The 144,179-nt window shown below is 40.6% G+C and overlaps 1 non-coding gene across 1 annotated transcript; it reads right to left on the bottom strand.

Annotated features, from left to right (window-relative positions):
- Window positions 1-99,790: 99,790 nt before the first annotated feature.
- LOC136858893 (5S ribosomal RNA) lies at window positions 99,791-99,909 on the bottom strand. Its single transcript, XR_011017738.1, has one exon. It is a non-coding gene; the product is annotated as a 5S ribosomal RNA (ribosomal RNA).
- Between the last annotated feature and the right edge of the window lie 44,270 nt (window positions 99,910-144,179).

Below are 144,179 nucleotides of genomic sequence, written 5' to 3'. Positions count from 1 at the left end.
CACGACGTTGTTTTCTGTGTAAATCGGCTGATCATCTACGAAAGCCTTGTCCTTGGCGGCAGTTTTCTAAACCTAGCAGTGGTAACTCCGCTTCTCATCCCGTAGAACGTAAGTGTTACGAGTGTGGGTCTGACACACATTTACGTCCTAACTGTCCTGTACTTCAACGAAATCGTACCCAATCATCTAGCGATGATATCGGCAACACGAGTTGACAAGGAAAGTGGCACACTCGAGGGTCATTCCTGAAACTGAAAGTTGTTCTGATCATTCAAGATTGTTTGAAAGCCGTTTGTTTGGGTCTCCTAGTAATTTGCGAGATTGGACTCGAGTAAAGCCCATTCATCGACCTCAACTGCCCTATTTTAATGTTAAATTAAACAAGGTACCCGTGTCGGCCCTAGTTGATTCGGGGAGCGTAGTGTCCTTAACTGACAAGTAACTTTATGAACTGCTAAAGAGCTTCAATAAGTTTAATAGACTAGAACATGTGTATTCTACGTATGTGACGGATGAATTTACGGATGGAAAACTCCCTAACCTCGGTCCACCTAGCTTCCTCTCTGGGCATGTTCCTGTTTCCCTAGGCCCTCTTGCTAGCACCTTCTCATAAATTATTACATTTTGTGTTTTCGACCGATAAAAAACTGCAAGTTAAATTATCTAAGTTGACACCGAAAAAGAATGGCTTCCTCATTAACATGTGTATCTTGATGACTTCCCAAACGTTGTCTGCAATTTTGATATAAACGGTTCGGTTCCAAATTCACTCTTAAGTGATAAAATATATAGAGATTTCATAGTGTCTTCTAGTTTTTATTTCCTTAAAAGTGGAGTTCCGTAACATGTTTTACCTCATTTATTTCAGATATGAACCGGTAAAAAATCTGGGATGGAACTCACTTGGAATGTATATGTTTGAGTGAGTGAGTGAGTGATCTCCAACTGGAAAGCTGAACCAAACCAGTAAATTATGAACAGTGTATAGATTTTTATGGCTGAAGAAGGTATATACAAGGCGTATGCAAAAGTCTTTTCCTGTTTCACTAAGAGAGATGGCTGTAGCGAACTTTAGGAAGGGTATGAATTTGACACATACGTCACGTTGTTCGTCTGACATTAGCATACCAACCCACAAAAGTTGAGGCCGACAAATACTAGCATCTATGTTGTGTTGTCATGTCTACATTTGTCCCTGAAAAACAAAATTTGTAGCACGCACTGTTTTTCGGATTTAATCAAAAGGAAAATGCTGTGGAAAGTCATCGTTTGCTGGTAGAAACGTAAGGTGAACAAGCTCCATTGATTAGAACATGTGGGACATGGTTTAGACAATATAAACGTAGTGATTTCACTGTGAAATGCGCTCTGGTAGACCACAATGAGCGAGGACGAGCAATTGCAAGCGAAACCATTGATTCACAGCGCTATAACCTACAAATTATAAATTTAAATCACTTATTGATCGAAAGACGACAGGAATGGTAAAGAATACATGGCAAAGTGATTTCGTTACGTGCCTCACACAGCAAAACCAGTGAACGAAACCTTGAAATCGCTTGGATGGGACATCCTTCCGCACCCGCCGTACCACACCGACCTAGCGCCATCTGACTATCACCTCCCCGCATCAATGCGGCACGCGCTCGCAAAGCAGAACTTCAGAAATTTCGAGAAAGTTGGTAAATGGCTCGACGAATGGTTTGCTGCAAAAGACAAGCAGTTTTTCTGACATGGTATTCTAACTTACCTCAGAGGGTGTAGAAGCCGACGGCCAATATCTCGAATAAATAAAAAATGAATTTACCTTGAAAATTACATGTTACCCTAACCACAAAAACCGGCAAAAACATGTGCATACACCTGGTACATACAGAATTAAATTTAATCACTACATTCTTTCTAAGTTTCCTTTTAAAAATCCTCTCACTAATCTACAGTTTTAGATATAAGGAGAGAGAGGTACGTGAGATATTTCTTTCATTTGGAATTACTTATTTTTTTAAATATATTTATTCATCCCTTTTTCGCTGATGATTATGTTTTATGGTATGGGTTACTATAGTCATATCTTAATTCGTAAACAATGAGCAACGGCTGAGTGACCTAGTAAGTGGTTCTGAGAGTCGGGATACCAGCTGCTACGGAATTCGAGTGGGCATCTCAGACATACTCAGAGTCATGGCTCTCCTTGTGCTCAGGCAGATAGGGCTATACAATCCATAGGAGGCCCCTCACCAGTTAGAGGAGAGATCTTCACTTGGGCTATGTGTAAGTAGGGCAGCATTCTGCTTCATGAATTTACCGAGCTCAGAGCATTTTAGTCAAGCCTTCGAATTATGGGAGTAACGGAGTCTCACTCCCATTTGACAGGCGAGGGATTCCTTGGAACCAACTTGGCGAACGAAATGGAATTGGATGGGGAGATATCAATATTAGGGGCTTATGGAAGAATAAAAATAGAACTGGCTGAGTCAGCAAAGAGGATGCATCTGGATGTTCTAGGAGTAAGTGACATTTGGGAAAGGGGAGGTAACGAGGAAGAAATAGGAGATTATAAAATGTACTTGACGGGTGTTAAAAAGGAAAGCACAGAGTCTGAAGTAGGGCTGTTCATCAGGAATTCTATTGCACACATCATAGTTTCTGTTAGGCACGTAAACGAAACGAATGATGTGGGTATATTTGGCAGTTGGAGGAATTAGGACGAGAATTGTCCCAGTGTATTCACCATGTGAGGGCGCAGATGAGGATGTAGTGGACAAATTCTATGAAGCATTGAGTCGCATCTTAATCAGGGTGAACAGCAGGGATGGGATAGTTCTAATGGGCGATTTCAATGCGAGATTTGGAAATAGAGCTGACGGATACGAGAGAGTGATTGGTAAATGTGGGGACGATATGGAAGCTAATGGGAATTAGAAGCATTTTCTGGACTTCTGTGCTAGTATGGGTTTTGCAGTTACGAATAAATTCTTCAAGCATGAGGCTATGCACCGCCACACATGGAGGGGTGGGGGTACCTGATACAGAATAGATTATATCTTAACCGACTTCGAATTCAGGAAATCTATAAGAGATGTACGGGTTTTTCGGGGATTTTTCGATAATACAGACCACTATCTGATTTGTCGTGAACTAAGTATCTCTAGGCCTAGGATAGAGAATGTGAAATCTGTCTGCAAACGAATAAGGTTAGAAAATCCCGAGGACGAGGAAATTAGAGAGAAATGCATGGATATAATTAGTGAGAATTTCCGAACAGTGGACAGTAAGCAGGCTGAGGGTATAGAATGAGAATGGATGGCATACAGGGATGCGTTAGTAACAACAGCAAAAGAATGCCTAGGAACAACTGTGTGTAAAGATGGGCATAAGCGAATATCTTGGTGGAAAGATGAAGTGAGAGCAGCTTGTAAACGTAAAAAGAAGGCTTATCAGAAATAGCTCCAAACAAGGGCTGACGCAGACGGCGAATTGTACGTAGATGAAAAACAGAGGGAAACAGTTAGTTGTTGAATCTAAAAGTAAGTCGAGGGTAGAGTTTGGTAATAACATGGAAAAGCTAGGTCAAGCACCAGGAAAACCTTTCTGGACAGTAATAATGAATCTTAGGAAGTGAGGGCAAAAAAAAATGAATAGTGTTTTGGGTTATGCGTGTGAATTCATAATAGATCCCAGGGAATCACTGTACAGGTAGAGGGAGTATTTTGAAAATATTCTCAGCGTAAAAGGAAAAATTCTGAATGTCGCGAACATTGGAGCTCATGGGGAGGAGGAAAATGATGTTGGTGAAATTACACTTGAGGAAATGGAAAGTAGGGTAAATAAACTCCATTGTCATAAATCAGAAAACATATGTGAAATTAGACCTGAAATATTGAACTATAGTGTGAAGGCAGGTATAAAATGGCTTCATAGGGTTGTAATATTGGCATGGAGCGTTGTTAAGTTACCCTCAGATTACACAAAACCAGTAACTGCACCTATCTACAAGGAAGGGGACAGGAAGGATTGCAACACCTATCGAGGTATCTCACTGATTAGTATACCAGGCAAAGTAAACAATGGCATCTTGGAAGGGAGGGTGAAGGAAGTTGGATTAAAACCAGTGTGGTTTCAGACCATGGAGGGGCTGTCAGGATCAGGTTTTCAGTACGCGCCAGGTAACTGAAAAATTCTGTGAGAGGAATAGACAGTTGTTTTTATGTTTCGTAGATATAGAGAAAGCATATTACAGGGTACCGAAAGAAAAGTTATTCATCATACTGGGGGACTATGGGATCAAAGACAGATTATTAAAATCACTCAAAGGCATTTATGTTGACAATAGGGCTACAGTGAGAATTGAAGTTAGAATGAGTTCTTTGTTCAGGGTATTTACAGGGGCTAGACAAGGCTGTAATCATTCACCTTTGTTGTTCGTAGTTTACATGAATCATCTTCTGAAAGGTACCAAGTGGCAGGGTGGGATTCAGTTAGGTGGAGATGGAGTAAACAGTCTGGCCTATGCTGACGACTTGTTCTTAATGGTAGATTATGCCGAAATATTACAGTCTAATATCTTGGAACTGGAAAATATGTGCAATGAGTATGGCATGAAAATTAGCCTTTCGAAAACTAAATTGATCTCAGTAGGTAAGAAATTTAGCTGAATAGAATGTCAGATTGGTGATACAAAGCTGGATTAGGTAGATAATTTCAAGTATTTAAGGTGTGCGTTCTCCCAGGATGGTAATATAGGAAAGTACATTGAATCAAGGTGCAGCAATGCTAATGCAGTGAGCTCGCTGTTGCGATCAACAGTATTCTGTAAGAAGGAAGTCAGCTCCCGAATGACACTCTTTACATCGGTCTGTTTTCAGACCAAATTTGCTTTACGGTAGAGCGAGCTGGGTGGAGTCACGATATCTTATTCATACGTTAGAAGTAACAGACATGAAAGTATCGAGAAAGGTTGCTGGTGCAAACAGGTGGGACCAATGGCAGGAGGGTACTCCGAATTAGGAAGTAAAGGTTAAGTTAAGAATGGACTCGATTGACGAAGCTCTACGTAGAAGCGGGCTTCGGTGAGAGTTCATGTTAGGTGAATAGAGGAGGATAGGTTACCTAGGAAAATATTGGACTCTGTAATGGGGGGGTAAGAGAAATAGGGGGATACCAAGACGACGATGGTTAGACTCACTTTCTAACGATTTAAATATAAGAGGTATAGAACCAAATGAGGCCACAGAAATAGTTGCAATTAGAGGATTGTGGCGACGTAAAATAAATTCACAGAGGCTTGCAAACTGAACGATGAAAGGCATAACGGTCTATAATGATGTATATATGTCCGTATATATGTATGTATGATTTCCTATTTTTACTTTTATTTTATATTTGTGGTCGACACACACCCCCTGATCCCGAGCCAGTGGAAGTAACCAATGAAGGTTAAAATCTCCGACCCGGTCCGGAATCAAGCCTGGGGTCCCTTGGACCAAATGTCAGCGCGATAAGAATTTAGCAGTGGAGTCGGACACTTATTTTTATATACCAACAGGGAAGATGCTCATTCAAGGCAGTCCCTTTTCCTGAGTTGAAAATGGACTTCACAGTATTCTGACCGGTATGATGAACATGATGGAAATACAAGAAGCAATAATGTGGCAGGGTCAGCGGGTATCTTATTACTACATTTATGTAAGTTTAAAATATATAGATATTTACAAATGAGGGTTCGATTCCTTGTCACTCAGTTTCACCAAACGTGTTTAGCAAATAAATTACATTGGACAAAAGGGCTGGATATAGAAATAACCACTCTACCCTGTTTTTACCGGGGTTTCAGACAGTTTAAGTATCTACCAAGCGCTCCTAATAAGACCACCACAGAGTCCACGGATATGACCTTATTTGTTTTTCTATTATTATATATTTATACTTCTAAATATTTATATACAGGCTGTTTATAGAGCACCACCTCGACGGATTCTTCGTGTATTTACTCCTGTATTTTAACACTTGGTGATGTCAGTGACAATCTGGTTACAGATTATCGAGACAGTCTCTCTTGGAGCTGTGACTCCTGCTCTTTAATATCTTTCTATCTTCATTAGTAGTGACGGCTCTCCAATATTTCATCAGCACTTCATCCCTGTGTGTACCTAATAAGCGTCGAGGGCATTCGAATACGTCTTACTTACGCAAACTTTCTCCTAAATTTCAAAGGTGAAGTCTACTTTTACCTCACATGGCGATCATTCAAATTGTCACCTTTCGGTTTCAAGTAAAATCCAATTTTCTCAAACTTTAGAAATTCTTATAATTTCTTGTCGTTTGACGTTTCATGATAGGACTCTTAATAATACATCTGATCCTCATAAATGCATAATTTGTACTCATGGATTACGTTACTATAACATTAGAGGGTATATATTAAATGTACAGTATGTCGGTTCTTACTTAAACATTACGAAAATTCCAGTCGATACTATTAATATTCCTACTTGCAATTTGTTTTACGTCACACCGATACAGATAGGTCTTATTGTGACGATGGGATAGGAAAAGCTTGGGAGTGGGGAGGAAGCGGCCGTGGCCTTAATTAAGGTTAGCTCCAGCGTTTACCTGTTGTGCAAATGGGAAACCACCGAAAACCATCTTCAGGGCTGCCGACAGTGGGGCTCGAACCCACTACCTCCCGGTTGCAAGATCACAGCCGCCTTTACCTAACTGCACGGCCAACTCGCTCGGTAAAAATATTAATACCTGTACAATCTATAAACTCTGTACATTGTAGAAATCAACTCTCAGGCGAAGTTTGCTTAATTGTGCAGGAGTGAGTATCGGTACCTAATTACTCTACCAGTTACGTTTCAAGCTCTTCGTTCTGAACAGGGATTTTTCCACCTCTAGAAGAGATCCTAAGTGTGCGAAGCAATTATTTTTCTCAAGGTCTTGATCTCAATGCCCAGTTGCTTCCGATACTCTTGTGCGAGGTTTTGGTGGTAGCGTTTGTGAAATGCGAATAAGCGTAAAAGTAGCCTTACAATTATAATTTTAATGCCAAGTGTACTCCGGAGATGTCTGATGCAGCGCTTTCGAGCGGACGTCTTACAGTCGACCTGAATTCTAATGCTGAATACTGTGCGCACACCCAGCCCCCGAGCCATCGAAATTAACCAAGAAGGTTAAAATAAACGACTCGGCCTGGAATCGAACCCATGACCGATTGGGCTAAAGGACAGCACGCTAATGATTGATCCATGGAGTCCGAGAAGGCTCTGTTTGGAGGACATAACCGGTACGGTAGTTCACCGAAAATCGAAGGTACACTGAGAAATGTTATTTTTGGTGGCATTGTACGGAATGGAGTGCTGACTGTTTGCCAAATGCTAATTGCACTCTAAGAAGACGCACATGTTGCAATCAACACTAATGAGGTGAGAAGAAGTCAGCCCTCGGGCGGAATTTTATTCACAACGATATGGTTCCACACCAAATTAACTGTACAGGAGTAAAAGCCGGTAACTGGAAGTAACAGGTATGGGATTAATGATGATAACTCCTGGTAAAGACGGATACTAGCAATGGCAGGATGATACTAATGAGCAGTTAAAGGCTGAGTTGGAAATGAGCTAAATGGATAAAGCAGTACCGGCTTCGGTGATGGAATCATATGAGACGACTGAAAGTGTACAAGCCACCTAGAAAAAATATTGAACCTGCCTATGGAGAGTGAGCAAAACAGAGGAAAACCAAGGCGACGATAGACAGACTCAGTTTATAATCTGTTCAAGGTAGATTTCGGGCAGAGCCTGTTAAAAATAGAAGATTATTGAGGCGCAAGTTAATTCCCAGATATTTTAAGCCTGAACGCTAAGGTGTAAAATAATATATCATGAGCATATTTGATTAAGTTTTTCAGATTAATATTCCCTTTTACATAACATAAACCCCAAGGAGTATCGTGTCCACTAAAGTCCTTTGCTTCTCTTACTTTGAAGCCTTAGAGTTGTTATTAATTAGATATATCTTCGCTTTTGATTCGCTTATCACCATGAACATACGTTATTACATGAGTATTAATAAACAAGGCAAGTAATTCACTTGTTGCTACTGCAGTTACTTCCGCACTTGTGACAGAGGAGCACGGAATCAATGTCTTGTGATTGCTTAGGAATCCTCTCAGTGCACGCTGAAGACGCCTTCGCTGCTCTAGACAAATATATTACACAATTAGAATGCAAATGTATTGAAATGTGATCCAGTTGTGTGAAGGATAGCTGGCGACATTTGGCCGCCTTGCAGCTGGCTCAGCTAGCAGTCGTCTGCTCAAGCGGATTAAATAAACTATCTGTTTGAACAAGCAGAGTGTCAGATTAGAAACTGTACTGTATCCAAGATTTTTCTTTAATAAATCATACACTTACGTGGGATGTTTGACAAGTACAATATCTTGCGGTAAGTTACGAGTGATAATATTTTTAAAATATTAGCACTGTAGAAATGAAGGGTGTATTTTGAACATCATCTTAACGTAAAAGGATAAATTTCTGTGGATGTAGCGAACAACGGAAGGCAGCGACGAAAGGCAGAGATGAAATTGATCCGTAGAGTAATAAGATTAGCCTTGAATATTATTATGGTACCTTATTATGGACGAAAGCAGCAAGCAGCAAGGGAGCAAGGACAACTATCGAGGTAGTTCACTGAACAGTTTACCGGATAAAGTGTTCACTAGTATTTTGGAAAGAAGGGCGTGTTCAGTGATTGAGAGTGAGTTGAATATAAACCAGTGTGGTTTCATACCACGTAGAGCAGTCAGAACCGGATTTTCAGCTTATGCCAAACAACAAATGCTGCTAGAGGAATAGAAAGTTTATGTTTGCGTCGATGGTCTAGAGAAGGCATATGGCAGAGAACCGAGGGGAAAGATGTTAGCCACACGAGGGATTGTGGCGGTGAGGGTAGATTATTACAAGCTAAGTTATCAAAGGCATTCATGTTGTCAATTCGGGTGCAGTGAGAACTAATGATAGAATATGTTCTTGGTTCGTAGCAGTTACAGAGTTTAGACAAGAATGCAATATTTTACCTTTGTTATTCAAGCTTTAAACAGATCATTTAATCAAAGACATTAACTAGCAGGGAGGGATTCGGTTACGTGGAAATATAGTAAGCAGGTTTGACTGTGCGGACGACTTGGTCTTAATGGCGGACTGTGCAGAAAGTTTGCCGTATATTATCCTGGAACTGGAATATAGGTGCGGTGAGTATGATATGAACATTACCTCGGAACGAAAGTTTCGGCATTTGCCAGGAAAATCTGAAAATTGATGCATGGCAGACTTACTAGAATCATCATACCTTCGGGGCACTTTCTTTGTCCGTGGTAATTTTGGAGACTACATGATCTCACTTCAGATTTCTTCAATATTTTTTCTTAGGTACTGAATCGTTGTTGAAAGTTCAGGAATAATTTTATTGGCCTTTTCTTGCGGGGCAGTATTTACAGTGTCAGTATATCCAAACAGCTTAACCAAAACTTTCGATGTGAAAAGGAAATTGGATTGCATCTGCTTCAAGAAACATGGTTTAGAATCTGCATCAGATTTATCTTCCTTACAAGCTGTATGGAGAAGCTTCTTCAGTTCGCTATACCTTACTGGACATTTAGTAGAATAGAACGGTCTAACACTTGTCCTGCTCCTTGGCTGAATGGTGAGCGTTCAAGCCTTCGGTTCAGAGGGTACCGTGTTCCATTCCCGGCCAGTTCGGGGATTTTAATCGCCTTTGATTAATTCTTCTGGCCCTGGGACTGGGTGTTTGTGTTTGTCCCAACACTTTCCTCTTCATATTCAGCCAATACACTACACCACCAACCACTACACAAACACGCAACAGTGATTATATCCCTCCATATAGGGTTGGCGTCAGGAAGGGCATCCGATCGTAAACCAGAGCCAAATCCATATGTGCGATTCAGTTAGCACCCGCGACCTCACAAGTGTGGGAAATGCGGTAGAAAAAGAAGAACATTGGTTTAACGTTTCAGTATCATCAGATTTTAAATGTGTAAAGAGGAAACCCTTTTGTGAGATTCTTTGACAAAATGTAGTAGATCTTTCATTACTCCTTTTACATCCCAACATTGCAGTATTCCTTTTAGGGTATCCTGTAATACAAGATTCAGAGAATTTACCAAGCAGTGCACAAACACAACTTTATTTTCAACTGCTATAAATTTAGCCTCGGTTCCATTGTGGACACCAGCCATAATAGCTTCCCGATCATAAATCTGTCTTCTACAGTCATATATCGGTAAGTCGAAGCGCTTTAAAATTTTATAAAACAAACTTTGAGGTGAAGTGTTTTCTGTAGAGTAAATTCCTATGAAATATTCATCTATTCCTGAAGAGTCCACAACAAATCTTAAACCAATACTGAACTGTCTTGTGATGACACGTCCGTGGTGTCATTCCCTACGATAGACAAATATATTGCAGCTTTAATATCAGAGGTCAGTTTTCGAAGCAAGGAGTGATGTCAAAATGGATAGTAATTCATTTTGTATGTTGTGACTTATCCACTTACAGAAATCACGTTACAACCACTTTTCGAGTTCGTGACTACGCCCACACCTAAGTTGTAACAAACATTTTAAATTAATTCTGTCATCTGTGTGTCCACGGATTGAAATTCCTTGCATGGCAAGGTAACGTAATGTAGAGATTAATATGAGGAGGCAAGCGCGATTTTCTTTCATTGTCTTTCATATGCAAGCTGATAATAACGTTCATGTTTTGTTTTAATTCACTGAATTTTACTACCGTTTCCCTGTGGCACGCCGAATTTCCATGTGGGCCTATTTTTAGTTTTCAACTCCTTTTTTTTCCTAGCTGCGGAAACCTGCCTCTATGAATGTCACTATCACTGGATGAGTTCATTTCAGATGCTGTTCGATATACAGTAAGTTTGTTTACGCATTTGACATAAAAGAACATATTTAGATTTTCATACAGTACCCATGGAAATTACGAAGTCCAAGATGGCGGAAAACTACGTCATATACCCTTGTTTTGCTAGCTTCATGCTGACTATTGTGATGATAATGCTCACAAACTATGACTTCCGCTTTTGGTATTGCATGTCGGTTCATCCGTCTGATCTCCCTCACGAGTATCATTATTATCAGAACTATTATAAGTGTTAGGTATTTAGTGTGCCGAAAACTAATTTTGAGTAATGCATTTATTCATTTAATTTAATTTGTATTTTAATTCACATTTCAAATTATAATTATCATTTCAATTTTTCATGTAGGGCCTAATCATTAATTTATTGTTCAATGTTAGTTTCGGCAGGGTGAAGAGCCTAACAGTTATAAATTAATTGCGTTTAAAGTGATTACCAATAAAGAAAAGAAACCTTTTCTGATTAACTGTCCATTTTCAGTAGAGTCAGACTACTGCAAAAAACAGCCACCACACCACCATTTGTTCAAAAACCATCACAATAAAAACGATGACTAACAAGATTGTATGCTGATTATTGCACAAAAACGGTAACATTCATACTCACATTTAAGTTTTGTAACAAGTTCAGAATAAGAATAATTAATTCATAGCATCAGATATAATAAATATTCAATAATCAGTTTTCAATGATTTGCATTTAGAGCTATTCGCCCAGGTGGCAGATTCCGTATTAATTATTTACCTAGCCATTTCTTGAACATTTTCAAGGATCTTGGAAATTTGTCGATCATTTCTCTTGACAAATTTATTCCTATCGCTTACTCCTCGTCCTATAAACGAATATTTTCCCCAATTTTTCCTCTTAAATTCCAACTTCATGTTCATATTACGATCTTTCCCATCTTAAAAAAGCTCCGCTCAAGCTTATTAGTCTACTAAGGACATTTTATGCCATCTCTTCTCTGACAGCTCGAAACATACCTAATACTCGAGCATCTCTCTCTCTCTAAACTCTAATGTAGGCCTATACATTATTTACTAGTACCTGTCCTAACAGAAGTTTATAAAACATTGATAATAACACATTAAGCTACATACGACTGACCCGACCGCGATACTTCACAGATTAGAACTGAAATGTGAGGTTGAAATCTTATTATACGTGAATAAATTAATTGAAATTAATTTAAAAGAAGTACATTAAATAAATGAAATAACATAAATCAATAAAAATAATTGATCGAAATGTCCGTAGTATGAGCGCCAGAGTTCACCAGAAAGGATTTTGATTAAGCATGATAATTCTCTCTCCCGGGGCGTGTACATAAATCTGCGTGCTGGTACATCGGCTCCAAGTCTTACCTAACCTTCTGAAAACGACTAACTAGGTAGGAACTGCACCTAGGCACATCAATAACTCCAAACCAAAAACCAAAACAAACCCCACGGCACGTAACGCCCTTGAAAGTGCCTTGGCCAGCCCAGCAACCGCTGCTCATCCCGAAGCTCTGCAGATTACGAGGAGTCGTGTGGTCAGCACGACGCATCCTCTCGGCAGTTATTCTGGGATTTCGAGACCGGTGCCGCCATCTCACCATCAGATAGCTCCTCAATTGTAATCACATACGCTGAGTGGACCTCGAACCAGCCCTCAGATGCAGGTAAAAATCCCTGACCTGGCCGAGAATCGAACCCTGGGCCTCCGGGCGAGAGGCAGGCACGCTACCCCGACACCACAGGGCCGGCATCAATAACTCCACTAATACAAAAAAAAAAAAAAAACATATTCTAAATAACATCCGTGCATGAGCACCCCATCAAAATATACTTAAAATACACTCACAAAATACTGCTGGAGGAATCCATATTTAGAACAACAACAACAATAACAACGACAACAAAAACAGTCGGAAACCAAAAGCGAGGACCAAGCTACCATATGCAGTCAGTCCGTTGAACATTGAAATGGAATGAAATAGCGTATGGCTTTTAGTGCCGGGAGTGTCCCTGGACAAGTTCGGCTCGCCAGATGCAGGTCTTTTGATTTGACTCCCGTAGGCAACCTGCGCGTCGTGGTGAGGATGAAATGATGATGAAGACGACACATACACAGAGACCCCGTGCCAACGAATTTAAATAATTATAGTTAAAATTCCCGACCCAGCCGGGAATCGAACCTGGGCCCCTGTAACCAAAGGCCAGCACGCTAACTATTTAGGCATGGAGTCGGACCGTTGAACAATTATTACAAAACACATATATGTAGATAAACACCCTTCACTATCTCTGTCTATCATCACAACTTGCATATACACATAATTGGCACTTGTTATATCACACAGATACTGTACCTTTATAACACTGCGTTCACTGACTCTAACACTTGGTTTAAAGGTACATTCACTCGAGCAACACACGCTTGATGTTCCAGAACATAAATTATGAAAAGTCTGAGACACAGTACCCCATACCTTTTGCCAACATATAGGACACCAAGCCATTACAAGTGATAAAATACCAAGGGCCTAAGCACTCCACAGTTTGTAGGTCAACCACGTTCCACAAACATAATAAGACCACGTTCCACAAAAGTTACATCTCCTCTTCCTACCAAAGTATACAGTCAAGTCCTCTCCGCCTTTTTCTCACGTGCCTAAATAGACCTCAGCTTGCCCCTCCTCTAACATGATACGTCATGATTGATTCTGACCATCCAATCACGAGTAGAAGGTCGTCTTGCCGTACCAAGACCACGCCCTGAACCATTTCCAGATCCCATGACAATAACAACCAGGCCGCGTCATCGTTCTCTGCGCAGTTACGTGACACACGCAAAGTTTCTGGGGAATAAATAGCACCCAAATGAAATAATAATAATTATTATACGAATAATGACAATAATATCTCTTACTTCTGAATACAATGCGAGGGTGTGATATACTTGTATGTACTATCAAAAGGTCATCCTTGCAATCAATCACGAAGGATGCATGATAATCAATTTACAGTACAGCCGTGAGGACCGTGTAGGAAGTGAGGAGAAAGATGATGTTACATCACGTGTGTTCCGCTTCCAATTAGATGACAACTGGGACCTGTCATATTCAGTTCGTTGTGTAATAATGTAATTGTCTTTGCATTTGAAATAGTGGTAGGCCTAACTAATTTTAGTCTCTGGTCTGTCGATTTAAAGAGTAATATGAACCTTTAAGCATCAGAAATATGAAGTTATTGCGAAGCCACGTCCATTTAATGAAATTGTTCGGTGGGCGATGCGCCTCACTCTGTAAGTTGGGGGAGGAGGAGGAGGGTGAGTGCTTTGCCCCTCTTAAGTCGGCGTCTGTGATATGGAAGAAACCTAAGATGACTGGTGTCAGATCATGAACACAAAACTACAACAGGCAGATAATTTCAAGTATTTAGAATGTGTATTGTCCCAGGATTGTAGTATAGTAAGTGAAATTCAATCAAAGTGCAGCAGTGAGATCGCAGCTGCCATCAACGATATTCTGTAGGAAAGAAGTTCACTACCGGACGTAAATATCTTTACACTGATGGACGTATTTTCAAACCAACTTTGCTATGCGGACGGGAAATCTGTGTGCACTCAGTGTATCTTTTTCGTAAGTGAGAAGTAACTGGAATGAAAGTAGTGAGAATGGCAGGAGAGTACACGGAATTAGGAAATAAAGGCTAAAGTAGACTTAAACTCTCCTGATTAAAACTGTATGCATAAATATGCTTCAGTGGTAAGGCGAAGATAATTAGTCAGAGTTTATATTGAGTATTAATGTTTGAATCTAAATTGGAAATAATTCAAATATCATGTAATATGTTGGGCACACCTCTCGCCATGACATAATGCTTTCATCGTCTTTATTATGGGGGCACGGAGGTCGGATGCAAACAGTAACTGCAAGAGTACACTACTACTACTACTACTACTACTACTACTACTACTACTACTACTACTACTACTACTACTACAAAGACGCAGCTTATCAGACAGATTTCATACACATGAAGGGAATCAGACTACTGACCAAGGTATTCTAAATTCCAAGCAGATTTTCCGGTACATTGGTCAGAATTTAAAAATAAACCTATTTCTTTATCGGCCTTGTCCACGATAACATCCAACATTTATGGCTGTCTGTCTAGCTGGCTAAATCTATGTATGTCCGCACATCACAAGAAAATGACTGAAGAGAATTTAATGTAATCGGTATATGAAGTCCGGATGTGAGGTATTACAATCTGCTCTATAAATTATGTTATTCACGCTGAGTGAAATGGTAGTTTAGGCGAAGGCCTAAAATAAAATTCTCAACTATCCATGTTACTGGTGTTCCTATCGATAAATGCCACATAACAAAATTTATATAGACTTACACTTCTGATCATTTATGCTTTGGGCATTTTTGTCGCACCGAAAATGATATTCATGAATTTGGATTTTTGCTACCATGTCCATCGAGCTCGGTAGTTGCAGCTGCTTAAGTGCGGCCATTATCCGGTAATCAGAAGATAGTGGGTTCTAACCCCACCGCCGGCAGTCGTGAAGATGGTTTTCCGTGGTTTCCAATTTTCCCACCTGGCAAACGCTAAGGGCTGTACCATAATTAAGGCCATGGCCGCTTTCATTCAACCCCTAGCCATTTCCCGTCCCATCGTCTCCATAAGACCTATCTGTGTCGGTGCGACTTAAAGCAATTTGTAAAATAAAAAGTAAAATGTATTTTTTATGTCCATCTAAACGCCCAATCAAGAGAAAATGGGTGAACAGTTTTTAATGAAAACTGGTATTAAATTCAAAGAACAAGGCTCTACAGCTAAGAAATAATTTTATTGGCACTGGAGGAAGTGGTAGTTTAGGGGACGACACATAAAATTTAATTTTTAAATATCTTTGTCATCATCATCATCATCATCTGTTTACCCTCCAGGTTCGGTTTTTCCCTCGGACTCAGTGAGGGATCCCACCTCTACCGCCTCAAGGGCAGTGTCCTGGAGCTTCAGACTCTCGGTCGGGGGATACAACTGGGGAGTATGACCAGTACCTCGCCCAGGCGGCCTCACCTGCTATGGTGAACAGGGGCCTTGTAGGGGGATGGGAGGATTGGAAGGGATTGGCAAGGATGAGGGAAGGAAGCGGCCGTGGCCTTAAGGTAGGTACCATCCCGGCATTCGCCTGGAGGTGAAGTGGGAAACCACGGAAAACCACTTCGAGGAGGCTGAGGTGGGAATCGAACCCACCTCTACTCAGTTGACCTCCCGAGGCTGAGTGGACCCCGTTCCAGCCCTCGTACCACTTTTCAAATTTCGTGGCAGAGCCGGGAATCGAACCCGGACCTCCGGGGGTGGCAGCTAATAACGCTAACCACTACACCACAGAGGCGGCAAATATCTTTGTAATCGGCCATATCAAAAAGTAGGCTACTACATAACAAAAGTTATAGGAAATACAATTTTCTATCATTTATGTCTTATACAGTTTTACCATAGTGACTTTGATGATAGAATTCAGGAATTTAGACTTTCGTTTCGAGCATTGGTAACATGGAAATATAATCGTGTTAAGTTGCGATTTATTTTGTCATTATTGTCTTGAAGCGCAAACCCGCGTGATCATCGGTCCATATCGACAAGGAAATTTGTGAAGATGATCATAAAAATTGAGAAAAACCATAACGGAACGATCACTTGAAGATCGTCCGACTCGTTAGCTGAACGGTCAGCGTACTGGCCTTCGGTCCAGAGGTTCCCGGGTTCGATTTCCGGCCCGGTCGAGAATTTTAACCTTAATTGGTTAATTCCAATAGCACGAGGGCTGGATGTGTGTGTTGTCTTCATCATCATTTCATCCTCATCACGACGACCAGGCCGCCTACGGGCGTCAAATAGAAAGACCTGCACCTGGCGAGCCGAACCCGTCTTGGGATATCCTGGCACTGAAAGCCATACGACATTTCACTCACTTGAAGAATAAGAGAAGAAGGAGTCATGAAACAACTAAGGACTCCCTTTACATCAGATGGCCTAATATCACAGAGTCGGAAAAAATGTGAAGGCCTACAATATCGAAAGCTCACAAAACTTGTGACTTCCCCGCTCGGAGAACCATCATCAAATGAGAAATGCAACCAAGCAAGCAAAGGGCGCCAATCTTTAAGTTGAGGACTTAAAGATAAAATTTATATTCAAGCTTGGACAGACTCTTATCACAGGGGTGAGGTGATAGTACACTAATCATTAAGCAGGAGAATTAGAAATCAAAAGGCTAATTAAGGCAGATTAAAGTAAACTAGAAAAATACTATTTATTATATTAAATATGAATGACGACGGTTTAACGAGAACTGAATTTAAATTAGAAAATGAATTTAATAAAAAATTGAATGACTCTACTTCACGAAAACTTGCAATATCTTTAACTCGCTTGCTCACCATGTCGTCTTGTTCTGCTGGTCCTTGGAAAGCTTCCATCCTTGCAGCTGGAACATCACCGGTCGTCTTTGATATCTCTTCATCTGCAGCTCAGTACCATTCCTGCCTTGCCAATTGCACCCACCACTAATTGGAAGATGACTTCAAAACTAACACTCCCTATTATGCTTTATCCCATAGATTGGAGATAAGCCCTATGTCACAGTTAGAAGAACCACCTTGGGTTATATGGAGAGGATACTCAATTAAGAATCCTTCCAACTTTACTGATAATGTTCTCTGAAGTTTCATTTCTATCTAGATTAAAACTATCTATTGACTTAGACTGGTTCAAACCGGTCTTGTAGCCGTGCTGTACGTACTTCCTCATGAGAGTGGCTATACACCCCTCATTCAGAATTTCTAAGTATCGAGACGCAGAATCAAGTAGAAAATCAAGTAGAAGCCTCGTAGAAGATCGTAGAATAATGTAGAGAGACTCGCAGAAGCGAATAAGACGTTGTAGAGAGAGCCTCCAGGAGCTCCAACACGCCCTTTTATAACTTTCTCTCGCGCTAATTACAGGCCGCTACACGTGGTCCAATCAGATGACACTTCTCTCCCCACTCCAGAAATTAGAGTTGACGGGCCATATCCATGATATCAACTGTTCTTCTATTCGTCCTTTCACTCAGTATCCATGGCAACATGACGCTCCTTTGAAAATATAGGCGTTGATCAGTTCGAATAATTCTGGTCGAAATACGGTAGCTTACGTTAGGACGCGTGAACACGTGCTCGCATTTCTCAGAACTTGTTGTCTAAATTTGTCCTCCCTTCCTCCTCGGTGATGTGGCAAGATAACTGAAATCTACTGCAAGTTAATTTTAACCGACTGTCGCAAGAATCTAAGTGAATATTAGGATATTCAGCCCTCGTTTATAAGTCGTAGTTACAAAGTAATGAAATGATAGTGAGCAAATGATTAAACATGAATTATAATACAATTACATACCAAAATAAATATCATGACGTTAAATTCCTGAATTAATTACACATAATAAAATTAACATAATTACACTGTAACGTCTGGAACGTTACATACGCCCCCATGAGTTCTTAACAAATATTACATAAGTTGAGAACTCACACACTTACTCCCACATTGACTTGAAATACCTCTATTACCTGCCCATAACGAGCGACATTATTTTCATACACTTAATTATATCTCACTCTTTCCATATCTCTCTTAGACTGCTTCCCATTGCGACTGTCTGTTATTTCAGTTCATCTTGAGGTTTAGATGCTAAATTATGCCCATCATGAGCAACTTTTCACTTTTGTAAAAAAAAACAAGATTACCCTAGAGAATATAACATAATATATACAATTCAGATTACAAACTCTGCCGAGTGTCTATCTGTCCTTTGACTCCCCATCTTTCCGACATTCTTTGCTAGATAGCAGTAACACGTTCTCTTCCAATCTTTTACATTAAAAAAATGGAAAACCAATGATACAAACAATTTACACTTTTATCACTCTTTCGAATGTTTCAACCTTATCTTGAAGCATGATGTAAGACACTTCACACAAATACACACGTGATTTAAGCTCACGGTAAAATTATTGCAAGTTAGAAATGCACATACGGGAAAATTAATTATTTGCCGTCGTCAGCTTTAATTAGCCTTCTGTAACATCTCAGAAAACAAATAATATATCAAATTTCATGGCCTCACATACGGAAAACAGATGATCTATCGTTAATGAACGAGCGTAAATCTACCGTCACACAAACATCTCCCTTGTTTACAAACACAACTAGGAAATACCACCACGATTTAGACGTAAACACATACCGCTCGTAGTCTGACATAACAAGTAGCAACTTCCCCGAGTTACTGACCTATATCTCACAATCCGGTTCAGCCACCTCACACGACAGGTATCTCCTTAAACTACTCCTAAGATCTAACGTAGAAAACCAACTCTTACCCTGAAAATTCTGTATCAACTCTTCAATGGTTTGTGATCTCAACTGATCAGCACCAATGCGTCTGTTCATCTCCCTGCCATCAATACACAAACGTATTGATCCATCAGACTTAGGCACGACAATCAAGGGATTAATATATTGACTGTTTGATAATTCAATCACATCGTCTGCTAACATAGCTTGAATTTGATCCTCTACGGCTTTTGCATATTTGTGTGGTATCGGATATCGCGGTCCGCTGAATGGAGTCTTATCCAGCACAGAAAAAGAATGTTCATACAGATGGGTAACACCAGGTTTCTCGGAGAAAATCTCCACGTGTTCACATAACACTTCAAATAACTTGTCCTTCTGGACTTCATTCAACTCATTTCTACTTACGGCTTCTTTCAAGCCACATATTTTATCCTCATGAATCCACAACTGACACAACTTCAGGCCCTCACTAGCCTCTTCATTTACTTTAGAAACCTCTTTCATTCTCCACACTGTACTAACTTCCGTTTTCCTCTGAATTTCCTCCTCAAACTTGACCTTAATATCCTCATTATTCCACCTCAAATTTAGCACTAGATCATTGTAATTTAACTGAGCCAATTTTAACGTTAACCAGTCAGATCCCAAGATAAGATCAAATATTAAATGCGGAATTACCAAACATATCTGAACGCTAATAAAATTATTAATACAGATCGGGACAGCTACTTGTTTACAAATTTGCTTAGACCTCTTTCCAACAGCCGTAATGATGAAAGTAGACTTAACAGGCATTTCCTCCAACTGAATACCCTGTTTCACTAATGACTCATACCACTGAGAACTAATACATGATATTTGGCTACCAGAATCAATCAAAACTTTAACCCACGCCCCCCAAACTTTCAATTTAACAACGGGATTGACTACTTTATTACTTGAATCTCCATTATTCTGCTCGGGTTCATACAACAAATCGTCTCTAACATCGAGGTCATATGGTAACACTTTCATGGCAAGACACTTCGCTACCTTCTTACTAGGCTGGAATTCTGACCTAACATTACAGCCTCTCGTTAGTTTAAAGGTTCCCTTTGTGTATTGACGTTGGACTCATTAGTACATTGCTCTGGCCTCCGTTGGGAATTTCCTGTCCTATATTCAGATGCTCCTCTCCTGCTGTTCTGCAGAGGTCTGAACTGATTGCGAGCTTCGTGATTCTGTGTACTACCGTTATGTCTCATTCCGTTGTGATGACTAAAGTTCTGAATATTCTCCGTTCTACTCCTAAGGTTACCTAAAGCATCAAAACTGCCTAGTAGATTCTCCATCTCCTGTATAGTTCCAACTTTTTGCATACAGGCCGCTTCTCTCACCCTGTCCGGAAAATGTCTCAAAAGTAGTCTTACTACATCAGACCCTTCGGTTATACCATCTAAGTTCTGACAAATCATGACATGTGCCAGGAAGTACTCGATCATAGTAACTCCTTCATGCTGTTTGTACCTCCCAAATACCACCCTTTCTCTCTCCCTAGCTTGTATCGCTTCATTCCAGAATTTCTCTCTAAATTTATTTCTGAATTCTTTCAGGTTCGTCATCGTCTGCCTATATACCATGAACCAAGATCGAGTTTCTCCTACAAAAGCATGGTCAATATTTTCCATAACGTCTTCCCAGTCCATAGACCCTTCCTCTAGACGCTTTTCAAACCGTTTCTCTATCATCTTAAGGAAATCTAGCGGGTTCGATTGTTTCCCATTAAATTTAGGTAGTTCAATTTCCCAAATGTAGCTATTTCCTAGACATTGCCTTCCCGTGAAAACCTGTTTATCCTTTGCCACCTGTTTTAACTGATTTTCTGCTTTCTCCATCCGGCATTCTACATCTCTGTCTCTCCTATCAATTTCTCTCTCCAAATTAACCTGCTTCTCTTTCAATGTCCTAATTTCAATCTTATTCTCTTCAGCTATCGCAAACCTTTCTTCACTTGCCCGGGTCTCATCTTCTATTCTAAGCTTTACCGTGTCAATCTCTTGTTGGACGTGGTCTTTAAATACCCGTATTTCCCCTCTTTGAGTCTCAACTCTCTTATCAATACTAGTGACCTGCCTCATTACTTCCTCCCTAGTAGAGTTGTTTTCCTTCCCCATTAATTCCAGGAATTCACTTCTCTGTTCCGCAAACTTTTCTTCTACCTTTTTCCCTTGCCGTACATATTCACTTTCCTGGTCCTCTAATCGCTTATTAAAATGTTCATTTTTTAACACCAGATCGCGTAACTGCCTACTGTGTTCGTCCATTCTCCGATTCGCTTCCTCCTTATTTTCCCTCATCTCCCTACTTAATTCAGCTTTAGTTTGCTCTAACTGTTCTTTAAGTTCATATTTAATACTCTCAATTTTAGTGTTATTTTGTTCTACATCTGTTTTAATTTGTTCCAATTCACTCTTAAGCTCAGATTTAGTGTCCTCTATCTTACTTAACATTAACTGCATCATTCCCATTAACTGATCATGATTATTACTTTCATTGTTAGTGTTTACTTCCGCTTCGCCCCCCATCCTACTATCATCTGACTCCATACTGACTTCTTTCTGCTTGCCTTCACTCTCCATACTACTTACACTTCTATCTTCAATTTCCTCTACTAGACTACACAACTCTTCCTCTGAACTCAATACGTTATTGCCTTTTATCGCCCGTCCACTGCGCAACATCCTCTCCTCTTTCGTTTGATCAGCCATGACCCTTCCCACAATCAAACACTCTTAATGAAACGTGGATATCCAAATTTTGCCCATAATACGAATTCTGATATTGTTACTGTTATTAACTGCTCCGTACTTAATGATTTTCTCGCCACACGTTGGAGCGGCATTTATGTGACTTCCCCGCTCGGAGAACCATCATCAAATGAGAAATGCAACCAAACAAGCAAAGGGCGCCAATCTTTAAGTTGAGGACTTAAAGATAAAATTTATATTCAAGCTTGGACAGACTCTTATCACAGGGGTGAGGTGATAGTACACTAATCATTAAGCAGGAGAATTAGAAATCAAAAGGCTAATTAAGGCAGATTAAAGTAAACTAGAAAAATACTATTTATTATATTTAATATGAATGACGACGGTTTAACGAGAACTGAATTTAAATTAGAAAATGAATTTAATAAAAAATTGAATGACTCTACTTCACGAAAACTTGCAATATCTTTAACTCGCTTGCTCACCATGTCGTCTTGTTCTGCTGGTCCTTGGAAAGCTTCCATCCTTGCAGCTGGAACATCACCGGTCGTCTTTGATATCTCTTCATCTGCAGCTCAGTACCATTCCTGCCTTGCCAATTGCACCCACCACTAATTGGAAGATGACTTCAAAACTAACACTCCCTATTATGCTTTATCCCATAGATTGGAGATAAGCCCTATGTCACAGTTAGAAGAACCACCTTGGGTTATATGGAGAGGATACTCAATTAAGAATCCTTCCAACTTTACTGATAATGTTCTCTGAAGTTTCATTTCTATCTAGATTAAAACTATCTATTGACTTAGACTGGTTCAAACCGGTCTTGTAGCCGTGCTGTACGTACTTCCTCATGAGAGTGGCTATACACCCCTCATTCAGAATTTCTAAGTATCGAGACGCAGAATCAAGTAGAAAATCAAGTAGAAGCCTCGTAGAAGATCGTAGAATAATGTAGAGAGACTCGCAGAAGCGAATAAGACGTTGTAGAGAGAGCCTCCAGGAGCTCCAACACGCCCTTTTATAACTTTCTCTCGCGCTAATTACAGGCCGCTACACGTGGTCCAATCAGATGACACTTCTCTCCCCACTCCAGAAATTAGAGTTGACGGGCCATATCCATGATATCAACTGTTCTTCTATTCGTCCTTTCACTCAGTATCCATGGCAACATGACGCTCCTTTGAAAATATAGGCGTTGATCAGTTCGAATAATTCTGGTCGAAATACGGTAGCTTACGTTAGGACGCGTGAACACGTGCTCGCATTTCTCAGAACTTGTTGTCTAAATTTGTCCTCCCTTCCTCCTCGGTGATGTGGCAAGATAACTGAAATCTACTGCAAGTTAATTTTAACCGACTGTCGCAAGAATCTAAGTGAATATTAGGATATTCAGCCCTCGTTTATAAGTCGTAGTTACAAAGTAATGAAATGATAGTGAGCAAATGATTAAACATGAATTATAATACAATTACATACCAAAATAAATATCATGACGTTAAATTCCTGAATTAATTACACATAATAAAATTAACATAATTACACTGTAACGTCTGGAACGTTACAAACTGATCAACAGTAACATTACATTGACCACTGTTTGTTGTGAAATAATTTGACTTTTCTACTGCCACTCATCTCCGATAGACTGCTGTGTCCCGAGTAAAGTAGCTGGGGAGTTAGATAACATTGCACTAGCTATGCGATTGCCAGTGACGAGTAGTACAGCTAGTTGATAATATATATCAAGAAATTCTCACTTACAAGTATGCCAACTGCCACGAGAAAATTCTTGCTTGCTTTTAACCCATGTGTGAGACTTCTCATTGCATCACTCCTACACGATACCTAAATGTTAATACTGTTCTTACCCTATTTCAGCTTTATTTGATTCCTGACATCTGAGGAGTGTTAGTTTATCAGCTTTTTATGATCTCATTTCTTAATTGATGGACATATTGTTTCTGCCAGCCCCGTTGTGTTGTTGTTTTTGCTTTTTTTGCTAGGGGCTTTACGTCGCACCGACACAGATAGGTCTTCTGGCGACGATGGGATAGGAAAGGCCTAGGAGTTGGAAGGAAGCGGCCGTGGCCTTAATTAAGGTACAGCTCCAGCATTTGCCTGGTGTGAATACAGGAAACCACGGAAAACCATCTGCAGGGCTGCCGATAGTGGGATTCGAACCTACTATTTCCCGGATGCTAGCTCACAGCCGCGCGCCTCTACGCGCACGGCCAACTCGCCCGGTGCCCCGTTGTGTGGCGGTAAACCTGTCTTACGTAGTTACTTACTTACTTACTCGAAGGATCCGTAAGCCTTCGACCTAAGCTAGACAGGATGCACTGAGCCTCGTAAGACCAACAATTACTGATAGCAGGTGGCTGACCCAACCAAGAAAGACAGGTATACGGTTGAGGGTGTTTCACTAAGTAGGGGGCATTCCCTACTCGTCACCAACGATTTCGCTGAAATTTATAGAGCATGCAGGGCTTGGCTAGAAATGAAAGTACCCGAAGTGGGAACTCCAGATGGCCAAGCGTATAGAAAATAAACATAAAAATAATAATGTTGATGCGGCTCTCGTACCGTATAAGTCACTTACGTTAGTGCGCACGCCGAGCACTTTTTGGGGTAGCGGTAAGAACTTGGACTAGTAATTCGATGGTCGTGGGTTCGACTCCCCGTGTGGAGAATATTGTTTTTCAATTTTATATTATTTACTTATTTTAATTTATTTTATTTACTTGTCTGCAAAAGGCATATAGGACGTCATTTTTTAATGAGCGTACAATGTAGAAAATTTGGAGTTGCGAACTTTCCCGACATGTTCAAACAGAAATCTTTCTTTTTTTCTCCTTTATTGGCTATCTGCTCTCCTCAGGGAATGTGCCATAAACGTGAATAGTCGTTTCTCTGTAAGATTCGTTTTCACCTGACAAGTGAAGGTTGCTCCTGGCGGCTGTACACAAACAATATGCTTCCACTTACTTGTGCCAGGCTCCTCACTTTCATCTATCCTATCTGACCTCTCTTGGTCAACTCTTGTTCTTTTCCGACCCCGACGCTATTAGGTTTGCGAGGGCTAGGGAGTCTTTCATTTTCACGCCTTTCGTGGCCCTTGTCTTCCTTTGGCCGATATCTTCATCTTTCGAAGTGTCGGATCTCTTCCATTTTTCCTCTCTAATTAGTGTTATATAGAGGATGGTTGCCCAGTTGTACTTCCTCTTAAATCAATAATCACCACCACCACACAAACAATAGGTTCTTGGTGCAGGTAAAAACGTCTAACAATTAAATCCCAATTTCCTACCCTTTCTATGCCTTTTGCGTAAAAATAAATAAATAACATGAATTATTCACCTCTTTGCTTAATTGGAAAATGAATAATATAAAAGTTGACAGAAAAAAATCTGTCTCCGCACGGGGAGTTGAACCCACGACCATCGAATAATCAGTCCGAACTCTTACCGCTACCTCAACACTGCTACGCGTGCGCGCTAGCATAAGGTGCTTATACGGTGCGAGAGCCGCGTCAACATCATTATTTTTATGTTTATTTCCTATACGCTTGGCCATCTGGAGTTCCCACTTCGGGTACTTTCATTTCTAGCCAAGACCTGGATGTTCCATAAATTTGAGCGAAATCGGTGATGACGAGTAGGGAATGTCCCCTTGTAAGTGGCACTCCAGTATCTTGAAGCTATCTTGTTGCGTCGCAGACTCCACAACAGATCAATTATTTTTATGACTATGCGTGCCACAGGCATTCTTCATTTGCCTTCTTTAACTGTACAGTATTATTTTCTAATGTTTGACGGACTGATAATCAACACAATGTTCCTTAATTTCTACGTAAATTTTACTATTTGAGTTGAGGTAATATTAACAGCTAATACGTAATTCCATTTCAGTACATGTGTTTCATGGCACGCCCGGGCAGTACTTGGGGTTTAGGATTCTGTCTCTCTTCTTACGGATACTACGAGTATGTTTTATTTACAGTGTGAGTGGCTAGCGCTCATCAATCAGGACGGAGACTTCGTGCTGGAAATGGAGTCACGCAGCACTAATTACACAGAGCTCTTTCGTGCTGGTGTTAGGAACAGATCGCACCTGAAGCAAAATAAGGGAATAATTTTCTGACAGTAAGCTGTGCTCCAGCAATATTCTATAGCGTTATAATTAGATAATAAGTACAGTATAAGAATGCCGCACTGAGTGGTTCAGACAGTTGAGGCGCTGGCCTTCTGTCCACAACTTGGTAGGTTTTATCCTAGCTCAGTCCGGTGGTATTTGAAGGTGTTCAAATACGTCAGCCTCGTGTCGGTAGATTTATCGGCACGGGACTAAATTACGGCAACTCGGCGTCTCCGAAAACCGTAAAAGTAGATAGAGGTGACGTAACATAGCATTATTATTATTATTATTATTATTATTATTATTATTATTATTATTATTATTATTTGCTATTTGCTTTACGTCGCACCGACACAGATATGTCTTATGGAGACGATGGGAGAGGAAAGGCCTAGGAATAGGAAGGAAGCGGCCGTGGCCTTAGTTGTGTGAAAATGGGAAAGCACGGAAAACCATCTTCAGGCCTGCCGACAGTAGGATTCTAACCCGCTATCTCCCAGATGCAAGCTCACAGCTGTGTGTCCCTAACCGCACGGCCAACTCGTCCGGTTATATAATAATGTACCCGTTCGCATCTCGAAGACCAGCTACAAAATGGCGGCGTAGGAAGGTATGGCCCATGCGATCTACTAAGGCAATGAACTTCATATTAATGCAGCGTATAGGAGGCTATGTACGTCACGGAACGGATAATTTTCGAAGACACTGCAGAACAGTAGAGGCTCATTTTGAATTGTTTTAAAAAAATATAGCAGCGGAAGGATTGTTTAAGAAAATACTCAAGAAATAACATTCGCAGAAACAAGACGCAAAAACGAGCGGAGCTACACATTTAAAGAATATTCTTGGCTACTGTGAAGAATATTGATTATTTATAATCGGCGATAGCATACGATTAAATTATTCACCGGTGTATGCTAAGAAAAGAGCCGAAGAAAATATATAAATAAATAATTTTTGGTGATATATGATTGACTTGGATTAGTGAGGAGCCACTCTACGATCGAAGGAATAGGAATTCACCATTCTACAATATTGATAACTTCGTACGAGAGGATAGTAACTACCGTAGCAGTAAATCTAATAATTATTTCACGGAGAAAATTTTCAGAGCAAAGAAAAACTTCGACGATATCTATAAATAATTGAAATATGGAATATATCATGACTAATTACTGCGGAAATGGAATTCTTTTCGTTGTCTACAGATTCAAAATGATGACTGTCTGCTAAATTAACAAGATGGACTGAACTGGGGATATGCACCGTCGAGCCAGATGACCAGCTGTGGATGATTGGACCGGCCAACCAGTGGACATGATGACGTGGATGAGGACCGGCCAGCCAAAGACCGGACGAGAAGGAGTGGACCGGCGAACCATGTGACCAGCTGATGACCATGAGCGTGCAATCCAACCAGAGATCCAGATCCGATCTGAGGGTCTAGCCGCAACCGAAGGATGGAGCAACAACCAGATCAGACGTAGCAACTGACGAGCTAAGTCCATACATTTCTTTAGTAGAGTAGTTTCTTGTAATCTGCACCCTCAATCTAACTTGGCATGTGCTGAATATTTGGTGATATTTTTGGAGTAATTAAGAACGCGTGTGTAATATAAAGTGATGTGTGAGATATCTAAGATTTTAAGATAAGATGGAAGTGTAGAATTAGAATGCTAATATGACATATACAAGTTACCGCACTTGAATACTTACAGTGGAAACTAGTTTGGATAAAAGATGGAAGTGTTACTTGTGAATACCTAGAAGCAATGAGTTTAATTTGCTAGTGAAATTTCGATTAATCTCGCTTACCTGAATATAGATTACGTCACGAAGTACCTGCGCGATACAATGATTATTGTCAAATTAAGTATTCCTTTCTTCATAGAAAGAGGGCATTGAACTCGTACTACTGGTGTTAAGATAAAGGTTATTGACTACGTATTTTTACAAGGCAATTCTAGTATATTTAGCATATAGTTTTGGGAGTAATGGCTATATGCATACGGCCATATGAAAGCCGGTGTTATGTTAAAGTATCTTTGGAATAGTGTTGAAAAGTGATTATTTATCGGAGTATATTGATGAATAGTTAAAGTATAGAGGTTTGTATATGTTCTACGGGAAGTGTAAGAATTGCCATTCGACGAGATAACGTTATATTAGAATTTTAAGGTGAGTTTCTGTGCCATATTTGAAAGTATATGACAAGGAGAGAACATCGCGCAGATGACCATTTTAAGGTAAGATAGACAAGCATTATGGTAGAATAGTGTATCGTGACAGTTATATTTATGTCTGACATTGGTAAATAACAGGTACTGTGAATAAGAGTGTACTTTAATGTACAGTTTACTAGACTCATGACTTAGTATACATCTAATATTTCGTGGTGCGGTGACGTTACAATAATTTCATTCTATACTATCCATACAAGTTGAATAGCTCGTATACATATGAAGTATTGTGATAGAGCAGAACGCTAGAGCACATTGAGCCATTAATAGAGGAGTGTGTGGATTTGAAACTACTTGAAAAATTTAGTTAGATGTTTATTTCTTTTCATGCAATATGTTTTCTATTCGAGTTTTTTAAATATGAAGAATATAATAATGGTTAGTTAGGAGCCATATGTCGTAGGCTTTAGGGGGGTATTGTCTTAGCCCGTGAGTTGTTACTTGTGTGTACTCGAAATATGTGACCAAATAATCAGAGTGCAGATCTATGAATGAATAATTTATGAATGAAAGTTGATGAACACTTTTACGATTTAATACTCACACAAGAGTATATTTGGGAAATCATTACGTGAATATATGAACAGATTCGCGTTTACAATCTTAGTCTTTCCCATGTAATTTTATTACGTTTTTCAAGTTAACGAATCACTTATTTTATCTCAGCATGACGACTTATATGTTGTGAGGATAATTTTAATAATTAACGGGACAGTATTCACAATGTATATTTTATTTGATTCCTTGATTGCTCAGTGATCTCGAATATAATTTGTGAAAATGAAATACTTTTCGGAACATGGCTACGAATATTGAGACATGTATTAATATGAAATTGAACATTAGTTATGAGAGAATGTAAGCATTTTTTAAGCTTTAATTATTTTATTCCATTTGAGCCAGCGCTGACTCTAGTCTTTCAATGATTAAATATTAATCAATTAATACTACCCAGATTTCACTTCATCTAACATCAAACATTATTTTAGTCAATAAATAATTTTATATTTTTTTTTCTTAGTAAGTGACTGTGTTTTAATTTCTGTTCAGGTAACGTCTAGTTGTAAGTTAGTTAATAAGTTTCATAGAAATAAGCAATTGACTAGTTCTACAATCGGAAAGAGTTTCTTTTGAAGTAATTGGTTACTGTTTCGAACTTATGCGTGTAGATACTCCTGTGGTGCGTATTCCAGCGGACAAATTCTCATTCGAAACCACGTAAAATAATTATATATATAAAATCACAGATTTTATGAGCGGAAAATGGAATACCCTGAGAAGAAATCAAGAGCTACCGGGATAACTTGGCACTGACCGCTGCATGAGCGGGTGCAATAATAATAATAATAATGATGATGATAATAATAATAATAATAATAATAATAATAATAATAATAATAATAATAATAGTCCGCCTCTGTGGTGTAGTGGTTAGCGTGATTAGCTGCCACCCCCGGAGGCCCGGGTTCGATTCCCGGCTCTGCCACGAAATTTGAAAAGTGGTACGAGGGCTGGAACGGGGTCCACTCAGCCTCGGGAGGTCAACTGAGTAGAGGTGGGCTCGATTCCCACCTCAGCCATCCTGGAAGTGGTTTTCCGTGGTTTCCCACTTCTCCAGGCGAATGCCGGGATCGAACCTAACTTAAGGCCACGGCCGCTTCCTTCCCTCTTCCTTGCCCATCCCTTCCAATCTTCCCATCCCTCCACAAGGCCCCTGTTCAGCATAGCAGGTGAGGCCGCCTGGGCGAGATACTGGTCATACTCCCCAGTTGTATCCCCCGACCAAGAGTCTGAAGCTCCAGGACACTGCCCTTGAGGCGGTAGATGTGGGATCCTTCACTAAGTCCGAGGGAAAAACCGAACCTGGAGGGTAAACAGATGATGATAATAATAATAATAATAATAATAATAATAATAATAATAATAATAATAATAATAATAATAATAATAATGTACATTGAACTGGTATGAATTTTAATTTTGTTACAGAGCTGTTTTTCAACGGCGTAGCCATGCTTAAATACTAGATCCTGTCGATCTCCGAAGTTAAACAACGTTGAGCGTGGGCACTAATTAGATGGGTAGCCCGCAAGCTGTTGGTTAGGGAAAGGGTGGAAAGGAACTGTCCGACTTACCTCAAGTAAAACTCAGGTTTGGGAAGCCTGATCAATGGTCCTTGGCCTAGCTGGGGGTATTGATTAGCTCGCCAACGCTCAGGTTCCGATAATGCACTTTGGTTTGATTTTGGAATTGATAATTTGCTGGAGGCCAACTATATGGACCTGTCACATATATATTGTAGTCTCTTACATTAGTCCGTAGGTCACTTGTGTATCCATCAAGAGTCACTTCATTCTTCGACTTGTCTTTGAAATAAGCGATACTAGCGGGAGACTGCTGACGTAATCACCTGTACATCTATACTATGCACCAAGTTTCCCAGAAGATAGTTACATAGAACTGTATAATGTAAAGAAAGGTGGTTTGTTAAGTGAAAATGTATTAATATAAAACTTGCATTTCAAGTGTGACGTCCTAATTAGTTAAATCATATTTCATAATATCAGCTTGCTTTTAACAGCTCGCTAAATTACGCTTTCATTTTATCAAGCCGTATCAATACGCGCCAGTAAAATAATGTGGCGAAAAATCCTTTAATAACATTTTCTGCTAAGACACTTTTACAAAATAAGTATACATGAAGTGGACGTATTTGGTGCTACAGCAGAACTGACACCTATGTTTTTCCAGTATCAAAACCGTCGCCGTCAATTTGAAGAAGGAAGCTCCCATAAAGTGTCCAAAGAAAGGGATCTCTTTCAGCCGGCAAAATCTACCTGCACTGTGGAACGCAGGAACATAGCCCAGTACAAGCGTACAGAATAACTTGAGGTGTAAAGGCCAGCCGTCTGTCAGCTACTTCCACACCTCCGTAAAGGAGAAGTGATAAGAAACTTCCTAAACACACCAGACAATCCTAAATCCCTTTTTGGCACTGGTTACCATGTCGCAGTCGTACCAAGACGTCCCTGGTACTAGATCACCGCCCCTCACGCGTCACTGTCAAGCCCGGTCCATGGCCGCCTGCAAGGCTATCAAGGTGCATATTCTAAAAGCTACCAGTAGGTAGTGAGTGAACAAAAAGCTTGGCGCGCGGTCAAGAAAGAATTGATCGTAGAAACTGTAGTCTTGCAAACGCCCATGCAGATGGGAAGTCATGCGAAAGCTCTTCCCTACGGAGCTACTTCGCATACCCCCTTCAAATTACTATATTATTGGAGTCACCTCTTATAACATTAAGGACGGACCGCATAGAGAAAGTGGTGTCGCACCATTGTTATCACACAAAGCAATTCAACATGTCAAGATATAACATCAAATAATAATAATAATAATAATAATAATAATAATAATAATAATAATAATAATAATAATATCGAGCTCGATAGCTGCAGTCGCTTAAGTGCGGCCAGTATCCAGTATTCGGGAGATAGTAGGTTCGAACCCTAATGTCGGCAGCCCTGAAGATGGTTTTCCGTGGTTTCCCATTTTCACACCTGGCAAATGCTGGGGCTGTACCTTAATTAAGGTCACGGCCGCTTCCTTCCCACTCCTAGCCCTTCCCTGTCCCATCGTCGCAATAAGGCCTATCTGTGTCGGTGCGACGTAAAGCAAGTAGCAATAATAATAATAATAATAATAATAATAATAATAATAATAATAATAATAATAATCTTATTGTTTGAGTCATCAGTCCATATATTGGTTTGATATAGCTGTCCATACCACCCTACCGTGTGCTAACATTTTCATTTTTACGTAACTCCTGCAGCCTACATCTGCTCTAATCTGCTTGTCATATTCATACCTTAGTCTAACCCTACCGTTCATACCGCCTACACTTCCTTCAAGAACCAACTCCACATGTCCTGGGTGTCCTAAGATGTGTCTTAACATTCTATCCCTTCTTCATGTCAAATTTAGCCTAGTTGATCTCCTCTCACCAATTCGATTCAGTATATCTTCATTTGTGATTTGATCTATCCATTTTACCTTCAGCATTCTTCTATAACACCACATTTCGAAAGCTTCTATTTTCTTTCTTTATGAGCTAGTTATCGTACATGTTTCACTTCCATACAATGCCACGCTCCAGAGAAAAGTATTCAAAAACTATTATTAATCCCTATATCAATGTTGGAAGTCTGCAAATTTCTTTTCATAAGAAAGGCATTCTTTGCTTGTGATAGTCTGCATTTTATGTCCGCCTTACTTCAGCCATCGTTACTTATTTTACTACCCAAATAACGATAGTTATCTTCTTCCTATAAGACTTCATGTCCTAATTTAATAATCCGTGAATTTCCTGACTTCGTTCTACTTCACTCCATTACCTTTGTTTTAGACATTTATTTTCATCTTGTACACCTTACCCAAGACTGTCCATACCATTCAGCAATTCCTGAAGGTCTTCTGCAGTCTCAGATAAAATAACAGTATTGTACCGGGAGGTACACCCCAACACCGCACATTTAAAAGAAGCGCCTTAAGGAACTCTATCTCTCAAACAAAACGTGTAACAGCTACTGCATGAAGTTGAGACATGAATCAGAGGATGTCACTCGTAAATAACAGAGTATTCTGTTTTTTAAAGTTTCCTAAACTGACTGGATTTACTTTTGTTTTGGTGTACAGCAAGTAGTCTGAACTTTTCTCCATAGATATCCTTACAAAAAAATGATGTCCTGCACTCTTGTGCAAGGTGGACGAATTTGTGTTTGAAAAAGTATTGTGTTTCTAGGTTTTCATAAATAAATCAACGTTCATTTTTGTTATTTCGTTATTTCAAGGTTTGCAACACTTCCTTCTCATCCCACCAGCTTTTGAATCCGGCCAATTAGAAATGTTTGTATTTATTTTACAGCCTATCACAGGCTTCTTGTAGATTTGCATTCGACCAATAAAAGTGAATGGGTGTGTCCGGATTAAGTCCGGAACCTTGTCGAACCATCCACTCGGGTATATAAGCTGCAGCTTTTTCAAGTTACGCTTTTTCAAGTTACTTTTTCTTATAGATCGCCGAATTTCTGAGAGAGTGTGTGTTAAAACAGCAGGCGGGGTGCCTCATTCTTCGGCAGGCAGTACATCAACCCAGGTAATGGCCACCAGTTTTCTATCTCTGTAGCTATTTCCGCCAACTTATCCGAAGGGAAGGTTCTAATCTTTATCTATGTAACCGTGTGATTCCTAAAAATGTAAACTTCTTCTTGCTAAGGTAAAACTTCATAAAGTTTTTAACTGTCAATCGGGGATAGAGAGTGCGTTACCTCTTGATTTCCCCTTCTATTTATCTAGAGGTGACTACGATTTTATAACTGTTTCTCTTTCTGTAAAGCATTAATTAACCTTCTTTATAGTTACTACAGTAGCTTGGGATTAGCCTCTGCATCATCGGGTCACAGGCCCCAGTAGTGTTTAAAACTGAGCTTTCTGGGAGCGCTAGTGTACGCCTCCATATATTTTGTGTTGGGCCAGTAATTTAACCTGTTCTTCTTTCCCCGAAGGCTCAGTAGTTTGGGTAATAGATACCTCTGTGTACCAAAATTGTGATGTGTGGGTTGGGCCTAGAGAGTCCGAGTAATGTAAACTTATGTAAACTTAAAGGTGGAGCTTGTAAACTCTTTCATCGTTATGTACGAGATTTCTGTGACATTGAGGGGTGCCTCTGGAATGCTGTATATTTGTACATAGGTTGGAGATTTGGAGATTTCATTCCTTGTCTATGTAAAAGCTACATTTGCGACATGGCAAATTTGTAAATTAGGGGCTTGAAGCTCTAATGTATTAACTTCCCTATCATGGAATTTTCTATTCTTGTATCGAAATTGTCATTGTACCTGATACTTTGTTGTTTCCACCAAGTGAAAAATGTTGTTAAATTTGATTTTCTGAAAAGAATTATAACCCTTATTTTAAAGCTTTGAATTAATTTTTGATATTATAGTTAGACCCATTCAAGCCCAAACCTTCTTACACCTCTCTGTGATCCACGAAACCCCGGTAATTATTATTATCACCAAATCTCAGGATTTTGATTTCCTCCCATTGGATTGTGATTCCTTTTCCAAATTCCCCTTTGATTTCCTTTACTTCCTGTTCTATATCAACATTGAAGTGCAGGGTTACAAACTGAAACCTTGCCTCACTCCCTTATGGATTGCTGCTTCGTTTTCAAAGCCCTCGATTTTATCGCTGCAGACTGATTTTTATACAGATTGTAGATGATTCTTCGTCCTCGGTGTCTGATCCCGATCACCTTCAGAATCCCAAATAGCTCGGTCCAATCAACTTTATTAAATGCATTTTCAAGATCTACGAACACCATATATGTGGGCTTGTCCTTATAAATTCGATCCTCTAAGATCAGACGTAAAGTCAGGATTGCCTCAAGTGGTCCTACATTTCTTCTGAAGCCAAATTGATCTCCTCCCAACTCAGTTTAAACTTGTCTTTCCATTCTTCTGTAAATAATACGTGTTAAAATTTTGCAGGGTTGAGATCCTAAACTAATGGTGCGGTAATTTTAACACTTGAAATCATCGGCTTTCTTGGAAATAGGTATAACAACATTCTGTCCCAAAACGGATGGAACTTCTCCTATCATACATCTTTCACACAAATGGAATAACATCGCCATGTTGGTTTCTCCAAAGGCAGTCCGTAATTTAGCGGGAATGTCATCAATTCCAGGTACCTCAAGCCTCTCAAAGCTCTGTCAAATTCTGACCTCAAAATGGGGTACCCAATTCATCAGTATCAACAGCCTCTTCTTGTTCCAGAACCCTATTGTGCCCTATAATGCCCTGTTCGCTATCAAGCACATGCTGAGAACTGACCAAGTACATTATAGTGGACAAACATACTCATCAAATGGTGAGTACGTCTTGGCACATACCTTACCTGACTCGCAAATCCTCTTCTTCAGCACAGCATAGCACAATCGGAGATAGAGATATTGGGTGAAAATGGTTCAGCGTAACAATAAAAACATGAAGAGGAATTGTACGTTCAGGTTATAAACTCCACAAGCTAAAATAAGAAAAACGTGAGTTGCAAATTCGCTCAAAAAACAATATTTTACAAAATGAGAGTTTAACTTCTCGTATAAAAATTAATAAGCGGATTTTACACAAATGATATTTCTCTTTCAGTTAGTAATATGATTAAGAAAATAAATCTTCGATCGACGTTCGAAGCGCTGTGGGAGAACCCTAGCATCGCAATCCTTAGATGCCGCAGCAACCAGAGTATGGCTAAGCTACAACAAAGTAAAACCAATAATGAGTTTATGGATAGCTAAATCGCATACACAAATGTCATAAAAATTTATCCTTAGTGATTTTATGACACAGGACTTAAGGTTAGCATCCGCACTTAAATCTAAAACAAGCAATACAAAAATCTACCACGTAGGTTTCGAACTCGAGACTACAGAAAGTTCTGCAACAACCCTAATTATAATACAATTGGAAACACATTATTTACAATGCGCAGACAGATCATGAATCTGCAAATGCACGGCAGTCGTGTATACATTTTACTTTCCAAACAGCAGTCAGACTCAGGTCAAAGATCCCTTCATTTTGACAGAGACATTATTGTTACAGCAGACGGGGAGAGAATTCCCCAGCAGTGACGTCGGAACACTTTGCTTTTCTTTTTTTGCAAGACAAAGATCCTGCACCAACCGAAAGGCCATGATAAGACCGCCGTAAATTACCAGGGGCTGACAGCTGGTAAAATAATAGCCCCATAAAATTATGAATTGCCATGCCCTCTTCTTAATACAACTTACATGTTAATCACATGTCTACTCATTCTATACAGTGCAACACATAGCACTATAATATGTTCCTAATTCAAGTTAACTATCATTTTCCAGCTTATGCTTGCATTCATCGTGCTATTTAGAGCTTTATCCATTGTTTCTGGGCTTATGAAACACATATATCATTTCCTACTTACTTCTGCATAAATTAATGACCAACTCGATTTTGTGCCAGATTTCAAGTGCGTTAAAGAAATACATAAAAGACCTTATAGTATTCCGTCTGACAAGAACTGATATCTACACCTGCCTCATGCATTCTAGCTAGTCCCTAAATATCATGGTCTGCCTATAAAATTCTGAGACTGCGTAAGACTTTGGTAGATGAAATTATACGACCCTTATTTCCTTGACTGAAGGCATTATGTACAAGTTATGACACCAATGAAAACGAAATGTGAAACATAGCATGAAAAAATTTAAACTATCATACACGCGTGAGTCCTGGGCATAAATCTATGTACAAGTTCCCGAGGACACATTTATAAGTTTTTTTTTTTTGCTATTTGCTTTACGTCGCACCGACACAGATATGTCTTACGGTGACGATGGGATAGGAAAGGCCTAGGAAATGGAAGGAAGCGGCCGTGGCCTTAATTAAGGTACAGCCCCGGCATTTGCCTGGTGTGAAAATGGGAAACCACGGAAAACCATCTTCAGGGCTGCCGACAGTGGGGCTCGAACCCACTATCTCCCGATTACTGGATACTGGCCGCAGTTAAGCGACTGCAGCTATCGAGCTCGGTACATTTATTATTTACATACTGGCCTAAGGCGTTAATTACATTATTAAAGTCCTGTCATTAGCCTATCTCTGCTTCATGCTGAGAAGTTATATTTGGTCTGACCTGTATCTGTGATTGCATCTGAGCAGTTCCCCTGCGGACCTGATATTTAGCACGTGATGCTAATGTTGTTGATGAGTGACGGCAGTCGGGGGTTCGTGACTGGTGACATCATGAGCCTCTGTGTTGTTAAGCTCGATCCTCGTAGTGGTGCGTTGATCGCCGCCTGCTCGTTTTTGACGGTGCCTCGACAGGATGTGAAGCAAGCTGCCAGCGGGTCCTCTCTCGTGGCACTCTGCGGTGAAGGATGTCTCGTTGTTCCGCTCGTACTACTGCCCCAGTGTGATGAATTGGCAGTATCAGTTAAACTGCAAGGAAAAACCATGTTATAATGTGCTCTTACTTCGATGCCTAGGTTACCCTCTTGCCTTCTGACTTAATCCCTTAAACATCTTGACTCTCCTTTAGTTTTATGAAACGGTCACACAATTCTCAGTAGCAATGAAACTTACACTTGACCGAAATTAATCTCAATGGATTGAACTAATACTGTCTTTCCGAAAATACACTAGCTTGTAACACTAATTGAGAACACGTTAGGCTGTGAGCTTGCATCCGGGAGATAGTAGGTTCGAATCCCACTATCGGCAGCCCTGAAAATGGTTTTCCGTGGTTTCCCATTTTCACACCAGGCAAATGCTGGGGCTGTACCTTAATTAAGGCCACGGCCGCTTCCTTCTAACTCCTATGCCTTTCCTATCCCATCGTCGCCATAAGACCTATCTGTGTCGGTGCGACGTAAAGCCCCTAGCAAAAAAAAAAGAACACGTTAGCATCAGATTGTTATATACAACTTTGCGTGAAGAAGTTAATGACAAAGAAATAATTTCAAAGAACAATTCAATCATCTTGCTGTATAAAGTTTCTATTCACATCTCAAATGGTTGCTACTTACATGTCACCAGGACAAAGAATTCTATAACTGCGATGCGTGGAGACAAAGTCTGTCTTCTTGTCGTTGAGTTGCCGTGAGAAATGAACATCTCCCAGTCACCGATACGCACAGTGAATGCTTCTCGCGTCCTCACGGGCTGTATATATGAACGAGAATTATCCACGCCTGCGAGATCATCTTGTGTGGCCCACTCGAAAGCGTGCGCGTGGAGATCGAAATTCTCTCTCGGTACTTGAGATAATTATTCATTCATTCGTTGAGATTATAACTACTGTCATGTGGCATATAAAAATTTGCAGAAAATTATTCTCATTCCAACTATTATTTCGAAATCTCGCTATTCCTCGTGTGGGCAGAAATATCCAATAAGTTTTGTTTCCCGCCAAGCTGAACTTCCCCGCGGTTTCTCATGAAGGTGCTAGCGTCCAACGCTGTGAGCTAAGGCAGGGCCTCTCAGGGTGCATGCGCGTGGTGCATGCACTGTGCACGGTGCAAAAGACGACATGGCTTGGTTGACCAGAGTGCAGACCCCCCACTCCTCGATTTGGAGCAATAGCGCTAACTCTCTCTTTTCTTACGCCTCTCTCGCTCGCTCCGCCTGTCTCCCTCTCCCCCACTTGCGCCGTAGCGCTCCAAATCCGGGCTGAGTTGAGCCGAGTATAGCCGAGTAGAGCCGAGCATAGCCGAATAGCCCAGAGACGAAGCGTTGATCCGAGCCATACCGAGCGGTACCGAGCGGCGCCGATGCACAGTGCACGGAGCTCTTGCGCCTCGCTCTGCACGCGTGAGATTTTGGGCGTTTGAGAGGCCCTGACCTAAGGGGTTCTCTTGGGTTCATAAATTTTAATATTCATGCTGGGAACTTCATCTCGCTACTGACGCTCAGCTCTCTTGAAAAGCGCGCAATGCAACGTACTATTGCACAATAAAATACAATATAATGTCCTTCCTTTGTGCTCTCATCTGCATATTATAATTAGTTTTTTCCTAGTTGTTTTACGTCGCACTGACACAGATAGGTCTTATGGCGAGGATGGGATAGGAAAGGGCTAGGAGTGGGAAGGAAGCGGCCGTGGCCTTAATTAAGGTACAGTCCCAGTATTTGCCTGGTGTGAAAATGGGAAACCACGGAAAACCATCTTCAGTGCTGCCGACAGTGGGGTTCGAACCAACTATCTCCCGAATACTAGATACTGGCCGCACTTAAGCGACTGCAGCTATCGAGCTTGGTCATATCATAATTATCAGCGTATCATCGTTCTTTGACCATAAAAGGAATGGTTCAATATCATCTACACCTTTAACCTGATACAACTGTAGGATATGTTCCTACCATATTCCTTTCTTGCCTTCTTTCCCTAGAAGTGGCTTTACATCTGAGCTCTTAATATTCTTACACATATTTCCCTTCATCCAAAGGTTTCCTTCATTTTTCTGTATGCAGCATCTACCATTTCCAGGATCATACAAACTTCAACATCCTTGCAGTTCTCCTTCTGCCAGTCTTCCTTAGCAACCCTGAATTTATATCTGCTTCATTATCTAAACGCCTGTATTCTTTTCTGCCCTCTTCAGTATGTTACAGTTTAGCCCTGCTGAAATGCCTTCGCCATTTAAAATGACCATGCAATTACGTAGTAACTGAACTTACCCCTGAAAGCCTCTGTATTTAATGAGCCAGTAGATAATTCATCCATCCAAATCAAAATATTGCAATGATCAGTAGCTAGAAAATTTCAGCTGTACCTTGAGTCAGAAAGATTATTGTTCGGCGCCCGATTTGTGTCGAGTTCTTGGGGTTATTCCCAGGACATTTGTGGGGTCATTGACTCCGATGAGCAGTGATGAATTTATGTTTTTGTCCAGAGGGTAATGATCCTCCATATTATGTAATTAATGGTTGTGTGTGTCATGTTATATTTTGTTGTTATCCTGTTTGTACGACTCAATTTGGAGTCAACTGGGTGAGTTGGCCGTGCGGTTAGAGGCCCGCGGCTGTGAGCTGGCATCCGGGAGATAGTGGTTTGGAATCCCGCTGTCGGCAGCCCTGAAGACGGTTTTCGGTGATTTCCCATTTTCACACTAGGCAAATTCTGGGGCTGTACCTTAATTAAGGCCACTTCCGCTTCCTTACAACTCCTATTCCTTTCCGATCCCAACGTCGCCATAAGATATATCCGTGTCGGTGTGATGTAAAACCACTAGCAAAAAAAAAAAAACTAAAATCACTTGTCAGTCAGAGTTGCGGTGTGTCTACTTTGTAAATATTGCTAATAAGTTGATTACCCCGAGAGAAACGCGTACTTGAAAGGACAATAATTTATAATTAGATATTCTTATGTGCATGATGGGTAAACTTATGTGGCGGCGGATTTTCATGAATAAGAATTTGGTGAATGCACTCAATAAAATACTCTCGAACTATGATTAATTTAGAAGTGTCAGTTTCCCAATAGGTGCCTGATACAAAAGCTGCTATATTGTATTAGTGTGCTTGTTTTGTTTGTAACAGTAAAGTGTGGATATCAAATATGAACTGATAGAGACAGTAATATTTCACAATGACTGAAAGCCACTACTCAGGCGATGTGGCAATATATCACCTGCCGGGGAATCGCCCTTGATGCTTGTTGATTCTTGTTCTTTAAAGGGGCCTAACATCTAGGTCATCGGCCCAGCAATCGCCCTTGTACTGATGTGTTGATTATTACGAGCTGCCTCCAGAACGGCCTATTATGTTTCATCCGACGTAGAGGGTCTCTCGCGGACTGGTGGCTGGTCGGAAATCACGCCTGTTGATCTGAGGCGTCTTTCATCATTATCATCATCATCTGTTTACCCTCCAGGTTCGGGTTTTCCCTCGGACTTAGCGAGGGATCCCACCTCTACCGCCTCAAGGGCAGTGTCCTGGAGCTTCAGACTCTTGGTCGGGGGATACAACTGGGGAGTATGACCAGTACCTCGCCCAGGCGGCCTCACCTGCTATGCTGAACAGGGGCCTTGTGGAGGGATGGGAAGATTGGAAGGGATAGGCAAGGAAGAGGGAAGGAAGCGGCCGTGCCCTTAAGTTAGGTACCATCCCGGCATTCGCCTGGAGGAGAAGTGGGAAACCACGGAAAACCACTTCCAGGATGGCTAAGGTGGGATTCGAACCCACCTCTACTCAGTTGACCTCCCGAGGCTGAGTGGACCCCGTTCCAGCCCTCGTACCACTTTTCAAATTTCGTGCCAGAGCCGGGAATCGAACCCGGGCCTCCGGGGGTGGCAGCTAATCACGCTAACCACTACACCACAGAGGCGGACAGGCGTCTTTCAACACGGCGGAATGTCGTAGCAGCCGGGTGTCGCCTGTCGGGATACCGTTCCTGATACAGACGTAGTGCCTCGCACGCGTTTTGACTGGCCTCCCCATAAATAAGGAACGTGTCGACGTATTCCTCTGTGGAAAACATGCCGAATGACAGCAGAGATTACAGTATATTCAGGCCCTAACCAGCGGATTATGCGCAGGACACAAGATGAGTAACAGCGTCATTCTACTGTTTGAATGTGGCAAACATGGGCCTGTGTTTAAGTATCCAAACATCATACCGATGCAAACATATTTGAACGATGCAGTATTCGAACCGCCGCTGGAACATCCCGTCGACTGCTAAGCGAACGCCTACCCAAATCCGCTACGCCACACCGTCGGTAACATGCTGGTAGTACGACGAGAGCAGCGTACGTACGCCATCCGGTTCGGTGTTTAAGATATTAATTACTGCACTGTAACCCAGTGTTATGCATTGATTCCCCTCTTCGTTACACCTGATCACGAGACACAACACATTAACTTAGGTACATTGTAAAAGGACGTTGCTGCATAATTTCAAGGTATCATGTTTTGCGAACGGATGATATAACATTCCGCTAGGGTTCAAAATCGTGTGCAAAATGTGCTCACTGAACATTAGTAGCATACAGTAGGCCTGCAGGGGAATAGCACACCTATAACCATGTGCACGTTAGTTGGGCTGCAGAAAACGATATTGGAAGGGGCTGGTGAATCAACTTGTATACAGTACTTTAGTATTCCAACTCAATCTTACTTTAAATTTAAATAATGTGAATAGCAGGAAAAGAAAGATTTAATCTCACAATTCATTGTGTTCTGTTAGGTGATACGCCGACAAACAACTTGAGATTCAATTTGCCTGTCTCGCATCTTTCCCTCCGTCTTCGTCTGCTCCTTCCCACTTCTTGGCTATTGCCACCACGGATGTTAGTTCGCAAATCCGTTTAATTTCCTCACAACCTTCACTTATTACAGTGCCTAGAGAGTGCAATTTATTTTTGGTCATGCTCACATTTAGTCCCAGTGCTTAGCTTTCTTCACCTGGGTTTAATTTCGCCCTGGATATGCCAGCATTCCTCCACGTAACCAGTATTAATTTGGAGGAGCAGAATTAAAGCAAGAGAGAACAGAGAAGGTGGAACAAAGAGGACACATAATTGATGACGCAGTATGACGTCTGAAATTCAGCGCTGCTCCTCCCTCGAGGGCTGTCCACAAGCTGGCGACTTGTAAATACTTCACATTATTGTCTCTTGTTACGGAAACTGTCTCCAGATTAAACATTTGCATGAAATCATCCCTCACACGAGAACCTAAATTGAACAGCAGTAAAATAACCATAGGACATGACGGTTGATTATGTGTATTTTCATTAAAATGTATACAATTATCTCAAGCAATACGCTTCGCTAGTTTTCGCTTGACCGAGCTCAATAGCTGCAGTCGCTTAATTGCGACCAGTACCCAGTATTCGGGAGATATTAGGTTCGAACCCCACTGTCGGCAGCCCTGAAGATGGTTTTCCGTGGTTTCCCATTTTCACACCAGGCAAATGCTGGGGCTATACCTTAACTAAGGCCACGACCGCTTCCTTTACACTCCTAGCACTTTCCTGTCCCAACGTCGCCATAAGACCTATCTGTGTCGGTGCGACGTAAAGCAACTAGCAAGAAAAAGAAAAGATTTCGCTTGTTTAAGTCCATCAAGGGTTGTTTCTTTCATTCAGTGTACAAAAAAAAATTTCTACGCATTCACTTACTATGTCTGCATATTTTTGTTACTTTGGAACAACCATAATGAAACTTTAAAGTAGGAAGTGAAAACCATGTGACATTTTCACTGGCTTGTAACAAATACAGTCACGGTTCGAATCCCTAACAAAGCGTGTGAGATTTTGGAAAAGGAATACCTTATCTCATCGGTTCAGGTACAAAGCAAAATTTGAGGTCCCTTGGCTATCACCATGATATCAAAAGTCACGTAACACTACTAGTTTGCTTGTCCTCTTTGAATCTTCAAGTATGTTTGTTGTACTAGTTCTGAGATATAAAAAAACACATGGTAGTCGAAAATATACAAAACTGTTAACCAGCCCGTTGGGAGAGCGGTGAATTCATGTTTCAGTTCCGAAGGTGTCCTAATTTTCAGCACCTGTGTCCTTATATTCCATTCCGCTTTAGGAGAAACAATCCTGAAAATTAATAATAATAATAATAATAATAATAATAATAATAATAATAATAACAATAATAAAATGCACAAATTACACTTTCCCATGAACGATGAACATGAGTTTGGGGTACCTATTTGAGTCACAAGTATACAACCTACGAGAATTCCAAATTACAGAAGAGATGCTTGTAGATGGATCTGCGAAGAAAATAACCAAAGATAAAATAAGGAGGTGTCAGGATAAGGTGAAGTCTGAAGCCCAAACGACTATACAGAATTTCTGAAGAAGAGAGGTAGGTGAGATCTGAAAGAATGAAAAAGTACTGGGAGGACAGGAAAACACGGCTCACTAACCATTGATAGATCTATCGTACCCCAAAGAGGGTGAAACGGACAAGAAGTAAAAGAAAATGCACACATATGCATCCGATATACCATGGTTTTCGGTTTCCCGAAGTGAAGAATATGAATACTCAAAAGTATACAGTATTCATTACTTACATTACTATTTTTGAAAGTCAGTAAATTGCAGTCTCCCAAGAAATGTTAACACACCAAATACTATTAGGATACGAATATTAAAGTTACCCTACTATTTATACTATTTGGTGTGTTATCATTTCACTAGGAAGATCTCGCTAACGCTGTAGTCCGGCAATATATTTCATCCTTTCACGGCCGCAGCTTACAGAAAACTATACAGTTGTGTGCCTATTACGGGTTTACTGTTGGGGGATGTAGAACAATGTTTTGAAGATTCCACAGAAGAAAACATAAGTTAAGAGCTCTTGCATTATATGCAGCGTTTACATTTCTGTGAAATGTTGCCAATGCAAGCATCGAAGTTCTTGGAACCAGCCATCAATGCCCGTACCCTATACCCACTCCCCATGACAAAGGTAGGATATTGTGCGAGTAGTGTTGAACTCAGATTCATTGCACGTGCGTGATGGCACAGAAAAAGAAAGCATATTCTGTGAGGGATACTCTGAAAATAGTTCACCGTGTGAATAATGGGGAGTCAAATGCAAGTTTATCACGTGAGCAGTACATTTTGGTTTACTTCCTTGTTATCCTGTCGCTGTACAAGTCATCTTCGGATACGCCGTGGTTAAGCTACAATATCGGGGTGAAGTATATCTCGCAACTGGCTCCTTCTGTATGTAATGTATATCCATCTTTAGTAGAAACAGCAAAGGACTACATGGTAGAAACTGTGTGTAAATGTTTAAAGATAGGGAAAAGTGAACATTTTGATGTAATGATGAAGTCATGGCTGTTTCTAATTGTAATAAATGGAGTAACAGAAATGCTTCAAACTAAAACTGATGTCGCTGAAAGAGACACACAGTAAAGCAAATAATGGAATAGACAATTAGAATCCATGGGAATATTTCGGTAATAATCTGGAAAGGCTTGGTAAAGAAGTAGAGAAACCATTATGGACTAAAATAATGAATCTAAGGAAGGGAGAGTAAAGGTAAATCAATAGTGTAGGGGATAAATCAGGTGCACTCATTACATATTCTAGGGAATAACTGGACAAACAGAAGGATTATTTCGCAAATCTTCTGAATGTAAAATGTGGATTCTGTTCAAATACCAAACAATGGATTTCAAGGGAAGGAGGACAACGATGGCAAAGAAATTACTCTCGAGAAAATAGGGAATAGAAATTGTCATAAAGAGCACAAATAGACCTCATATGTTTAATTATAGTGGGAAGGTACAGGAAAAATGGCTTCGGAGGCCAGTACGATTAATATGGAACGTAAGTAAGGTTGTATTTGATTGGACTAAAGCAGTATTGAACCTGTCTATGATCAAGAGAACCGAAGGGACTGCAACATCATTCTATGGATGTCATTGTTTAGTGTACCAGACAAGGTTTCACAAGTATTTTGGAAAACGAAGCGCTATCAGTGGTGGAGAGTAATTTGGATGTAAATCAGTGTGGGTTTAGATCAAACAGGGGCTCTCAGGTTCAGTCTATCGGTATACCAAAGTAACTGCAAAACACTATGAGAGGAAAATTCAATATTTGTTTTACTTTCTTTTTTTACAAGTTGCTTTAGGTCATACCGACATGGCGACGATAGGACAGGAAAGGGCTAGGATTGGGAGGGAAGCTGCTGTGGCCTTAATTAAGGTACATCCCCAGAAGTTTCCTGGAGTGAAAATGAGAAACCTCGGGAAACCTTCTCAGGTCCGCCGATAGTGGGGTTGAACCCACTATCTCCCGAATATTGGATACTGGGAGCACTTAACCGACTGCAGATATCGAGCTCGGTCAATAATGTTTACGTTTATTAAATCTAGAGAAGGCATATGACAGAGTGCAAACGGTGAAATGTTATCTTTAATGGCGGATTATGGGATTAGGGGTAGGTTATTATAGATAATCAAAGGCATTTATGTTCAAAATAGGACCGCAGTGAGGGTAGTTGGTATAATGATTTGTTCGTTTACAGGTGTTACAGGAGCTAGGCAAATCTATATACTGTACCGAAATCTAACATTTTTGTGTATGAAAAGGGTTGTAGTTGGTTTGATACGAAACTTGGCATTTCCAAACTCTGTAGGGAAGGAACCTAAAAGAACTGAATGCCACTTTGGAAATACGGTAGTAGAATAGGTTGATCATTTCAAGAACTTAGGAGATGTTTTCTTTCAGGGTGGTAGAAAAATAACTGAAACTAAATGAATGTGTAGCAAGGCTAATACGGTACGCTCACAGTTGCGATCAACAATATTCAGTAAGGAAAATTCTCGGACGAAACTGTATTTACTTCGGTCGGTTTTCAGACCGACTTTACTAAAGACAAGTTGAAAGCTGGGCGCTAGCAGTACCCGACATTAATGTAGCAAGGATAAATGCTTGTATAAATACGCGGGAATATCGGCAGCAAAGTACTCAAAATAAGGATTTAAATATTAAAAGCTAAGTTAGTACTAAACTCGAGGGATAAAGCTGTTGTCATAAACCGGCTTCGGTTGTGGAGTCATGTAGGTCAGGTGCAGGAGGATAGGTTACCTAAGAGAATAATAGTCTTGCTTATGGAGGGTAAGAGAAGCAGAGGGAGATTATGGAGGCGATAATTAGACTCAGAATTTAATGACTTAAAACTAAGATGTAGGCATACTGTATCAGTATAATTGTTTAAACACAGAAGTTTGCAGACTGAAAGCTGAAAGGAGTTACAGTATGTAATGAAAATGTATGTATAGCTCAGACGGGCAACGCGTACCTTCGGCATTCAAACAGTTCGGCAAACGTTTGATCTCTCGCCCGTTTGCTTGCCCAGTAGGGGGTGATTTATGACAGTAGTGGGCTTTAACACGGAAGTTGCCATCCTCCAACAGAAATCCTCACAGCTCTGTTGCCAATGCACCTGCTGTTACAATAGACGTCAGTCTCTTTTTCCAGGTCAGACAATTCGTACGTGCTTTGTTAGCTGTTTGAAAGTAAAGCCAAGTGTATAATAATAATAATAATAATAATAATAATAATAATAATAATAATAATAATAATAATAATAATAATAATAATAATAATAATAATAATAATAATAATAATATAATAGGCAAATTCTGGGGCTGTACCTTAATTAAGGCCACTTCCGCTTCCTTACAACTCCTATTCCTTTCCTATCCCAACGTCGCCATAAGATATATCCGTGTCGGTGTGATGTAAAATATTATTATTATTATTATTATTATTATTATTATTATTATTATTATTATTATTATTATAACAATAATAATAATTGTACCGGGAGGTACACCTCCGCGCCGCTAATTCAAACATTGCGCCAGTTGAAACTCCTCTACTGGAGGAAGCTTGAACTTTAACTTCCACATTAATGCTAAGATTTCTCAGAAGATGTCATTACTATAAATTTTGAAGAGTTCTGAACTGTGTCTTTTTCGATTTATTTTTGTTTTCTCTGTAGTAAGAAGTGTGAACATTCTCTTCTAGATGGCACTACTTAAGAACTACAATTGTGCACCCTAGTGCGAAGTGAATGAACTTATTTTTTGAAGAAATTTAGTATGAATAAGTTTGCTCTTTGTTAAATTTCTTTCAGTCATTGTTTGAGTTGGCAATGTTAATCCTTTCGTTCCGCCAGTTTTGAATTTAGCCAATCCCGAATTTCTTTAATTAATTTTTGACCAATCAGGTGTATCTTCTCCAACATGGATATGTTGCTTGACCCTAGCCAATAAAGTGAGGGGGTTGTGGGTTCTCATTCATGAAACGTCTCGAATTTTCCGCGAGGGTATATAAACTGCTGTTTTTCGGGTCTCGGTGCCACTTCAGTAACATCTTTTTTTGTGTGATTACGTAGCAGGGGGCGGGAAGCGCCTCCTTCTTCGGGCAGCAGTTCAACCATCACGTAATGGCCTTTTAATAACTTCCTTGTTTGCTAGCTCAGCAGTTTAACCCTCGGGGCGGGTTCGAAACTTTTATCATGTAACCTTCCTTTAAAATGTAAAAGACTCTTGGTATAAAGTTCTGTCTCTGTAACCACAAATTGGGATAGAGAGTGCCTTTCCATCTCGAGCTCCCACTCATATTGTTTTGAGGTGACTACGTTTTCTCAATCATTTTCCTTTCTTTCATAATGTAATCTTTTCCTATCGTGTCACCTCCGTAGTATGGGATTAGCCCTTGCATAAGTGGCCTAGTGCCAAATAGGTTTTAAAGAAGTGTATTAGGAGTGCAGTTACGCCTCCTCTCAAGTTGGTATTTTAAGGCCATTTTGCTATGGGCTTTACGTCGCACCGACACAGATAGGTCTTATGGCGACGATGGGATAGGAAAGGCCTAGGAGTTGGAAGGAAGCGGCCGTGGCCTTAATTAAGGTACAGCCCCAGCATTTGCCTGGTGTGAAAATGGGAAACCACGGAAAACCATTTTCAGGGCTGCCGATAGTGGGATTCGAACCTACTATCTCCCGGATGCAAGCTCACAGCCGCGCGCCTCTACGCGCACGGCCAACTCGCCCGGTGGTATTTTAAGGCCGTGTGCTGTTTCTTTACTGAATAGGCCTCAGTAGGTTGGGTATTTTTACCCTTGTTTTCATGTGCTTGGAGGACAGCTTGAAAGTGGAGTTTGGTGTGGCCTTTGATACGCTTGAACTTTGAGAGCGGATTGCTCTTTCTGAAATTTGGTTTCTGTGTGCCTCGAGCAGGCTTTTCTGAGTAATAGGGAGCGAGTGCTCCTGGGCATGATTGGGGTTTTCTGCCCCTTTGTTAAACCTTATGTATAAGTAAAGTTGGGCTCATTGCTCAGGGATTGTGTTTCTGGAACTCGAAGCCCAAAATACATTAATGAACTGTAATTGTACATTCTTACTTTGTTGCTATTTTACTTGTGATTTCTTGATCTCGAAAAGAAAATATAACCTTGTTGAATTTTAAATTAACTTTAATTTCGTAAGTTGAGACCTGTTCATCCCAGCACCTTCTTTCACCTCTGCTGATCCACCAAACCACGGTAATAATAATAATAATAATAATAGTAATAATAATAATAATAATAATAATAATACTAGCCTCTGTGGTGTAGTGGTTAGCGTGATTAGCTGCGATATGTCTTTTTGCACGTATGTGCGGGGTGCGTATGAATGACGAGTCCTGAGCCGAAAGCTGGTCAGATTTCTAACAGCTGTACCGTTATTCGTCTTCGACGACCTAGGCCAAAGGCTCGCACAATTCGTCTAAATGAACAGCGCTCCATCTCGGGCAGGCAAAGGAGCAGAGTAGGCCCTGTGAAGGAAGGTACAGGTACCGGCTGTTTGCTTGGCTCTTGCATGGGGTGCGTATTTAAACAAATTTTACCGGGCGAGATGGCCGTGCGCGTAGAGGCGCGCGGCTGTGAGCTTGCATCCGGGAGATAGTAGGTTCGAATCCCACTATCGGCAGCCCTAAAAATGGTTTTCCGTGGTTTCCCATTTTCACACCAGGCAAATGCTGGGGCTGTACCTTAATTAAGGCCACGGCCGCTTCCTTCCAACTCCTAGGCCTTTCCTATCCCATCGTCGCCATAAGACCTATCTGTGTCGGTGCGACGTAAAGCCCATAGCAAAATAAAAAAATTAAAAAAAAATTAAACCGTTTTTATTGGGCCTAATGGCTCGTTCTATTCAGCGAATTACATTATGACAAGGAAATAATAACACATTATGCAACAAGCCTGTCATGACAATAATTAAGACACGAGTATGTTTACAAACCGAGCGAACTGAGTTTTATCATTTCCATACGAGTGTCTTGATTACCATGACAGGCGAGTTGCACACGACTGCTTATGGTCGACGTGATTAACACTCTATTTTTTAAATATTCATAGATTTCTGTCGAAATGTCGCATGACAATTGAGTTTACTGAACAGAGCGTAGAGTGCGTGCGCTGGGTTATAGATTTTCCGTGAATGGATCAGAGATCTTGACAATGCGAAATGTTTTCAAAGCTTTGATAGAAGGTTATCATAACCTAGATTTAGTTCAAATACAAATTTTTATTGTACAGTTGGTGAAGTGAATTTGCGGGAATGTGCCATGTGGTTGTGGAATATTGCAAGTAGAAGGTGCACTGATGTTAACATATGTGTCAGACATGTTTGATTTTGGAAACAAGTGCGAAGCTAGTGCATTGAGCGAAGGTGCGATGCTATCCTTACCTAACTGGTCAAACAGTTGTCTCATAATGAAAATATGAACTCTGATTGGGGGAGAACCTTTACATAATGAAACTTGAACTATAATGCGCCTCATATTTATATTTTTGCATCGTTGAGCATAAAGTGTGTTATTTTGTATACAAACGTCTTGTACTAAGAAAATATGTTTAACCAGCACATGTACCTGTGCTTCGCTACGGTATTTTACATTGTAGGCTACACGAATTTCTTCGTAAATTACTGTAAATGCAGTGAGTAAGATTATATTAAATTGCATGTCTCCTCGCGCTATCCTTGAAGAAAACAGGGAGGTCACCATACGTGATTCCGATGTAACGTAGGCACTGGGGAAGTTTTGAGGATAATGGCAGGCCACATTTCCTACTGGCAACCACAATCGTCTTCGGGCGTTTCTATTATAAGGGCAGGCTCACTTGGCAACTGCCATTCACAGTAGAGATGGAGAGGATTCATGATAAAGACAGGCCCATTTTCTTAATGCCAGTCATAATCGAGTTGGAGAGATTTGATTATAATAGAGAAATGCAGCGCTATCTAAAGTATCAACAATCGAGACACGATAAAACATCATAGACCAAAGTTGTATATCTCTCCAAATTGAACGGTGATTGTGCTATCTGTTTTGTTATTCGACTTACTTACTGTTTAGCCACCAATTATCCCGAGGCGGTCTGCATCGCCATTAAAATTTCATCCATATTTCGATATTTTCTGGGCCCAAAAGTCATAGTCTACATTTGAACAGCTTGAAATTTTTCTGCAAAGAAAAATGTGTGCAGGTTTCAAGATTAGCAATCACATACATACGGTGTAATTAAGGAAGAAAGTAATACAGCTAAGAGAGCTGAAATTATTAAAAATATGATTATAACTAATGACAGCCGAATAGGACAAATATATAAATATCAAGTGGATGTATTGGAAAATAAAATGCCCCTCAATAAAATGTAATGGTATGAGTTACGGATATAAGAAGGCGGTAACAGAAGAGAAATTTAGGCGCAGGTATTCTTAGGTAAACAGATAAGAATATCACATATGGTGTTATTACTTAAGGTTCGATCCCCACTGTCGGCAGCCCTGAAGATGGTTTTCGGTAGTTTCCCATTTTCACACCAGGCAAATGCTGGGGCTGTACCTTAATTCCCAGGATTTTCCTATCCTGTCGTCGCCATAAGACATATCTCTGTCGGTGCGACGTAGAATAAGTAGCAAGAAAGTTATTACTAAGTGTTTGAGGAGGCAAGGCAGAGGCAAGAAATTAACGCGGAAAACAAGAAGTAGAATAGAAACACAGTAAAAATTATAGGAAATGCTGGAAAACACCTTACGGTATGAAATAATGGGCTACACTCCGCGGTACTGTTCAAATATTAACAGCGCCCCTTAGTGTTTTTCGAGGACAATAGTAACCTCGCCAATATCCGCCAATATCTCGCAGAATGGCCAATTGACGTCTCTCTTGCTTTCTACCGAAGCGACAACCAGGAGTTTACAGTAATAATGAAGAAAATGGCAATACGATACTTCCATGCTGGCAAGCAGCCTGAGGCCTTGCCATGGTAAACTGTAGGTTTCATGCCGGTCTGTTGGTCACTCAATGCTGAGCATGAGACCCGCAGAAAATAGTAAATTTCTCCGTCCTTTGAAGAGTAAGTGAAATTATGAACATTAAAAATTTGTTTATAACGAAGGGACCTTTCATATATAGTCCACAAATTTCATAGAAAATCAATAGTATACGAAAGAAAGGAAGAAAACTGTTCTGGATTTCTTATAAATACCCCGTCTATTCGGAGATTTTAAAATCACAATCATATCAAAACCTACTCCTGGAGGAGTATACTTCAAATATGAAGATTTGTTGGGATTCGCCATGATATTGGAACAAACAAACAGACAAACAGACACGAAAAATAAAAACCACTAATACGGTCTTGAGTTGACCTATAACGGATAAATATCTGAAAAATTGCTAAAACAGACGAAATTACAGACAGCGGACCACGTGTAACTTGATTTATATAGATTATATTAATTTCATAGGGTTATGCGTAAGGAAAAATAATTATACAGGCTCAGTGGCTCAGAAGTTTCAGGCGCTGGCTTACTGAGCCCAAGTTGGCAGGTCCGAGCCTGGTTCAGTCCGGTGGTATTTGAAAGAGCTCAAATACGTCTGCTCCGTGTCGGTATATTTGCCGCCACGTAAATGAACACCCGTGAAACAAAATGATGGCACCTCAGCATCTCAAAAATCGTTAAAATAGTTAATGGGATATAAGAGAAACATTATTATTATTATTATTATTATTATTATTATTATTATTATTATTATTATTATTATTATTATTATTATTATTATTATTATTAAGCGTTTGGCATTACATCAATTAAAATCTAAATTACAATAATATACAATACAAATACAATACTACATTCATATTTTTACGTAGTCTATCGTTTCTGGCTTGGTATTCAAAAAATCACTGAGATTACATGCATATGCCCTTAAAGGACAATCTGAAACTATATGGCAAATCTTCTGCTTTGCAAAGCCACATCTACATTCTGGGGAAGGAACCATGACCCACATGTAGAGTAGATCATTTCATCTGCCGTGGTTGGTCCGTATTCTGATTAGTGTTGACCACGTCCCACGTGGCATATTTAATTCCCATGGTTTCTTACTTACACAGAGAAAACTTTGTAGCATTGGGGGAGTACTGTTACACCGTTCTTCCACCTAGACTTGCTCACAGTTGAAACAGTCTTCCACCACTGTATTGGCTGTTCTGAGTGGTGGGTGTTTTCAAATGCCAGGTATGTCCTCATGGAATGGTAGCTGCTGGTTGTTGATTATTTTCTTGTATATCCTTGTAACGGTGCATTTTCTTCTCAAATCTGGCGGAGGAATATGGCTCAGAGCAAGTAGCTAAATTGTGGACTTGATTGTGCCGGTTATAATGCGCATGGCCCGATTTAGTTGGGCATCGACACGCACCGTGTGACAACAGTATATGCAGACGGGGCAGCCGTATTCCGCAGCGGAATATACTAGACCAAGGGCAGAAGATCGTAATGTAAGTGCTGTGCAGTCCCAGGTGGTACCGCATACCCTTTGAAGGATGTTATTGCTGGTCCTTAATTTAGTTGCAGCCTTTGATAGGTGCTATCTGACGGATAGTGTTCAGTTTAGTGTTATCCCAAGATATTTTGGATGTTTATTATGGGCTAGGTAATATCCCTCTAAGTTAATGTTCATCTCTTTAACGGCTAAGCTATGGCTTAGATGGAAACATGCAGTTTCCGTTTTGTTAGGTTTCGTTTGCTGTCCCCATTTATGAAAGAACTGTCCAGAGACAGCTAGATCCTCGGTTAATATTATTTCAGTGATTTCTATAGAGTTGTGTTGAGTTGCTATCACCCAATCATCATCATATCCAAATTTCCTGGATTTTGTTGGAGGCATGTCTGCTATATACAATCTGAACAATATTGGAGCTAGTACAGAACCTTGGGGCAGACCATTATTAAGGATCTTTTGACCGCTGGTCGTGTTACCTATGATGATGATTATTATTTTTCTCTTTATTATTATTATTGTTATTAATATTATTATTTGATAATCATAATAAAGTATTTTGAAATGTGATAACTAAATACTAATTTGACTACTACTTGTACGCATAAAAATACGGCAGGCCAACATAAAAGCTTGTTTAGGGAAACAATGAATGGCAAACGGACTGTACGAATGTATAGCGTAAACATAATGTACTCAGCCAGGTACGTTGCTGTGACTTTGCTTGCTCCTTGACTTCGCACATCACCATTTAGTCTTCACAGCACAACTATTAGAAGTAAGCTGCTCTCTGCTCTTCCCACGCTCATGCCGTTAGCTCAGGGAGCCGGGACCTCTCATTGCCCACTTATGGCGTAGGCATTACTGAAAGGGCGTGCTAGGGAAATGAAGAGTGAAGTAGTTTCCCGCTACTTTTCTCATCGCACCGGAATCTGCTCTTACATTTCACGAATGCTACCCCAATTAACATACAAATAATTAATACAACAACTTATAGTGTTCTCGTCAACACCTCTATTATCAGTACTACCTGTAATCAATTTTTTAATTCTAAATTGAATGCACTCCTCTACCAAAGAAGTATTAATATTTATCATTACAAATACAAATTATTTTGAATATTTCGTCCTTTCGTACTAAAGTATCCATCCGCCATAAAGATAGAAACCGACCTAGTAGTAACATTTTAACATTATTTATCAGTTGAGTGAGTATTTTTCATTCCTTTGCTCCTATCATACCTGTATTTACAAGGTAAATAATGAAACTCAGGCGTTGAATGACAGCAATACACGTCATCTAACCTGTGTTACAAATTAATAAGCACCGTTTAATACACGTTTAATACAGTGGCAATAAAAATAAATGTAGGAAAATGTAACTTTTTTTAAAAATCTGCTATATAGATAATGTATACGTGGGGGAAACAAGAAAGGAAAATATCAACAGCTCTTCGTCACTTCGTAGATCGCATTAAATACTACAAACATTGAAAGTGTACAACCTGCTTAGTGCCTTAGCAGTAGTTATGTGAATTAAACAACAAAGGAATTTGTGACATTAATCACGGGTTATATGATGTAGTCTGGATATATCAAATAAACGTATGCTTTTGGAAATTTGTGTGTTCAAAATGTTGTATATCGTCGCTGCCGGGACAAAGTCTCCTATTTAAATATTTTAGCTTAGAACTTTGACCGATAAGGTTCTATCGTCTAAGGTGCAATATCGTGTGAATATTGTCAAGGCAATCTCGCTCCTCATGGTGTATGTGCTGCGGGTCAGTATATCTCCAAATATATTATCACATAGGAGGTTTTGTCTCGGCAACGACGATATTGCAGTATGGAATTCTTTACTGAAGTATATAAACATTTCTGTCTGTGTGCATATCTACATTTTTACCCTATATTCCATGCGATGATAATTTAGAATACACCGGACATAAGTAACGTCTATTATTCTGCTTAATAAACGTGTTATTGATTTATCTATAGATCACATTGCTCATGGAGTATCCATCAATTCTTCATGTGTAAATGGCGTGTCATTGCTTGGGTATTACTTCTAGGTAATGTGTAACGTGTAAAGAGTACAGTTCATCATGGCAATAATATTTCTGACTTTGAAGGAACTAAGAACGTAACTCTGTGCGGTAATAACTGTTGAACAAGAAAGGATTGAAAATAATACTTGTTTCATAAATACGCCTATGAACGGAGGTAAATAAATTTATCAAAGTGAAAGGTCACTGTTCCAATAATCATGACACTATCTGATTTTCTCCTGTAAACTACGCTTGAATAATTCTGTTTCATTCTTCAAAAGAGTACTGCATTTTGCTTTCCCTAAGAGCGCAACTCCTATTTTCCAAATCCCAAAGAACACACTCACAACAAAAACATATTACCTCAATATTTTCATGCATTCACATGATAACTTCATGTGACTATCGACCTATATACACCTTATTAAAATGAAAAATCAAAATACATAAACAATCGTCTGGTTGCCTTCGCAAACAGTTGTCTAACTTAATAAAATGGCATTGATTCTTCAACACAGAAGGGATAAAGGGTATTAAAATCTTTCTTAGAAAATGAAAGGAGAGAAGGAATGCCTATTTAATTTGCTACAATTAAATTAATACAGGAGAAAAAATATATTATATGTAACGCTTCCAGGAACATAAAATAATCGCCAGGAATGAATTCCATATTAGTGGTGCGCAGTGTTGACATGGAGAAAGAAGCAACAGTCTGAATTATGAATACTTCTGTTTATCATAACTGGTACGGTAAAACTGTATGAGATATAACTGATAGGGAAATTATATTCTCTACAATTTTGATATGCAGTATTTATAGGTAGGAGCACTGACAATAACTGCAGTATATTAGATATGAAATTTTAGGCCTTACGCCAAACTCCCATTTCATCCATCGTGAATAAAATTATCTATATCCTTGACTATAGTGCCTTATTTCCCGACGTTGTATACCGATATTCATTAAATTATGTTAATCCATTCTCACGTCTTGCGCATACATACATACATACATACATACATACATACATACATACATACATACATACATACATACATACATACATACATACATACATACATACATACATACATACATACATATTGTACCAGTAAAAATTCGGGGCGTAAGGCATGAGAAGGATCTCAGGTAGTGGAAGTTGGTTTTTTGGAGCCGGTACAGAGCAGGATAGACTCGCAGGGCGAATAATAGATGGTTATACCCTTTTTCAAACAATTTATTAATAATGTAAATCAATTCACCACCCTGCAATGTCGATATAGAATGCAAATAATTTGTTGAAATCAAAAGGGTTAACGTAAATCTTCTTGAATGCAATATGTGAAAATAAATAAATCTCACAGATCCAATAGTCTTTTGCAAAAACATAAAGTGTCAGTTTTTCACCTAAAGTCTTTCTAAGTATTATGACATGACATGAACACACTTATAATTGAAAATAAGAATTTGAACTTCTGTTGAGAGTTTCTCAGTTTGTGAGCCTTGAAACATAGAACACTTGAAACTCCTAGAGTCTTTCTTATGTGAAATAGATTTTAAAAATAGATTTATCATTAAAAGATGACTTTTGAGTAATGGTGGAAAACTACGAAGTATCGTCACACGCAGCACTGGGTAAACCACTGTTCACGATTGGTAAGAAAGAAAAAAAAGAAAGTCAGTTTGTGACTACTCACTTATTAAAAAACTTGGCTTACGAATACTGATGAGAATCTGGAACATTCCACGGGTGCGGATGATGACTCGAAATTGAAGTTCCACGAAGAAACCACGTTGACGCCATAGATGAAATGATGTAGAAGGTAGTTGGATTTTGTAGAATTTTCTGAAGATTTCTGCTGCTCGTGGAAATGATCTTAACACACGGAACATGCAGGTAGTATTTACGGATGCTATGTTAATTTTAGGACGTCAAATGAGTGATCACAGTCCTTGTTGCAAAAATAAAAAAAAACTATTTTAAACTGTCACTGAGAACGTCCAACACAGTGCAAACACGTAATATTTCTCATTACCGTCTCTAACCACAGTCTTTGAATCGTTGTCCTGACAGATAACACTGATTCTCTAATCTTGATAGAACTATATTATTTTAGAAAAAGGTTCTTAACTCTCACTAAGTTTATCACTGTAACACGTCATGTCCTAATATGGCACACAAATAAAAAGACACAGTCCAAGGATGTGCTATGTTAGAAAATAAGTTCTAGAGTGGTTAAAGTTACTGTACACGACAGTTTCTGTTGTTAATTTAATATTGTGTGCAATTAATTAAGTCCACACGTCATAATGTGAATGTCCAATATATAACTTCGAACTTCACTGATTTCGTACATGTTATACTTCGAAATGTCTGTAAGTTATATCGTAGTCGCAGCACAATTGACTACTTACGGTGCGACGTTTTTTTTTCAAGTACGATGGCGATTTACTAGTCCGCGAAACACGACGAAAAGGAAAAGTACTGTCTTCGAGACTGCACGAACATACTATGTGAGGGCCAGTCTCCCCTCTCTCTTACTCATACACATACTGCACTGCTAGACTGGACTGCTTGCAATGAACTGAACTCAACTCAACACACAACTACCTGTTAGCCTTGACCCAGTGGCATATATAGCTGGCGCTGGGAGGGGTAGTTTCTCTCGGCCATGTGACCGTGAGTGCGTAGTTTCTATCAGATTTTAAATCTTGTAACTCAGCAACCATAGGATGGATTAATTTGGAATTTATATAGATTAATTTTCATGACGTCCTCTACATTTTAGCGTTTGTTCCATTAAAATTGGTACAGGCATTGAAAACTTGCGAAAAGAAAGATATTTTCGAGAAATGTCTCTAGGGGAGGTGAGCTTTGAACGACAGGTGACGTCACTTGACTCCGCCTAGCGCACTCATGGGGTCTGGTACATACTGGAACATTCTTTTACTTAAATGTTCGTACGTCGGACGGATCTTATATACTGGAACAACATTTCTTTAAAAAATTATGGACCAGGACCTAGGCTTTCCTGGTACATCACACACGACAGGCAGACGGAGACAGCGGAAAATAAAAGTTGCATTGTTTTCTTACTGGCCGATACACAAATATCATTCATTTCTTATTCTGAGAAATGTACGGACAAAACTCTTGTTATATACAGACTGTCCCCTAAAAACACCAACAAGGCTTAGTACGTTGTGCGGGATGGCGGACTGATTGGTTTTCAAGATGGAGCCCCTATCCGGAAATGCACGGTTTGGGCCCTGGGGAGCGTCGAAATCTGAGAACGGTTGTGACAATTTGGTTCCGATTTGGTGACTTAATACGGAAGGTATACAACCTTTCTACTATATGTGTACTGCGAATGAACAACTTCAGCCTAATAACATTCCTGCGCATGCGCTACATTCCTCCACACAGTCTTAGATGCGCATCCTACTTCATTACTTGTGAACTGTAGTCTGCCTCTGCAGGACGTTGTTAACAGCAGTGCGACATGTACCAATTCGCAGATGCAGAAATGACTGTCATGGTGCTTGCATACGGCAAAGGGGATTGCAATGGTAGAGCTGCTACATGATTGTGTGCAGAACGTATTCCAAATAGACTTAACCCCCATCATTCCATGTTCGCGGCTATTGAGAGACGAATATGAGAAGCCGGGCAGTCCTACGTAGGTAGTATGAAGAGTACGGTGTATGACACTCCTGTAACGTCAGCGGAGGACCTTATTGCTCTAGTCCACGAAGCGATTGAAATTTTTCAAAAACAACCGCACGTATTTGGTCATGTGCGTGAGGCTCAGCACCGCCGATGTAGGTTCTGCAATGAAGTAGGAGGTACAAAGTTCGAACCCCGTTTGTAATGAGCCGGATGTGCTACTCATGTTGGGTTTATTGACAACATGCGGAACGCACACCTATCTCACACTCCGATGTGCTAGAGAACCCAATCCATGCGTTTCTGGATTTGGGTTCCTTCTTGAAAACGGATCTGTTTGCCTCCCCGCGTAACATACAAAGCGTTGTCGGTGTGCTTTGGGACACCTGTATATATTTTATAGATGTACTAGCTGTAGTACCCGGTGTTTCCGGGATAGTTTCTGACTGTTTACCTTTAAGATTTGTATTACCAGTTATGTGTAAAAGTGAATTTCTGTAGTATTCCATTTTGAGATGTTGATTGATATTTTATGATCTACAATTTAGTGTTAGAGTTATTTGGATGCGTTTGATTTCAAGTCTTAGAATATTTAATTATCGAGTAGAACTTTGTACTTGCGGAAGCCCGAATGGACTGGGAAGTATTTGATCCTTTCAAACAAATTATTATATGTATTTACACATCGCGCTATAGATATGATGTACACTATTACAACCGTCATTGAGACTGTCATCAATCAGACTTCCCTTCTCTAGCATATTTAATTCATTCTTTGAAAAGGTAGTGTCTGGTCTGTTAACTATCTAGAGAAGGGACTCAAAATCAATTGCCAGGATCGTCATAACGTTAACAACATAAAACAGCTAATTACTGGCGTAGAAATTGCTTGCGACAAAAAACCCTCTCCACAAAGAGAAATAATAAAAACGTAGCCACCAACGAAGCATTAAAAATAATCACACATGAAAACTCTACCAAACAACCGAATTGTTCCACTCAATACTCGGCATTAAAACTGTTAAGAACAAAAATAAAAAACGACAACCTAATCGTCACAAAAGCGGATAAAGGGATCAGAACAGTCATAATGAAGAAAGACGAGCACATTAAAACAATAGAATTCATCAACAAGAACGGAATTAAAGAACTACAACGTGACCCAGCAAGTACATTTCAAAACGGAATAACATAAGCTATCAACTAACCACTTTTCTTTCACAAAACAAAAAAGGAAAGAGGAAAGCCTTACCACCAAATGTACCAAACTCCCTATGCTAAGAGCCCTCCCCAAAATACACAAAACCGGGCGAGTTGGCCGTGCGTGTAGAGGTGCGCGGCTGTGAGCTTGCATCTGGGAGATAGTAGGTTCGAATCCCACTATCGGCAGCCCTGAAAATGGTTTTCCGTGTTTTCCCATTTTCACACCAGGCAAATGCTGGGGCTGTACCTTAGTTAAGGCCACGGCCGCTTCCTTCAACTGCTAGGCCTTTCCAATCCCATCGTCGCCATAAGACCTATCTGTGTCGGTGCGACGTAAAGCCCCTAGTAAAAAAAAGTACACGAAAACTCGTGACCCATTACACCAATAGTAAATTTTAAATATGCTCCAAGTTATAATTTAAGCAATCATCTCAACAAAATTCTAAAAGAGAAAAAGAGAAGATAGATCAATTAAAACAGCCTAGAACTAATTAAAGATCTAAATAAACTGGCGACTGGGTGTTTGCGTTGTACTTAACGTTCTTTTCCCCACATTCAACACTCTACACTTCCGCAAATCCAATTACACGCAGGTTCATATCATATTGTGCAAGTAGGGGCAAAAATTGTGCCACTGAATACTCGGCATTTAAACAGTTAAGAACAAAGGTATAAAGCGACAACCTAATCGACGCCCCGAACAAATAGCATTAAAAAAAGGAGACCCATTCTAAAAGTCAGGAGTTTACGAACTCATGTGCCAAGAACCTAACTGCTTTGCAACGTATGTAGGAAAAACAGAACGTAATTTCCACACAAGATACAAGGAACATAAAAACACGATAAGATATAATCGGCATTTAGTCTTCGGAGAGTACATATACGACAGTTCGCACCATTTCACTGACATTAACACAGACCTAAAAATTTTACACAACGAAAATAAAAATAAAACTTTGAATATTAAGGAAGTAATCAAAATTTACGTCGGAAAAAGAAAAGCTAACGAAACCAACCTAAATGAGCATGAACATCTAAAGAATTCCCCGCTCTTCGCTCTATCTACATTACATCTGGTGAATACTTACCGTTTAAGTTAGGGCTTAACGACTTTTCTAGTATGGTCTATCGTAAAAATATTGTCGAATAGATATTTAAAATTTATATTTCACACTTTATTCAATCATTAATTTGCACTTATCCATAATACCTAAATACGTTATTACATGAAGAATGTTAGTAGCCTCCTCGCGACCATCTCTCCTACCTAGTAGAAGAAGGAAGGTCCTACAATTCTCACATCGCCCCGCCACTACTTCCCCATCCCATCTCCACGACGATGACGACGACGAACCCGGTCTTTTATCGGCTCTGAGGCGGAGCCCCAGGGTCGAGAAGTTTATGGCATGTCGACCGATACCGGTCTTGAATGCCCTATCTTGAGTTTATTCCCTGACTGAATGGTTTTTATTGTTTCGGGTTAGAGACGGAGTTGGTGGTATCATGGCTGACCAGTATGCTGGATTATAACATAGAGAAAGTACCGAACTGCTCTTCCCTATCCAATAGGAAGGATCCACAACGTTCCAGTAGCCCCTCCCCTGCGACCCCTCACCTGTTTGCGGAACAGCATGCTTGGTGACAACGGACTAAGCTTCGGCAATCCATATAAGTACATACTTTTGTTTTTCATTAATACGGTGTTGGTTGAGTCCTTTAAAATCATCATTTGTTGATACGTGTTCATAATGTCACCTAACTCTCTACCATTGACAATTTTACGCAAACTAAACAATACTGTTCATATTAACGTATGATTTAAGTGATTTGATAGAATCTGAGGATGTTCTTGTAGAACAAAACATGTCATTCTTTGTGTTATATGGTATACTAGCAAATGCACACGTGCTTCGCTACGGTATTCTGCACTGTATACGGATATCGAAGTAAATTACTGTCCATGCAGTGAATGAGATTTCTAACTTGTATGCCACTTAGCGTTATCCAGAAACAGCACGGGGAGGTTCGCATAAGTTGTTTCTAATGTAATGTGCGAGTTGCGGAGTTGTGATGATAACGGCAGGCTCACTTGCCTACTGCCATTCACAATAGAGTAAGAAAGTTTTCAATATAACTGGAGGGTCCATTACCTACTGCGCAGTCACAATCGATATGGGGAGTCTTCGTGACAATGGTAGGCTCCCTTTCCTACTTACAGACAGATTACGGTTGAGGAGATTTTATTATAAATTTAGGCACCTTCCCTACTGCCAGTCAAAATTAAGTTGTGCGTTTATCATTATAGTGACAGACCCCTTTTCTTAATGACAGTTAGACCGAGTTGGTGAGTTTCCATTATAATAGCAGGAACACTATGCCCAATGTCAGTCACGTTTTAAATGGGTAAATTTGTTTATAATGGCGGTCACACTTGCCTACTCCCAAACACAATCGGTTAGGAGAATTTTGAACAAAATTGCATGCCCCCTTGACTTATGGCAGTCAAATTGAGAAGTGAATTATTATTTACAATGGTAGTCACTCGTTACTAATGCTAGATACAAAGGAGTTTGAAAAGGATCCCATACCTACTGCCAGTCAAAGTACACGGGGAGAGTAATGATTGCAATAGCAGATGCCCTCCTGCTGAGAGTCACTATCGATGTAAAATATTAATTATAATGGCAAACACACCCTTTCTACATCGCTACAAATCGACTTCAGTAAATATATATAGATCGGCATACAAAGTATATGCATGTTTAAAATATTGCAAACCTTTATTTACAGATTAATTGCTGCTAAACGATACATCATATCGGCAAACGGATTGTATTAAAAGACACCCCATTTAGTGGTCTAAATGGCTGGTTTTAAGTTATAATCTCCGGCCTCATATATTTATATGTGAAATTGAGGTAGAAACGTTGAATAGGGGAAATTTGGATAAAGTTTTCTCACAGTGCATGGCATTTGGGCACTAATATGACAGCTACAAATATAGAATTTGGCTTACGTACGGACACTGTGTGGGCCAATGTTCTTGCAGAATTAGATTATTCTACCTCAAGTGATCGACGAATTACATGTGTACAAAGAGAAAATGTAGGTATAATCGAGAAATAGCGACATCTGTAACATATAAGGTGTAGAAATGCGACGAAACGTGATAGGTCCAAAGTTGTAGATAACTCCAAATTGAACTGAAATTGTGCCATCCGTTTTGTGATACGACTTACGGTTTAGCTGCGAAATAACTCGAAACGAAGATCTCCACCGTCATTAAGGTTGCCATAATATTCCGATATTTTTCGGGGGTAAAAAAAAAATAATTAAGATCTTGGAAGCTTTCCGTCGATTGCATACAACTTCGCCAAAATTTCAATTTTCTACCTCGTCTGGCAGATTATGCCTCAATCGTGATTTGGTGGCGTTGGTGGGGGTGGAGGCAAAAATGAGGACTATCAGGAAACTATAGCTAACAAATATGCAGGTTGCCATTATTACACTTGAAACAAATAGCTGAACGAAAAGTTAGCCCAAAAGGACAATGTAACAATGTACAGACGCAAGGTCGTTACGAATTTATTTATGTGGACAAGGAATCTGCTATACGTAAAACAATTTGGGCTATGTCCGCTGGACTTAAGCTGAAAAACAGACCGTCCATGATATCTCCACTATTAATCCTCCTACCGAAAAATGTACATGAGAAAAAATTTTAGAAATGGATTTCCATCGACGTTGGTTGATTTGCTGTCAGATTGGTTTTGTGTATATTGTGGGAGAGTAAAATCATTTTATCGGTTCCCTATAAACCCCCAGTCCATTCCGGGAATTTGACGTGGTATGGACCTAAACACTTACATTTCGACAGGTGGATGCTAAATATGAAGTTGGTTGAAATATCTCCAGTAGTTTTCAAGTTATAAAAATACGCTTTGCACGCACCCGCTCTTGAATTAAGCCCGGTGGGACTTGTATCGAAAAACTGTCCGTTAATGATATCTCCCATATTAATCCTCGTATTGAAATGATGCACATGAGAAAAAAGGTTTAGAAATTTGATATCAATTAAGGCAGGTATATTTTCATTAAGTTTGAAGGTGTATATCCTGTGCGAGTGCAAATCACGGTTTCGGTTTCGTATAAACCCCCAGTCATTTCAGTGATTTAGAAACAATATTGGACATAAAACCTACCCAAGGACAGGTGGATTCTATATATGGATTTTGGTACAAATATATCCAGTAGTTTTCGAGTTATAGACGGACAGACAAACAGACAAACAAACAAAAAACAGACACCAAAGCTAAAAATTATGCAGATGGTCATTATTACACCTGAAACGGATATGTTCACGGAAATTTCGCCAAAATAGTCAATGTACAGACACACGGTCGTTAAGATTTTATTTATGTAGAATATTTTCACATGTATGTTTATCTACATAAACAAAATCGTAACGAACGTGTGTTTGTACGTTGACTATTTTGGCGAAATTTCCGTATAGTTACCCGTTTCAGATGTAATAAAGACAATATGAATAATTTTTAGCTTTGGTGTCTGTTTGTCTGTTTGTCTGTCCTTCAATATTCCATATTTAGAATCCACCTGCTTATAGGTTATAGGGCAAATATTTTTTCTAAATCCCTGAACTGACTGGGTGTTTATACAAACCGAAACTGCGATTTATCACTCCCTCAAAATATACACAACCAAACTTATTGGAAATCTATCTGCCTTAATGGAAATTAATTTCTAAACCTTTTTCCTCATGTCCATGATTTCGATAACAAGATCAATAAGGGAAATATCATTAACCGTCTTTCGGTACAAGTCCCACCGGGCTTAAAGCAAGAGCGGGTGCATGTAAAGTGTATTTCTAACTACTGAACATATTTGAACCGAACTTTATATTTAGCACCCACCTGTCCAAGGGTAGAATTTTAGGTGTCTGTTTGTCTTTTTGTCTGCTTGTCTGTTTGTCTGTTTGTCTGTCTTTCTATAACTTCAAGACTACTGGATATACTTCCACCAAACTTTATATTTACAATCCACCTGTCCTTGGGTAGGTTTTAGGCCAAATATTGTTTTTAAATTCCTGAACTGATTGGGGGTTTATAAGAAACTTAATGGAAATCTACCTGCCTAATGGAAATTAATTTCTAAACCTATTTTCTCATGTGCATTATTTCGCTACCAGGATTAGTAAGGGAGATATCATTAACGGACCGATTTTCGGTACAAGTCCCACCGGACTAAACCCAAGAGCGGGTGCGGGTAAAGCGTATTTCTTACAACTTGAAAACTTATACATTTGAACCAAACTTAATATTTAACATCCACCTGTCCAAGGGCAGGTTGTAAGGTCAATAACATTTCAAATTCTCGGAATAGACTGGGGTTTTATAGGGAAACGGAATGGTGATTTTGCTCTTCCATAATATGTAAAGTACAAGAAAAATCTGACTAGAAATCGGCCACGCTTGTTGGAAATCCCTTTTTTTTTCTCGTGTGGATTTTTTAACACGAGGATTAATAAGGGAGATACCATGAAAGGTGTGTTTCTCAGGCTAAGTCCAGCAGAATTAGCCCAACAGCTGTTGTACGTGGAGCAGATTCCTTGTATATATATATATATACAAGGAATATATGATATGATACGATATGATTATATATATATATATATATATATATATATAATCATATCGTAACGACCGTGTGTCTGTGAATGACTATTATGGCGAAATTTTCGTACAGCTTTCCGTTTAAGGGGTAATAATGACCATCTGCATATTTTTTAGCTATAGCTATAGCTATAGTTTTCTGAGGAAAAAGGTTTAGAAATTAATACATCCCCCTCGCCCAAAGTCAACATTGCCTCACAATCTGCCACACGAGCTGGAAATTTGAAATGAAGCAAAATTATACGTTTTAGCCGGTAACGTACGGAAAACTTCCAAGATCTTTAAATATTTCACTTTTTATGCCGAATACTATCGAAATATGGAGTCAATTTAATGACGGTGCAGAACTTCGTTTCGAGGTATTTTGGCGGCTAAACGCTTAGTCCTATCACAAAACGGATGGCACACTTTTCCGTTCAATTTGCAGTGTTCTTCAACCTTGGTCTTACGACATTTTTCGTATCTGTATCCCTTATACGTTAGATTCGTCTCTATTTCTCGATTTAAGTAAATTTGGACTTTTTACCTGCATTATTCATACTTCAGTCACTTGCAGGAAAGATATAATCATCGAACTCTACCCCAACATTGGCCCACCCAGTACCCATATGTGAGCCAAATGCTTCGTCACATAATTATCCGAAAAGTAAAGCAATGTAAGATAATATTACACAAATATCTCCCTATTCAACGTTTCTAACTCAATCTGACCCATGAATTGGTGAGATGCGAGAAAATATCATAGGACCAGCCATTTAAGCTGCTAGATACTGCGTCTTATAGTACAGTCTTTTGTCGATATGACGTACCGTTTAGCAGCAGTTAATCTGTAAATGAAGGTCTACAATATTGTAAACATGCACATACTTTCGTATGTCGACCTATATATATTCATTGATGTCGATTTGTATCGACCGATAAAGGGTTTGTCTGCTATTGTAATCAGCACTCCCCACACCGACTTTGACTGTCAGTAGGATTGGGATCCTTCTCCAACTCCTGTGTAACTGGCAACAGTAAGGTGGGCCTACCATTGTAATGAATAATTCACTTGTCGATTTGACTTTAAGAAGACAAGGGAGCGTGCAATTTTGTTCAAAACTCCCCTACCAGATTGTGTTTGGCTGTAGGTAAGTGTGCCCGCCATTATAAACAAATGTACCCATCTAAAATGTGACTAGCATTGGGCACAGTGGCCTGCTATTTTAATGGAAACTCATCAACTCTGTGTGATTGGCAGTAAGCTGGCTGGCAGGAGGAAAAATGGCCTGCCATTATAATGATAACTGCACAACTCAATTGTGAGTGGTAGTAGGGAAGTTGCTTGCCATTATAATAAAATCTCCTCAACGGTTATCTGTTTGGTGGTAAGGAAAGGGGCCTGCCATTGTAACGAAAACTCCCAAAATAGATTGTGACCGAGCAGTAGGTAATGGGGCAATTATAATGTAAACTTCCCAACTCGATTGTAAATGGCAGTAGGCAAGTGAGCCTGTCGTTATCATCACAACTCCGCAACCCTCACTTTACACTGGAAACAACGTATGGGGACGTCCCCATGCTATTTCTCGGATAAGGTTAAGAGACATGCAATTTTAAAACAATCTTATTTACTGCATGTACACTATTTACTTCCATATCCTTATACAATGTAGAATGCCGTACCGATGCACAGGTACGTTTGCTAGTAATGTTATAATTTTTACTGAAATTTTGTTTGACAGAATGGAAGTTGTTATGTCCATCTTGATTTCAGAAAGGGGTTAAAATTAGGACTTTCAGGAAATGTTTAAGCTCATGAAACCTATAGGTTTGGCATACATCTTTGGAGAATATTCCCTCATTCACGTAAGTTGTATGACTATCATTATTTTATTGCCCTTACCCTTTATTTATTCCTTGATATTTCCTTTCATCGCCGTGAGCAATTGATTTTTTCATTTACTAACCTTTGTGCATAAGCCCACCGTCTCAAATTGCCATGACAACATCAATAAACAAAATGAAAAATGTGTGACAATCATTAAATTTAAGCTCTAATTCCTCTTCTTCCCATTTTATTTTAATATAAATCTCGGTTGATTCCCATACTCATTTTTTAGTTTCAGAGTAGATAATTTTTCCACATTAATGGGATTCACGGGTATAAATTCAAACCGTTCCATGTTTGTCTCGACCAAACAATGTGGCTTCTGGATTCCTCCCTAGGTAAGTATTCACTGCGTAGATTATGTGTCTTTTAGTGCTTCAGGAGATTGAACCAAAAGACAGAGGAGTATAATAATTTCGTGTGGCTATTTCTAGCCGAGTGCAGCCCTTGTAATGGCAGACCTTCCGATGAGGGTGGGTGGCATCTGCCATGTGTAGGTAACTGCATGTTATTGTGGTGGAGGATAGTGTTATGTGTGGAATGTGAGTTCCAGCGATGTTGGGGACAGCACAAGCACCCAGTCCCCGGGCCATTGGAATTAACCATTTAAGGTTAAAACTTCCTACCCGGCCGGGAATCGAACCCGGGACCTTCTGGACAAAAGGCCAGAACGCTAACCATTTAGCCATGGAGACGGACACAGAGGATTAGTAGTTAGTAGAGAGATTTACAGCAGAGATTTTAAAATATATAACTTACCCTATATAATTATTATCTTCCTATTCTGATCACGTATCACGTCATGTTTAACAGTTGGAAAACGTCTGCTAGTTTTCTCAAATAGCATTCTTCTACACTCGCACCGGTAATTAAATAACGAATACCATAATATTTCTTCGTATCATAAGATAATTGCTATATATTCCCAAGAAATGAAATGAATTAAATGGCGTATGGCTTTTAGTGCCGGGAGTATCCGAGGATATGTTCGGCTCGCCAGGTGCAGGTCTTTCGATTTGACTCCCGTTGGTGACTTGCGCGTCTTGATGAGGGTGAAATCGTGATGAAGACGACACATACGCCCAGCCCCTGTGTCAGAGAAATAAACGAATGTTGGACCCTTGCGGGAAACGAACCCGAGAACCATGTGACCAAAGACCAGAGCGCTAACCTTTTGGCCATGGAACCTGACATATACTATTGCAATAGTTTTAACACTGGTCGGAACTCAAATGCATTGTACCCCAGACGCTTTACAACTCATTCATAAGATGCTGATACGGTAAACTTGATATAAGATGGTAAACGGCCTCCAGTTTTCACATTTGATTACGCAAATACCGGCACTGAGTGACCGATGCGAGAAGTCAAAGTGAATTGCTCATGTTCCATAAATGGTACAAGTACTAGACTTGTACAGGTAGAGCCAGAATATTCTGCTCCTTGCGATCAAGAGTCTTCATTTTGTTTTGGCATGAATATGCCTTACGGCTGGGAATCATCGGAAATTACCGATACATAAATGTGTGACGCAATAGCACCTAGGAATCGTGCAGACTCCGTTGTGAAATATTGATGGATGGCTATGACACTTTTATCAAAGAAGACTCATCTAACCATACTCTAGGGAACTAGCTATTTCATTCGTGGTAGTTCCGTAGGCCCTGAATCAGTTACTCCCTTCCGAAGCACTGAATTCTACACTTGTCATATCTAAATTCTACACAGAGGACTGTCAAAAACGATTCACTAGATGCAAATAAATTAATAATTACCAATTTGAGTTCCTACTTCTTTATTTCTTAATCTTTTTACGCTCCAGGGTCGGCTTTTCCCTCGGACTCAGCGAGGGATCCCACCTCTACCGCCACAAGGACAGTGTCCTGGAGCATGAGACATTGGGTCGGGGGATACAACTGGGAAGAATGACCAGTACCTCGCCCAGGTGGCCTCGCCTTGCAGGGGGATGGGAAGATTGGGAGGAATGGACAAGATAGAGGGAAGGAAGCGTCCATGGCCTTAAGTTAGGTGCCATCTCGGTGTTTGCCTGGAGGAGAAGTGGAAAACCACGGAAGACCACTTCCAGGATGGCTGAGGTGGGAATCGAACCCACCTCTACTCAGTTGACCTCCCGAGGCTGAATGGACCCCGTTCCAGCCATCGTACCAAGTTTCAAATTTCGTGGCAGAGCCGGGAATCGAACCCGGGCCTCCGGGGGTGACAGGTAATCACGCTAACCACAACTCCACAGAGGCGGACAATTTGAGTTTCATTTACCGAAACTGAGCTCGATAGCTGCAGTCGCTTAAGTACGGCCAGTATCCGGTATTCGGGGGATAGTAGGTTCGAACCCCACTGTCGGCAGCCCTGAAGATTGTTTTCCGTGGTTTCCCATTTTCACACTAAGCAAATGATTGTGCTGTACCTTAATTAAGGCGATGGCCGCTTCCTTCCCAGTCCTATGCCTTTCCTGCCCCACCATCGCCATATGACCTATCTGTGTCGGTGCGACGTAAAGCCAATAGCAAAAAAAAAAAAATATATTTATCGAAATAGATATTTATGATCATTTGATTTTCTCAAAGGGATGTGTGACACCATTTTTTCATTCAGTCAGATTTTTAAATCGTAAATGAGACAGTCCATGCTCTGAGTTGCAATGCCACAAGCATGGAGGTAAAATGGCTAAAGACCCTGATTGTCAGGAAGAATATTCGATTCGATAATACTTAGTACATACATCATGGAGCACCGCCTATGTAGGTCACTGACCCTTGCACCTAGCATTGCCAACGTAGATTCAGGTAGAGCTACTCAAACATCCCAATCTTCATTAACCAATGTAGATCAAGGAATACTGAAATCTATATATATAAAATAAGAGTTTTGTCTGTACATTGCTCAGAATTTGAAAAGAATGCTATTTTTGTATCGGTCATGTTCACAATAACAAGAAAATGCATTTTTTACATTTCCGTAATTTCTGTCTGTCTGTCTGTCTGTCTGTATGTATGTACACGCATCACGAGAAAACGGTTGAAGAGAATTTAATGAAAATCGGAATGTAAAGTCGGGTGATGAACCGCTACAATCTAGGCTATAAATTATTTTAATCACGCTGAGTGAAATGGTAGTTTAGGGGAAGCCTGAAATTTAATTCTCAAATATTTATGTTATTAGTGGTCGTGTCTTAATGAAAATCGGTAGACAAACATGTGAAATAAGTCGCTACAATATAGGCTATACACGCTGAGAAACATGGTAGTTTAGTGGTCTTATCTTCACGAAAATTAGTATGCAAAGTCGGGGAATAGGTCGCTATAATCTAGGCTATCAATAATGTTATTCACACTGAGTGAAATGGTAGTTTAGGGGAAGGCCTGAAATGTAATCTATATACAGAGTGAAGCGAAATTCGCGCACTCGGGCGTCGCAGTGCGACTCCCTACATGCCAGCAATAAAAAATGTCTTTCACAAAAGTTCGAACTGCGAGTATATCAGGCAGAGAAAGGACGTTGAATAGTGGCAATCTGGCAACACTGTAACCACATGTACGGTAAGTACCTCTGTCAGCATCATATATCCGTGCTGAGCAGTTGGTGCATTGGATAGGGTTTTGGGTTGGCATGCAGGTGGTAGAGGGTTCGATCCTGGGTTAAGGCGCAATTTTTTGTTTACTAATTTCCATCGGACATTACATACTGTAATACAGTAAGACACCGTACCTTAGGTCTCATGTATCCTACATTTACAACATTTTGTAACGCTGAACACAACAAATACCTTGCTAGGCCTACTGGTAACGTAAGCCCTTACGAAATACAATGGACTTGAACGAGGCAAGAATAACAGTTGCTACTAATCTATGAGATCGTTGGAGGACGGTAGAAAGAAAACAGGTTTCGCATTTAGTATATGAATTTGTGCGAATAAATTCACGCCCACGACGTGGAAAGGACGTCTTTCAAAGCTGACCAAGGGAAACGATTGTTTGTCCATTTGTAGGATCGTAGTAAGTGCAAAGGGTTTCTAGAGGACCTGCTGCAATGGCTGTTGACGATTAAGTTGCCAGATACCATACCACCTGGACTACATTTATGAAATAAAAAAAATACGCTTCAAGCCAGGATCGACCCCTCGACCTCCTGAATGCTAACCGAAAACTGTAACCACTGCACCAACTGTACAGCACAAAGAATGCGTGCTGACAGAGGTAGTTACCCTACATGTGGTTACAGTGTTGCCAGATTGCCACTCTTCAACGCCCTTTTTCTGTCGGATATACTCGAAGGACGAACTTTTGTGAGAGACATTTTTTTTATTGCTGGCATGTGAGCAGTCGCGCTGCGACGCCTGAGTGCGCGAATTTCGCTTCACCACGTATATAAAATAAGAGTTTTGTCTGTACATTGCTTATAATTTGAAAATAATGGTATTTCTGTTTCGGTCATGTTCACAGTAGCAAGAAAATGCATTTTTTACTTTTCCGTAATTTCTGTCTGTCTGTCTGTCTGTCTGTCTGTACACGCATCACGAGAAAACGGCTAAATAATAATAATTTCGTGTGGCTATTTCTAGCCGAGTGCAGCCCTTGTAAGGCAGACCCTCCGGTGAGGGTGGGCGGCATCTGCCATTTGTAGGTAACTGCGTGTTATTGTGGTGGAGGATAGTGTTGTGTGTGGTGTGTGAGTTGCAGGGATGTTGGGGACAGCACAAACACCCAGCCCCCGGGCCATTGGAATTAACCAATGGAGGTTAAAATCCCCGACCCGGCCGGGAATCGAACCCGGGACCCTCTGAACCGAAGGCCAGTACGCTGACCATTCAGCCAACGAGTCGGACACGAGAAAACGGCTGAAGAGAATTTAATGAAAATCGGAATGTAAAGTCGGGTGATTAACCGCTACAATCTAGGCTATAAATTATTTTGATCACGCTGAGTGAAATGATAGTTATGGGGAAGGCCTGAAATTTAATTCTCAAATATTTATGTTATTAGTGGTCGTGCCTTAATGAAAATCAGTAGACAAACATTGGAAATAAGTCGCTACAATATAGGCTATACACGCTGAGAAAAATGGTAGTTTAGGGGAAGGCCTAAAATTTAATTGTCAAACATTTATTGTATTAGTGGTCGTATCTTCTCGAAAATTGGTATGCAAAGTCTGGGAATAGGTCACTATAATCTAGGCTATCAATAATGTAATTCACACTGAGTGAAATGGTAGTTTAGGGGAAGGCCTGAAATGTAATCTATATATAAAATAAGTGTTTTGCCTGTACATTGCTCAGAATTTGAAATGAATGGTATTTCTGTATCTGTCATGTCTACAGTAACAAGGAAATGCATTTTTTTACTTTCCCGTAATTTCTGTCTGTCCGTCTATATGTATGTATGTACACGCATCAAGAGGAAACGGCTGAAGAGAATTTAATGAAAATCGTCATGTAATGTCGGGTGATGATCCACTACAATCTAGGCTATAAATTATTTTATTCACGCTGAGTGAAATGGTAGTTTAGGGGAAGGCCTGAAATGTAATTCTCAAATAAGTTATTTATGTCATTAGTGGTCGTATAGATAAATCTATATATATCAATCTCACAGCTGCGCGCCCCTAACCACACGGCCAACTCGCCTGGTCGTACCGACTGAAACAGCCTGCCTGTATATTAGCGGGAAGTAGCATGCCATTCCTCTGGTTCATACATTTTCTGATATATCTGGTTTGTAACACATTGGTTCATCATAGTATTCGAGCTATTCAATCCCTACTCGGAGGCACTGATTGGAATGAGTAGTGTGCATATTTAACGGAATAATGACAGAGGAGTGTTCACGGCAGTCTGCGAGCTGGTTATTCCAGGTCTGGAACTTCGGACTCTTAGATCGGCACCGTAGTACTGTTCGTTGAAAGTGAGAAAGTTTGCGGTGTTTCATTTGATCGAGTATTTTATATGATAACATTGCTTTCAATCGCTACATTCCTACTGACGTTTTTGTAATGACCTATGTTGGATTAAGTTAGGAAAACCACCAAGTCAGTCTTTCTGAGAATCCCGTAGCGAAGCACGGGTACATCAGCTAGTATGGCTCTAAATACTGGTACTGGTCGACAGGCCACAATTCTTGCAACTTTGTGGTTGACGCCAGACGCCCACAAAAGTGTTGGAAGGATGGTTAGATGTAGTCTTTTGCCGTGGAAGTGCTAGTAAAGAACACTGTCTTTTGGCTTTTGATTACATAAGAATGGGAGTTGTAAGTCTATCGCTGTAGAACGGCTAAAGTAGCATGTCTTATTTTTATGCCGCTGTTGGTGGGTCTTTGTTAGAAAGGCGTATGTTTTTGTTAGATTGGCGTTAGGTTCATTGTGAACTAAGAATTGCCACTTTTCTGCTTGCATCTTGCATACGTAAAAACGTACATACTGTATATTAATATGTAGGAAGAATCTATTCCTGAGGTCTCAGTAAAGAGCATATAATCACGGAACTCTCCATTCCCTGCAAATAGTAACACTAAATGCTAGCGCGAAGTTCCGCAGTTGTATTCCGCCAGGAAGTTTGGAAGTGGATAAACGGCAATCGTCCATCCCCACAGAAAGCTGCAAAAATTATTACATCATGAGAGTTAAAAGACAAATATCAGATGAATCCGAAAGCCGGATTAATTCTCTGCCTGTGTGTACGAATATTTTTCATCTACTTATTTAATAGAGTTGTCAATGTTGGGAGAAGTCTTTGAAACATGAAAACTTGATGTGAAGAAGTGGCTGCAGGAGAAACGACAATATGAAAGCTAGATGACGCATAGGAAAGTAGTTCATAGAATGAAGACCAGATGGCAGCAGCGAGCATTGAATGTTGTTGCTTCTGTCTTATCAGTACACAATACACAGATGCAATAGGATCGATGACTCTAATGAGCCGTGAATCGGCTTAGCGTATCGATTCAGTAACGTGAACGGAATCAAATAAATCGATTAAAATGAATTGAATATCCCATCACTACTTCATCCAGCTGTTTCAGTCTTATCATTGGCTTTGTCGATATGAATGTGACTGAGATGTGAGCGTTGTAACACCATCCCCGATGTAGTCAATCCGTATGATGAACGGTGTCAAAATGTTGCTCATAGGGTTGGTTGGTGAATGTATTTCAGTTATCTTGGCTAGCTGGTATGTAACAGTACCTTCTGGTACGGTAAAGAAAGCAATAGGAAAACAATTCATTTCTCAATCTCTAGCATGCCACTTCAGTGACACATGGGCTACTTTCGACAGATGATGGTGTATATGTAGACGAAACCAACCAGCTTTCGCTCTGAGGACTAAACGCACATTGCCACGACAATTACAAAGTCATAAATTGCTGACTAAGTATGTACAGTCTCTAAGAGCTTGGTGTTATGTAAATTTCCCGAAGGTACACTTTTCTCCGAAGCAATTGAACCCTTGGATACAATGTGTACTGCGAGGTGAATTATATTTCGATAATAATTACATTAAGTACGATAAAGTTAAATGCCAGGAGTATACATTACCATTCACTGTCTGAGTGGCTAAACGTCCATCTGAAATTTGGGATACCGAGCTCGATAGCTGCAGTCGCTTAAGTGCGGCCAGTATCCAGTAATCGGGAGATAGTGTGTTCGAGCCCCACTGTTGGCACCTCTGAAGATTGTTTTCCGTGGTTTCCCATTTTAACACCAGGAAAATGCCGGGGCTATACCTTAATTAAGGCCACGGTCACTTCCTTCCCATTCCTAGTCCTTTCCTATCCCATTGTCACAATAAGACCTATCTGTGTCGGTGCGACGTAAAAGCAAATAGCGAACTTTGGGATAAGCTAAATTTTACACCAATTGTTATGAAAACTGATGAACACTAGTGTCCCAAGGGGACCTATGAATCATGTAAGGATAAATTGGCATCACTGGCCCCAAATCACTCATTGCAGTCGAAGAACTAATTGTTAGGAAAAATGGATCGTTACATACAGATGTATAAGTTATTTCCATAATGTTATGTCAATGATGCAGCAATAAATGATCTTAAAAGCTACTTAAAGTTCTTTAACTATACTTTTAATTTTAATGAATTATATTATAATTAATTCACACCTTAGTTACAAAGGTTCATAAAATATTGATTTTTGTTCATTGATATCCCTTACACGGCCAATATACGACTGCGTTCTATGAAATTTTAGAAAATGTTTGAAATGATCCAAACCAAACCAAACCCCATGGCGCAACAGCTCCAAAGGGCCATGACTTACCAAGCGACCACTGCACAGCCTGAACGCCTGCAGAAGATCAAATGGTGTCGTGTAGTCAGCATGACAAATATTTTCGGTCGTTATTTTTAGCTTTCTAGATCGAGTTCACCACTTCATCGTCAGATAGCTCCTCAATTGTAAATACGTAGGCTAAGCGGACCTCTAATCAGCCTTCAGATCCAGGTAAAAATCACTTACCTGTCCGGGAATCGAACCCGGGACCAGCGTGTTAGAAACAATCACTGAACATTAATCTGCACCTGAATTCATTCGCTGATGGCAGTTAGAAGTAATTGGTGGTTAGTTGACAAAAATATGGAGAGTAAAATCCGTACAGGTCATTGTTTATCAAGCGGTTTTTTTCTTCATTTTTTTTTTTTTTTTGCAGGATGAAATTATACTTCCATCTTGTAATTGCATAACTTTGTACGTAGTTAAACGCGTCCCTTTCTTCTTTGCAACCTGTGATTTTATTAACATTATCACCTTAAGACAGTTAAACTTTCTGATGTAACGTATCAATAGACTTGCTAGATTCCTTACAATGACGGCTCGGAAGGAATGTAGGTGATTCGTAAGACGAATGGTCCCTGACATATTACATAAGCAGCACGTGTCCGTAACTCCACACAGCAAAGAAGGTGCACAGACGCCCTCCCACACCAGTACATTGTTCCCTCGACCAGTGGTTATGTAAGCTTATTGTGTCGAGGCCGGACTCAATACCAGCCGCCAATTTCCTGCTTGGCTGACCCCATTGTACTGTTTTACTTAATTACTACGCTAAATTATACGTAACCTGCTGTTGTGTTGTATTGTATAGTGTGAACGTTATTACTGGATAAACTAATTCGCTTTCCTTGCGTTTATCGTTACACAACGTAAAGTCGTTTCACAGAAACATATTTAATACTCAAGAGATGAACGTGAAGAGTCGTATACGAGCTGGCGTCTCCAAAAATCTTAAAAGTAGTTTCATAATTATGGTGATGATGATGATGATGTTGATGATGATGACGCTTGTTGTTTAAAGGCCCAGTATTCAGTGGGACTAAAAAACCAATAACTTCCTTCTTAATTTGTAGTTTGAATAACCGTAAAAGACACTAGCTGTTATATTCGTCATTGAGGAGGTTTATATACACTATTAACCAACGGCCGTAGCCGTGTTGAAACACCGGATCCCGTGAGATCTCCGAAGTTAAGCAACATTGGGCGTGGTCAGGAGTTGGATGGGTTGCCACGCGCTGTTGGTGGGGGGTAAGGGAATGGAGGAGCGGTAAGGAACTGGCCACCCTACCGCACGTAAACTCCGGCTCAGGAACACCTCTGCGGAGGTTCGGACCTGCCTTCGGGCAGAATAACCCATACCTATGTACACTATTACGCATGATTACATTCTTGCCGACGATTTATTGAGCATTCTTTATGGACAGGGGACTTTTGATAATGGTTTCATGCTTGGAGGTGTCGTTTCCATTGGAAGGTTTCCGAAAATGCATCACTAACTCAAACATGAAAACTTCGACGGGTTTACACAGCTAAACAGTATTGATCAGGAAACGGATTAATATGTACTATACATTAATGAAATATATGCGTATATATTTAGTTAATTTTTATTTACAAAAACTGTCATTTCCATTTAATCTTCTTCTTCTTCTCCTTCTTCTTTTTCTACCGCTATTTCCCACACCTGTGGGGTCGCGGGTGCGAACTGCGTCACACATGTAAATTTGGTCCTGTTTTATGGCTGGATGTCCTTCCTGACGCCAACCCTATATGGAGGGATGTAATCACTATTCTGTGTTTCTCTGGTGGTTGGCAGTGTGGTATGTTGTCTGAATATGAAGATGAGAGTATTGGGGCGGACACATATACTCAGATACCGGGCCATAAGAATAAATCAGAAGTCATTAAAATCCCTGAACCGGCCTGGAATCGAACCCGGGACCCTCTGAAACGAAGGCCAGTACGCCGACCATTCAGCCAACGAGTTGGACTGTCATTTCCATTCAATATTAAAATTAAATGAAGCTAAACAAAATAGGCCGATATGAAACACAATGTTGTACTTCTATTTTATTATAAAAACCGTTAACACATATAAGCGGAAGCTGTAATCTAGGAAGTCTGGAATGAAAATCAAATAACAATTTAGTTTAATGTAGATTATGAGTATGTCTTATGAAACCCAGATAGCAAATTAAGGTTTATGCTAGGTTTTACATTTATTATTCACCACTGAAGACCTCTTCTGTGGTGCAGTGGTTAATGTGATTAGCTGCAACACCCTGAGGGCCTGCTTCAATTTCCGGCTCTGCCACGAAATTTGAAAAGTGGTACGAAGGCTGGAACGGGGTCTACTCGGCCTCGGGAGGTCAAATGCGTAGAGGGGTTTCGATTACTACCTCAGCCGTCCTCAAAGTGGCTTTCCGTGGTTTCCCACTTCTCCTCCCGGCAAATGCCGGCATGGTACCTAACTTAAGGACACGGCCGCTTCCTTCCCTCTTCCTTGTCTATTCCTTCCAATCATCCCATCCCTCTACAAGGCCCCTGTTCAGCATAGCAGTTAAGGCAGGCTGGGCGAGTTACTGGACCTCCTCCCAAGTTGTATAACCGACCCAAAGTCCCACGTTCCGGGTCAATGCACTTGAGTCGGTAGATGTAGCATCCCTCGCTCAGTCCGAGGAAAAATCCAACCCTGGAGGGTAAACAGATACAGAAAGAACGGATTTAGCCCTGAAAATAGTGTCTTCGTAAAACTTCGAACTCAGAAATTTATATTAATTAAAAATAACAGCAGATAGGTTTCCCTGAACACAACAAATGAAACTCATGTAATAAAAATTTATCATCTACGAATAAAATGTGATTTACCAAGTATTAAAAACCTATAGGGGTAATAACATGTATTTACCAAATTTAGGCAAATCCTGTTCATCATAAAATAAATTCATGTTTTACAAGAGAAGGAGGGCTAACTAAGCGTTTCAAACATCATATTTGGTTATTTCTCATCAAAACGAATAGGAATTGACTGCTTTTATTTCGGAAACATTTTTACTGTTGACCAGTGTTATCTTCAATTATCTGATGCCAAAAAATTTCTTTCAATTTTATGGGAATTTCTACTATGGTAAATTTATCGCATGAAGTTAGAGACATGACGTACTGAATGATTGTTGAAGAGCTCACATTTTCAAGAATGTTTCTAAAATGACACCATTACCAACCGAGCTCGATAGCTGCAGTCGCTGAAGTGCGGCAGTATCCAGTATTCGGGAGATAGTAGGTTCGAACCCCACTGTCGGCAGCCCTGAAAATAGTTTTCCGTGGTTTCCCATTTTCACACCAGGCAAATGATGGGGCTCTACCTTAATTAAGGCCACGGCCGCTTCCTTCCCACTCCTAGCCCTTCCCTGTACCATCGTCTCCACAAGACCTATCTGCGTCGGTGCGACGTAAAGCAACTAGCAAAAAAAAAAAAAAAAAAAAAAAAACACATACAAATACATACAAATCGCAATTGACATATGTGTCAAACGGTAGGAGAAAGCAGTAATTGTGAATAATTCCAATGGTTAGGGCACACTATCGCCAACTACTACTACAAACAAACCCAATGGCACTACAGCCCTTGAAGGGTCTTAGCCACTGCTCAGCCCGAAGGCCTGCAGATAACGAGGTGTCGTGTTGTCAGCACGCCGAATCCTCTCTGCCGTTATTCTTGGCTTTCTAGACCTGGGCCGCTATCTCACCGTCAGACAGCTCCTCAACTACAATCACGGAGGCTGAGCGGACCTCGAACCAGCCCTCAGGTCAAGGTAATAATACCTGACCTGGAATCGAACCGGGTTCTCCGAGTAAGAGGCACGCATACTACCTCTACACCACGGGGCCGGCCAACTACTACTACTACTAATGGGAAAAATATTTGTTACGAAGTTTTCCGTGGCCCAGAGAGGGAAGGAAGAGTGAGGGGTGAACGGCTCGACAATGCATAAACCAAAGTTTAAATATTGCAAACAAAATCAATGAAAAATGTGATTTTATTTCTTTTCTTATGACTTGAATTTCCCAGCAACAGCAACAACAAAAACAACAATGTTTAACAAGAGGAACGTATTGACAAAACAGCTCAGAATCTCTGAAATTTACAACAGGGGAGCTAGTAAGCTGAGAAAATTCACAAGATTGGGGAGGAGCACACCCATCTCGAAATAGTCATCAAAGATTTCCGACCTGTAGGTCACATAATTTATATTTTGTAAAGATATGCCAGCCTGTACATATTTTGAAAATATTGAGTTAACACAGTTTACAGTAAGAAGCCGTAGCTTGTAGAACACAATTACATCAGACAGGTCTCGAACCATAGAGTTCAGTTTACAATTACATTTACAAACACCCTTCATTGGGTCAGTAGACTACATTAATGTTAAAAGTCTAACACCATAGACGCTAGAAACAGGGAAGCATACTGCTTTTAAAATAAACAAGGTGATACCTCCGCTACGCTTTTCTTGTAGGGGAGCCACACTCAAAAGAATCCAAAGATTCATAATAAACGGAGGATGAAGCGTGGGTGTTTGTCCTTGGGGTCTTAAGCTGAGTCCTGACATTCCTTCCACTTACTTGTGCCAGGCTCCTCATTTTCATCTTTCCTATCCGACCTCCCTTCATCGACCATTGTTCTTTCCTGATAATGACGGTTACCCACTTGTAATTACTTTTAAAAAAATATAACGACGACCACCAGTGCTTCCTAAACTCCCAATATGAGAGTCCTGCTGAAGCTGTGTACGGAATCTTCTCATACTCAACTCACGAACAGTCTCATATGGTAATTCGCTTACCTATTCATTTGCTCAATGAGCAGGAAGTATATTTTCATGACGACGATTTTGAAGCAAGCCTTAGTTAGGGAGAGATTGAGAAACATCGAAATAATCGCTTAGTTCAACTTTAATATGGATTCGTTAAAGAAAAGCACCCCTATTCATTCGAAAATACCGAGTCATTAACTTATATCTGGAACAAAAATGAGTGTGTCTCGAAAGACGTGAAACATTTTTCAATGTTATTGACAGAACGCATGTCTTCTCCGCACATTCTGCACGAAATAACCTTCGACTGTTGCTGGTTCACTTTGTGTGGAGAGAAGGGGATAACTAATTTCGAAGATATATTAAGGACTGCAACGAACCCAGGACCAAGCACGCACCAATTAGTGATCAAAACAATCGGCAGACTCAATACCAAGCTGAGATATCAAGACGCAGTGGAAGCAACCGTAGTATTAATACAGGATATCATCCAGAGCAGGCATATGTAACAACCTGAATGTAAACTCCGTTACTCTGTATAAAAGAAATCTATGTAAGGTCGGCTCAAGCTACAATATGGGAGAAGATTTATAAAACACATAGTTTGTTAAAAACAGAAAGGAGTAGGATAAGTTAACATTCAAGACAAATAAACAAGACGGGCCTCAAAAATAATGCAAGAATGAATACTGGGTTAATTATACTCAAAGTAATTTTAGGTGATATGGTGGACTATCACATCGTCATAATAATTTATTAAAATCCACGCCCACACGCAGCATTTTCATGTATCAAGCAGAAGCCAGCAATAACCAGGCTCGCTTCAAACCAATGCACAATCATCAAGTTTGGTTATCACAGACATTACCAAGAGAAAAGGGAGGAAAATTCCCATAGCACTAGTTTTATAACCAGCCCGTGACGCGGACTCCAAAGAGAAGAAGACGCCCACGCAGAAAAGCATATCATTAAGGAATGTCAAAAATTCCCAAAATAAAAAAGGTAAATATATGTAAAATCAGGCCCAAATGCAAAGAGAAAAATGTATTGCTTGCGCATGTCAAACACAAGATGGAGATCGCATAAATATAAAAAAAGGAAGGCAAACACACGAAGTTTCCATGTCGTCTCGCATTAATAAAAGGCAGAACAAAGAAACATAGAGCCAGGGAAAGAGAACACGCACCAATCGAAAATAATAATAATAATAAGAAGAAGAAGAAGGATGACGATAAGGAGGAAAAGAAATCAAGGAAGCCGTTGAGTTGAAAGAGACAATCCTCCTAGGATTGCGAACAGTCATGCGATTCATCACTCAACTCACAGTCAGGAGCCCGCAAGCGTAAGGTGTCAGTAAACTGTTCTCACGGATCCCAGGGTTATAATAATACGGCTGACCCAAAACTCATTTAGTAGAACCAGTGTCCCTCCCAAGACGTTTCTCAAACCAGAACCTACCGTCGCAGAAATCGCCATGTAAGACATCAAATCAATACATCATATTCTGCAATTAGCCTCGAAAAGTACCCAGGCAGGCGATGGAGATAATTATCAGAAGGGGGCCATTTAGAGTAAGCGCAGAAAAGTCCCTGGCGTAGAGAGCAAAACCAGTACCTGAATAAAAGCTCATGACAAACAAACACGCGTCCACGCACACAATAAGAAACCACACGTAGTCGCACCACAGGGAGAAATATTGAGCAGAGAGAGCACATCACGTAAAACTAGAGAACATATCTACCTCAATCTGAAAGCTATAAATCAAAATGCAAATGATATGAAGTTACTTTAAAATGGCTCCTTCAAGTTATACCCGATAGCCACGGAAGTTCGCGCACAAAGCAAGAAAAGAAAAGAAATAATAACAAGAAATTAAAGGTAAGTGATATGATTATTTACTAAAAGCAAAGGGATGAAAAGCCAGCAAACGCGCCATCGAATGTGAGTTTCCCCGATACACGAAGCTTGAAACGACAAAGCATACGTAAGAAGCACAAAAAGCTTGTTTGACAAATTAAGGCCTCAATTTTCTCTCTCTCGGTTAGGACAGGATTCCCAAGAAATACGAAGTCAGAGAAACGAAACGAAAATATCGTTCGCGAGATACGAGTCTTGCTGCCATCTAGCGGATGAGATGTGTTTTGCATAGAAAGGAACGAAAAAATATTATGTATAGATTACAGGAAGTGATAATCAACAATATGTCTAATAAATTCGAGTCAGAACATATGAAATATATACACGGTGACCGAGGACTGGCTCAGGACATTAATAATGTTGCCTTCGAGGAAGCAGTTTCACGACGTGGGTTGCTTTAGGATGTTAATGAATGGATTCCAAGCTTACAGGAAGCATCAATTTTCCAAATAAAGCATCTGTTGGAATAGTTATTTAATGTTATATGCCGTTTTTAACCGTCCAATGGTTTTATACTGTGGGATATTTATATAATTTAATAATTTAATGGTTTTTGCTTTAGGTAACGCTAACTAATTTTAAGGTTTTCGGGGACGCCGATGTTCCAGAATGTTGTCATGCAGGAGTTCCTTCACGTGCCATTAAATCTGCTGAAACTAGGCTGACGTACTTGAGCACCTTCAAATACCAGCGGACTGAGCCAGTTGGGGTCAGAAGGCCAGCGCCTCAACTGTCTCAGCCACTCAGCCCGACGGGATACTTTCAAAGAAGTTGTCAATGATTATTACGTCTCCGTTAAAAAATACTATTCTACAGATCGGGGGTTTCCAAATAGCGGCCCGCGGGAGCATTTTAAGAGATAATGCGAACAAAATTTAGAAAACAAAAAATAATCATAATAATCATAATAATAATAATAATAATAATCATATGTCGTTCAAAAAAATGTGTTAAATTTTATTCCGTTTACACAACCAAGTTAGAACTTCTTATTCTTTAATATTATTTCTTTTTTAAGTATTCACTTCATCTGGATAGGATTATATTAATTTTGAGCACCTTCAAATACCACCGGAATGAGCCAGGATAGATTTTGCCAAACTGGCGTCAGCAGACCAACGCCTCAACCATCTGACCCTCTCATCCCGGCTCCAAATTTCACTCCTTTATGTAATTTTAAAATAATGCTTTAAGCAATTAAAATGATCAGACCTGCATTTCAATTGAACTGTGCAAATCATTCCATAGTATTACTTCCGTACTACTTGCAGAGGTTTAAGAAAATTGGCCAAACACTCAAGTGCGGCACGCGATCATGACTAAGATTTCCAGAATGGCACACGAGCCCATACATATAGAAAACTCCTGTTAAAGATTATCATTGTAGTCTAAGGGATATAGAAGAAACATCAAAACAACACGGATTCAGCCTTTCAACATTCAGCTTGCCGCTCATAGATGATTTATCAGGTGCAACATTAAATGAATCTCCTGCTAATACAAAGTAATTTTATTTATAATTCTATGGCAAACCAAGGCAATGCTGAACAGATTATAACCATATGCAACTTCACTTGTCTTTGAGAAAAATAATACAAATATATGTAAGACGAACTTTGTAGACGGTCCAGGGGGTACCCTAAAGGTAGTTGTGTATGAATACCTCATACAAAAGTGCTTCAACTTAAGTTGGAAAGTAATATCCTTGGCATGGACCGGTAATGCCACCATGCTGTTACTATAAACCTTTAAGTTACTTCTGAGATTCATGAAACATCTACTTCATCTCTAAAGATCAACAGCAAACCTGCAACGCACATCAAGTCAGCAAAACAGATGATATGGGATAAACCACTGATGACGGACCTTCCCTTTGGAGGAGAAGTAATCGATCTTGTGGTAGATATTGGCAGGTCTTGCCATTAGTTCCTCATGCCTCAAGGCAATAAATAATTTAAAACTGTATTAAGTTCTCTTCTCGTTGGAAGGTGTTTAAAATATTTCAACTCATTATAACCATGAGAGCAGGGCCCTAGTAGTTACAATTTTCTAAGTTCTTGTTAAAAATTGGTAAATGAGATTTTCCCTAAGGACGTAACGAATTGTCAATTGTCAGTGCCATTAGATGTAATAACATTGGATGCCCTATTGTGATGAAATAAGGCACAGTTTCGGAAATGTTCGTACACAGATTTGCGTAGCATATGATGTTTTAAACTACTCTAAATATACTAATCTTGATCCTAAAAATACACTTTGAAGTGAACTTAATTATTCTAAGACCATAGACTTTATTTCCGGAACACAAAAAACATGTATCAGTGTAAAAAATTATTAAAGAAGAACAAAATTAAATACAGCAGGTACTTCAGTTCCGAATATAACTTTTAGACAGTTTGTAATTCAGTGGTTTGCCACTCAAGTTCTCACATTAAAAGCTGGTAGGTGCTATTGTGATGGTATTGAAAATGAAAATCCACAGCCTGTTTCCAGTCATTTGACTAGGGCAAGAGTGGAATGAAGGAAGCCCCCATCTAGCGGCGAGGATAGGAAATGTGCCGGCTGCTGAAGCCTGTCGCACTCCTCTGGGGCAATGATTAATGGCTGACAGATGAAATGGAGAGTGTTGCTGGAATGAAAAATTACAGGGAAAACCGGAGTACCCGGTGAAAAACCTGTCCGACTCCGCTTTGCCCAGCAAAAATCTCACATGGAGTGACCGGGATTTGAACTACGGTGATGGTATCTTCTTCTATATAAATAAAATCGTAACGACCGTGTGTCTGTACATTGATTAGTTTGGCAAAATTTCCGTACAGTTATCCGTTCAGGTTTTAATGACCATCTGCATAATTTTTAGCTTTGGTGTCTGCTTCTCTGTCTGTTTGTATGTCCTTCTATAACTTGAAAACTACTGGATACATTTCCACCAAACTTCATATTTAGAATCCACCTGTCCTTGGGTAGGTTTTAGCGCAATTATTGTTTCTAAATCCCTGAACTGAATGTGGATTTTACGAAACCGAAACCGTGATTTTGCACTCCTTCGAAGTATACACAACCGAACTTGATCTACCTGCCATAATGGAAATTAATTTCTAAACCTTTGTTTATCATGTGCATCATTTCTATACCAGGATTAATAACGGAGTTATCATTAACGGACCGTTTTTCTGTACAAGTCCCACCGGACTTAACGCAAGAGCGGGTGCGCGTAAAGCGTATTTCTTACAACTTGAAAACTACTGAAGATATTTGAACCAAACTTTATATTTAGCATCCACCTGTCCAAGGGTAGGTTTCGAGGTCAGTAGCACTTCAAATTCCAGGAATGGACTTGGGTTTTATAGGGGACCGAAATGGTGATTTTACTCTCCCACAATATATAAAGTACAAGACCAACCTGACTGGAAATCTATCAAACTTTTTGGGAATCCAATTCTAATTCCTTTTTCTCATGTGCATTTATCAACAGGAGGATTAATAAGGGAGATAACATGAAAGGTCGGATTCTCGGGCTAAGTCTAGCGGACATAGCCCAAAAGGTGTTATACGTGGAGCAGATTCCTTATCTATCTACATAAATCATATCGTAACGACCACGTGTCTGTGCATCGACTATTTTGGCGGAATTTCCGTACAGTTATCCGTTTCAGTTGTAATAATGACCATCTGCATATCTTTTAGCTATAGTTTCCTGGAAGTCCTAACTTTCACCCCCTCGCCCAAAGTCAAGATTGCCTCACAATCTGCCACACAAGCTGAAAAAATTGAAATTAAGCATAATTGCACGTTTTAGCCGGTAACCTACGAAAAACTTCCAAGATCGTTAAATATTTCACTTTTCATGCCCAAGAATACCGAAATATAGGCAATTTAATGACGGTGCAGACCTTCGTTTCGAGGTATTTCGCGGCTAAACGGTAAGTCCTATCACAAAACTGATGGCACAATCTCCGTTCAATTTCGAGTGATCCTGTGATATTTTGTCGTCTCTCTCTCTCTCTCCCTTATAGTAGCGTAGATTTGGCAGTGTATTTCGATTGTTCGTAAATTTTGTGCTTCTTACACGTTTGTCACTTAGATTGACACACATATAAGAAAGATAGAGTCATCGAATTTGGCACGCACATTGACACGACCAATGGCTATATGCGAACCAAATTTCATGATTCTATCTTCCACATAAATATGTTAAAGGTAATGTAAAATGATAAAAATGTACCCAAATTTCACCCAATTCAAATAACGTAACTCAATCGAACCCACAAATATGTGAGATACAAGAAAATGTTTTAACACCAAACATGTAGAGCGATAAAAGGGACGTCTGATTGTGCAAACCGCTTGTTGGTATGATGTGCCGTTTAGGAGCCCATGCTCATCTGTGATCTATATAAATATAATCGTAACGACCGTCTGTCTGTACATTGACTACTTTGGCGGAATATTCGTACAGTTATACGTTTCAGCCGTAATAATGACCATCTGCATATTTATTACCTTTTGTTGTAACCAAGGTTGAAGTTTACAAAACACAACTTTTATTGCTTCACTTTATAATATTTACACAAATAACTGAAATTTATTTTGAAGCAAAAAGGAATATTGAATCTTGAGAAAAGTCTGTCTTTATACAATATGTACAGGTTTGCAGTCTTTATATACACTTCTATCTTGAAAAGATAGTCTTTGTGAATTGACACGTTGATAGTCGAGAACTATCTGGCACACTAACATAAATGTTCATGAGAGTCCTTGTTTGTGGAAGTGCCTGAATTCCTAAAAAGCAAGTTCAATTGATTGAAGAAATTCCACCTAGCGAAACTAAGGGAGCTTGCATAAGTTAGGGAATGAAAATGGCTTGTAAAAGAATTACGGAACATAGGCAGCGGAAACAGGTAAGGGAGCGGTGACCAGAGGTGAAACCTCGTACTGCCAGAAATTCAGTCCACCTGGTCGAAGCACATTTTCAAGAGGAGTAGCCTCCGTGCTCGACGTAGGGTGTATTCTGGAGCTGGACACCGGGGCAAGTGGGCAAGTGAGCAGGCCGGGAGCTCCTATTTATAGTACACTCGATGGTCAGGCACGCGCACTGAGGGCTGCGCGTCGAAGCTAGCAGAATGATACACAGGCGCGCGTGCAGCTGGCTGGCGGAGCGAGAAGGAAGCGCCGGACATACAACACCCTCCCCTCCTAAATGCGCCGGTACGGCGTGAAGCGGCGGCGGCGCTGGCGGCGACTGCGATGCTGGGGCGGAGCTGCTGATATCTCTGTTGTATTGTCCGGAGCTGGAACTGGGCGGAGTGGCGCTGTCTCGTCCTGAAAGGAACCCATTGTTATTAAATGATCTAAAGCTCTGTCAGCAATAGATTTATCTGGTTTAGCAATAGCATCAATAGCTGGACAGGGGCGGTAGCGCAGACGTATCTGATCTTGATGGCGGCAGATACGTTTCTCCGTAGTCTGTATCTCGTAGAGACGATGACCCAAAGATCTGCAGATGACTCCAGGTATCCAGAGTGGGTTGGATTTGAATGTCCTGGTGTAGACCTTGTCGTTGAGGGAGAACTTCGTTGGTGATGTCTTATGCTGGGCCGGAAGAGGCTGTAACAGAGAAAGTAAAGTTCTGTGAGGTCGTCCATGGAGCTTCTGTGCAGGAGTGATATTATCAGCGCCGGGTAGAGTTCTGTAGGTGTTTAAGAGTTGGAGCAAGGCTTGGTCTTTAGTTAAGCCTGAAGAGACAGCTTTCTTCATACTTCTTTTAAATGTTTGTACGAAGCGTTCAGCTTCACCATTAGATTGAGGGTGAAAAGGTGGTGCAAGGATATGACGAATGCCATTATGTGTACAAAAGTTCTGAAAAGCAGTAGCTGTAAATTGAGGTCCGTTGTCCGAAATGAGTACTTGCGGTAAACCTTCTGTAGTAAAGATTTTCTGGAGAGCACGAATGGTAGCTTCGGTTGTAGTAGTCGAATGCATATCCACGACATATGGAAAGTTTGACAGTGAATCGATGACTATTAACCACATGGAATTGAGGAAAGGACCTGCGAAATCGATGTGAACTCGTTCCCATGGAGTAGTAGCAGGAGGCCATGAAGCAAGATCAGAAGACGGGGCGTTCTGATTCGTTTGACATTGCTCACAATGACGTATTAGCTTTTCGATGGCGGCATCAATACCGGGCCAGTAGCAGTGTTGACGGGCGAGTTGCTTTGTTCTGGAGATACCCCAATGGCTTTGGTGTAATAATTCGAGAACTTGTTTCTGTAGGCTAAGTGGGATAACCACTCGGAAGATGGTGCCTGCTTCTAGTAGTACAACTCCGGCACGAGTCGTGAGACGATGCTGCATACGATGATAAGGTGCCAGGTGGGCAGGAAGTGTGCTCTGAAGAGGCCAACCGTTGCGGATGTAAGTACGTACAGTAGCAAGTGTACTGTCCTTATCCGGAGCTTTAGCTATGCAGGTAGCATCAATAGGAAAACTGGATACAGTATCTTCAAGTTCTATGTCCAACTGAAGACATTCAGATTCTTGAGAATCGAAGGCAGTATCAGGACCAACGGGTAAGCGGGAGAGGGCATCAGCATTACAATGCTGGGATGTGGCTCGATATACAATCTGATAGGAATAATCAGAAAGGAACATGGACCATGTTTGAAGCTTTCGGAGGGAATTCTCCGGGATCTTATTACCAGGATGGAATAAGTGTACGAGAGGCTTATGATCGGTAATGATCAGGAAATGGTTGCCATAAAGATATTCATTGAAACGGCGAATACCAAAGATGATGGCTAAAGCTTCTTTCTCTATCTGTGAGTATCGACGTTGATGGTCATTAAGTGTTTTCGAAGCGAAGGCGATGGGGCGTTCTTGTCCATTACGATCCTTCTGTGAGAGAACGGCACCGACACCATAGTCTGAAGCGTCAGTAGCTAGCGTGATGATCTTGTCGGGCTGAAAATGAGTGAGTTGTATAGCTTGAATTAAGGCGTTGTTGATTGTTTTCCATGCCTGTTGGCATTGCGGAGTCCACTGAAACTTAACTCCTTTTTTACGTAGAGCGTTTAATGGAGCTGCCACTGTAGCGAAGCGTGGAATGAACTTATTATAATAGTTCGCTTTGCCTATGAAGGACTGAAGCTGCTGGAGGTTCTGAGGTGCTGGCATGTTTACTATCGCGGAGACATTCTGCATACTAGGACGAATTCCATTCTTATCAAGTATATGTCCGAGGTAGTGAACTTGAGGCTGAAAGAAGGTACATTTAGCGAGATTCGCTCGTAGGCCATTGTCTTTCAATTTCTGGAGAAGAAGGCGGAGATTGGTTAGATGTTCCTGATGATCTTTTCCAGTAACAATAATATCATCCAGGTAGTTAGCACAACCGGGAATGGAGGCGGTGAGTTGAGCCAAATAGCGCTGAAAAATAGCCGCTGAGGATGAAACACCGAATGGGAGCCGCTGGAGCTGGAGCAGTCCGAGAGGAGTGTTGAGTGTGAGAAATTTCTTAGATTCTTCGTCTAAAAGTAGCTGGAGATATGCTTCTTTAAGATCAACTCGAGAGAAGAATTGTCCACCAGAGAGACGACGGAATAAGTCTTCTGGACGTGGAATAGGAAAGATATCGGTGTCGAGTTGTGCGTTGACTGTAGATCGAAAATCGCCACAAAGTCGAACATTACCATCAGGTTTCTTGATTACCACGAGTGGAGTAGCCCATTGACTAGAAGTAACTGGTACGACAATTCCAGTTTGTATCCATCTTTCTAATTCTTTCGTGACCTGGTCTTGAAGTGCTAGGGGTACTGGACGTGCTTTGAAGAAGCGAGGCTTAGCTTCGGATTTCAGCTGTATGTGAGCTGTATAGTCTTTTGCTGTTCCGAGCTGAGAGTCGAAGACTTCAGGAAACTGCGCTAGGAGAGCGGTAACGTCAGAAGTAGGATGCAATGTAGATACGACGTTAATGTTGTCATGTATCTGGAAACCAAATAAGTTAAATAGATCCATGCCCATAATGTTTGATGCAGTGTAGTTGTTAACTACGAGAAGAGGAATGGCCTTCTGAATTCCTTTATAACTAGCCTGAAGCTTAATTTGACCTTTGATGTCAATTTTCTTCTTGTTAAATGTCACGAGCTGGATGTCAGCTGGAGAGCATGAAGGTGAACCTAAGTCGTGGTAGGTAGTCAGGTTAATAATAGAGACAGGTGATCCAGTGTCTAATTGAAAATCGACAGATCGATCAGAGAATGAGAGAGGAATGATGATTTTGTGAGAATCCTTTGTGGGAAGAATAAGATTGATCTGATCAACTTCCATGTCTTGGCGGGGCTGTATATGTTTCCGGCGCGCTGCAGTAGTCTTAGCAGGGTGGAGCGAACTTTGACAGACAGTCTGAATGTGTCCAAGTTTATGACATCGTTGACAAGTAGCTTTGAAAAAACGACAGTCACGACGTTCATGATGCTTGAAACAACCTCGGCAGGAAGGCAGGAGTTTCGAGGTGCTTTTAGAATTGGGCTTCCGTGTAGCATGACGAGAGGGAACCTGGCGAGAAGGCTTGGTGGAGAGCGCCTTATCCGTACGGTTCACTGTAGCAGAGGACTTGCGGGCCTGAGGCGAGACTTGTGCAACTTCGTGTGGAGAAGCTATGGCTGCGGCAGTCTTGGTAGTAAGCTCATAAACCGTAGCAATACGCTGGACGTCTTCTAAAGAAGGGTTACTCTGCTTGACAGCGTCAAAACGTATTTTGTCTTCAGGAGTATGTAAAATTATCATGTCCCGAATGAGAGAATCAGTGTAGGATGAACCACAACCGTCCTTGGAGCAGATGAACTGGCAGGGTTTAGCTAGACCACGCAATTCAGTTATCCATTCAGTATGTGTCTGATGGGGTTGCTTTCTGCTCTGAAAAAATTTATAGCGAGCAGCCACTATGTGAGGAGCTTTGGCATAGTGTTCCGTGAGACGGGCCAAGAGCTGCGTGAAGGGTACCTCAGATAAGTGTTCTTCTGGACTTAATTTACGTAGTAATTCACACGTAGCATTGCCAACCGAACTAAGAAATAGTGCGCGGCGGCGTTGATCATCTGTGACAGAATGGCAGATGAAATGCTGTTGCAAGCGGGCTAAATAAACTGACCATTCTTCCTTAGCCGGATCAAAAGCAGAGAACGGAGGAATAGCTGATGGCTGTGTAGAGACAGAAATAGCTTGAATAGCCTGAATTAATGCTGCCTGTTGTTGTTGCATAAACTGTTGTTGTTGCTGTTGTAAGGCTTGGAAAACCGTAGCGAGTTGTTCCGCAGTAGCCATTGCGAGATGCGTGCAAGAAAGAGTAAGGTAAGCTGTGTGTCAGAACTGGTTGGAGTGTCGTTGTTGTTTAGCACGTCGCCGTAGAGTTGACAACTGGGCCCGTTGAATTGTAGTGTTGGTTTCGTGTGTACCTCGTCGCTATAGAGTTGGCAACCGGGGCCGAAGAATTGTAGTTTGTTGCTTTTTTACCTCGTCGCCATAGAGTTGGCGACTGGGGCCGATGAATTGGAGGGTCGCTTTTTTACCTCGTCGCCATAGAGTTGTGTTGTAACCAAGGTTGAAGTTTACAAAACACAACTTTTATTGCTTCACTTTATAATATTTACACAAATAACTGAAATTTATTTTGAAGCAAAAAGGAATATTGAATCTTGAGAAAAGTCTGTCTTTATACAATATGTACAGGTTTGCAGTCTTTATATACACTTCTATCTTGAAAAGATAGTCTTTGTGAATTGACACGTTGATAGTCGAGAACTATCTGGCACACTAACATAAATGTTCATGAGAGTCCTTGTTTGTGGAAGTGCCTGAATTCCTAAAAAGCAAGTTCAATTGATTGAAGAAATTCCACCTAGCGAAACTAAGGGAGCTTGCATAAGTTAGGGAATGAAAATGGCTTGTAAAAGAATTACGGAACATAGGCAGCGGAAACAGGTAAGGGAGCGGTGACCAGAGGTGAAACCTCGTACTGCCAGAAATTCAGTCCACCTGGTCGAAGCACATTTTCAAGAGGAGTAGCCTCCGTGCTCGACGTAGGGTGTATTCTGGAGCTGGACACCGGGGCAAGTGGGCAAGTGAGCAGGCCGGGAGCTCCTATTTATAGTACACTCGATGGTCAGGCACGCGCACTGAGGGCTGCGCGTCGAAGCTAGCAGAATGATACACAGGCGCGCGTGCAGCTGGCTGGCGGAGCGAGAAGGAAGCGCCGGACATACAACACCTTTGGTGTCTGTTTGTCGGTTTGATTGTACACTGACTGACAGAGCAAATGCAACACCAAGAAGGAGTGGTCAGAACTTTATGCCAATTGCAGGGTAGACTGACGTCACTGAGGTATGCTCATGATGTGAAATGCGCCGCTGCGCTGCGCACGTAGCGAACGATGAATGGGACACGGCGTTGGCGAATGGCCCATTTCGTACCGTGATTTCTCAGCCGACAGTCATTGTAGAACGTGTTGTCGTGTGCCACAGGACACGTGTATAGCTAAGAATGCCAGGCCGCCGTCAACGGAGGCATTTCCAGCAGACAGACGACTTTACGAGGGGTATGGTGATCGGGCTGAGAAGGGCAGGTTGGTCGCTTCGTCAAATCTCAGCCGATACCCATAGGGATGTGTCCACGGTGCAGCGCCTGTGGCGAAGATGGTTGGCGCAGGGACATGTGGCACGTGCGAGGTGTCCAGGCGCAGCCCAAGTGACGTGAGCACGCGAGGATCGGCGCATCCGCCGCCAAGCGGTGGCAGCCCCGCACGCCAAGTCAACCGCCATTCTTCAGCATGTGCAAGACACCCTGGCTGTTCCAATATCGACCAGAACAATTTCCCGTCGATTGATTGAAGGAGGCCTGCACTCCCGGCGTCCGCTCAGAAGACTACCATTGACTCCACAGCATAGACGTGCACGCCTGGCATGGTGCCGGGCTAGAGCGACTTGGATGAGGGAATGGCGGAACGTCGTGTTCTCCGACGAGTCACGCTTCTGTTCTGTCAGTGATAGTCACCGCAGACGAGTGTGGCGTCGGCGTGGAGAAAGGTCAAATCCGGCAGTAACTGTGGAGCGCCCTACCGCTAGACAACGCGGCATCATGGTTTGGGGCGCTATTGCGTATGATTCCACGTCACCTCTAGTGCGTATTCAAGGCACGTTAAATGCCCACCGCTACGTGCAGCATGTGCTGCGGCCGGTGGCACTCCCGTACCCTCAGGGGCTGCCCAATGCTCTGTTTCAGCAGGATAATGTCCGCCCACACACTGCTCGCATCTCCCAACAGGCTCTACGAGGTGTACAGATGCTTCCGTGGCCAGCGTACTCTCCGGATCTCTCACCAATCGAACACTTGTGGGATCTCATTGGACGCCGTTTGCAAACTCTGCCCCAGCCTCGTACGGACGACCAACTGTGGCAAATGGTTGACAGAGAATGGAGAACCATCCCTCAGGACACCATCCGCACTCTTATTGACTCTGTACCTCGACGTGTTTCTGCGTGCATCGCCGCTCGCGGTGGTCCTACATCCTACTGAGTCGATGCCGTGCGCATTGTGTAACCTGCATATCGGTTTGAAATAAACATCAATTATTCTTCCGTGCCGACTCTGTTTTTTCCCCAACTTTCATCCCTTTCGAGCCACTCCTCCTTGGTGTTGCATTTGCTCTGTCAGTCAGTGTATTTTAAAGGTACGTTTGTTTCGTTCCTATGTTCTAGAGGGAACACACGTAAGGACGGACGCACGCAGATCCAGACATACATATTGTGCCAGGAAAAGTTGTAGGGATAAGGATCATGAGAAAGGTTTAAGGTAGTGATCGATTCTTAAGAGCCGGTACAGGGACAGGAGTTCGCAGAGCGAAATAATAGATGTTATTTTGCGAAAATAATGTTTATTCAAATGACTGGGCTCATAAATAATTTTCTTATTCCTCGCATTGAAACAGAGAAATTAATTGGAAATATCTTCTGTCATGTTTATTCTTGAATACTTCAATCACAATTTGAATACTGAAAATTCTGGCAATAACTGAAATTTGAAAAATGAACTTATTTTCCTCATGAAATTCGTAAATTAAATATTGTTTCATGCGTCTCTTGAATTTTCTGGAATGAACACTTGTAGTCTTTATAGAATTTTCTCACGTAAGACCGACAGTTTCTTTAAATCATTCACTGATGATGCCTACACCCTTTTCTAAGTCATGCACTTCACAATATTATTTGAATAACTTTAAGATGAAAATACTCTAAAGCACCTAACGTCTGTTTGAATTATCACATTAATTATCACTTGAAATTAATCGTCATTTGACGGTAAATCGGCACTTGTAATTAGATTAACACTTGTAGTTAAAGTAGCACTTGAAAAGAATGACTTGAAAATAATCAAGTGGCTGTTCAGGAAGTTCGTAAATGTCTAGTGCTATGAATGGTTTCAAAATAATCACTGCTTTTAATAGTTTGAAAGCTCAATGCTAAATGCACTCATATCACCTGAATGGTTATGACGCTGGAAAAGGTGAATGTGGTTCTACATACAGCATCTGGAAGTCCATCGATGATGTCAGCACCACGTTGTACAACGTACCATATCCCACGTTGTACCACGTTCCATTTGCCTCGCCGTACCACGTACCATCTCCCACGTCGAGTCAGATGTTAGGTATGTATGAGGATTAAACATTCGGTCAAGATTTCTGGTGTCGTTTAATTGTGAAGGCACACGAAAAAGTTCAATTGACTATTTATTGTGAGTGTTAAAATAGCACTATCTGGTCAAGTGAAATTCAGCAAGTCACTGGTAAACAGTCTTCAGGAGTGCACTTTGAATTACAGTGTTTTACGTGCATTTTGAATCACTGTCTATTACGTAACTTCAAAGCAATAATCACACTTATATATAATTATGGCTTTTGAATGAATTAAAGCACTGTCTGAAACATTTTTAATTTTTAAACGCACATCATAGTTCGAATTTTCCATAGTTTTAAGTAATCACACTTCCTAAGCATAGTTCAAGTAATACGAGTTTTTGAGAACACTGTTCATATAATTCAGACTATTTACACAAGGGAATAATGTTTCTGGTATTCAGAACACGTTGTACTGGGTTCAAAATGAAACCTGAAGTTCAGAAGTTATCGGAATGTCAAGTATTATTTCAGTCCATGTCCCACGCACGCAAGACGTATTTACCTGTTGCTAGTTATTATTAACACAAATATTAAGGGGATATTAAGTGTTATTTTACTTCACTTGCGTTCATATTTCACGGAAATACCATAAACTGTCAATAAAGTGTACTAAGTTATTTGGTGTCACTGTTCAAATATAAGTAATATTTGGGAAAAATGTCCCCACTCGGCTACGACAAATGCTAAGTTCCAATTTCTCGAAATATTCTAAGTTCTGATAAGTCACTTTCCAATGTCAAACACTCATTCTCGCGCACGCTGAAATTTTACTAAGTTCGGAGATGTCACTGAAAATATTAGAGTTCAACTTAGCACACGCTGGATTTTTCCAAGTCCGTAGCACTGCAGAAATGTTATAAGTTATCGGAAATATTAAACGCTGGATATTTTCTAAATCCGTAGCACTGCAGAAATTTTACAAGTACCGTCTTAGTACACGCCGTATTTTTTCTAGGTCCGTAGCACTATATAAATTTTACAAGTTACCGAGAACAATAGAGTTCAACTTAATACATGCCGGATGTTTCTAAGTCCGTAGTACTACAGAAATTTTATAAGTTCGACGACTAACTTTGCGTAACACGACAGAGTTTCAGGTTCAACACCTGCACACAGCGACCGTACAATCCGTCAGAGTCGATTTGTGGATTACAACTGATGATACCCCTCTTGTCGAGGATCTTATATACTTGAAGCGGGGCTGGCTCTCTGCTCTCGTGAAAAAGAATGTTTCTTTTCCACTTCAATATCTTAGAAACCTTTAGGTCGATTTTCTTGAAACGTAGGCCACTTTACATTTAAAATACTTGCTTCACGATGGTGTACTTCATTATTTCGTAGCTAAAAGGTTTAGAAGATATAAAAATGTTCCAGCAATTTCTAGACTGGTGAGCTGGCAGTACGTGGAGACTGCGTTATCCGGCTTGCTCCCCGCCTGTAACGAAGTGCGCTCTCACTCTCTCTCTCTCACTCACAGAGCTAGCAGCATTATATCGAACATTCGCTTGGCACGCTGACTTCAAGTGCTAGCGTCTTCATATCGCAAATAACTTGCAAATTAAAAATACAATGTGCCAGGCCGTAGCCATTCCTGGTACAATATCTCTGCATTAAATGAAACATCAACCAATAGACAGACAGTGAAATGAGTAGGGTAGTTTGAAACGTCTTCATTCCCTCAAAACGTCAGCAATTCATAAGCTTATTGCTATGAATAAATCTAACTTTACATACAAATTTATCAAATTATTCTATAACTCTGCGTATACAATTCCGAGGAATGAAATACGCATACATTTCATTGAGTCTTGCGCAGATCCGAATATTAAAATAATCTAATTTCATACAGATTTTGTGACATTAAAACAGCATACTTATAATAAATGTGCCTCTACAATAAAAATTTAAGAGCACAGAGTTTTCTTACCTTTGGTAACATAGCAAAGACTGGAAGGTAAGGGATTCCTCTAATTCTAATCGTGTTTTTAAGACGGGTACAGTGAGAAGTCCTTTGTACAGCAATTCGTACACACATAAATTAACCTGATACTCATTTCTGATGGAGACCGCGTAAATCTCAAGGCCTTATGCCTCTCCAGAATTGGAAGTCCCGTCTTTATATTTGTCAACGTCCTATCTGGAAATCATGACAAGGCCCATCATGGTAAATCGAAAAACACGCCTTTCTACCTCGGTTAAGCAGTAAGAACTTCTCATCTTCGTCATTGTCCGCCACCCCACCCCCACCCCCAACCTTCTACTTTTTAATACATACATTCAAATTCACAGAGCATCATTCTCACTATTTTCTGTTAAAATACAGAGCTACAAAATGCTATACTTCTTGCTGAAAAGTTAACTGCTCTAAACAAGGCTAGTCTACTCAAGATTTTCAGGAACACTACTACCTTCATACTAAGAAGGACCTTATGAAATAATTTGACCACACAACATGAACATTAAGGTTTCTACGGCGTTACCTGTATATCATATCAAAGGGAATTGACGGTGTTAGGGAAGCATTAAATTAATTGTTATGTTAGTGTAAAATAACGTTCGAAAATTGGTTATGCACCATACACGTAACAATGTGTATGCTGATAGTGTTAACTTCTCAAACTAAACATCAGAAAGTTTCAATATTTCACTGGTTGTTCAGGCTAAACCGTTGTATTGCATTCCATCTTGTGATATGATATTACTAATCGAGTGCCACTTATAACCTCAATCACAATGGATATGATCGATGTGTCCTGACCTGACCACACGCCGACACTCCTCGTGCCAGTGTGAGACCTATGCTATTAATCATCCCATGAGATATCCACTTTCATAACTCAGCAGCTTCGACTAGTAACGTTGTATTTCTCTTATCATTGTTGATTAAACCAGACCTCTACGACACTCGCAATGATCACAGCGAATTGTTCAATACCTTAATGACATTCTCCGAATTACGAGGTTACTTCAAAAAGTAAGTTACATATTACTATAGCAGGCAAATTCACTGTTATTGAATGCTGCACTACACAACAAAGTGGCACATATACATGCTACCATTTTTAAACATAGTCACCAAGTCTGTATATAGAACGGTCTGAACGTTCTACTGATCATTGAATTTCCCGAAGATAGAAATCCACATATTGGTAACTGAGCCACTGGAGAACCACCGTGTGAACTTCCTCATCGTTGGCAAATCTCTTTCCTCTAGATGTTCTTCCAGCGTGCCGAAAAGATGGAAGTAGCATGGTGAAAGAGCTGGACTATATGGCAGATACTTCCATACCTTTCATAGAAAGCGTCGAAGCAAGGCTTGTGTTGTGCGTGCCGTGTGATATGTTGCATTTTCGTGCAGAAGAACAATGTCTTTGCTGACACCTCTTGTTCTCTATAGCGTTGAGCAGCGACGTCAGTGTCGCACATTAAGAATTGACATTAATGGTTGTTGCCCTTTGACATAAACTCTGTGTAAACAACTCCATAGTCAAATAAAACGGTGGCCACGATGATGGCGCAACTTTGCATTTCTTCTGAGCAGGCGAGGAGGTGTGTCATAGATACTCTCTGTTTTTTGAGGTATGACATGATGCACCTATCCCTCACATCGCCGGTAATGTTGCGGCTTCGTAAAACAATGCCTTCCACCGAGTAACGCTGAAGGAAGTCCATAAACATTTCGTCTTTGTGTGCAAGTGTCAGTGAACGTGGAACCGAGCGTGAGCTCAATTTCCGATACTGCATACGATCTTGGACGATGGAATAGGAACTGCCTAATGAGATGCGCATCTGCTGAGCAATATCCGTGATAGTCAGCTTGCCCCCACCCCACCCCATGGCACTACAGCCCTTGAAGTGCCTTGGCCTACCAAGCGACTGCTGCTCAGCCCGATGGCCTGCAGATTACGAGATGTAGTGTGGTCAGCACGACGAATCCCCTCGGCCGTTTTTCTTAGCTTTCTACACAGGGGCCGCTATCTCACCGTCAGATAGCTCCTCAATTCTAATCAAGTAGGCTGAGTGGACCTCGAACCAGCCCTCAGGTCCAGGTAAAATATCCCTGACCTGGCCGGGAATCGAACCCGGAGCCTCCAGGTAAGAGGCAAGCACGGGGCCGGCAGGGAAAGGGAATTGAGCCAACGGCACGTGGTGTTCCCAAGCGGTCACCCATCCAAGTACTGACCACGCCCAACGTTGCTTAACTGCGGTGATCGGACGAGACCCGGTGTAGTCAACATGGTATGGTCGTTGGCTGCCACTTTGCGATAACTACGAATCATTTCGTCTGTTGTCTGAACATTGTCTTATGTAGTCGATGCTGACGGCCTACCTTCCCGATCAGAATCATGCATGTCTCTACAGCCGTTTCCAAATTTTTGGCACCATTTGCTGGCGAGATGTAGTGTTTACAATGCACTATGTCTTCTGGTATGGGCTATATCAAATTTGTTACTTTCATTGACATGTCTCAATCTCATACTTGGCTTTGACAATATGAAAGTGACTGAGGTATGAGTAATGCTAGTAATACCATTCCTTATGCAGCTAGTCCCTGTTATGAATAGTGTGAAATTATCGCTGAAAGGGTCGGTTGGTGCATGCATTTCAGTGGACTTGGCAGACGGATATGTAATAGCAACGGCTGGCTCGGTGAGGAAAGAAACGGGAAATTACTTCACTCCTCATTTCCCTAGTACGCCTCTTCAGTGACGCCTAGGCTATTTATGACAGCTGTTGGCAGAGCTGCAGAGGATCAAACCAGCCTTCGGGCTGAATACCCAACATACATATCTCTATGGTGGGACACGACATTGCATTTCGATGGATTTCTTTAAAAACCTCGTAAGTCCGAATTCTCTTCCTATCCATTATATTCCTTAAGACTGGTCACGCCTCCCAGTCTCATATTTATATGTAGTCCAAAAGAATAATTTTCGTTATGGTCATTTTCCTCTGGCCAATGTGTAAAGGAAAATGAACCTTAAATACATTATACTGTAGGAGTGTGTAAATTTGCCATGCATTCAACATTCCTACAATACGGTACGGTAAGGTCCATTTTGTCCGCCTCTGTGGTGTAGTGGTTAGCGTGATTAGCTGCCACCCCCGGAGGCCCGGGTTCGATTCCCGGCTCTGCCACGAAATTTGAAAAGTTGTACGAGGGCTGGAACGGGGTCCACTCAGCCTCGGGAGGTCAACTGAGTAGAGGTGGGTTCGATTCCCACCTCAGCCATCCTGGAAGTGGTTTTCCGTGGTTTCCCACTTCTCCTCCAGGCGAATGCCGGGATGGTACCTAACTTAAGGCCACGGCCGCTTCCTTCCCTCTTCCTTGCCTATCCCTTCCAATCTTCCCATCCCTCCACAAGGCCCCTGTTCAGCATAGCAGGTGAGGCCGCCTGGGCGAGGTACTGGTCATACTCCCCAGTTGTATCCCCCGACCAAGAGTCTGAAGCTCCAGGACACTGCCCATGAGGCGGTAGAGGTGGGATCCCTCGCTATGTCCGAGGGAAAAACCGAACCTGGAGGGTAAACAGATGATGATGATGAAGGTCCATTTTCCTTTAGACATTAGCAAAGGAAAATGAACACAGCGAAAATTATTCTGATGGACTGCATACAAATATATGACCGGGAGCCGTGACCAGTCTTAAGGAATATAATGGGCAAGAAGAACATTTGGACATACGAGGTTTTAAAAGAAAGCCATCGATTTGGTTCATATACCGACAGCATTTAATGATGAAACTCAATGCAATTCAGACTTTTTGCCCACAAGAATCGTACTTAACCGCGTGCCTCAACTTTGGAGTACGTTTCCGGTTGACGCACCATTTCACTCACACATTGTTATGCACCTGTTATCAGTACCGCAGCACATCTGTGTCTGCAGAAGCCCGGAGCATGTAGTCTCTTCTGCCAATGTGCCACTCTGCGTGGGGCGGCATGTGTAACTTACTTTTTGAATTTCCTACGTACTTGAGAAGAAATAACTTATCCTTGTTATGTTCGAATATATGGGCAATACCTATTATTATTATTATTATTATTATTATTATTATTATCATCATCATCATCTGTTTACCCTCCAGGTTCGGTTTTTCCCTCGGACTTAGCGAGGGATCCCACCTCTACCGCCTCAAGGGCAGTGTCCTGGAGCTTCAGACGCTTGGTCGGGGATACAACTGGGGAGTATGACCAGTACCTCGCCCAGGCGGCCTCACCTGCTATGCTGAACAGGGGCCTTGTGGAGGGATGGGAAGATTGGAAGGAATAGAGAAGGAAGAGGGAAGGAAGCGGCCGTGGCCTTCAGTTAGGTACCATCCCGGCATTCGCCTGGAGGAGAAGTGGGAAACCACGGAAAACCACTTCCAGGATGGCTGAGGTGGGAATCGAACCCACCTCTACTCAGTTGACCTCCCGAGGCTGAGTGGACCCCGTTCCAGCCCTCGTACCACTTTTCAAATTTCGTGGCAGAGCCGGGAATCGAACCCGGACCTCCGGGGGTGGCAGCTAATCACGCTAACCACTACACCACAGAGGCGGACTATTATTATTATTATTATTATTATTATTATTATTATTATTATTATTATTATTATTATTATTATTATTATTATCATCAAAAGTCGACTAAACGATATACTGTATTTATATATTCCAGATAATCACGGGATTTAGAATGCCTCATGTGAGTATTGGAAAATCCAAAATGGTGTTCGACTTATGGTTGAGGATGTAACAACACAGTCACTTTAATATTTGCTCGTTGTAAAGGATACTGGTTGGGACTATTTCTAAACGTTTTCCCTTTGATTATAATTATACTTACTTTTTCGTACATTACGACCTAGAAATTGAAATTTATATCAATTTATATCCTCGAAAACAAAGGAATCACATCATTTGATTACTCTTTACAACACCGATTTTAAACGAACTGAATACTTTTGTAAGTTACGAATAACAAATTATCATCATCATCATCATCATCATCATCATCTGTTTACCCTCCAGGTTCGGCTTTTCCCTCGGACTCAGCGAGGGATCCCACCTCTACCGTCTCAAGGGCAGTGTCCTGGAGCTTCAGACTCTTGGTCGGGAGATACAACTGGGGAGTATGACCAGTACCTCGCCCAGGCGGCCTCACCTGCTATGCTGAACAGGGGCCTTGTAGGGGATGGGAAGATTGGAAGGGATAGGCAAGGATGAGGGAAGGAAGTGGCCGTGGCCTTAAGTTAGGTACCATCCCGGCATTCGCCTGGAGGTGAAGTGGGAAACCACGGAAAACCACTTCGAGGATGGCTGAGGTGGGAATCGAACCCACCTCTACTCCGTTGACCTCCCGAGGCTGAGTGGACCCCGTTCCAGCCCTCGTACCACTTTTCAAATTTCGTGGCAGAGCCGGGAATCGAACCCGGACCTCCGGGGGTGGCAGCGAATCACGCTAACCACTACACCACAGAGGCGGCGAATAACAAATTAACTATGATAATTGTATATTTCTTGTTTTGTAAGTGTGCTAACACTTTGTATGAATATTTTATACACATAAATTTTTAGTTGTATTACGTTATTTAATCATGTATGGTGTATGTTTTGTTCTGCTAAGATGTAATAGGAGCCCACACTATACCCCAGATAACATTATACTTAAGATTATCTTCGATGTTATTAAAGAGATAGATATTATTCACAAACAAGAATGTCTTGCTTATTTAATTTTTATTTTATTTTTTTTTCTATTTGTTTTACGTCGCACCGACACAGATATGTCTTATGGCGACGATGGAACAGGAAAGGCCTAGGAATGGGAAGGAAGCGTCCGTGGCCTTAGTTAAGGTACAGCCCCAGCATTTGCCTGGTGTGAAAATGGGAAACCACGGAAAACCATCTTCAGGGCTGCCGACAGTGGGGTTCGAACCCACTATCTCCCGAATACTGGATACTGGCCGCATTTAAGCGACTGCAGCTATCGAGCTCGGTTCTTGTTTATTATCACACTTGCAGTAGAAAATATACATAACTGTTCCCAGTGGTGAGTTTGAAATGAAAACCTACAACCTGTCTTCCAGTCGGTGACAGGTTCTGGGATCTTGCGGTGAGGATAAGAATTGTGCCGGCTGCCGAGGCCTGTCGCACACTTCTGGGGCAATGGTTAATGACTGACAGATGAAATGAAATGATATTGGAGAGTGCTGCTGGAATGAAAGATGAACCGGAAAATCGGAGTACTCGAAGAAAAACCTGTCCTGCCTGCGCTTTGTTCAGCACACATCTCGCATGGAGGGACGGGGATTTGAACCACGGTATCCAGCGGTGAGAGGCTAGGCTTCAATTATAGTAGATATAAACATATACAGCGTACTCTAACATAACATTCTCTAACGTATTTACTCATTCAGTACACCATTATACATTTCGTGTGGGTAGGGATTGTAGAATAACAACCCCAGAATCCCCCGCCTGTTGTAAAAGGCGAATAAAAGGGACCACAGGAGCTCCTAACCTGTGAGCGTGGTTTGGTGAACACAGGGCTCTTTGCTGAGACCTGGCATTGTTTGCACTTACTTGTGTCAAACTCCTCATATTCAGCTATATTATAGAACCTCTCTTGGTCAACTCTTGTTATTTTCCGATTCTGACGCATTAGGCTTCAAGACGGGTGTCTTTCATTGCCACGCCCTTCGCGGATTTTCTCGATACCTTCATTCTTCGAAGTGTCGCACCTCTTCCATATTCCCTCTGATTAGTGTTAGAAGATAGCCGCTTCCTTCTACTTCCTCTTAACACAATTATCACTACCATTTACTCACACTCAAAACTTATCAACTATTTTCTAACATAAAAATAAAGGAGAATAATTTTACATTACAGTAGATTTGACATTTTTTAAGCCCTCATCAGGCCTTTAAGTGAAAGACATTTACTGAATACCGAAATTGGTCTAGAAACAAAATCCACTATGGGCTCGAATTCTATACTTCAGCGGTTCGAGGGTTTTTCTAAAATATGTGGGGTTACTCATATAGTTCTAATATCTTCTGTCTACCGGTCTGCATGGGTAGTCGTCATTTGGATATTTCCAACATGATTCTATTAAAATGATTCGTGATTTCAAATCTCGCTTGCAATCATGGACGTGATTATCGTTTTCAATGAAAGTACAACATTTCTCTCAACTTTAATCACAAGGTAAAATGAAGGCGTTAAAGGGGTCGGCGAGAGAAGGAGAAATGCCACCGAAACCATGGAAAGGAAAGATATTTTAGACCTCGCAAATCTAATTCCGTCGGAATCATAAAAGAACAGGAGTTGAGCAAGGAAGGTCAGAAAGGATTGCTGAAAGTGAGGAGTCTGGCACTAGCCAGCGTATGTAATGTCAGACTCTGCTGAGAGACCTGTTGTCTACAAACTACGCTTCCAAATTGAGAGACCGTGGGTTATCTCCCATTTTAGTCAACTCTAAGAACAGACATGGAATACTGTAGATGTTTTTTACCACTCCCACCCGTAAGTGGTTCCCATACAGTTCTACCAAGTCGTGTTACTGACAGTTGCTGTGTTTTGCAGTCATGTGATAGGGGTCATACATACCATCTCCCGCGGTGAAGGACTGTTTACCTCAGCGTGACTACATTCAGTTCAGAAGGCATCGAGCTTACGTGTGGTAAGTCGTACGGTGTACTGCTTGTGCAAGGCAATGTTTTCCGTTTGAGCAGTACCACGTTTCACAACAGCATAGCGGTTTCCTTGTCACCAACTGTTTCTTTTCCTGCGCGTTTTAATACCCCTGCAATTAGCAGTAAGTGCTACGTAGAAAGCAATTGTCATATCTGACAGTAATAGTGAGGCACTGACATTCTAAGGTAGCAAAGTAACCATGGATAATTTTCTTGTCATTTAGCGATTTGTTTGTCTATTACCGAGCGAGTTGGCCATGCGATTAGGGATGTGCAGCTGTGTATTTGCATTCGGGTAATAGTGGGTTCGAGCCCCACTGTCGGCAGCCCTGAAGATGGTTTTCCATTGTTTACCATTTTCACACCGAGGCTGTACCTCAATTAAGGCTTCGGCAGCTTCCTTCCCACTCCCAACCCTTTCCTATCACATCGTCGCCATAAGACCTATCTGTCTCGGTGCGACTTAAAGCAATTGTCTAGTAGAAAAATTGATAAAGCTTTAAATGTTTCGTTAAAATTTTTCCTAATGAGCAATTCTGTGCTGTTTATTTCATACGTTATTTAACTACCACCCCTTTATGTGAGAATCACATACAAGTAACAACATTCAATTCATTACATTTAAATCAGAATGAAACAGAACTCTATCATAGGCTATCAATCGGAAGAGTGTCAAACGAATGACATAGCACCATAGTTCAAATGTCAGAGCATTCATAATAATACTACTCCACAAACTACTGAAATTAGTATTACCGCTGCAGTCATATGAAATGCAGATCACCAGCATTACCTCTACACATATGCAAATGGTGCAAGAGACCATCGATACCATGTAACTCTTGAATCTCCATGGCTACATTGAGTGCTGGCCTTTGGTCACAGGAGTCCCGGGCTCGATTCCCGGCAGGATCGGGAATTTTAACCATCATTGGTTAATTTCTCTGGCGCGGGGGCTGGGTGTATGTGTCGTTTTCATCATCATTTCACACTCATAATGACGCGCAGGTCGCCTAAGGGAGTCAAATCTGCGATAACGCTGGAGTATTACCCTTTTGCGTCGTATTTCTTTAAATAAATAGAAACCGAGATCGATAGCTGCAGTCGCTTAAGTGCGGCCAGTATCCAGTAATCGGGAGATAGTTGGTTCGAACCCCACTGTCAGCAGCCCTGAAGATGTTTTTCCATGGTTTTCCATTTTCACACCAGGCAAATGCTGGGGATGTACCTTAATTAAGGCCACGGCCCCTTCCTTCCCATTCTTAGGCCTTTCCCATCCCACCGTCGCCATAAGACATATCTGTGTCGGAGCGACGTAAAGCAAATAGCAAAAAAAAAAAGAACTTAAACACTGTAGAAACCGAAACACAACTTTATGTAGCACAAGAAATTAAGATCACTGAATTCAATAGATCATTTTGTACAAGGAAGCTTTAAAAAGGAGGTAACTGAACACGCTCGTAGAAACTCGAAGTCACCATTCTTATCCAAGTTCTAGTTCCAATGGTGCACCAAATCATCGACAACAGCATGGAGGAAGTCTGCGTTCAGTCATGAAGCCATGACAGTGTGGTGGATGGTCACATGGTCGTTGTATTTCTAACCACTCAGGCGCTTCTTCAATGATCCAAAGAGATGAAAACCTTTGGGTGCCATGTCGAGGCTAGATGGAGGATGGTCCAGTACCTCCCACTGGAAGGGCTGCAACAGTTTTCTCTCGTGCTATCGGTTGCATGTAGTCTGGAGTAACCATGAAACAACACGACACTTGATGATAGAAGAGCAACGTTTCTCGCCTCTCCAGGACTCCTACGGTGTCCAACGACCAGACTATACCGCAAGTCAGAGATGGAGGTAGCCTCTTAAAAATATGTTCTGAACAGGTGGACTGATTCCTGGCCGTGAGGTTTCACCTCTGGACATTGCCTCATTCATCCTGCATCCCTTAGCTACGTCGAGCACCCACCCAAGCATTCTGATTTTCACACAAGGTCCCGTATAGTGCTCCGACTGCAATCATAGCATTCTGCTATAGATGAACATAAACGCAAATTCCTTGCAAGTTATACGCCTCCTGTTAGCATTCTGCTAATATGAACTCTCTCTACAAGTTCCACTTGTTATTATACATGACTGATAGTTTTCGACTATCAAGAACATTCTCTCATTTCAACAGATTGTCTCATCAAGACAAGATTCAATGTATATAGGACTCTCAATTTGTACAAATGTAAATATTCCTCAGGCCTTAAGCCTACTACCTTATATTAACATTAAACGTGTGCAACTCAACAAGCTTCAAGAAAGGTTTCGTTCTATTTCATGTACATTTTGTATAAAAATGTTGAAGCAAGAAACTTTTATGTGGTGCCTTGTATATTAAGTTCCTTGTATACAACAAGAAGTCCAGGTTGTTTTCTGCGAATTGCTACTAGCAAAAGTGGCATTTATTCTCGCTCTCTTGGTGGGGCAATCAACCACCTGCATATTCCTCAATTCAACCCTGACCTTGTACTCAGTGATTTCCATATCTTCAAACCATTAAAGACGCGACTTGGTGGTAAGCGATTCAATGACGATACTAGCGTTCAGCATGCTGCCATGCCGTGGCTTCAAGGATTTGACAAACATTTATTTGATGCCTTCGTACACCATTGGAAACAGTGTTTGAATATGGATTGTGAAATAAATGAATGGCTATGCATATCAGTGACCTGACTGCTTATCTTTATAACTTATTCAAAAAATAAAAATTGCTGAGCAAGTTGGCACTGAGGTTAGGGATGCGCAGCTGTGAGCTTGCAGCGGCAGAGCTAAAGATGGTTTTCTATGGTATGACTTTTTCACTACAACCAAATGCTGGGAGCTGGGACTATAACATATTTAAGGCCACAGCCGCTTCCTTCGCAGCCCTAGCCCTTTCCCATTCCATTGTCGCCATACGACCTATCTGTCTAGGTGTAAACAAAATCTCCCTTGTATCTCTAGTTACATAATACTCTGAAACACCTTTGTATTTACAAAGGTATTTTGTGTGCGAATTATCAATTAATCATGTAATAGTTTTATTTTAATATCAGTTCTTTCTTTCATATCAAGAGTTAATGTAACAAAGGTAAGAAGTGGTGGCATTTCCCTTTTTCCCAATCCTCTCTCGCTCTGTGTGTGTATTTACGTCTTGTGTGAACATGGTACTGGACTTGTGTGTGTGGGCGTGGATATTTGGGTCACGAATTATTGAGGTGCCCATTTGTGTGTGCGGTCGTTATTATTTCACTGTTCCAGGTAGTAACATATCGCGCCATTACGTAATTTGCATTTAATTAATGCTGAATAACCATTCCGAGTTGTACGAAATAGTCATATTCGAACCTTGGATGTAAATGCTGGTCCAACGGAATCATATTTTCATCTTTAGGTCCGAGCTATACCACAGATTAGGATCGTCGCAATAGCCATTTCTTATAGCAAGTGCCATTATAGTTTATTTTCTTGAGGTATAAGAGTTCCGTTTTATGAATTTGAGCACAATATTGTCATCAAGAGGCTTCAAATAACCATTTTCGAATGAATACCATAAAGGATGAATGATAGTGTAACTTCCCCTCTTGGAGAACAATCATTGAACGAGAAATGCAACCATGCAAGCTAAGGGCGCCAATCTTTAAGTTGATGACTTAAAGATAAAAATTTATAATCAAGCTTGGACGGACTCTTATCACAGGGGTGGGGTGATAGTGCACTAATCATTAAGCCGGAGAATTAGAAATCAAAAGGCTAATTAAGGCAGATTGATTAAAGTGAACTAGAAAAATACTATTTATTATATTGAATATAAATGACGACGGTTTAACGAGAACTGAATTTAAAATAGGAAATGAATTTAACAAAAAGTTGAATGACTCTACTTCGCGAAAACTTGCAATATTTTTAACTCGCTTGCTCACCATGTAGTCTTGTTCTGCTGGTCCTTGGAAAGCTTCCATCCTTGTAGCTGGAACATCACCGGTCGTCTTTGAGATCTCTTCATCTGCAGCTAAGTACCATTCCTGCCTTGCTAAGTGCACCGACCACTAATTGGAAGATGGCTTCGACACTAACACTCCCTATTATGCTCTATCCCATATATTGGAGATGAGCCCTAAGTCATAGTTAGAAAAACCTCCTTGGGTTATGTGGAGAGGATACACAATTAATAATCCTTCCAACTTTACTGAAAATGTGCCCTGAAGTTTCATTTCTATCTAGTTTAATACTACCTATTGTCTTAGACTGGTACAAACCGGTCTAGTAGCCGAGCTGTACGTACTTCTTGATGAGAGTGGCTATACACCCCTCATTCAGAAATTCCTAAGTACCACGTCGTGGTAACGAAGTAATTAATGTAGAAGTGATAAACTATCACACTAGTCCACTATGGTACAACAACCATAAGACAAGTTCACAGACCTATAGCGATATACAAGATCGAAGAATCAAGAATCCAGAAGAATAATAATAATGAATGCAGAATCAAGAAGAATGAAGCCAAGAGCTACAACACGCCCTTTTATAACCTTCTCTGGCTCTAATTACAGGTCGCTACACGTGGTCCAATCAGTTGACACGTCTCTCCCCACTCCAGATATTAGAGTTGATGGGTCTTAACCATGATATCAACTGTTCTTCTATTAGCCCTTTCACTCAGTATCCATGGCAACATGACGCTCCTTTGAAAATATAGGCGGTGATCAGTTTGAATTATTCTGGTCGAAATACGGTAGCTGTCGTTATAACGCTTGAACACGTGCTCGCTTTTCCCAGAATTTGATGTCTAAATTTGTCCTTCCTTCTTCCTCGGTGATGTGGCAAGATAGAGGAAATCTACTCCAAGTTATAAACGAATGTCGCAAGAATCTAAGTGAATATTGGGATATTCAGCCCTCGTTTACAAGTCGTAGTTACAAAGTAATGAAATGATAGTGAGCAAATGATCAACCATGAATTATAATACAATTACATACCAAGATAAATATCATGACGTTAAATTCCTGAATTAATTACATATAATAAAATTAACATAATTACACTGTGACGTCTGGAACGTTACAATAGTATCTTTCGATAGATAAATTTCTAAGCACGCACGGAAACGTTGATAACATTTTAGTTGGTAAAGTAGCCGGAATTCTTCGTCTTCTTCTCCGCACAGCCCTTAAATATCTGTGTTACTAGGTCCCTCTCAGATATTCTCCGTTCGCCTCCGTAGCGTAACGTTTAGTGTCGTTACCTGCCGTCCTCGGGGGCCACTATTCGATTCGTGGAACTGCCAGGAATTTAAGTATGGCAGGAATGCTGGGATGTGGTTGGAAAGGTACATGCAGCTCACCTCCACTGGGGGTGTGCCTGAAAAGAGCTGCTCCACCTCGGGATGACGACACGAGTTTACTTTGACTTTAGTTGCTCTCCTATCTTCCTCAGAATATTTATTAGGAGATTCAGCCATTGTATTCTGGTGCTTCCGTTCCTCATATGTCTATCAGATTTACTTTGAAATATTCTTTTAGCAATACATTCCTCTGAATTCTCATCAGATACCCCAGACATTCCTGCGTCTGAATAGTAATTAAGTGGTTAATAATTTTAATTTCGTGTGGCTATTTCTAGCCGAGTGCAGCCCTTGTAGGCAGACCCTCCGACGAGGGTGGGCGGCATCTGCCATGTGTAGGTAACTGCGTGTTATTGTGGTGGAGGATAGTGTTATGTGTGGTATGTATGTTGCAGGGATGTTGGGGACAGCACAAACACCCAGCCCCCGGGCCATTGGAAGGAACCAATGAAGATTAAAATCCCCGACCCGGCCGGGAATCGAACCCGGGACCCTCTGAACCGAAGGTCAGTACGCTGACCATTCAGCCAACGAGTCGCACAATTAAGTGGTGAAATCATGTGAATTATCTTTGTATTGCAATCCTTGGACAGTTTTCGTCCGTCAAACACTACATAATCTTTGCATTTCTACAACTTTCACAATATCGCTCATTTTTCTGTACCTTCTACTACGACGGCCGAGTTTATCACAGTTTTAGGCGCTGATGTTAATGGTGATGATTAAAGCTGGATGTTTAGGCACTCAAAAATAGGCAGACAAAATATGTAAAGTAGGTAATTAAGACGAAAAGAAGGCACTTTAAAATATTATAAAACTATATACATAGGATACTTACGTAAGAACGTACCGAAATACACATTTATATATTACGCACTACCACAAACCATTTCCTCATAATCTCAGTGTTTAAACTCACATTCCGATCAGACAGTATAGATCAATAGTATGCATTATTGTACAATACAATAAGGCACGTTTTATTTTTTTTCGTTTTAAAATTCTGCCTACTATGAGTGGATTTACTTTCATTGCACAAAGAGACCGTTCTACATCAATTTATGTAACGGGAGCGTATTTTTAAACTAGGCAGGTACACGGACTTAAATTTACGGTAACTGAGATATCACCTCTCAGAATTTGGAAAATATGTCTTAAATTATGGAATCCTAGACCTTCAGGTGTAAAACGTCTGCACTTTTCACTTACGATATCTCCAATTCACTCGCAAAACTATTTCTTCAGTAAACGTCATTCATATTACTTTCCTAGATCAAAGAATATTTATGTTCTGAAAAGTGCATCATACCAAAATAACAGGAAATAGTGAATAAGTTATAAAGTCTAACTTCTTGTACGCTCTCAAGGCTCGAAAATTAATCAGAGACGCCAAGTTATGTATCCCTTTCAGACCGTGTACGCACAATTGTGCGGGTTCGTATTTTATTTATCCCTGACCGTATTTGACGTTTTTTCCGCCAAGACCGGACTGCGGTGATTGTGCGGGACATGTCGCGTGTATTTCAATTGTTTTTAGTATGCGCTTGACGGCCAGGGCGAAGGAAGAATAGTTATAAAGCACAGTTGATCGGCGAGATGGCGGGATGCAGTAGTACCGGAATATATTCAATGAAGTGTGTACATTGGTTAGTGAACGTAAATTTTGAACATACATCATCGTATGTGATACGAGGTTTTGAATTTTGATACGCACAATTGTGTGGGCCCTTTTTTGGTATGTTAGTTTTTATTTTGTAAAATAAACTATCAATATGTGTATTGAGGAGCATTTTAGTCAGTTTTTGATATACAAATAAAAATTCACACCTCCAGTTTCCTTTCGGGTCTGAAAGGGATTTAATGTTCCGTTCCCAAGTGGAATTGAGAGCTCACCAAAACTTCGGAGGCCGATACAGCTCTCTCGGCAGACACTTGGCAAATCAACGAGGAACCAAAACCTGGTGCAGGAGCACGGGATGGGACAACAAGGTGACACAATGACGTACATTGCCAGGCGCACACGAAATGTCAGAGATACACACACACACACACACACACACACACACACACACACACACACACACACACACAGCGTATCTGGCGAAGATGAGATGTGATGAACCAGAAGTGGGGAAATGATTTTTCTAGTTTCAGGAGAGAATGAAATTCTTGGAGAGGACTGTTTGATCACTCTGATAGTTTAAGAATTAAATTCCGCAATGCCACATGTATGAAACAACATTACTGATTTTCAGATTCCTTCCTAACGAGACTGAATTCATCACATAACACCGAGTTTGCTATATCCGATTAAGAAGAATAATCAAAAGAGGACGTCGCTACCTACGATGTTGCTCGCAGTGTAACTAAATTTCTCCTCTCTTACCCATAGTTTCGAGATAAAACATCATAAAAAAAATCAACACGATGGTTGGATACGGTATTAATCTGCTCACCAATTATTTCTTCATTATCTTTTCATTTATTCCCTCATTCAGTGATATGTTAATGACTACAATATTCTTTCCTTAGACATCTTTATATTTATTATTCAGTTATTCTTCGTGTTTCCCTCGATATTTTTATTGCTTAACTACAACACCGGACTTCGACTGGCAAACAATAACAAGAGCAAACGTTTCGTGATCAGTGGGAAAGCCCCTTCTCTTACGTAGAAGCTATGTTGTCGAGCGTCACTCCAGTTGAATAACTTATGCAAAATTAAACTGCATATATTCCATAATCATAATATAATCCACCTGCATTCCGAGAACTAAGCGTAATTCGATTTGTATAACATGGAACCTCTCTCATCCGTGCACAACATGGAATGGATTCTGTTACGCGTGAGAGAATATTATTTATACAACAAACAAGATTATATTTTCATAAAACAAACTTGCTTTCTTCCGGTACTTTATTCCAGGTGGGGAAGCACGTTCGGCTCACAGGTCACATTAATGGTTCTGTTGCGAAGTTTCTGGCAGTCTCTACGTACGATAATCCTACGACGCAAATATGAATAAGAGTCATATAACAAATATGAAAGGAGGCCGTAAACAGCGTGAACTTAGTACATGAGCGTTAGAGGGTTGGTCATGATTAAATAAAAACATAAAACATAATTAGATGTCTCGCACCGTAGCCATTTTATTAGCTGCCGGAGTTTGGCAATCAGATCGCTTCGCCGGCGAATTCGCACGCGCTTTGCACGTTAGTGTTTCTATATCTGCACGTGACATAAGACCAGGTTGAGAGCGATGCCGAGAAATCAGCATCAAACACACACACCCCGTTGCTTTCAGCCAGTGTCACCGTAGCGCGATCCTCTCAGCTCGGAGGTGTGTATTCGAGGTTGTGTCTTGATTGCGAACAGTCCAGGTTGCGAACAAGGCAAAAACTGTCCAGATTCCAAACATCGAAATATACCCTGCCCAGACTACGAACAAGAGATTAGTGTTCACGTGAGATACATGAAAGAGATACAATTTTCAATACAGTCTCATATGTAATTTTTGTCCTAGTAGTATTAACATTAACTGCTACATTGGGATGTTTTAGATAACCTAACCATATTTTTAAAAATATTTTTCTTATTGAAAATGTTTAATAACTTAGTTTGAGATAATCTTACCATTTAGAAGATTATCGTTTTTATTGTATAACATACCTAGAGGGATAGTTGTTTATGGTGGATTAGTGAAAGTTGTATTATTATTATTATTATTATTATTATTATTATTATTATTTATTTTCTTGCTAGTGGCTTTACGTCACACCGACACAGATAGGTCTTATGGCGACGATGGGATAGGAAATGCCATGGAGTTGGAAAGAAGCGGCCGTGGCCTTAATTAAGGTACAGCCCCAACATTTGCCTGGTGTGAAAATGGGAAACCACGGAAAATCATCTTCGGGGCTGCCGACAGTGGGATTCGAACCCACTATCTGCCGGATGCAAGCTCACAGCCGCGAGCCCCTAACTGCACGACCAACTCGCCCGGTATTATTATTATGCCAATGAAAGAAGTGAGTGGTTGCATCGACAAGGCATTAGCCTTTAGAATATTATTATTTATTATTATTATTATTATTATTATTATTATTATTATTATTATTATTCAAAATAATGCATAAGAAGTGAAATAGTCAGTTTATTTGGAAACAAGTGGGTTTTTTCTTACATGTTTTTAACTTTCTTTTTGTCTTGCCCAGTATTCCAATTGTGTGTACCAGAACTTGTTGTAGCAACTGAGGGTTAATTTTTTTGCAGCCCGTCAATTTAGAAATTTATTCATATCCAAGACAACATTTTTAGTTAAGCGGGTTGGGCAACTTGGTATTTCTCACTTGTTCGCAATCGGGATTGTTTGCAATCTAGACTGTTCGCAATCAGGACGACACCTGTATTCGAACCACTTCCTTGGCAAAGTTTCGTTCTTCGACAGGTTCTCTCATGCGGTCTTAATCCACGTACAGATTTAGCTACACTGCCTCGCAATGCCCGTTTGAATTCACCCGCAAAATGATCTGATTTACAGCTGGTTAAATAACAACGTTGTGAGATACCGAATGATTCCTTTCAAATTTTTTATCAGCATAACCAGCCCTCTAACGCTTCACGTTCTTTCCGACCACCCTGCATACAATATCTTATAATACCGTTGAAATATGAGATAACTTAGAAAAACGAAATGATACGTTGATGATTTTTCAAAATTAACACTCCATCGGAGAGACTAAACCAGGAAACTATAAGACCCGCTGTACGTGTGCGTGATAATTAAAGGTCGGTAGCTTAAGATTTAATTCTTATCACTACGTTAATTATTAATAAGCAAGAACATAATTGGAAAGGAAATGGCTAGGCATTTTATAGGCACTCTATTAATATCTTCCCGGGGTGTTATATTCCTCACTTTATTTAAGAGTCAGTCACCACAAGGAAGATAATTTTAATGTTCTGAACAGTTCAACGAATACGTCTGTAAATATTGTAATAGTGAAAACTGTTATTATTATTATTATTATTATTATTATTATTATTATTATTATTATTATTATTATTAGTAGTAGTAGTAGTAGTAGTAGTAGTAGCAGCAGTAGTAGTAGTAGTAGTAGTAGTAGTAGTAGTAGTAGTAGTAGTAGTAGTAGTAGTAGTAGTAGTAGTAGTAGGGGCTGCCTGGTCGAGGCGGCGAAGGCGTGCTCGGTTCACCCGGAATGACGTGGGTTCGAATCCCCGTTAGGAAGTCGTAAAATTTAAGAAAAGAGATTTCCACTTCCGGAGGTGCATTCATCCTACACCAAAAATGAGTACCAGGTTAATTCCTCAGAGTAAAGGCGACCGTAGAACTAACCACTCACCCTATCAAGTGCCGAGGTTACAATAGTGGAAGCCTTTACCTTCCACCCCTCCTAAGACCTTCATGGCCTGTACGGAGATCACTTTGCTTTGTTTTGCTTTGCCTTGCTTACTAGTAGTAGTAGTAGTAGTAGTAGTAGTAGTAGTAGTAGTAGTAGTAGTAGTAGTATTTATTTACGAACGGAATACTAAGCCGAGGCGGTAAACGGCGTGTTGGGTCACCATGGAAGGATATGAGTTCGATTTCTCGTTAGGAATTCAAACATACTGAAACGTGGCTTCCTCTTCTGGTGGGGCACATGTCCATATGGTTCACTCAGGCAACACCAAAATACGTTGAAAGCTGCACTAGGTGCAGCCGCTCAGTTATGTACGTGAAGCTTATCGCGAATTATAATGTTTTCATTCTTTCATTTAATTACCTTAAATTTCCGTGTGCACAAGTTTTGGCAAATTATCGAAACACTTCTGTACAATGGTGAATGGTGTGATAAGTAAGAGTTGCATAATTCACAATACCGTTTTATTTGTCACTTGTTCTTATAAAAGTCGCAAGTCCACTTCCGTTGCCAATCCCATTTTCTTGTCTTGTTCGATTCGTTACTGAGACTAATTTCCTCACGCATACCTTTCATATAGGACTTCATCGGCTTATTAATCGCACATTTAGACGCATTTTGTAAAATATACCAAAATTCATCAATTTTCAGTCACAAAGCATTTCCCCATTTGGATGGGGTGTGTGGTAGAATGACATCCACGGTATACCCTAGCTGTCGTAAGAGGTGACTAAATTGGGTGTCAGGGGCTCTTCACTTTGGAAAGTGTGTTGCTAATCATGGGGCCCTTAGATGAGTCCGAGCATTTTTTCCACTTCATTGTGCCAGGAATGTCCCTTTCATTTATCCTATACGACCACCCTTGGTTAACTCTTGTTCTTTCCTGATCCAGACAGTATTAGATGTCAAGGCTCAGATAGTCCTTCATTTTCACTCCCTCCGTGGAATCTCCCTCGCTCGATTTTTCGAAATGAACGACCCCTTCATGTTTTTCTCTGTTTACTTCTAATAGAGGATGGTTTGCCAGTTGTACTTCCTCCTAAAACAATAATCAACACCACCACCACTCATAAAACCTTTGAAATATTATCTACTTACGGTCACATCTCACGCCTGCAAAATTTTTACACGTATTATTTTCAGAGGAATGGAAAGACAAGTTGAAACTGAGTTGGGAGAAGATCAATTTGGCTTCATAAGAAATGTAGGAACAAGTGAAGCAATCCTGACTTTACGTCTGATCTTAGGGGACAGAATTAAAAACAGACAAGTCCACGTACATGGCGTTTGTAGATCTAGAAAATGCATTCAACAATGTTGTTTGGACCAAGCTGGTTTGAGATTCTGAAGATGATTGTGATCAAATACCGAGAAAGAAGAATTATTTACAACCTATTCAAAAATCAGTCCGCAATGATAAGAATCGAGGGCTTTGAAAAAGAGGGAGAAATCCAGAAACGAGTGAGGCAAGGGTGCAGTTTGTCCCCTCTCCTTTTGAATGTTTACATAGAACAGGAAATAAAAAGAGGAATTTCGAAAGGGTATCAAAGTTCAACGAGTTGAAATAAAAAACCTGAGATTTGCCGATGATATTTTTATTTTGACTCTGCAAATGATCTGGATTAATTGCTGAATAGTAAGGGCAGAGTCGTGGGTAAGTATAACTACATGAAAATAAATACGTCCAAAAAAGTAATGTAGTGCGGTCGAAGAAAGTCAGGTGAGGCAGGAAATGTTAGATTGGGAAATGAAGTATTAAAGGAAGTAGATGAATATTGTTACTTCGTTAGCAAAATAACTAATGATGGCAGAAGTAAGGAGAACATAAAATGCAAACTAGCACAAGCAAGGAAGACTTTTTTAAGAACAGAGATTTGCTGACATCGAACATTGATATAGGAATTAGAAAGATGTTTTCGAAGACCTTCGTGTGGAGCGTGGCATTGTATGGAAGTGAAACATGGACGATAACTAGCTCAGAAATAAACAGAATAGAAGCTTTTGAAATGTGGTGTTACACAAGAATGCTGAAGGTGAGATGGGTACATAGAATCACGAATGAGGAAATATTGAATCGAACTGGTGAGAGGAGATCGATTTGGCTGAATTTGACCAGAAGAAGATATAGAATGATAGGGCACATCGTAAGACACCCAGGTCTTGTACAGTTGGTTTTTGAGGGAAATGTAGGTGCTAAAAACAGTAGGGGTAGACCAAGGTACGAATATGACAAGCAGATTAGAGTAGATGTACTAGTTATTATGTATAAATAAGAAAGGTTAGCACAGGATTGGGTGGCATGGCGGGCTGTATCAAACCAGTCTATGAACTGATGACTGAAACAACAACAACAACAACAACAACAACAACTACAACTACAACGGTCACACTTCAATTTTCTTGATGTGTTCGGGTAGATACAGTCAGGACGAATCAAATAATACCTCGCTTGCCTCTGCACGTCATCTACACACCAAGTTACACCGCGCCACAGGTGACCTACTGCGAAAAACAAACCTTATATTGGCTATTTTCTTGTGATAAGTCAGCTGTCGCGCTCATGTCTTCCTATTATATGGGCTACCAATATAAATCATAAAACATTCCCGTATATATAACATGTTAAATCAAGATCTATGTACAAGGATCTGGGTTCCAGGGAAGTTCTCAACTCATGAGTCAAACGTTACCCAATTGCAACAGTCAAGTTTTAGGGAGGAAGGAGGTCTGAGATTGCTCTTGGTAAACTGTCAGAGTGTAGTAAATAAACAATTAAAATTCCGTACATTGATGGAATCTTATGAGACGGATGTGGTGATAGGAGTGGAATCGTGGTTGAGAGAAGGGGTGGGTAATACAGAAGTATTTCCAGAAGGGTATACAGTCTATCGTAGAGACCGAGGAGATAAAAAAGGAGGAGGGGTATTTATTCTGGTGAAGGAAACTTATTGTTCGCATGAATGGTTTACTGATGAAAGGGATGAAATATTAGGGATAAAATTAGTTTGTGATAATATGAAGGAGGTGGGAATTATAGGAACATATAGGCCTGGAAGAGAGGAAAGAGATATGGAAATATTTGAGAAAATAATAGATTATACTCATAAAAACAATAATGATACGGTAATAATTGGGGGAGATCTAAACTTGCCTGAAGTTGAATGGAATGGAGCTGCAAGTGAAGCCCATGAACAGAAACTGGCAAATAAGTTAATTTGGGAGGGAGGATTTACACAAGTAGTACAAGAACCAACTCGTCTCAATAACTTGCTAGATGTATTCTTGGTTAAACCATGGGAAATTGTTGATAAAACTGAGGTAATTGAAGGAATAGGTGACCATAAGGCTGTAATAATGGATGTAGGACTCGTACCAAAAATGTTTAATAAGAGGGTCACAAAAGACAAGAAATTATACAGAAAAACTAAAGTTGGTGAATTTGGGACTTACCTTAAATCACAATTCAGTTGTTGGATAAGTGAAGGGAATAATGTGGATACACTTTGGGCTGAATTTAAAGGAATCATTTGGGAAGGAGAGAAGAGATTTGTACCTGTTAAGAAGGGTAAAATGACCTCAGACCCTGTTTATTATACAAGGGAAATAAGAAAATTAAAAAGAAAATGTAGAATAGTAAACAGGAAAATCAAAGAAGGTAGGGAGAATAGAGAAACTAGAAAAAAACTAATGAGAGAACTGAATAGAGTGAAAAAGGAAGCAAAAGAGAATTATATGAATGGCATTCTTCAAGAGGGTAATGACCACAAAGGGAAATGGAAAAAGCTGTATTCATATATTAGGAATCAAAAAGGAAAAGGAATCCAAATTCCTACAATGGTGGGAGAAGGGGGTGAACACTATTTAACAGATACTGAGAAAGCAAACCTCTTTAGTAGGGAATTCCGAGATTCAGTAGAAGATTGTCAGGACTTGGAAACCGTAACAGAAGATAGAGAGGGAGAGACACAGAGGAAAACAAGAAGCTTTTCATTTACAAATGAAGATATTTTCAGAGAAATCCAACTGCTTCAGCAAGGAAAAGCAGCAGGAAGTGATCAAATTACTGGGGAGGTATTGAAGACAATGGGGTGGTATATAGTGCCTTATTTAAAATTTCTCTTTGACTATGTCATAAATAATAGTGTGATACCAAAGGAATGGAAGGAATCTATAATAATACCAATTTATAAAGGAAAGGGTGATAAAAGGAAACCAGAGAACTACAGACCAATCAGCCTGACCAGTATAGTTTGTAAAATACTGGAGAGTTTAATAGCAAAGTACATCAGAGGGATATGTGATGATAAAAATTGGTTCATGAGGAGCCAGTATGGATTTAGAAAGAAATTTTCTTGCGAAGCACAACTGGTGGGACTTCAGCAGGACATATCAGATCAGTTAGATTCAGGAGGCCAGTTAGATTGCATAGCCATAGATCTTTCCAAAGCCTTTGATAGAGTGGAACATGGAATATTATTAAAGAAATTGGAGGGAATAGGATTGGACGTAAGGGTTATACGTTGGATAAGAACATTTCTAAATTCAAGGGTTCAGAAAGTCAAAGTAGGAAATAATATATCACAGGAAGAGAAAGTCTGGAAGGGAATTGCACAGGGTAGTATAATCGGTCCATTACTTTTCTTAATATACGCAAATGACTTAGGGAACAATATAACATCGAAAATAAGATTGTATGCAGATGACATAATTGTTTACGGAAATAAATAACATTGAGGATTGTTCAGAATTACAAAGGGACCTTGACAGTATCCAAGAATGGGTTGAAGAAAATAATATGAAGATTAATGGAGGCAAATCAACTGTTACAACATTTACAAACAGGAGCTTTAAAACTGAATTTGAATATACTTTGGATGAAGTAGTTATCCCAAAAGATGGCAAGTGCAAATACTTCGGTGTGAGATTTGAAAGTAATTTGCACTGGAAGGGTCATGTTGATGACGTTGTTGGGAGAGCATACAGATCGTTACATGTCATAATGAGGCTACTTAAAGGATGCAACAAAGAATTAAAAGAAAAAAGTTACTTAAGTATGGTTCGTCCATTATTGGAATATGCAAACAGTGTTTGGGATCCTCACCAAGAATACCTAATAAAAGAACTAGATGGTGTGCAGAGGAAAGCAGCAAGGTTTGTAACAGGGGATTTCAGAAGAAAGAGTAGTGTATCAGAAATGTTAAAGGAACTTGGGTGGGAAACTTTAAGTAAGAGAAGGGAGAAAAGTAGACTTATAAGATTATATAGAGCCTATACAGGAGAAGAAGCATGGGGAGATATCCGTGAGAGGCTTCGGTTGGAAAATAATTATATTGGTAGAACTGACCACAAGTACAAAATTAGAAGGAATTTTAGCAGAAGCGATTGGGGTAAATTTTCTTTCATTGGGAAGGGCGTGAAGGAGTGGAACAGTTTACCAGGGGTAGTGTTTGATCCTTTTCCAAAATCTGTACAGATATTCAAGAAGAGAATAAACAACAACAGAGATAATAAATTAAATGTTAGAGGGCATTCGACCAGTGCAGGATATTGTAAATAATAAATGTGTGTGATTAAATTAATTCCATCCCCTGGTCTAAGGAGTTTGGACAGCCCAAGTAGGGGACTGCCAGTAGGGGTGAAGTACAGTGGGGGCTTCGAGGGCCCTGGGACCGCTACGGTAGCTGTGAAGGCCCTTCAGGAACTCTGAAAAGTGGTGGCAAAAGGGGCTCTGGTTAAGACGCAGCAGGTCGTTATGCTACTTAGGTTCCAAAATGGGTAAAATATAAATGTGTAAATAAATTCAATGTTAATTTTAATCTTATACCAGTTGTATAGTATTATTAGACGTAATTTCACATACCGTACTGTATATGAGTTGACTATGTTTGTAAGATATTATAAGTAGAATTTTGTAAACAATATAAATTTATTAAGGATGATGTGTGTGTTTAATAGAAAAAATTATTAGTGTAAATTGTATAATATTGTATTCTAGGAAACTTTTCTTCATCTCCTGTTAATTTAAAATTTAATGCTTGACAATAATGTATTTTAATGTACCATTTGCCACCAAGGTAGACACCTCATTTGCAAATAAAGAGATTTTGATTTGATTTTAAATAGTTTGAAGCGTTTCATCGATTTTTCTCCAGAGACACCCCAACCCAAATTTGGAAGCCGCTTCACGTCAAAAGCTTACACCGAAAATGACTACGATGTTCATTCCTTAGGGTAAAGGGGGCCAGGTAAATATATAACCACACTCTCCCACGCAGTGCTTTCGTGGGTGGGGGTAGTAGAGTAACATTCATGGTAACCCTGCGCGTCGTAAGAGGCGACTAAATTGGGTGTCAGGGACTCTTAACTTGGGAGCGTGGGTTGGCGACCAACGGGGCCCGTAGCAAGTCGCTGATATGAGTTTGACGTATTTGAGCACCTGTGGTGCTGTGGGTGAAGACGGTAGAATAGCATCCCTGGCTGTCGTAAGAGGCAACTAGAAGTGGCCCCAGGGTCTCTGAATTTCGGAGCGTTGTTTTTTATAATAATGTTATTTGCTTTACGTCCCACTAACAACATTTACGGTCTTCGGAGACGCCGAGGTGCCGGAATTTAGTCCCGCAGGAGTTCGTTTACGTGCCAGTAAATCTACCGACACGAGGCTGTCGTATTTGAGCACCGTCAAATACCACCGGACTGAGGCAGGATCGAACCTGCCAAGTTGGGGTTAAAAGGCCAGCACCTTAACCGTCTGAGCCACTCAGCCCGGCGGAGCGTTGTTTGGTGACTACAGGGCCCGTAACTGAGTACTAGCATTGCTTTAACTTAATTAGCACATGTTTCTCACTTTCAACTAAATAATCTGACCGCTCTTGGTCAACTGTTGTTCTTTTCCGACCCGAACGGTATTAGGTTTCGTGGTCTGGAGTGTCTTTCATTTCATGTATTCCGTGGTCATCGCTACCTTTTGGCAATACCTTCTTTCTTCGAAGTGTTTGACCTCTTCCATTTATCCTCCGGTTAGTGTTAACAATGGATGGTTGCATAGTTGCAGTTACCATTAAACAATTCAATCACCACCACCGAACTAAGGTGGGATCAAACTAGTCAACTTGGGCATAGAAGGCCAGCGCTTCTGTCGTTTAAACTATTTATCCTAGATGGCAACACCAGTATAATGAAGATACCCCGTACGAGCTTCATTTACCCAGTCGACTACTACTGTATGTATCCTTAAACGATCCATTGAATACCCCCCCCCCCCCACCACTCATGGCGCAGTAGCCTCCAAGGGCCTTGGCCTATCAAGAGATCGCTACTCAGCCCGAAGGCCTGTAGATTATGAGACGTCATGTGGTCAGCGCGACGAATCCTCTCGGCCGTTATTCTTGGCTTTCTTGACCGGGACCGCCATCTTACCGTCGAACCCGGTGCCTGAGGGTAAGAGGCAGGCACGCTACTCCTACACCGCGGCACCGGCATCCATTGAAAACCTCACCTGTAATTGTAGTTACGATCAAAATAATGCATCAAGTTACAACAATTTGAATAGTATACTGTCCATACTGTGACATAGTTATTAAAGAAGGAACTACCGTATACTACGCACTCGCAACAAAACAGGAAATGGAAACGATGTTTCGAGTAATAACGGACCATGAATAGCATCAAAGTGAAATATCCCATTCGCCCCATGATAGTTACACCGGCGGGTGTGATTTTCACAAGCAAATTTCCTGCAAATTACGGAGCAAGCCTTGGTTCTGTTCGGGTAACAGTGCTCTAAACCTAACCGTTCTATAACATCCATTGACATGGAGCATTAACACATGTCATCGTATAGGATATATTGCGTAAGAACATTCACTAAATGACTGATAATTTCATTTCTGTGTTTAACAAAAATCACCAATTATCTGTAAGCTATAGGGATTAATCAACATACTGTTCCTGCTTCCAGCATTATGCTCCTACATCCCTTACCGTTTAGAGCTGTCAACTGCAATGATGTTGTTTCCATAGATCAGTTTCAATATAATGTATTCTGTAAGTGAAGAATAGAATGCCAATGGATGTTACGCAATTAGTTCATTGTGTCCATGGTAGGTTTCTGTTCGAACACACTGCAATTCGAGTGTCAAGACAGGTGATTGACGGATAAATTATATACAACATACTAATGCATCTGTAATTGTGATACACATTTGCTTTCACAAAGGAGTGAGTTGGAATTTAAATGTTGAATTTGTAATTCTGCGAATGATGGTCTAGTTCAGCTTATGAACAAGTATGCATTTTATGCTTTTCGATGTGAAAATAAATCCCACCAATTACTTTTTCAATTTATAGGATCACAGAGGCAAGGGGTGGATGTAATACACCATTGTATGACTCAGTGTAGATTATGTTAAACTTACTGAATGGTCAGGATCTTAATTTGTAGTATGAGCTTACGTCGCAGTACTTGTAGCTGGAGATACACTTTTCTTCTGTACTTTCCTTTGGTCTTTTCCTTGAATTTTACCTATTGCGCTTTGATCTAAAAATTTACTGCTGGTGAAATCAATTGTCATAAATGTTCGTATTATTTGTAAGTTGAAAGATTATACAGTGTTCTTCTATCTCTGTGTGTCTCAGAAGTGACATTCGTGTAAACAATGAATTGCCCAGCGCAATATTATTTCACATATCATCATAGTTTTCTAAAAAGCTATGCCTTGTCGTTGCATCCAACTTTATCTCTCTATCTTTGCATCTTCATCTCCTCATACGAGCTGCACTTTCTCTACCCAGTGCCTGCATCTTCATCTGCTCATACGAGCTGCACTTTCTCTATCCAGTGTCTGCATCTTCATCTGCTCATACGAGCTGCAATTTCTCTATCCAGTGCCTGCATCTTCATCTCCTCATACGAGCTGCACTTTCTCTATCCAGTGCCTGCATCTTCATCTGCTCATACGAGATGCACTTTCTCTATCCAGTTCCTGCATCTTCATCTGCTCATACGAGCTGCACTTTCTCTATCCAGTGCCTGCATCTTCATCTGCTCATACGAGGTGCACTTTCTCTATCCAGTGCCTGCATCTTCATCTGCTCATACGAGGTGCACTTTCTCTATCCAGTGCCTGCATCTTCATCTGCTCATACGAGATGCACTTTCTCTATCCAGTGCCTGCATCTTCATCTGCTCATACGAGCTGCACTTTCTCTATCCAGTGTATGCATTTTCATCTGCTCATACGAGCTGCACTTTCTCTATCCAGTGCCTGCATCTTCATCTCCTCATACGGGCTGCACTTTCTCTATCCAGTGCATGCATTTTCATCTGCTCATACGAGCTGCACTTTCTCTATCCAGTGCATGCATTTTCATCTGCTCATACGAGCTGCACTTTCTCTATCCAGTGCCTCCATTTCCATCTGCTCATACGAACACCACTTTCTCTATCCAGTGCCTGCACTTTCATCTCCTCATACGAGCTGCATTTTCTCTATCCAGTGCCTGCATCTTCATCTCCTCATACGAGCTGCACTTTCTCTACCCAGTGCCTGCATCTTCATCTGCTCATACGAGCTGCACTTTCTCTATCCAGTGCCTGCACTTTCATCTCCTCATACGAGCTGCATTTTCTCTATCCAGTGCCTGCATCTTCATCTCCTCATACGAGCTGCACTTTCTCTATCCAGTGCCTGCATCTTCATCTCCTCATACGAGCTGCACTTTCTCTATCCAGTGCCTGCATCTTCATCTCCTCATACGAGCTGTACTTTCTCTATCCAGTGCCTGCATCTTCATCTCCTCATACTAGCTGCACTTTCTCTATCCAGTGCCTGCATCTTCATCTGCTCATTCGAGCTGCACTTTCTCTATCCAGTGCTGCATCTTCATCTACTCATACGAACTCCACTTTCTCTATCCAGTGCCTGCATCTTCATCTGCTCATACGAGCTGCACTTTCTCCATCCAGTGCCTGCATCTTCATCTCCTCATACGAGCTGCACTTTCTCTACCCAGTGCCTGCATCTTCATCTGCTCATACGAGCTGCACTTTCTCTATCCAGTGCCTGCATCTTCATCTCCTCATACGGGCTGCACTTTCTCTATCCAGTACCTGCATCTTCATCTGCTCATTCGAGCTGCACTTTCTCTATCCAGTGCTGCATCTTCATCTACTCATACGAACTCCACTTTCTCTATCCAGTGTCTGCATCTTCATGTGCTCATACGAGCTGCACTTTCTCCACCCAGTGCCTGCATCTTCATCTGCTCATACGAGCTGCACTTTCTCTATCCAGTGTCTGCATCTTCATCTGCTCATACGAACTCCACTTTCTCTATCCAGTGCCTGCACTTTCATCTCCTCATACGAGCTGCATTTTCTCTATCCAGTGCCTGCATCTTCATCTCCTCATACGAGCTGCACTTTCTCTATCCAGTGCCTGCATCTTCATCTCCTCATACGAGCTGCACTTTCTCTATCCAGTGTCTGCATCTTCATCTCCTCATACGAGCTGCACTTTCTCCATCCAGTGCCTGCATCTTCATCTCCTCATACGAGCTGCACTTTCTCTATCCAGTGCCTGCATCTTCATCTCCTCATACGAGCTGCACTTTCTCTATCCAGTGCCTGCATCTTCATCTACTCATTCGATCTGCACTTTCTCTATCCAGTGCTGCATCTTCATCTACTCATACGAACTCCACTTTCTCTATCCAGTGCCTGCATCTTCATCTGCTCATACGAGCTGCACTTTCTCCATCCAGTGCCTGCATCTTCATCTGCTCATACGAGCTGCACTTTCTCCATCCAGTGCCTGCATCTTCATCTCCTCATACGAGCTGCATTTTCTCTATCCAGTGCCTGCATCTTCATCTCCTCATACGAGTTGCACTTTCTCCACCCAGTGCCTGCATCTTCATCTGCTCATACGAGCTGCACTTTCTCTATCCAGTGCCTGCTTCTTCATCTCCTCATACGAGCTGCACTTTCTCTATCCAGAGCCTGCATCTTCATCTGCTCATACGATTTGCACTTTCTCTATCCAGTGCCTGCATCTTCATCTGCTCATACGAGCTGCAATTTCTCTATCCCGTGCCTGCATCTTCATCTGCTCATACGAGCTGCACTTTATCTATCCAGTGCCTGCATCTTCATCTCCTCATACGAGCTGCACTTTCTCTATCCAGTGGCTGCATCTTCATCTCCTCATACGAGCTGCACTTTCTCTATCCAGTGCCTGCATCTTCATCTCCTCATACGAACTCCACTTTCTCTATCCAGTGCCTGCATCTTCATCTCCTCATACGAACTCCACTTTCTCTATCCAGTGCCTGAATCTTCATCTCCTCATACGAGCTGCATTTTCTCTATCCAGTGCCTGCACTTTCATCTCCTCATACGAGCTGCATTTTCTCTATCCAGTGCCTGCACTTTCATCTCCTCATACGAGCTGCATTTTCTCTACCCAGTGCCTGCATCTTCATCTCCTCATACAGCCTGCACTTCTTTGCATCATGAGGTTCTTGAAGTACGTAATTCTTGGTTGTCATCTTCCATTTTCTCCAGGAACATTCTCTTCCATGATGGTGCAAATAAAACTGATGTGACCAAACAATTTCGCATTCCTGTTTTTCATTTCTCTGATGAGACTTATATTTTCATTTAATTCTCTCAGCACCACGGTGTTACTTTTCTCTCAGTCCAGCGTGTTTCGTCTCCTAAACCAAACCTCTGCAGCTCTTAGCTTGTCCTTTTTTTCCCAGGGTATATATTTCACCCTCATAGATTAGTACACTCCACCTATAAGATTTAACAAACCTTTTCTGATCGGAACACTGAAGTTTTTATAGATTATCATACGTCTTATTTCTTTATTCTTAGCCAGTAGCAGCAACGAAAATGTTCAAGGTGCTTAATGTCCACCTAGCCGCCTGACCTGTCATAACGACTTATTTCCAGCTAAACCTCCATGCCATGAGAAACAATAGCCTTGCTTCTGTACAACATCAGATATGGATGAGTTATATCACGATAGTTCATAATATATAGAGGAGCATTCTCCGCATGGTGTTGGAAGTTCAGCCTGTAAGTCGAAACAACGTAAAGATTTATTATTTGCACTATTTTGAGCTATCTTAACATTTATTTATTTTTATTTTCAGCTCTTGGTATTGTTTTAATTGATTTCGTAATTTAATATTTTCAGAATCATTGCCGTTATCATAAGCTGTGCACACATAACACTGATCTTCTTTTAGGCACATGAAATGACAAATTTGTTGAACGAAACGACGCAAACATTTTTGCACTATTTTGAGCTATCTTATTATTTACTTTTATTTTCAGCTCATGATATTGTTTTTAATTGATTTCGTAATTTCATATTTTCATATTTTCAGATTCATTGCCGTTATCATCAGCTGTGCACACATAACACTGATCATCCTTGAGGCACATGAAATGACAAATTTGTTGAACGAAAACCTGAAGAGTATGTATGTTGCTTGGTACAGGCAATACCCCGTTCTTGGCAGAACTCTGCATAATCTGTACATAAGACTAATATTCAGATTAGCATCTAAATATTATTTTCTTGTGTATTTTCGACCATAATGAGACTCTACTCTATAAAAGCTCTTTTATGTGCCCTTTTTATATTTTATAGTGTATCATTGTCTACCTTACTGATTCTATTTTGGTTTGCCCATGATAATCACCCTCTAAAATTCCATCTGAACTCTCCTTACTACAAGATATAGGAACATATTTGCGACGAATACTGATAATTACAAGGAAAGAAATGCTTACACACCCTTACATTTTTGCCATCACTTTCAAAATAAAAATACTTTCTTAGATCTAGTACCAATGTATTTCGCACAACTGTACTTTGGTTCTATTACAGTTGTACGTACATCTGACTACAAATTGTATCTGGCGACTTAAATCTCCTACTTTCCAGAATTATTTCTTTTTCTTCAACCAAATTTTCATTGCCTTTTAACTGGCACTTTTTACCGCATGGTGTCCGACTCGTTGCCTGAATGGTCAGCGTACTGGCCTTCGGTTCAGAGGGTCCCGAGTTCGATTCCGGATTGGGGATTTTAGCCTTCATTGGTTAATTCCAATGGCCTGGGGGCTCGATGTTTGTGCTGTCCCCCTACATGCCTGCAACTCACACACCTCACATAACACTATCCTCCACTACAATAACACACAGTTACCTACACGTGGCAGATGCCGCCCACCCTCATCGGAGGACTGCACTCGGCTAGAAATAGCCACACGAAATTATTATATTACCGCATGGTGGACAGAGTTTCCTCTCAGGGAATATTTTTATAGAATTTATTCTCGTATTCCTGCCCAATATTCCACCGGTCAAATGTTTCTTTCAGTTCCCTTAATTTCTTTTACCTTTAAGAATTGCACCGGTAATGACGGAATACATAATTTATTTTTTAAAAGGCATGCAATTCCTAGTTAAATATGTTATTACTTTTTATAAACTGAACTTCGGAAAACACAATACATAAATGTGACAATGCAAGACGGCCTCAGGTTAATGATATAATAACATTACGATTCAGCATATTTCAGACTTCAGGAATAGTTCTGTCGGATATTTGCAACCGTATGATATATCACATGCCTTACTGGAAGATTCTATACTCCCCAGGGAAGATAACTGGTAGGGAGTGCATTACACATGTATGAGTGGTCTCGAAGAATGACAGGAAACATGCTGGCGATATGCACTTTCGAAAATGGTTATTCCCAATTTTGCCATTTTTTCACTTATTTACCATTTTCACCCCAACAGCTTGTGGACGAAGCTGTGTCATTTCATAAATATTGTACTCTTGACGAGGAAGCTAAAAATAATCTCTTTCTGCATCTCGTATGAACCAGTCCTGTTCTTCAGTGACATCAATGAGTGATAGGCGATCTATCGCACAATTTATATATCCATTAAGTCAATTCACGACGCGTGACTTTCTTCAAGGGCCACACGCTGTCAAATTCTAAAGTGGGAGGCAATTATAACAATGTGCGTACTAAAAGTGTGTGGATTGGCGTGTCGAATATCCTTTTGGTAGACTGCTCCATGTGGTAACACAACTTACTTTGGCGTTCTTCAATTTCGATTCTCTACAGCTTAAGGGAATGAAGGGTAAGAAACACACACACACACACATATATATATATAATTTGAACGTTTAAGACAATCGTGTGAGAATACCGCAATACTAACACCTATGTATTATATGTAGTAAGGATGTAAAGGAGAGTGCATATAAGTCTCTGGTAAGACCCCAACTAGAGTATGGTTCCAGTGTATGGGACCCTCACCAGGATTACCTGATTCAAGAACTGGAAAAAATCCAAAGAAAAGCAGCTCGATTTGTTCTGGGTGATTTCCGACAAAAGAGTAGCGTTACAAAAATGTTGCAATGTTTGGGTTGGGAAGAATTGAGAGAAAGAAGAAGAGCTGCTCGACTAAGTGGTATGTTCCGAGCTGTCAGCGGAGAGATGGCGTGGAATGACATTAGTAGACGAATAGGTTTGAATGGCGTCTATAAAAGTAGGAAAGATCACAATATGAAGATAAAGTTGGAATTCAAGAGGATAAACTGGGGCAAATATTCATTTATAGGAAGGGGAGTTAGGGATTGGAATAACTTACCAAGGGAGATGTTCAATAAATTTCCAATTTCTTTGAAATCATTTCGGAAAAGGCTAGGAAAGCAACAGATAGGGAATCTGCCACCTGGGCGACTGCCCTAAATGCAGATCAGTATTGACTGACTGTATGTTTTGTATCAGTATATCGGCACCTTATTTCATACATTAAAAGAAAAGTCTCCATATCAGCATTACTAAACAAATATTATGTATTTCATTAAGTCCTTTATTTGCGTAAAATAGTCATTTGTTCGAATAATACAGATGGCTCTACGAAAGTTGTCTCCGCTGATCGTTCTGTGCCAGCCCGATATAGGGCTCGGTGGAAGCTGTCTATGCAGATCTCTATGATAGTCTGATAGATGGTTTTCTGAAATCGTGTTATAACAAGAATGCAAGTTGTTTCTCCATGCTGTTTCTAATAAGCGAGATACAGAAAGAAATTCAGGATATTTAGTATTTCAAAAAGTCCTTTATTTGGCTGAAATAGTCATTTATTCTCAAAATACGATGCTGTAGGTGTTTCATTTAACTGCACTTGCCGGTAGATGGGTGTGTGAGTCTGTGAATACAGTATATGCGCGCGTGATTTGCTGATCTATCAATGCCACGTCTCATCGACTAGCATGGGAGTGTGCTGTCCATGCACAATGTTGGGCATTTCATTACGCGTACACACACAGCGCCATTGTGCCAGTACATGGGTGTTCTCTCAGACGGGATACAACAAACTTCGTTTGCTTATCTCATAGACCGCGCCTAATTGAAAGATAATTATTGATGCTGTTCGTCGTTTCGAGTGGTCAGGAGCACAATTATAGGGTTGCATATTTTCTTCTTCGAACCAATGGAACTGCCGTTATAGGTAAACGAGACTTCAGAGCATGTCGAGTGTAAGGTGTTTTATTCCACAGCGCCATTATGTCACACTTCATTATTTTTTCGCAGCAAAAGCGCCATTGGATCAAAATTTGGAGTGCAGTGAGTGAAGGACGTATTATCAATAACTGGATATTCATTGGTTCCGTCCTATATGATCTGCGTTACTTATTCCTTGACAGAAAGCCAAATCTTACTCTACTTTGACGCTGAGGAGCACAAACACACACACACCCACACAATTTTCCATTTTCTTTTGTGAAATGTGAAATTAATTATGTTCTAACAGAGTACACCCAAGAAGGTGTGTTTTGCGAAGCACTGCAGATGTCAGTGTTCGAACTATGGATCGAGTTAATAATTTGCGCAATAGGAAAAGAAGTCTGATGGCTCGGAACACCATTTAGAGTGAAACCCCCATTGAATTATGCAGTGAATGTTTATTAAACGGAATCTGTATGCACTACCAAGCACGACATTTCAGTGCGAAAATTGTAAATAGAAATTTTAATTCGTGTTGCCACAACGGCTTGGTTTATTTTCCACAACATCAAACACACGACGTACTTAAAGGTATAATGCTACATGATAATGATTCCATGTACTTATAAGGTAATCCAGACACTCTCCAACAAGAAATATGTTCGCAACTATTGCTGCGAAAGCGGAGGTTTTATTCATATTAAGTAAAATAATTTACTGTTCAAATATTTACCATTCGTATTATGCCTTGCTTTGAACCTAAACGTATTCTTGTTCATGGCATTTTCCAAACTACCTGGGGTCAGAACTTTGTACAAATTTAACCTATTCTTACGGGTTCTCTTGACGCCAACTTTAACTACACAATGTTTCTGTGGTAGTTTGTAGTGTGGTATGCTGTATGTTTTGAAAATGAAAACCTACAACCTGCTTTCCAGTCAGTGATCGGGTCAGGAATGGAATGAAGCCCCCCATCTTGCGGCGAAGATAAGAATTGTGCCGGCTGCCAAGGCCTGTCGCACTCCTCTGGGGCAATGATGAATGACTGACAGATGAAATGAAATGATATTGGAGAGTGTTGCTGGAATTAAAGATAACAGGGAAAACCGGAGTACCCGGAGAAAAACCAGTCCCGCCTCCGCTTTGTCCCGCACAAATCTCACATGAAGAGACCAGGATTTGAACTACGGTATCCAGCGGTGAGACGCTGATGCACTGCCGCCTGAGCCACGGAGGCTGTTTGCTGTATGTAAATAAAGGTGAGAATTAATACGAGCACAACCCCATAGGTTCTGAGCTAGAGAAATTAACAAAACATGCAAAAAAAAAACTTCGTCCCACTCGGGAATCGAACCCAGGGCCCTCTCAACTGAAGGCTGATACTTAAGCCTAGGATCTGGACTATAGTTACACAGACAATGGTAGATAATATTTCAGAAAATCAAAGCTCCTTTTTTCTTCGATTACCTATGTTTGTAAAGTCAGTATTAAGACAAAGACCGCCTTAATTCTAACCTTAAATAGCATTTGTGTAATTTTAATTTTTGGGGAAAATTAAGCTTCTGTATTAGTGAGATGTAAGTATCTTTCACAGATGTGCCAGGGAAGATTCTATATGTATAGTTCTTTTGATTTCTATATCATTTCTTACTCCACGTCACAATCCGGGACGTTCCTTCGCTCTGTCTCTCTCATCTGTCACGACAGCGTTCTGTAACATATTGGAAAAGTTACATCGCCTCAAAGCAAGCCTCAGGTGACAATGGAGGGAACAGCTCTGTGAGGTTTGATTACACAGCTGACTTCTATCGACTGTTTGATTACCCACCAAGGCGACTTTATTACGGCTTGTCAAAATGAAGCCAAGTCCAACTTTCCCCACCACAGTGGCCCACAGCTATGCCTTCGCTCATGCAGAATCTCTGCGACGGCTTACATTATTCGCTGATTTTTATTAGATCCTGTGACATACATAAAGTTCATTTAGTCATTCTTTCCTACATTATTCCAATGGGCGTGTGACATATAATAAAACACATTGCCTTCATTTTATTTTAGTAATTTTTTTTGCAATTTGCTTTACGTTGCGCCGACACAGACAGATCTTATGGTGAGGATGGGACAGGAAAGGCATAGGAGTGCGAAGGAAGTGGCTGCGGCCTTAATTAAGGTGCAGCCCGGCATTTTTCTGGTTTGAAAATGTGAAACCACAGAAATCAAACTCCAGGTCTGCCGACAGTGGGGTTCGAACCCACTGTCTCCCGAATGTTCGATACCGGCCACACTTAAGCAACTGCAGCTACCGAGGTCGGTACGATCATTTTTTATATCTGAACTTCATCAGGCTAACTGGCGATAATTTTTTGTTTGTCTGGAACATTCGAAGCGTATCGTGGTGTAAATACTTTGTGTATTTCGAAAAAAAATTCATAGGCCTCAAATCCTTTGGCTACTGACAGTTTTAAAAATGTGTGCAAATATGAAAGTTCTGGATTTTAAACGAATGATTTAAGTCCCTTTTAAACTCATTGAAGTCACAAGTTTATTTTCAACTAAAATAATTCAATCAGAGCCAGATCCAAATGGAAGGTAATTGGTCAGTGTGATAACAACGGCGTTCGTTAACTGGATTTCTCCAGTACTGCGAGCCTCATTCGTGTTGCCGGTTATTGCCTGTTCCGTATCTGGACAAGTGGATGTTGCAGTAGCTACCTAACCCATGTAGCTCGCCCAGTTACGACATGGACTCAGCTAGTCTGCGTAAAGATTCCGTACAGCGTATAAGGTGATTACTTCATATACAGGAGTACCTGCTTGGAGTAGTGCGTTTCATGGCTTCTTAACTGAGTGTGGAACGGTGTATTTCCGGCTGCTGCAGATTGTGAAAGCACGAATCTGCTGGCAGATTGAGAAGATAATTTTACGAACAACGTTCTGGACTGTGAGTGCGAACGCATTACTTTATTAAGAAAGGTGTAAGTAAATTGATAACTGTGGGTTCCGTGCTAAAAAGAGACTAGTTAAACGTACGATTGTCTTAATTGGCAGAGAGATTTAGGATTTATACTAGCAGTTTCCCGCTGGCTCCGCCCGCAATGTACAAAATATGGTGTTGTTCGTTACCCTCCTCACGGATGTATTTGCAAAGTTCCGACCTAATGAAATAAAGCACATGATCTGCTGCGGTAATAGAATGTAATATTATGTCAACAAAACACTTGAAAATAAATCACACAAATAAATTGAATTAAACGTTCCTTGGAACAACAATATGCGCTGAATTGTTGAAAAGTCCTTGAAAGATCTCCGTAATGGAGACAAATGTACTCATAACTTTTCCCAGAATCTACCAATTTAAGTAGTTATTACCTCAAAATAAAGCGCTTGATCTACTGAGTGTTTTTATATCAAAACGAACTGCGTATCTTAATTAGAACGAAAGATTTAATTGCTTCAATGAGAAAAAGATGTTAAATAAATGGGTCGTCAAATTGAATGTGCACTCATAACTTTCCTCAGAATCAACCAATCTGAAAAGTTAAAAGCTGAAATGAAAGATCTTGATCCATTGAGTGTTCGTAGGTCAAAACGAACTCCGTATCTCAATTAGAGCCAAAGATATGATACCTTCAAAGGGACAAAAAATTGAAAAAATCAAATAATTTGAGGAAGGCGAAAGTTAAGTGATATATAGTGCCTGAAGACAAATCTTTGCATGAATACCTTTCAGTTAAAAGAATGAAGGAAATCGACGGGACAGAATGGCTGTATTGACTGACTTTAGTTTTCATCAATTTTTTTTAATATGTGGATGAAATACTTGAGCGATTTCCCCGAAAATCTTCATGATACTGCCTCGGCAAAGAGATTCTGTTTAGTGGGCGTAACTGGAACTTAAATTTAAATCTTGCCAGGTCACAGAAATGTAACGTTTAAGCCCGAGAGATCTAGCCGTAAGAAAACATTATTGTAATAGGTTATTAAGTCTGTCAACAATGGTGAATTAAATCTTTAATTACTGTGATCTTTTAATGAAGCGTGGTTTTCTTTGCATGGGCAAGTAAATGAGCAAAACAACCGCCATTGACCACCTGAGAATCCAAGAATAATTCATGAAACTCCACTTTATGACCTTGAAATAGAAGTTTGGTGCACTGTTATTTTTAAAAGAATTAGCCTATAGTGTTAATTATTTTAACGACACCATTAAATATGACTAATACATAGTAAAACAACGAGTTGTTCCTGCGACTGACTCAGATGTTTCCAGCAATAGGCCTACGGGGCTGCTCGTAATTCAAAGAATACAGTGCGTCGTATCGCTGGCAGAATAATTAGTGAAGGTATATGGCAAGCTCGCTCCCTCAAATTAACGCCTTGCGACTTCTATTTATCAGGTAATTTGAAGTATCACCCACACCATAGATGAACTGACGAATTCAATTCGAATAGAAATATTGAAGATTCATATGGCTGAATTGCTTGGAGTGAAATGGTACATCATCACATGCTACAAAGCTTGTGTATGAGTTGAAAGGCAGAGCATTTCCAAAACTTGCTTTAATGTGGGTTTTCTATCTGTTTTACACTACGATTGTCCATTTACCTAAAATGATGGATTTTTACAGGCGTAGTGGAACAGTGTTTAGGCAAACGCTCTATCGTGGTTAGAAGGAAGGAGTCAACCCTTGTGGGACTAGTCAAGTAGTACTGAACGCTTGAGTAGTCCACGACCGAACTGATTGCCAGTCATTTACAATGTGTTACACTGAATGCTCCACAAAATATTCATAACGATTATTTCACCAATTACTATGTTCATGCTCTTCACAAACTTAATTGTCACATCTATGTAGATACTTTCTAACTTCTACAAATATGATTTTTAATCATCTTTTTTTTCGATAATCGGGACCAAAAGATTCCATGACTAGCTAGATTTTTGGAGTGTAGTCGCTAATTATTATTATTATTATTATTATTATTATTATTATTATTATTATTATTATCAGTCTTACTATTATTATCTATCTGTCTATATATAACGCTAACGTGTTTATTTCACAAAACTGAAGCTTTAAACCAGAGGTCTCTATCTGTATGGCCATGACACTGAAAAGGAAAGACTTGTGAGGAAAGCCAATACCCACGAAGGGCTGTAGATACAATTATTATTATTATTATTATTATTATTATTATTATTATTATTATTATTATTATTATTATTATTATTATTATTATTGTTATTATTATTGATGGGTTGAATGAATTAATGAATGTTTGAATGGCAATTTACTGATTCCGGATGCTTAAGGCAAATTTTAATTTAGAAAAAACCTGAAGAAAATTTTGGAAATAGTGTATGTCATCTTGAGGCAAAAAAAGAAAAGAAGCATGCTTATCATTTCAAGGACCTGAGCTTGTATTAAGGATTCTGGAAATATTGTGAGCAGCCTAATGTTTTGTGCCTATAGTGTACATGTTTTGGTCTCATACCCTATAATAGGCATTCTAAAACGGATCCTTGTAACTGTTCATTTGCTAAAATGGACACGGTGTGCCTCTCTTGAAATTATTATTATTATTATTATTATTATTATTATTATTATTATTATTATTTTATTATTATTATTGTTATTGCTATTAGGCCATAGTTTCCTTTTGACGAATATTGTTACGTCACCCACTATGCCAGGAGAGGGGTTGAATATTAGTTACTCCAGTTTGAACGAACACCGATTCTTTCTACTGCTATAAAATGTAAAATTATGGTTAACTGCTTGTAACTAAATCAGAGCAAAAGTTTGAAGCATGAGCAGCTTAATTTGGACATAATTCTCGAAGCAGTGTTAATGTGGGCGAGGTACGCCGAGGGTTGTAACAAATGCACAAGCAGTAAGCTCGTGGAGTAACAGCGATTTAACACGGAGTTCCTGCAATTATTCATGCGCATTCGGCACCACAAAGCGTGCACGCACAATTGTCGGTTTTTATAGACCTCCATTATTAGCATGACGGCATGTGTAGGGAAGGTAGGGTGATGTGTTACTTCAATTATAATGTCCTGCTCCGTAATCACGACTTGTGGCCACTCTCATTTATAGCGCTCAACAGGAACATCTGTGTGGAAATACACTCCATATTGTCTTAATCGTACCGGGCGAGTTGGCCGTGCGCGTAGAGGCGCGCGGCTGTGAGCTTGCATCCGGGAGATAGTAGGTTCGAATCCCACTATCGGCGGCCCTGAAGATGGTTTTCCGTGGTTTCCCATTTTCACTCCAGGCAAATGCTGGGGCTGTACCTTAATTAAGGCCACGGCCGCTTCCTTCCAACTCCTAGGCCTTTCCTATCCCATCGTCGCCATAAGACCTATCTGTGTCGGTGCGACGTAAAGCCCCTAGCAAAAAAAAAAAAAAAAAAAATTGTCTTAATCGCAGAGTACGTACATTTTAAAGGCCACTGATAAAGTGCTTAGTACCACAGAACCTGAACGACACATAAACAACAGATGATAGTAGAGTGCAATAGCATTTGCACTTGGCTTTATCTCGCACCGACACAGATAGGTCTTACGGCGACGAAGGGATAGGATAGACCTAGGAATGGAAAGGAAGCGGCCGTGGCCATAATTAAGGTACAGCCCCATCATTTGCCTGATGTGAAAATGGGAAACACGGAAAACCATTTTAAATGCTACCGAAAGTCGGGTTCGAACCCACTATCTCCCGAATGCAAGCTCACAGCCGTGCGCTCCTAACCACACGACGAGTGCAATAGCAAAACAACTGATCTTTTCAGAATGTCTCATATTTTAACAATTGTATGTAAAATGGTAGAAATTTACAAATCGTATTGCAAATATGTTTGCACTTGGAACTTTATAATCGAACCATTCTTACATATACACTGACTGACAGAGCAAATGCAACACCAAGAAGGAGTGGTTCGAAAGGGATGAAAGTTGGGGAAAAACAGAGACGGCACGGACGAATAATTGTTTATTTCAAACCGATATGCAGGTTACACAATGCGCACGGCATCGACTCAGTAGGATATAGGACCACCGCGAGCGGCGATGCACGCAGAAACACGTCGAGGTACAGAGTCAATAAGAGTGCGGATGGTGTCCTGAGGGATGGTTCTCCATTCTCTGTCAACCATTTGCCACAGTTGGTCGTCCGTACGAGGCTGGGGCAGAGTTTGCAAACGGCGTCCAATGAGATCCCACACGTGTTCGATTGGTGAGAGATCCGGAGAGTACGCTGGCCACGGAAGCATCTGTACACCTCGTAGAGCCTGTTGGGAGATGCGAGCAGTGTGTGGGCGGGCATTATCCTGCTGAAACAGAGCATTGGGCAGCCCCTGAAGGTACGGGAGTGCCACCAGCCGCAGCACATGCTGCACGTAGCGGTGGGCGTTTAACGTGCCTTGAATACGCACTAGAGGTGACGTGGAATCATACGCAATAGCGCCCCAAACCATGATGCCGCGTTGTCTAGCGGTAGGGCGCTCCACAGTTACTGCCGGATTTGACCTTTCTCCACGCCGACGCCACACTCGTCTGCGGTGACTATCACTGACAGAACAGAAGCGTGACTCATCGGAGAACACGACGTTCCGCCATTCCCTCATCCAAGTCGCTCTAGCCCGGCGCCATGCCAGGCGTGCACGTCTATGCTGTGGAGTCAATGGTAGTCTTCTGAGCGGACGCCGGGAGTGCAGGCCTCCTTCAACCAATCGACGGGAAATTGTTCTGGTCGATATTGGAACAGCCAGGGTGTCTTGCACATGCTGAAGAATGGCGGTTGACGTGGCGTGCGGGGCTGCCACCGCTTGGCGGCGGATGCGCCGATCCTCGCGTGCTGACGTCACTCGGGCTGCGCCTGGACCCCTCGCACGTGCCACATGTCCCTGCGCCAACCATCTTCGCCACAGGCGCTGCACCGTGGACACATCCCTATGGGTATCGGCTGCGATTTGACGAAGCGACCAACCTGCCCTTCTCAGCCCGATCACCATACCCCTCGTAAAGTCGTCTGTCTGCTGGAAATGCCTCCGTTGACGGCGGCCTGGCATTCTTAGCTATACACGTGTCCTGTGGCACACGACAACACGTTCTACAATGACTGTCGGCTGAGAAATCACGGTACGAAGTGGGCCATTCGCCAACGCCGTGTTCCATTTATCGTTCGCTACGTGCGCAGCACAGCGGCGCATTTCACATCATGAGCATACCTCATTGACGTCAGTCTACCCTGCAATTGGCATAAAGTTCTGACCACTCCTTCTTGGTGTTGCATTTGCTCTGTCAGTCAGTGTACATATTCGATGATATTATTCGTTCTCATGGTCCCGTATCTACGAAAATAATTCATTTGAATGTGATTTTCCCTGAATATTTCCTTTACAAGTATCGTGCCTGCTTCCTTATTCGGAGGACCTGCGTTCAATTATCGGCCAGCCAATGTATTTCAGTTCAGGACTGAGGACTCGAACAGGGTTTCTTCAGACTCGTGTGACCAACTGAGTACCACATAACCTGAACCACACACACATACCCACGCTTGGTGAAATCGTAGTTTGTGGGGTGGTATCATTATTAATCCTCAAATACCTCCTTTAATACTGCTCCTATCCATAAATACTATAAATGAAGAGTTGTAGAAAATGATATGTCTGGTATCCCGCACAGTACGAACTGATTCTGCGATGAAAAACGGAATAGCCTGATATGAGAGGCGGCGAGCCCGGCTTCGACAGCCAAGTACTACGGCTGACAATCTCTTCATTCTGATCATGTGACACTTCAGGCTATTCAGGCTATCTGGCTGGGCAACAGTGATCCTGGAGGGCAATGCAATTACTGGGGACTAAGGGCTTTGTTACTGTTTGATAGTGCCTACTTATTAGTTTGTGTTGGTAAGTATTTTACATTTGGTGATGATATTGTTGCAAACAGGCCAGGCAAAGTGTACTGTAATTTGTATTAAATTTCATCAATTGAATATTACAAATATGACATCAAGTTAATTCTACAATGATCTGAACTTCTCCATATTGCACTCTAAACTTAAACATTAATATTCTATGTAAATAAAATGATAATATTGCCTGTATTTTGGTCACAATTACAAGAAATTGGTATTTGTGTGTTGGGCATGTCCAGAATAAGAAGTAAATGCAATTTGAACATTTCCATCATCTCTACACACCACGAGAAAACGGGAGAGTAGAACTTAAACTAATATCGGTGTTTAAGGTCTGGCAAGAAGGCATTGCCACTTAGGATATAAATTATTGTTACCCACGCTTCGTGACATGGTAGTTAAGGGGATGGTATCATTATTAATCCTCAAATACCTCCATTAATACTGCCCCTATCCATAAATGCTATAAATGATAATTTGTAGAAAATTATATTTCTGGTATTCCGGGCAGTACGAATTGATTCTGCGATGAAAAACGGAAATATGTACGGTTCCTCCTACATCCATTCGTTGTCAATTTTATTCCCACTGAAGAATCCCTCGTAAATAGGAGAGGATAATTAGCAACATTTTATCCGAAATATTTAAATACAGTAGAATGGTTAACGGGTCTCACTACTTACATGTATTGTCTCTAAAATTGTTTTATTTCGTGGAATTTCGTACACTATACACGATATATATTCAATAACAACAAGCGTGAATTCACACCAGGCATTAGCTGTTATCATGGCCGATTATCTAGCTCCTCAATCCACTTATTGCATCTTTGGCAGTTGGAATTCTTCCTAGTTTCTTGTAAAAGCCCTAAGCTGACACTCTCTTACGAGGGTCTCTACAATGACATATTGGAGATGGGACGACGTTTCGTGTAGAGAGAAAAGCCCTGTACTTTCCATGATCTCTCCTGATCATGCTCATTCTGGTCCGTGTACGCGGCATTTGCGATACGCTAGCAATTTGCTCACTATTACAATTTTGTGCAGGGAAATATCTGGATAGTTCTTCCAGCGGTCCTTCCACTCCAAAGCAATGAGAGTATTGATGTCTTCACAGCGTTATCAGAAAGAGCTTTGAGTGGCCGTCTGTATGATAAGCGACCGAGAGGAGTTTCCTCGCAGACGGAACAGTCCCTGTCTGGCGACGAAGAACTGTGTACTCGGCATAATTCAGTCAGACACTGCCAATGGTAGTGCCTGGTACGAGGGCGGACGAAGTATGTGCGAGCTTTACTGAAGAAACCCTAATTTTGGAAGTCGATTGCGAAGTTTTTCTCACAATTTGGCGAGTAAACGTTCTGAGAGAAGAGGAATTATATGAGTTACTTCCGAAAATCGGAAATGGAACGTTGCTGAGCTCTAGTGATAAGTTAATATTGCCAATTCCGCATCATTGGCTAACTACATTTCGATGGCCTAGAATGAAAACCTCGTATCTCACAAAGTTCTTCCTATCCATTATTTCCCTTAAGACTGGTTACGCCTCCCAGCCATACACGAATAAGCAGTCCATCAAAACAATGTTCGTTGTGTTCTTTATTCCTATGTCGACGTGTGAAGGAAAATGGACCTTACCGTACCGAACTACAGGAAAGTATGTCTGCGTGACATACTTACTAACTCCTAGAGTATAATTTTTATAAGGTTCATTTTCCTTTACGTGTCAGCATAGGAAAATAAACCCAACGAACATTGTTCTGATGGACTGCATATTCATGTGTGGCTGGGAGGCGTGATCAGTCTTAAGGGAAATAATGGATAAGAAGAACTTTTTGAGATACGAGGTATTCAATCTAGGCCATCGATTTGGTCTTAGGATCCCATAATTGACAATCAAGATATATATAAAATCCATAGTGCTTGAAATACTTGGATTTGTGAATGACCTGTTTTGACTCGACGAATGAACAGGCCATGGACATAAATGGAAAAGTCATGGCGCGAATTCCGTGCGAAGAAAGCCAACACCTGTCACTTAACTCTGGCGTGAACGGCGATGAGTTTGTTAATTCCGTTATTGCATCTGGCCTACTAGCACATGAAATTACGTTTAGAATAGGGAGGCGGTAATGCTTTTGTGGAAACTTGTTGTTGTTGCTAGGGGCTTTACGTCGCGCCGACACAGATAGGTCTTATGGCGACGATGGGATAGGAAAGGCCTAGGAGTTGGAAGGAAGCGGCCGTGGCCTTAATTAAGGTACAGCCCCAGCATTTGCCTGGTGTGAAAATGGGAAACCACGGAAAACCATTTTCAGGGCTGCCGATAGTGGGATTCGAACCTACTATCTCCCGGATGCAAGCTCACAGCCGCGCGCCTCTAAGCGCACGGCCAACTCGCCCGGTTTTGTGGAAACTAATCGCAATGAAGTTGTGCAACAAAACCCACCTAAGAGTAAAGACGTTGCAATATACAGGAATATCACTGTGGGCGATGATTAAATATGTACTGGAATGGGTGAAACTATAGTTACAGAACATATACGCCCGGATTTTAACAATTACCCCTTTCAATTTAAGCTACCTCAATTCCCTTTAACTGCCCACCTTGCCACTTCCATTAGTAAGCCTTTATGCCAAACGATCACTGTATCTGTGGTAGAGCTTAGAAATTCAGGATTTGGTCAGTTGAATGCTGCATGCTTTCGAGTATGTCTCCTAAGTTTTTCGTTACGCATTTGATACGCTATGACAATAGAAAGTTTTCCCTTCCCCTAATAGAACGGATGAATGAATATTTTGGTATTACTCAGTCGCACCCATACCTACAACTCTACTCTTACTTTTAGGTTAATATTTCAACAGAGAATATTATTTTGTTTACTGAAAATTGCCACAAGGTTTGATAGATCACTTTGCGTCATGTAGAATCTCATAATAATCAATCATATACAAGGCAAAAAAGACAATTTATAGCCAGTTAGTTTGAAGTATTATGTATAATACTGTCAACACCACTTGGGGAACCGAATGAGTATATTATTCGACGTTCTTTAAAGGGAATGAGAGACGAAAGAAATAAATTAAATAGTAGTCTAATCTTTTTGAAATATGATTAATGTTAGAGAATCTGGACTGTTGGGCATTTCATCGTTTAGTCTTCTAGCCTCTTGAAATTATCTCATTGTTTCAGACGTGTATTCTCAACCTTGCATTCATTTCTCTTAGGTTTATTCCCTACTGACATCACTTTAGTCTTCGACATGCTAAGTTTCATATCATTTTCATAAACGCCTCCACAAGACCTTATTTGTAAGTAGCTCTGAGATCTCGTTTAGCTCCATGCCATACCTTTAAATCAATGGAAACTTGTCCAACCATCGCGTCTTCGTCTCCCTCTACTTATCCTCCATGACCGAGTTCATTATATTCCCCGGTAACCTATCCTCCACTAATCACCTCACATGACCCTACCACCGAAGCAGATTTATGGATACAGCTTCATCCATCGAGTTCATTTCCAACTTAGCCTTTATGTTCTCATTACGAGTACCCTCCTGCCATTGTCCCCACTTGTTTGTACCAGC

This window comes from Anabrus simplex, chromosome 1 (genome assembly GCF_040414725.1).
Source record: "Anabrus simplex isolate iqAnaSimp1 chromosome 1, ASM4041472v1, whole genome shotgun sequence".
Lineage (NCBI taxonomy): Eukaryota > Metazoa > Arthropoda > Insecta > Orthoptera > Tettigoniidae > Anabrus > Anabrus simplex.
This window is presented reverse-complemented; position numbering and strand designations above follow the sequence as displayed.